The sequence below is a fragment of the Mustela nivalis genome (genome assembly GCF_964662115.1).
Source record: "Mustela nivalis genome assembly, chromosome: 1".
Lineage (NCBI taxonomy): Eukaryota > Metazoa > Chordata > Mammalia > Carnivora > Mustelidae > Mustela > Mustela nivalis.
In genome coordinates, this window is record NC_139020.1 from 4,150,823 (window position 1) to 4,293,953 (window position 143,131).

General features: G+C 51.8%; 1 protein-coding gene and 2 long non-coding RNA genes across 3 annotated transcripts; all 3 read right to left on the reverse strand.

Moving 5' to 3' along the window:
* Positions 1 to 5,539: 5,539 nt before the first annotated feature.
* Positions 5,540 to 6,134, reverse strand: LOC309862609. The gene is made up of 2 exons (XR_014310607.1): positions 6,065 to 6,134; positions 5,540 to 5,875 (listed from the first exon to the last, which is right to left on the reverse strand). It is a non-coding gene; the product is annotated as an uncharacterized lncRNA (long non-coding RNA).
* A 12,244-nt stretch (positions 6,135 to 18,378) lies between these two features.
* BACE2 (beta-secretase 2) lies at positions 18,379 to 104,930 on the reverse strand. Its single transcript, XM_082721930.1, has 9 exons — positions 104,229 to 104,930; positions 68,224 to 68,312; positions 58,137 to 58,353; positions 54,618 to 54,746; positions 53,332 to 53,466; positions 51,674 to 51,775; positions 47,194 to 47,343; positions 40,937 to 41,105; positions 18,379 to 24,961 (listed from the first exon to the last, which is right to left on the reverse strand). The coding sequence occupies exons 1-9, from the start codon at positions 104,517 to 104,519 to the stop codon at positions 24,708 to 24,710; spliced, it is 1,536 nt and encodes a 511-aa protein (XP_082578056.1). The 5' UTR covers positions 104,520 to 104,930; the 3' UTR covers positions 18,379 to 24,707.
* LOC309860287 lies at positions 71,081 to 95,746 on the reverse strand. Its single transcript, XR_014309301.1, has 3 exons — positions 95,674 to 95,746; positions 72,689 to 73,312; positions 71,081 to 71,979 (listed from the first exon to the last, which is right to left on the reverse strand). It is a non-coding gene; the product is annotated as an uncharacterized lncRNA (long non-coding RNA).
* Positions 104,931 to 143,131: the final 38,201 nt, after the last annotated feature.

Consider the following 143,131-nt stretch of genomic DNA (forward strand, 5'->3'; position numbering starts at 1 on the left):
TGTATAAAGAACTTATCAAACTCAGCACCCAAGGAACAAATAATCCAGTCAAGAAATGGGCAGAGGACATGAACAGACATTTCCGCAAAGAAGACATCCAGATGGCCAACAGACACATGAAAAAGTGCTCCACACACTCGGTATCAGGGAAATACACATCAGAACCACAGTGAGATCCCACCTCACACCAGTCAGAATGGCTACAATTAACAAGTCAGGAAACGACAGATGCTGGCGAGGATGCGGAGAAAGGGGAACCCTCCTGCACCGTTGGTGGGAAGGCAAGCTGGTGCAGCCACTCTGGAAAACAGCACAGAGCTTCCTCAAAAAGTTGAAAATAGAGCTACCCTATGACCCAGCAATTGCACTACTGGGAATTTACCCCAAAGATACAAATGTAGTGATCTGAAGGGTTATGTGCACCCGAATGTTTATAGCAGCAATGTCCACAGTAGCCAGATTATGGAAAGAACCCAGATGTCCACCAATAGACGAGAGGATTAAGAAGATATGGTATGTATATACAGTGGAATACTATGCAGCCATCAAAAATGAAATGAAATTTTGCCATTTGCAACAACGTGGATGGAACTAGAGGGTATCGTGGTAAGCAAAATAAGTCAATTAGAGAAAGACAATTATCATATGATCTCACTAATATGTAGAATTTGAGAAACAAGGCAGAAGATCATAGGGGAAGGGAGGAAAACAATGAAACAAGAGAGGAGACCAGAGAGGGAGACAAACCCTAAGAGACTCTTAATCCAGGAAACAACGGAGGGTTGCTGGAGGGGAGGAGGGTGGGGGGTGGGGAGGCTGGGGATGGACACTGGGGAGGGCACGTGCTGTGGTGAATTGTGTAAGACTGATGGATCACAGACCTGTACCCCTGTACCCCTGAAGCAAATAATACATTCAATGTTAATTAAAAGGATAAAAATAAAAAATGTATGCCGTGCAACTGTAGGGTGTATGAAAAGTTCCCCAATACCAACCCTCTCCCCGGCTTGCAGTTTCCATCACTACGGTCCATGGAGGGGGGAGGCCTGCTTCTCAGCTGGGGCTGCACAATGGAACCACAACTGCATCTGGGAAGTACAGTGCCAAGGTCTCACCCCCAAGATTCTGAAGTCATTGGGAGAGACTCCAGGAGGTGACATTTTTAGAATACTAGGTAACCCAAATGTATAAGCAAAATTAGATCCCACCGAGTTAGTGTATAGGGTTTCTCAACCTAGGCACTGTTAATGTTTGAGGCCTGATAATTTTGTGCCATGGGGTCGTCCTGGACAGGGTAGGACATCTGGCGGCACACCTGATCTCTATGTCCTGTGGGCCAGTGGGCAACACCCCATTGTGACCACCACAGACGTCTCCCTGCCAGGTCAAGCAGCCCCGGCTTGGGAGCCCGTGAATCTGATAATGAAGGACAGAGGAGAGTGGCCACGGTGGTATGGGACACTGTGGGTCACGCCAGCTCCTGCACCTTGTGGGACTCGTTAGAGCTGCAGACCCCCTACCCCCACCGGAAGGGGGATCCTTATTCTCACAAGATTCCCAGGAGTCACATGCGCAGGAGTGTTGGAGAAATACTGCTGGGCACTGTGTCCTGTTCCCCTGGAAGCCGCTTATTGAAACAGCGACGCACCAAGAGCCTCCAGACAATAGGAGATCCGAGCCAGGGAGGGTCATTGTGGGGGGATGCGGGGGTGGGGGGGACCTCCCGGACGAGGACCCTGTGACCGTTCGGTTCCCTGCTGCAGAGCAGGACAGTCCCAGTCTGTGAGCGAGACAGAAGGAGAGCAGGGGGGCCTCGCTCTGTGGGAGGGCCGTGGGTGGGGACCGTCAAACGAGAGGAACCTTAACGACTATCATAACCAGGAAACTGGGTGAGCAAGTCTGCTGTTGTCACGGACAACCTGTCCCTCCCACATCGGCCTCCTAGACACCCTGCAAATGACGGTCACGGTCACGTCACGTGAGGCCACTGCTTCCAGGGTGTGGAGGAGGCTGCCCCCTTAGTGGGATAAAGGCGAGGGGAGCGTGGGAGGGACGGACCCCGTCTGGCCCGGGCTGTCAAGGCACAGCGTGGCGGGCGGAGCTTCTGGAGGGCTGCGGGGGCAGGTGGGCTGAGCGCGGGCCTGGCAGCTGGCCCCCCACTCTGTAACCCGGGGGAGGTGGTCCTGGAGCGCCCTTGGTGTGGAAATGAGATGGTGGCCGATGATATTTATCGGGGCTGGCACCCCCGCCCCTGCTGCCCTGCCCCCACCCTCCCTCCCCCATCCCCCACAGCGCTCACTTGCTATTACCTGGAGGGCACGTGAGCCTTCTCCAGGGGACTGCAAGCGCCAGGAGATTGCCTGTCTTTGACTCTCTCACCATGGACTCATCAGGGCCTCGGACAGGACCTGGGCCAGAGCCCCCGCTCCCTAAATATTTGCTCAGTGACTGAATAAAGGAATAAACAAATATGGTCGAGAAAGAAGCAGCAGGCTTACCTTCCGGACGGCGGGCGCCACCCTTCCCTTCTTCCTCTTCCTCGGGGACTTGATTCCTTTTACCTGTACCTGCTTTTTGGAAACTTACTTGGGATTTCCAAGAACGTGTCTCCCTCTTCCCCGCAGGGCCATTGCTAGGGGACAGTGCCGTCACTTGGATCGCTCTCTTCTCTCTCACAGACTTTAGGAAGTGCTCGAAGCCGCATGCTTCCGTGCTGGGATAGAGGTCTGCAAAAGCAGAGTCTCCTAGACCTGAGCTCTCCCCACCATCTTCCAGGGAAGGTTGTCCGATGGCCCCACGGTCCCTCCTGCGCTCGCACAGCTGCTCCGCGGAAGCCCAGGAGGCAGGCCCGAGTTTGGGGATGGGGACCAGTTCTCGAGGCCAAAGGGAACAAAGGCCTTGTTGGCGACCGAGGCGGAACTGACCGTATCAGGAGTCGGGAGACAGGCAGCCCGGGCCGCGACAGGTGTGACCCAGGCTCGTGGCCTTCTTCCTTCGGGAGGGTTAGGTCAGTTCGAAGTGCTGGATCCCTGCTAGGTGCCCAGAGAGGCAGGTGGGCGGGTGCAGGGGTGTGGCAGGGGCTGTGAGGGACCGTGGATTCACGCAGATGGTCCCAGCCGCTCTCCATGAGTGAAACCCACATGGTTTTGCCCCTCGTAGCCCTGCAGACATTTGCTGCGGGGGGGTCTGAAATGTCGCCACGGGGTCGTAGACAGCATAGAGAAATAGGTAGGCCACCATGCCTTCGCTGATCTGGAACAGAGTCCTCATCTTCCCCAAGCCAGGCACGACGCAGGATCCCGTGGCCGGTTCCCCGCCCGGCAAGAGTCAGGCTGGGACCTCTCGGGTCCTGCCCAGACAGCCGTCCAGCAGTAGGTGAGGCGCGGCTGGTGTCTGAGGAGGAGGGCAGGAGTGTGGTTCCGGAAGGTGGGGTTGGGCGTGAGGGTGTAACCCAGAGCTTGCCACTTTAAGGGAGACCCCCGTGGAGCCAGATCACTGGGAACTTGTCCCCGTCCCACACACAGCAAATGTGCATTTCAACAGGACTGTAGTGTGGTTCATGTTCGGTCAAGCCCCAAGAAGTCCCGACCCAGAGAAGCCTGTGCAAAGAGTATGTAAAGTTTTGGGGGCAGAGTCTGGGGCCATCACGGGAGCGCTACTCGGGGCAGGTGAGTGGGAACCCAGTGAGGTCTGAAAACTACTGCTTTGGTTCCCTCTCTCCTCCTGAGGGGCCAGCAAGCTGGAACTGCGCACGTGTCCTGCCTCTCCCTCCCCCCTCCCCTGCTGCAGGGGTGTTTACATGCCCAGTGCATGAAGTGTGGTCAACAAACAGGATACTGACCCCCCGGACTCGCAGCCGAGAGCTCTGCTCTTCCAGGGTCCGGCCTGCGGGACTGTGGACGCGAACCCCTCCTTGCGCGTTTCTTCCTCAGAGACCCAGAGTCAAACGGGCCAAGGAAACGAAGCAACTGTTTGCCAAACCCGTGACACACAGAAGAAAAAAAAAATTAATCTTACAAACAAGCAGCGGCCTCCAAAACTAGCTAGGGTTTAACATAACATTAAAAGTCAGGGGACCCGTCTCATCCCGTTGCAGAGAGGAGTATGGATTTGGGTATCCTCACGGGAAGGTCTCCAGACACTGACAGAGGGGGCAGACCCTCTGTTTCCTAGAACACAGGCACACTGTCTGGGCCAACTGTGTCACCAAGCTGTCAGAGAGCTCCAAGGACAACGTGGAGGGCAGAGAAAGCAAGCCTGGAGATAACTGAACACGAGCATTTTCCGGCCCTAATACGGCTGCGGGGATCAGCCCAGGAATCGGCTTTGATCATAGTCGCCACACAGAGGCTGGGGTTCCTCTTCTCCCACGCTCCTAGCCTAGGACAAGTCACCATCTCCCAGCATGGCTTCGAACCGGTTCCGCCGGGCGCTGGGGTCTCCCTGGGTCCCGCCCTCCAGCCGTGTCCACTGAGCCCCTGCCATGCTCTCGGGGGTGCTGGGCGAGTGCAGATCCCGCCAGCCCAGAGCGGCGGACACGGCCAGCATTGGCTCCGTGGTCTGGAGTCTGTTACCACGTAATCTGATGGTCATTCCTGACTCCAGGCTTGGGACCAGAAGGCAGGGCACCTAGACACTGGAGTGTGACAGGTGTGTCGTGGGAGAGGTAGATTCAGGTCAGACTGAGCCTGGCCTTGAGTGCTCGAATTTGGATTTTCCTCCTGCAGCTGCAGACGGCCGTGGGAAGCGTTTAGGCTGGGAGCGATCTGCCCCAGAAAGCAGGTGGTTTCAAGAGGGGCGAGGCAGAGGGCCAGGAGACAATTAAGGAACCCAACTCAAGAGCCTAGACGATCATTAGAGCAACCCTAGCGGGAGTGGGGCGGAGGGTACAACATGAGGTCTCTAGGCGGTAGAACCAGAACGATTAATGACCCGTTGAGGGTGGGGAAGGAGGGAGTGGAAAGAGGGAGCATGACTCAGTTTCCCACCCAGGCTGTGGACGGGGCGGGGGGTTGTATTGGACCAAGAAAGAGAAGGAAGTAGGAACGCGATCGAGGGAGAGGGGCAGCAAGAAAATAATGGGCAAGGCTCCAAATTTAGGTTGTGATGGTATCTTCTGATTATAAAAATATATTTAGGAAATACGCAATTTGCTAAAGAATAGTTTAAATCACCTGTGATTCTTTTACAGATAACTTCTTCAACTTTGGAGGGCATTTCTTTCCAGCATTTGTGTGTGTGTGTGTGTGTGTGTGTGTGTGTACATTTAAAATTGTGATGTCACTACACAGATGACTTATATCCTTTTTTTCTTTTTTTAAGATTTTTTGCTTATTTATTTGACAGAGATCACAAGTAGGCAGAGAGGCAGGCAGAGAGAGAGGAGGAAGCAGGCTCCCTGCCGAGCAGAGAGCCCGATGTGGGGCTCAATCCCAGGACCCTGAGATCATGACCTGAGCCGAAGGCAGAGCCTTTAACCCACTGAGCCACCCAGGCGCCCCTCCTTTTTTTCTTACTATAATCATTCCTGACCTTGAAATTATCTTAAAAATATATATTTATTTTTAGCAAGAGTGCAGGTGAGTGGGGGCAGGGGCAGAAGGTGACAGAGAATCTCAAGCAGACGCCACCCCCCAGTGTGGAGCCGGACTCAGGGCTCCGTCTCACCACCCTGAGACCATGACCTGGGCCGAAATCAAGAGTCGGACACCTAACTAGTCGGACCCTTAAGCAGTTGGACGCTTAACTGACTGAGCCCCGCAGGTGCCGCTAAAATACATTTTTAAGAGTTGCCTTGCACTCAGTCCCAGGGGTGTACGGCAACGAGCCTTTTCCTCTGCTGCTGGGCGCTTTGATCCTGTCTGCTATTTTCCACCTTGAAAAACACAATGAATATGTTTGTAATAAATCTTCATCCAAGTTTCAAAAAAAGAGTTTAAAAATACTTAAGTAAACTAAAATATTTCTGTAGCCAAAAAACATAAACAACAAAGAAAGATACACACACACACACACACACACACACACACATCAAAAAACCTTGAAATGGTATAAAAATACATACAACAAAAGCTGAGGGCCGGACTCCTGCAGGGGCGGGGCGTGTAAGCCCGCCACCTCCCCCTTCTTGTCCTGGAAAATCACAGAGGCGAAGTGAGAAAAATAAAAGAAACACGATGAACCACAAAAGCTCAGAGTCCCACATTTTTACGGAAACTAGGAGGGAGAGATAAGCCACAGACCTCAAAGAATGCAGAGGGGTTGCCAAAGGCAGCTGAGCGCGAGGGCAGAGGTCCTGGGGCAGAAATGCAGGGACAGAGGGACAGCTCGCCGTCCCTGGTTCGGGCAACAGCCAGTCTAAGAAGGCACCAGGAGGCATCCGTGTCCACAGATGAGGGACGGGCCCTAAGGTCCAAGAGTCTTATTCCTTCTTCCCCACAAAGGGCAGGGGCTCTCCTCAGAGAATCAGAAGAGCGAACACTCGTGTGTCCTGTGTTTCCAGAGACCAGTATGCCTCTCCGGCAGCAGAGGAGAGGGCTTACCAGAAGGTTATGAGAAACCTGCCTGCCCTGCCCCAGGGGAACCCCCGGCAGGCAGAGCGAGTGATCTGCGAAAGAAATCTGCTTCCAAACCGAGGAGCAGATGTTACGAGAAATGACACGGGGAACAGCATGGCCACACACCGTCCCGGGAAGAGCGCTTGCCGGAAGACAGCCTTCAGAGAGCAGAGGACCAAGGAGAGTGTGCATTTCAGCACAAATGAGAAGGGGGAGAAGAAGACAAGTCACTGAAGCCATTCCTCGGGCAAAAGAGGCCCCAACTGAAGAAAGGCCGACATGTGAGGAAGGTAGCAGAGTAACAGGACAGGAAATCCAAAATGACCGAACTCAGGAAAGACACAAGAAAAAGACAAAATCAGAAGATGTGGCAGGGGAAAAGAGAAGCTCATGAAAATACAGGAAGCAGCGAGGCCGAGGGAAATGAGGCCAGTGAAACATTGACGGAAAAAAGCAATATTGTTAAAGTATTATAAAATGATGACGGTAGAAGATAAGCAGGTTGGGGCTAACCTATGCATAACGAAGTTCACCTAACCGTGGGGGCCAGAGCAGTGGATCTGAAGAAAGATTGAACTTTCCTTGACCCCAAATGGTCAGCATGAGACACGTCCCAGTTAAGAGTCTTTAGGGCAGGGGTGCCCGGGTGGCTCAGACTTTGGCTGAGGTCATGATCCTGGGGTCCTGGGATTGAGCCCCTCATTGGACTCCCTGCTCCGCGGGGAACCAGCTTCTCCCTCTGCCCTCCACACCCACCCACCCCCACCCCCGCTGCTCATTCTCTCTCACACACTGTCTCTCTCAAATTAATAAAATCTTAAAAAATAAAAATAAAAAAGAGTCTTCAGGGCACCTAGAGACTACACGTCAAGGCACACGAAATAGGAGGGGGACAGAAAGCTGCTGTCAGTTTCCCCCAAGGCCATGCTCAAAGCCAGAAGGCAGGGATGCCATTCCAAAAGACAGGAAAGACAGAAAACCAGAGAGGGAGGGAGGAAGCGAAATGAAACCTCTCTTTACACAAGCCAGACTTTAAGTATAAAGGCCACAAAGAGTTTTTAACAAGCGAGGACTCGGGAGATACTGTTTCTACAAGGGACAATATTCTTTGTGAGGAAACTACTAGAAGGAAACTTTTCCCAGTCCGGAGGTAAGTGTGTGTGGCGGGGGAAGCTGGCAAGAGTGTGGGCGCCGGGGACCTGGAAGGGACTGTGGCGTCTCCCTCTCCCGAGCAGGAACAGGACGACTAAGGAGAACCGCGCAGGGAAGCAGGAAGGAACACGCGAGGTCGAGGTCGAGGTCGCCGCGGGTTCTCATCTGCGATGGCGAGCCCCAGAGGGAATCAAACAGAGCTGCGGACCTAGCTAGAGGGGCCTGTCCTTTCATCCTGGCACGGAGACAGCACAGTCGGGGACGGAGAGGGCGGGTGGGGAGGAAGCGCTCATCTCGGGGAGCCAACAGAGGCCACAGCAGATTGAAGACCAGGGGACTCCCTCTCGGCATGGCCTGAGCTGCCATTAGGGAGGTAACGAGCCTCCCTGGATGCAAGAGCCACACACGGGGCACCTGGGCGGCTCCACCGCGAACCCTCCGGCTCCTGGCTTCCGCCCAGGTGGTGGTCAGAGGGTCGTGGGATCGAGCCCCGCCTTCAGCTGGGAGTCTGTCTCAGAGTCTCCCCCTCCCTCTGCCCCTCCCACTTTCTCTCACAAATCAAATAAATCTTAAAAAAAAAAAAAAAAAAAGAGCTACACAAAAAGCAAAAGAAAGCAAACAGATCTCGCCGTGAACAACCAGGAGCACGCACGCGTTGGACACACGGGGCAGAAACGCGGTCATCCTGTGCTGGGAAGGAACGCAATGGGTTCGTCCTCGACTTGTAAGAAGGTTTCTTGAATGCATCACAGGAAAGCGTCACTCTGGGGGACCTGGGAAGGTTGGAAACAAAGGGATGGGCCCACCCAGCGGGCCACCATGACCATGAGACGAGACCTGGGGGCTTAGTACCAGTCCAGTACTCACCACCCGTGTAAGCCAAAAGGCTTTACAAGGTAGGAAGCGGCACGCTTTTCCTTGTTTGTTAGGGGCGATTCCTAACGAACGCGTGGACAAAGGCCGAGAACCGCGCTGTCTAGGGCCGGCGCCGACGAGCTCTGCAGAAACACGGAGGACCTTCTGTCCTGGTCTGCTGGCCACAGCGACACTTCACGGGCGGGCTGCGGGCGGGGGCTAGAAGGGACGATAAGTAAAGTAAGTAAACAGATGTTTACTTACTCACGCACGGTCTTAGAGGATGGGGGTCCACGACGGACCCATGGACGGGCTGGTTCCCCCGAAGCCCCTTCCTGGGAGCCTGCAGGCCCCGCCCCGCCCTGCTGCCGCATCTTCCCAGGGCATCTCTCCCTGCACGCGATTCCTGCTGCCTCCGCCTCTTTTTATAGACACCAGTCAGAGGGGGTCAGGGCCCAGCCTCCTGGCCTCATTTTGTCTTTTTCTTTCTTTCTTTTTTTTTTTTTTAAAGATTTTATTTATTTATTTGACAGACAGATCACACGGAGGCAGAAAGGCAGACAGAGAGCAGGGGAGGGGTGTGGAGTGGCAGGGAGAAGCAGGCATCCTGCTGAGCAGAGAGCCCGCTGCGGGGCTCGATCCCAGGACCCTGAGATCATGACCTGAGCCAAAGGCAGAGGCTTTAACCCACTGAACCACCCAGGCGGCCCTCATTTTGTCTTAATCTCCTGAGTAAAGACCTCGTCCACAAACGTGCTAACATTCTGAGGTGCTGGGGTTAGGACTCCAACACAGAGATCTGGGGAGACAGAATTCAGCCCATAACAGGAAAGATTAGGGTAAAAAAGGAAAGATGTGCAAACGTACATAAACATAATAAAGCAGGGTTCATGAACATGGTTCAAATTCGCAGGCACGAAGGACAGAAGGCATCTTGATTTCACGCACCACTGGAACAGGCAAAGTGGCCACAAACCTCTTCGTAAGTCCCACGGGCTGGACGGGCTGCAGGTGAAACTTCCTGGTCCCGGGGCAACCAAAGCGGGCTTTCGAGAACTAAAAGCCAGTTCCAGTGGAAAACTCCCAAAAAATCGTTTTAAAATCTCTCTCTCTAGTGAAAGAGAAAACAAACTGAGCTAATTATTGTTTTTAGTAAATTCTGAAACAGAGTAACCCGTCGCCCAGAGAAAGGCTCCCAGAGGCAAAGCTTCTATCAGTGAAACAGAACAAGAGCAAATGAATTAGGTGCTCTGGGCTGGCTCAGCCCGTAGAGCCCACAGCTCTGGATCCTGGGGGTGGGTTTCAAGCCCCATGTGGGCCATGGAAACTACTTTAAAAAAAAATTAATCATCTATCAAGAAGAAACTAAAGCCAGGGCACCTGGGTGGTTCAGTCAGTTCAACGTCGGACGCTTGTTTTCAGCTCAGGTCATGATCTCAGGGTCACGAGAGAAGCCCCGAGTCAGCCTCTGTGCTCAGCAGAGACTTCTTGGGAGTCTTTTCCTCTTCCTCTCCCTCCCCTTCCGCTCCTCCTCCCACTCATGGGCATCCTCTCTCTCAAATAAAATCTTTAAACAAAGAGAAGAAGAAGAAACTAAAGCAAAGAAAAGAGATTCATAAAACAGAAATGAGCAAGGGCAGTAAACCGTAGAAGGGACCAAAAAACCTTAAAAAAAAAATAAACCCTTAAAACATTAACAAAGTTGGGGCGCCTGGGTGGCTCAGTGGGTTAAGCCGCTGCCTTCGGCTCAAGTCATGATCTCAGGGTCCTGGGATTGAGCCCCGCATCGGGCTCTCTGCTCAGCGGGGAGCCTGCTTCCCTTCCTCTCTCTCCGCCTGCCTCTCTGCCTGCTTGTGATCTCTATCAAATAAATAAATAAAATCTTTAAACAACATCAACAAAACAATAACAAGGTTAAGTCTTGTGCTAACCTGATATAAGAAAGAAGAGCGCAGAAATACAAAATGAGGAATGAGGGAAATACGAGTCACAAAGCAGGAAAAATGGGGAATGGAATCCCAAGATGGTTACGTTTAACGTTTAAGTATAAGTTGGAACCCTGGGTTAAAATGCCTAGTTTTACAAGAAGATATAATTTATCAAAAAGAGAAAATCTAAACAGACTGTTTCCACAAAATGTACAGAGGAATGTGCCAAGGTGCTAGTTTGCAAAAGAACATCAGAAATTCTACCAAACTCTTAGAGAGAGGGTAGTTCCACTGCCATGCACACGCTCTTCCCGAGCGCGGGGAAAAGGGTAAACATCCAAATTACTTGTATGCAGTGAGCACAGTCTTGATCATACCCGACAGACCGCAGAAACAGAAAAGTACAGACAAAACACAGTTGTCAGTATGGTTAGGGAAATGGTAGGGAAAACAGGAGCAAATCAGAATCGAAAAGCTCTAGAAGAAACATACATCACAACCGAACAAAGACTGTTCCAGAAGTGCAAGCGGTTCACTGTTAGGAAAGCTGGAAGCAGAATCCACAATGTTCGTAAACATAAGGAGAGAAATCGTGATATCCTCTACTGTTGATAAGGAAGTACCCGGGGTGCCTGGGGGGCTCAGTCGGTGAAGCGTCCGCCTTCAGCTCAGTTCACAATCTCAGGGTTCTGGGATCGAGCCCCACATCGGGCTCTCTGCTCAGCGGGGAGCCTGCTTCCCCCTCTGTCTCCCACTCCTACTGCTTCCACGCTCTCTCTTTCACAAATAAATAAAATCTTTTAAAAGTACCTGACAAGACTGTAAAATTTATTATAAGATTCTCAATAAAATAGAAATAGATGGTATATCAGCTGGGGCTCTCCAGAGACATAGAGCCCAGAGGAGGTATAGATACATGGGTATTTCATTTCATTTCATTTTATTTCATTTCATTTCAAGAGAGAGACAGAGAGGGCAAGCACGTGCGCACGGGCAAAGGAAGACGCAGAGGGAGAGAGAGAAAAGCTCATGCAGGCTCCATGCCCAGCACAGAGCTCGATGTGGGGCTCGATCTCATGACCCTGAGATCAGAGTCTGACGCTCAACCAGCTGAGCCACCAGGTGGTCCACACAGGTTTATTTTAAGGGATTGGCTCATATAAGCCTGGAAAATCCAAAATTTTCAGGGCATCCAGGCAGGCTGGAGGCTCAAGGAAGAGTTAATGTGGCGGCTTGAGTCTGAAGGCTGTCCAAAGGCAGAATTTAGTCTTTTTCCTCAGAAGACCTTCAACTGATTGGACGAGGCCCACCTGCAGTCTTAAGGGTAATGTGCTTTACTCAGTGTCCACTGATGTAAATGTTAACCTCATCTAAAAATTACCTTCATGGCAACATTGACACAAAACTGATCAAGAGACATGGGTGCGTCCTGAACATAGTAAGGCCTATCTTTCTCATATGGTAGTATTAGGGGTTTTTGTTTGTTTGTTTGTTTAAAAAATATTTATTTATTTGACAGACAGAGATCACAAGTAGGCAGAGAGGCAGGCAGAGAGAGAGGAGGAAGCGGGCTCCCCGCTGAGCAGAGAGCCTGTTGCAGGGCTTGATCCCAGGACCCTGAGATCATGACCTGAGCCGAAGGCAGAGGCTTAACCCACTGAGCCACCCAGGCGTCCCCTGGTAGTATCAGGTTTTAAAGTCAGGAACAAAATGAGGCGGTCTTTACTACGTAACACTCTACCGAGAGTCCTGGGCGATGTAATGCGACAGGGGAGAGGAAACAGGTGCACAATCGGAGAGAGCGGAGGGCTACTATCAGTATTTGTGCATGACCCAACCGTGTTCCTGCAAAACCCAGAACACTCCACCTGAGAAATCTCAAAGGAATTCACTAAGAAAGCAGGACACGACCATATTATTATATAGAAACAAGCAGCCTTCCTGGTTGCAAACAGGCAGTTGGGAGATTTAATGGGAGAAAGATCTCCTTTACAGTAATGATGACGACAGGGTTAAACACCGAGGGATAAAGTCAATAAGAAATGGGCAAGACCTATGCCAAGGGAAGTTTACCATGTTCTGATGGAACAGAAAAGATAAGTTAATGAATAGGAACACATTTCCTCTTCTTGGAGAGGATACCTCAACACCAGACAGGGGTCAAGGTTTCCCTAAGTTCAACTGTAAACGTATGTGATCCCAATAAACATCCCCATACGTACTGGGGGGGAGGCGGGGGGCATCTGTACAAACTGATTCAATTGTTCCTGTGAAAAAAGAGAAGAACAGCCAGGAGATGTCTGAAGAAGAAGGGCTGTGTGAAGGCAGGCGTCACGACGACTACGAAAACTGCGCAAAATTTTCATACTGAAAGAGCCCGGTCCCGGCAAGTTCTGGACCAGACCACTGGAAGAAACATGAACAGGAAAGAAAGGGAACGCAAAGGGAACAGAGTCCAGGAAGACGCCCAACTGCACACAACAGCTAAGTGTGTGATAAAAAGGCACCTGAAGCCAGTGGAAAGGGTGTGCTATGTGATAATTACTGCGAGAACTAGGAACGCCTCCTACAGAAACGGCACCTCACACCTTGCACGAGCGTATACTGCAGAAGGACTAGAGATGAAATATTTGACCCCACAAAAGGAAGCCATAAATATAATCAGAAGGAAACATGTTATAAGGGTTTTTTGTTTTGTTTTGTTTTGTTTTTAAGATTTTATTTACTTATTTGACAGATCACAAGTAGACAGAGAGGCAGGCAGGGGCGGGGGAGGGGAGCAGGCTCCCCCTGAGCAGAAAGTCCGAGGCGGAACTCGATCCCGGAACCCTGGAACCCTGACCTGAGCCGAAGGCAGACGCTTCACCGATTGAGCCCCCCAGACGCCTCATGACCCTGTTTATAAGCCTTATAAACTTGGATGTGAGAAGGCTTTTCTAACAGACTTAAATCCAGAAGGTTTACCAGAAACGGTTTGGCAGATCTGAGTACGTGTAAGTGTATACACACCTTTCTCAAAGGGAAAAACAAACCGCCAAAACCCAAGAAATTCAGTCAAAAGACAGGACATACTGAAAAACAAAATTGCAACTGATAATCTCCCCCAAACCTTTGGAAACCCGTAACCATCAGCCCAGGTGTGTCTCACGGGGCAGGCCCGGGGCCCGGCCAGCAATGATGAGCTCAGATCGTCTGCATTCCAGCCCGTGAAGCAGCCTCAGTGAAAACACGATTTCGCAGCTGCAAATACAAGCGGGAAAAGTTAGCCTGCCAAAATCACGCAAGATAGTATGAAGTTAACGTGTAAGGAGACTTCTGTTTGGAAAGCCTGTAATATGAACACGATATATCTGTGAGGGGGTTCCCTAGAAATCAGGCAACAGCCCAGTGGAAGAATGGCCACAAGATGTCCGAAGTGGCTCAGAATGAAAGCTGTGTCAAGGAGAACTACACCGAAATGTCATTCTGCACTCATCCGCTTGGCAAACATGTGCACGTCTAACCACCAGCTTCTTGACGAGAGAAGAGGGGAACAGGCACACTCGTGCATTACTGTGGGAGCGTAATTCGGGATAATCCTTATAAAAGGCAATTTCCCAGTCCTCATGAGGATTGTAAATGGAGCTGTCTTCTGACCCAGCAGTTTCCGTCCTGGAAACTAATCCTACCCGTGGACCTACCCACAGAATCATGTTTGTGTAAGGTCATTCATGGCAGCCGCATTTGTGGAAGGAAAAGACAGCAACCGACTGAGATGCTGTCAGCAGGGGGTGAGCTACATAAAGAATGGGACGAGCGACGGGGGGCGCGACACATCTGGGAGAGAGACAGGAGACTCTCCCAAGGTAAATTCCGTGGGGAAAGAAGAAAGCAACATGGTGTAATAGTTCATTACCTTTTTGTATTAGCAAAGGGAGAGAAAGACAAACACATCTGATGGTCAACGCCTTAAGATTAATGAGAAGGCAGTGCCAGGTGACCTTGTTGGCAAAAGGTGGGGAGCAGCACGGGAGGGGCCGGCCACCTGGCAGACCAGAGGTCATGAGTGTGACGGAGATTTCTCACCATGTGTCCTTTTGTGAACCCTGTAAAGATACAACCTGTTCAAAAAGTGGGGGAAACACAAGAGCGCCAACATTGTGTTTTAGGCCAGAACTGGCATTTAAAAAAAAGAAAAAAAAAAGAACATAAGCTAAAAAGCACAAGTATCAGAAAAGAGTTAAAATTACCATCATTTGCCGAAGACCTAATTTTCTTCTTGGAAAGCCCCAGACAAATCAAAGCAGAACACAGCTTGTTCGAAACAAAGTTTCTAATGTGGTCAGTTGGACCAACACAGAAAACTGGTGCTTTCAGATACAGGAGCAATAACCAGTTTTACAGTGTAGTAAAAAAAAAAAAAAAAAATCTCATTCGTCAGGACAAGAGAAAATGCAAGCCCCTGGGGAATGACGCGATCGAGGAGCGGTGCGGATCCGGATCCGCAGGAGATGAAGCCTGGAGGGACGGGGCAGAAGGCGGGTCCCGTCGGCAGTACTCGTCTCATGGACTCCAAGTCGCCCTCTGATAACAGTGCAAGCTCCCTGAATCTATCTATACAGTCAGCACGATTCCAAAACAGATCCCACCTGGATAATTTCAGAAACACCATCTGGTGTTCCTACATGGACATCCGGGAAAGTAAGTATGTAACATTGCAGGAGATGACTAGTGGGGGATGTGTGTGGGGGGGTTATTTTGAATTAATCATATAGCAATACTAATCCTACTGGGGCGCCCGGGGGGCTCGGTCGGTTAAGCATCGGACTCTTGATTTCGGCTCAGGTCATGATCTCAGGGTCACGAGGTCGAGCCCTGTGTCAGGCTCTGTGCTCAGCAGGGAGTCTGCTTGACATTCTCTCCCTCCCTCTCCCTCGGCCCCTCCCTTCCATGCCTTCGCCTTCTCTTTCTCAAATAAATAAGTCTTTAAATTAAAACAAACAAACAAACAAACAAACAACATGGAGGAAGTGCGAGAGGAAACCAGATTTGTGCAGGAGGACACCAAGGTGGGTAGGAGTGAGGCCAGGGACCACTGCTTTTTGTGAAAAGCCTCCTGGGATTTTTTGAACTTTTAATAATGTCGATGTATGACTTCAATAAAAAATAAATGAATTAGAAACCCCTAAAGTATTCCTCTCATCCAGGATCCCCACTTCTGGAGGTAACAGGCCCGTGTGAGTGTCGCACAATTGCTAGACGCTTGTATCTTACACACGCTGCCCCCCGCCCCAGTAGACTTCTCTTTAAAAATGGATCTGATACTGGCACATCATTCAGCAAACCGCTTATCTCCCTCTGCATTATTTCCTGGTTTGCCCACATTTCTGCTTCTTTAGGATCGATTCCAGAGGACGGATCGATTCAGGGATGATGTGGGTATTTTGGGGGCTCTCTGGAAGGCTCGCTCCGACTTAACCCTCAGCAGCCCTGCAGGAGGCCATTCACCTCTTCAGAAGCTCTTGGTCATGAAAGGGTGTGTTTGCTTGATTTCTAACTATGGAAACATCTTTCATGCATTATAAGAGCCATGGAGCCTCTCCGGTTTCCTGACCACTGGGGTCCCACGTTTGTTTACAGCGTTTTGCAGGCTTTTCTTCAGGGTTCCTACGTCCTTCTCTGGTGTTTCAAGGGTAGGGGGGATTTGTTTTGCGGAGGGATGGTGAGACAGCAGGAGTGGAAGGGACTGTCTGGAAGGAAGGTCCTGGGACTCAGGCGGCATGTCCCATGGGGCCACGCAGGGAAGCACCAGGGATGACAGGGGGCCAGAGGCAGGAGGAAGAGAACACAGGAGCCTTCACTGTGGTTTCCACAGCAAGGAATGGGCAAGGCAGGGTGGAGAGGCTCAGGTCTGGCTAGATTGAGTCATCTCAGCAGGCTCTGGGGCGTCGGGGCTGTGGTCCTTCCCTGCCTGGTACCTGCCCCTGGAGCGATTTGGGCAGGGGACAGGGGCCCAGAGTATGGAAACCAGGCGAAGGAGACAGGTGGAAGCTCTGGACTGCCAGGCTTGCCTTTGAAAGGCCAGCACCCAGAGGCGTGATTTACTCTGAAGGGAACTGCTAGCTCTTTCAAGGAACTGGCTAACTTGGGAGTCCCGTCTCTCGTGGTCTGCAAGGCACCCCACGTCAAAGGGTCACAGCACAGAAAATACAAACATGGTTAACACATTTGGCTTACTGGTATGAAATTTTTATATGCAAAGGACAGCAGGCCATTTTATTTATTTTTTTTAACCACGATGACCCACTTAAGACCTTGGTCTCCAGACCCATCCCAGGGTAAGAGCTTCCTTTCCCCAGACTTGTGAATTTCTCTGAATATGTCTTCTTTGTGCCCTTGCCTTCCACCCTGTGGTTGAAAAATATTTTTAGTAACAGTGTGTACCTGCCAGGGCCGGGTGTGAGGATGGAATGCCGGTCCAGCCCGTATGTCTGGCCAGAATTCCCTCTTCAGTGAACGTTAGCTTCCGTTCTTTTATTTGTAGATCTACAAATGTATGTTTGTAAACGTGTAAACATACAAATATGTCCCCCCACATCTTCCCTGGTAGCATTTTTCTTTAAGCACATATCCATTTTAATTTTTAAATATAATTTTCCTTTCGATTCTCAATGTTTATCCTTTCTAAAGACAGCCGCTGAATGGTTGAGTTCATAGGTCAGTCATTAGACAAGCTGTGGTGTTTCGAATCTGGACCTGCCACTGAATGAGAACCTGGAGAAGTCGTGGCACCTCTCTGTGACTCAGTTTCCTTCCAGTGCGGCACCCAAAGAAGACAGGCCAGGGGTTGGAAAGGCACATTTGGGGATCCTCCCCCAAGATTTACTACATATCTAGCCTGCATATCGTGAAGATTCTATCTTAGAGTAGAACGGGGGAGTAAACATGCTTGGATAATTGCTGGGTGTAATTACATGCACACACTCGAAGTTTACCAACAAATGCACACAGAATTTACCAAAAAAAAAAAAAAAAAAAATCACAAATGTCATTCCAGTTTCACAACAGCACCACCTAGTGACAGACGCACAAAACACACCCGCAACGTCACCCGCAGCTCCAGAAAGGCGAAATGATCAAGCGGCGTAGGAAAAAAAAGGCTGAAATCAAATGGTCTTTCTCATTGTTAGAAAGCAAGCACCCTATTCTGTTTCTCCAGGGCTATACGGCCTCACTCCTCATGGTTTGGAATTCCTTCTTATCCGCCTTGTCACCAGACCCGTCTAACCGTGGAGAGAGAAGCCTGTTTGCCAAGGTCTGGGGCCGCTCGCGAGTGACATCTGTCTTCGTGCGTTGTTTCCGTTTTCCCCAAGTTGGCTGCATCCCTCTTGAGAAACTGCCCCCCTCAGCGGGACCCTTCCGATCCGATCCGGAAAGGTGTGGCTCAGCCCATTGCCTGGCAAGGCCGTGGGGGGCAGAGGTTTGCTCTCAGGGGGATGGACCAGGGTCCACTCCCAGGCAGATACTTTCCGGCTGTGCCTTCCTGGGCATGTGTCTATCTGCTGGACTTGGAGGACACCATGTCCTGGCAGGGGGATGGGCGAACAGAGCCCCTCATGGAGCACCCGCCCGGCCCAGGTCAGTTCCCCCCAGGAGGAGGCCGACACCCCGTGCAATCTTTCGAGTGCATCTATCCCCGGTCTCATCCCACTCCTGAGGGTCCTCACATTGCAAAGCGAGGTGGACCTCACAGACTGGGCTCGGACTCGCCCCATGCTCAGCCTTCTCTCTGATGCTTTCCAGGAACCCCTACGGTGGCCGCGGAGGTGAGCAGCTGACAAGGACACGCCCGACAGTCATCTCGGAAGCACGATGGGAACAAAAGCATCAAAACAATTCCAAGCCCAACAGGTTGAAAGTATTGTTTATTCAAACAAACCAAACTCCTTTTATTTCCTTTTCAATGGTATACATCTTAAATTCGTGGTGCATACAAGTAGAAAAATAAGATTCTTATAGAAAAGTTGAGTTTTGAGGCGCACAACCCCCGGCGCAGGGCCATAGTCATGGGGCCACCTCTGAGGCAGGGTGCACGTCCCCTTACCCCAACTGCTGGCCCACATGCTTCCGTGTAGCTCCACATGGCGCGCCGAAACACAGGGGACGCCCAGAAGGGAAACCAGTTAGTTATCTTAAGTCTTTTCAGAAATACAAGTTGCACACAGAAATACATTCTGCAAAGCCCCGAGGCCGAGGGAGCACGGCTTCAGAAGACAAGGTGCGTGAGCTCCCGGCCCGAGCGGACACCCCGCAAGGCAGCAGCGAAGCCACCCTTTTTAAGAACAAAACAGATCCCAGAGTGCAGGCACTGAACATGGGGGTTTCAAGCTTGCGGTCTATCTGACTGTGGGAATGAACAGAAATAGCAGGAAATACCTCCTCCTAGATTACAGAAACCCGGCTTTTATCAGCACACGGCCAGTCCCACTTGCTTTGTGTTTCAGACACGCTGATTCCCAAAGTACACGACCCTTGCTCATGTGACCCCTCACACGTTCCGGGTCATTCCAAGTCCAGACAGGACCGCCAAGCTCACCGTTCAGAATGTGTACCACCTGCCACCCTAGATAACACATGATCTCCAAGGAGAAGGAGAAAAAGCAATTCCAAGTCGTTACCCCTAGCAACAGAGAACACAAAATCGTACAAGGAAATAGAATTAAGGAAGTTTATTTTGGGTGATTTTCACTATAGATGAAACAGATCCTTAACCAGCTTTGTTTTTTACCTCGGAAAGATCATCTTTTAATGTTTTCGTAACTTCATTCAGAAGCATTAACTTCGAAATTGTAAGGCTTTGTAATTTTACTTCGATGGGGAGACAGAAGCAAGCGAAAACCCTGGTTTTATGGGAACTTTTATGGGAACTTTTTAGCGGCCTGTACAAACGGAGGCAGAGAAAAAAGAAGCCCCACCCTTTGGAGACACCTGCCTTCTCATGGTCTTCTGGTCCGTGCATGCCCCATGAAAAAAATGCATATATTCCAACCTCAATGAAGAAAATCCTGCGGAAAAACCCCAAAGGAAACGAAGGTTTCCAAGATGCTCAAGGTTTCAATTCTCCCCTTGGTGATGCTATTCTATGAAACTCTTTTATAAACTGATCACGTGCAATTGCATAAGTCATTATTATAAATCTGTATTGGCAAACTACTGTAGGTCTCGAGTACATCTGTGTGCGGCAACATCCACTCTACTGGTTTATCCACTTCTGTTGCTGCACAAATATGTCTCCCTCTGCGAAGGAAGCTGTTCACGTCTCCTCACTGCCCCGTGGGCTCAGGCAAATGCCAATGAGCAAATACTTAGAGGCGAGATGGGGATTTTACTAGCACACCTGTCCTGTGTCCTGAGATGCTAGCTGGACACAGCCAGGCTTTCTGCTTTGGCAACGGTGCCCAACCAGTACCCGAGGGCGTCCCAGGACACGTGAAGGCCTTCGGACTTCGAAGGTCAGGTACCCTGGAGCGGCTCTTGCGGTGCGTGGGCTGGATCTGGATTTATCTGGATCTGTATTGATGGACTGAGGTCATGTGTCCTCATAACACTCAAAATTAATCGCAGGCGACTTGAGGTTTCACAGATGTACTGGTGTCGCAATAGGGCGGACGTTTTCACCAAACCAGGACATTTCCCCAAGCCCCGCCTGGCTTCACCAGGACACCCAGAGAGCCCACGGAACTGCACATTCTGACCAGGACAGGGGGAGCTCCAGGATGGCAAGGCCTCCGCGAGATGCTGCACGGCCACACTGATGCGAGGCGGGCGGAGGTAGGGGGTAGCTCAGGGGCTGACACTCCTTTCTGCACAAGTGTCTGATGGCAGGGGCTCCCCGAGAAGGGAGGTGGTCAGGAACCGGTCGGATTCTTTCTGAAATCAGTGGGCTGCCCCGGCAGGGTTGAGGGGATGTGGCTGTGTCCGCGTCACTGTGACCTTCAGTGCGACTGTCAGATGCTCAGACCCCAAAGGTAACTGCTGACCACCCCCGCTCACTTCAGCCTCTTGATCCTGTCCTGTGGATCCCAGCACACAAACGTGACCCTGCAGCCTAAGGACCGTGACTTGCTCGGGAGTTGATGCGTCTGCAGTTTTGTTAGAAGGCAGGTGTCTAAATATGGCTGCAAAGCAAGGTTCTCTTCAACAAACTATAATCCTGAGGTTCCTTTGGGAAGTCTTGAAAAGTAGGGACACAAAAAAATCACTTCCAAGGGTGGAAATGGGTAGCCCGGAGCCTCCTGGAATGTCCTCAGTTTACCCAGCCCTTCGAAGTCATCTGCTGATCAAGGGATACAACTTCCTACCCCCCTCCCTTCCCCCATTCTAGAACCTTCCAGGTCCCAACCATCCCCTTTCCTATTCCTCGAATGAACCAGTCTTCACCTTGCTGGGGCCAAGTGTAAGGGGCCACATTCTCCCTCGGCCCATGTTGACATCAGACACGACTCCAGCTCGAACACTCTGGACGCGTGGGACTCGCGGCTGTGTGGATCGCCTCACATTTGCAGTCGACGCTGCCACTTCACGGGTAAATCTGAGGGCTCCTGGGATTAATAAAAGCCACTTCCCCAGAACAGCCTCTTCTGCTTTCTTTGACAGCATACTTTATGTGTCTTCGTTCCTTCCCCACTCTCAAAATGTATTTTTCCTGCTGGCCATTTAATTGGTAAAGCGCCATTAAGTCCAAATCTGAAATTCTTAAAACCCACCAGAAATGTACATGGCAGCTGCTGCCGTTGCGGAGTTTCCTTGGCACTAAAAATCTAGTATCTCCTGAATTTTACATTTTACGATGTTTAGTAGTTTTTCCTAAAATAGAAAAAAAATCCGCGGCAAGCGTTTCGTCTGAACAGCTCTGTGATCCATTCCGATCAGTTTGCAGGACAAAGGCACACCAGGAGCCCACCCAAGGATCTGGTTCCCGCTCATAAGGAAAAGTTGGTGAAATTCAATCATTGTTGGATGAGGCTTTTGGGGGAAGTGATTTATTCCGCGTGACTCATGTGGCCCTAGGCCAGAACTTAGAACTGAACCACGCTTGGCCATCCACCACACAGGGGCCCGGTAAGAATGTAGCAAATTTTCATTTGCACAGGAACCTATTAAATTATGACAATCTTCTCTCACTTCTTCAATAAGATAATGCGATCCCTAAATCAGGCCTGCTTGTAGTCCCCAAAGCTCTGAGGAGCTGTTAATGCTGCCTTGCTGGGGATTAGTTTCCTAATTTTGAATTATAACTGACCTCAAGGGATCCCCAACCCAAGACCTCTGCATCTCCGAATGAGTCAGGTAAAATCCTCCCAAACGTTCAGGAGTGGACTGTGTTCCCAGCAAACATTCCCAGAAGTGACATGCCAAGAATATTTAATGCCAGGTACTTATTTTTTGGTTCAGAAGAAATACAGCAGAGTCTACGGGAGACGCCAGACAATCTGGCACCAATCACGGTGGTGTGTTTTAAAACTCCCGGGATGGGGGGCGGGGGGAGAAAAATCAGATGCAGTTGTCATCTTGTTCCTTGCTAGTTTCCATAGTTCCAGCTCCTAAAGACAGGATTTCGTTTGGGGCTTCCAAATAACTTATCAAAGATACAAAGTATCACCCTAGTAAAAAAAACATTTTTCAGGAAGAATCCATTTCTTATGGGAGAGTTGACAGCATCTGACAACAGCAAAATGCCGAGAGCACCTTTCAGGAAAGGACCACCGTCCAGCCTTTTCCATGGCTGCAAGGTGAAAACGACCCTCTCTGACGGTTGTTACTTCCTTTCCCGCTCAAAGCAAGCCTCCTTGAAGGTTCTCCAAGCTCAGTATCAGTTTACAGAACTCGAGGAGGTGGGTGTCACCAACCAGGGTTTTGACTCCAAGTCCAATTTTCGATAGCAAGGCACGCCAGGAAAATGTCCACCCCGTTCAATTGTCTGTTTCCTTCTTGTTGTTAAGTTAGGCTTTTGTAATTTAAGCATTTCCATTAGAATGTCACATCCAGTGACATCTGAGAAGAAAAGGTGGAGAACTCGGAGAGGAAATGCACAGCATTAGAGTAAGGAGCTTGCAATCCACTGTGCCCTTAACCTGTACTCTGGGAACATCACCTGCTGATCTACGCCAACAGAAAGGTTTCCAGCTCAGAAACCGAACCCGGGAAACTGGAGAAGACACCTGTGTGAGGGAATAAGTAGCCAAAGGAACGGGGTGATCTCTGCAACTTCCTCCTTTTCTTTCGGGGGCCCGGATTGTCAGAGCACGGGGAAGGTCCGCTCCGTGAAGGATGGCCTTCCCTTCTGTGCAAAGTGGACCATAAAACGGGAACCAATGAAAAAGCCCCTGGAACAAGCGAATTAGACTTCTAGTGATGTCTACACTGAAATGTACTTTGGAGTTACTACCATTCACCTAGCTGAGACCAGACACGATAAGGAGTACCTGGTAACGGCACCCCCACCTGTGACCCCATGTCCAGAGGGACTCATACATGCCGTACTCACACGGTTTCTTGAAGAGGACTCGGAAGGCTCAGGTTCTAAGATACAACTCAAACCTGCTGCTGCTGGAGCGTCCACCAGGACACCACACACGGGTGAGTGACCCCACAGTTCTCCAGCCACATATTCTCCAGTATGGACGTGCCCCGGTCCAGTAAGCAGAGCCAATGGCTGAAACACCCATGCACAGGCTGTCTTGGACATAAATGACGATCCAGCCAGAGGAGACACTCCAGTTAGCCCTTTTAGTGGGGTTCTATCATAGATCCAGCCCATCCCAATAGCGATGCAAAGCGAACATTGAACTTGGCATACAAATGAGATGGGATGCTGCCTTTGAACCCGTCTTCTAATTGTATCTGATCAGGGAAGGCTGACTGCATCGAGTTAAGGCTTCTGCTTTTTTTTGGGCGATGAAATTAATTGATCAAATAAATGGTAGTAAGAGGGAGGGACCTCACAGAAGGAGAGTACCGCATACCCACCTCATCACCGAAGACTGAACATGCCACAGGGAGGAAGCGTGTGGGTCAACGGATCCACAGATGTGCTCGGGCGTCTGTGCTGGAGCCTAGGGGTTTCTGCAAAGGCAAACACAGGGCCTGAAAGCGTGGGAGAAGGTCCTTCAAGCCCTCTGTTCATCTGGTGTCTTCCTTCCCCCGAGAGTTGGTCAGAAGGATGGGCACTGAGCCATTTCCTGCTTTCCCTTGAGCCAGAGATTTGGAAACACAAACATCTAGGCTAGTGACGTGGGATCTGCTTTTCTCACCAGAACATCTTTTGTTAATTTTAAGGAAGAGTAAGCATGTGAAATAATGGCCCACTTGGCCACAGGACAGCACCTGTTACCCTCGCCTGTTGAAAGGAGGATTCTTTTCAGCAAGGGCAATGGCTAGAGCCAGGCTGCCCATAGCCCCAGCTGGGCACAGCGCCCTGGGCAAAGTCTCCACAGAGGTAGCTTTTTCTCTTTATACCAACAAGACTACAGAAGCACTGAATACGAAAGTGTAGGTTTCCTTCCCACTCTACCACGATGGACAAAGGCTTTCCTCTTCAGAAGAGGCTGGTGAAGACCGCTGAGTGATGTTCCCCTCCGAGAAAGTTCTGGCTCTCACTCAGAGCACAGAGAGGCTCAGACAAGGGCTCTGTTTCCGGGTCAGAAGCAGGCAGGATGGTGAGATCGTCAGGCCCCGGGCTGGTTCTCTTGCCACCATATCGCAAACCTCTTGTATTCTTGGACCCAGGTGCAAAATACCCTTAAATGTGATTAATATGAAAAGCTTCCCATCAGCTAAGAGCAGTTACGGACCATGAGAACTCACAGCTCCAGAGACAGAGGAAGAGGAGAACTAGCCAAAAGCTTGCCCCCTCTTTTTTTTTGTTTTTGTTTTTGATGGCACACCTCGACAGTCTGGCACAATCAGTCCCATAAATCCTGAAGCCCAATTCACTCTGTTTTGGTTTAGAATGAGGTGGTTTTTATTATAATTTTTCTTGGAAGTGAGGGAGAAGAAGGAAGCTTTAAGATCAAGAATCAGAATACAGTGAATCTGGAAGGCATCTGGGAGCAGAACAGATCTGAGACTAGTGGACCAGGAAGACACTCTGCCTCATGACCTCGCCTGCTCCACGGGTAACGGAATTCTCTTCGCGAGAGCTCAAGGTCGCTCGAGCTCGGGTTCCGCTCGCTCTTCATTTCCAGCGATGCCGGACGAGCGAGGACTCGTCATTGACCACCTCGGGGTCGCGGGGCAGGTGCCGACACCGAAAGGGAAGGAGCAGCAGGACGATGAGGGTGAGAAGGATGATTCCACACACGCTCATGAGCGCGTAGGACACGATCCACAGGATGGGCTCGTTCAGAGGCAGGGCGGGGACGCAGTTGCTGGCGATGTCGTCTGTCGAGAAAGGCCCAGAGATCTCAGACACCGGAGCACCTGCAATTTCTGAGGAGACAGAAAGGGGAGAACCCACAGCTATGAGGTGAGCAGTCTGTCCGCACCCTTTGGCACAAGAGAGAAGCACTTGCGTTAGGAAACGTGCTGCACCGATCCCGGGATGTCCCCGCCGTCGTCACCCTGACTTGACGCGCTCCGGTGACCACTGTCCTCTCAGTCTGACCCACACTCTGAAGGGGCTCCGGGACTACCCGACCCGACCAGGAGACTCTTCCCCAGCCCCTTGCTCGTCCCGTGTCCCACTGACAGTGTAGGGAGAACCCGGAATCAGGAGGGGTACGTTCCCCGGCCACCCGGGATCAAAGGGACACACAGCTACCCTTCGCCGGAGGTCCGGTGCTCGCGGGCCCTGGCAGAACAGTGTTCTGAGGGAAGGAGGCGAGAGGATTTCTTAAGGCAGGTTTGGGGACTCCCAGTCTTCATTTCTCTCCAGCGGGTGTCTCTGCTCTTCTCAGAAGTACAGACTTTACCTGGCATTTGACGTTTCACTTGCAAAAAGAAAAAAGCATTGTTCCCCGCCTCACCCGCTTAATCCCCATAATGAACATTTAGGCATGAAAAAGCAATGTTGCTGCGCATTTCCTGTCTCTGTCACTAAAGGCTCCAGACCCTAACGCCTGCCAAATAACACCCTTTCTCTTTCTTTCTTTCTTTCTTTCTTTTTTTTTTTTTTACTGAAGACAGAAAGACTTAAAATAACAATGGAACAATGGTCTTAACAGAACGGGTTAAAATGAGGGGAAGACACAACATTTTCTTGCTAATGTAGATTCTGTTTGCATGGATTCGGGGCTCTTCTGCAGGAGCTGGACGAGTCCAGCAACGCCCCAGGGCCTGCCTGCACCGAGGATGCACCAGGGCCTGCCTGCACCCAGCGACGGGAGAGGATGGTCTTGGGTCCATTGGGAGCCCAGATGACCAGGGCCAAAGCCACCACTTAAAACACACACTCATTGGCCATTTATATAATGTCTGTTACAATTTCTTTTTCTCCTGCTTTGCAGGGATCCTCTACATGGTAGAACCTGAAGTGGCAAACGCCCTTCCACAGTAGGTCATCTGTCTCGTTAAAAACTCACCTGCTCTGTGGATAGAGAAGCTTTAAGGCATACCCTAATGTGGGGGAGGCGTGCTCGGTGCAAAGACCCTGACACCGCCGAGCAACAGGCCAAGAGCATCACTGGAAACCATTTCTTCTTCCAGACCAAATGGAGGAAGAGGGGCCAGATTCACCCCCGACCTGAGACAACTAAAATACTGGGCAAAACACACGAAGAAACAAAGTCTCTGAAGATACTGCCAACAGAGCAAGGAGCGCGACGTCCTGCGAGAGGGGAGGACAGATGAAGGGAGCCCACAGTGGCCTTGAGGACATTTCTGGGTTTGGCGCAGGCAGGGGGGGGGGCATGGGCAGAGGTGGGCAGCCTCCTGGGCCGGAAGGACAGGGCAAGGCTGGGAGGCAGGGCAGGGCTTGTGGGGGGCAGGGCTAAGGCTGGGACAGGGCTGGCGCTAGGACTAGGGCTGGGGGACAAGGCTGGAGACAGGGCTGGCGGCCAGGGCTATGGAGGTCAAGGCTGGGAAACAGGGTAGGGCTGGAGGGTAGGGCTAGGCCTGGGGGACAAGGCTGGGAGATTGGGCTGGGGGCTCCTGGAGTTCGAAGGCACAATGTAGGGCAGAAATTCCACGCATCCCAAGGGCAAGGCTGAGTGCTGACCACAAACGAATGGAGGCTGGCCAAAGGACCACTGGGAAAGATTAGAAAGAACAGAGCTCTGAGCTCCCTGGCTGAGAACATTACCCACGGCCAACTGCTTCCTGTTTACTCTGCTTCCCTGAGTGGAAAAAAGTAAAACCAAAACCAACAGCACCCAAGCAGGAATTCACAGGGCATCCGTTAGAGTTTTAAGGGTCTCTCCTCCGTCCGGGTGGGGGCGGGGGTGGGGGGCGTGGGGAGGAACCGCACAGGGCACACGGCTCTGATCTCATCTAAAGCTTCGGAGCAAGACAGGCAGGACTCGAAGTAACCTAAACGTGACCCAGGACACAGCTCAAGAGCACCAGCAAGAAGACGAAAGTGTTCAGCACCCTTGTGGCTACCTGGACCCAATTTCAATGTGCTGGGGGCTACATTACCAAAGGGCGATTCTCCCACACCAGCAGCCTATGCAGGAATTCAACTCACTCCTGACACTCTCTACCCTAAAACAGCATCAGATCCCACAGGTGAAGTCCTACCCGCCTGCCCCTCCCCCACTACTTCCGATGAGAGTTAAAAGCCTAGGATGTTGTCACCTGTGCTTCTGACCCCCCCCCCCCCCCCCGTTTTGCACCAAAGATATCTCAAGAATTCTTTCTGGGTCATTAGCTCTGGACCTCACCCCACCAAACCTCACTTGTATCTAAAATTTCCTCAGAGGTACCGACCACTCCCTGACCTCGAGTTTGACTAATTTGCAGGAGCGGTTCAGGGAACTCGGAGAACTCACTAGATTACTGGTTTATTACAAAAGCCTGGAACTCAGGAACAGCCAGATGAAGAGATGCCCAGGGCGAGGTCTGGGAAAGAGGGGGCGCTTCTGTGCCCTCCAGGTCCCCCGTGTTCACCAGCCTGGACACGCTCCAAACCCTCTCCTTTTGGGTTTTTATGGTGGTGTCATTGCACAGACAGGACAGATGAAATCACTGACCCCTGGAGACTGCTTCAACCTCCAGCCACGCTCCCTCCCCCACGTCAGGGGGCGGAATCTGCAGGACTCGGCGGCCAGCCCCACCCTTGGAGGCTTTCCAAAGTCCTTATTAACATAAGGAAAGACACATAACAAAAGATGTCTTATCTTATCGTCTTATCGCTTAGGAAATTCCAGGAGCTGGGTGCCAGAAATGGAGACAAATACCAAATACATATTTCTTATAAATCGTAATGTCCCAAGCACCCTGCAAGGTGAAGTTCAGTGTCTGGCATCCAATAGAAAAATGCCCAAGTATGCAAAGACGCAGGAAACCACAATTTGTGACTCACACAGAAGTAGAAAAACACAATTCACGCATGGCAAGTGGGGAAAACATCGATCCTTTGCAGCTTGGCGAGAAGTGACACAGATGGTAGTATTAGTAGACTGGCTACGAAGTAACAGTTACTGTGACTGCATTCCACTCGGGACGCCGGAGGGAACATCAGACGTGAGAAGCAGGGACACAGGAGCTATAATCAAGACCTAAGTCAAATTTCTAGAGATAATAACTACCGGACGTGAGACAAGAAATACACTGCATGGTATTAATAGAATATATGTCTGCAGGGAAAAAAAAAAAAGGCCTAGTGAACTTGCAAACATAGCAGAAACTATCCAGGAAACAGAACACAATCCTGAAACCATAAAGGGAGAATATCAGTAAACTGTGGGACCACGTGAAGAAAACGCGGTATCCATGTAGTTAGGGGCCCCGAGAGGAGGGACGGGAGGCACAAAGAACCGGAAAAAATAATCACCGAATCCTTCCCAAACTTGAGGGCAACAGTGAGCTCACAGATCCCAGAGGCTCCAAGATCCCCAAGCCTAAGAACGATGAAGTAGCTGACACCAGTGAGCCGCCGAAATGCAGGGATAACGAGAGAGTCATGAAAACTCGGAGGATAAAAGCAAAACGAAATATTCTGTACGAAGGCATGAAAAGAGTGAGAGCTAATTTCATCTCAGAAATGACTGCGGAGTGCGGGCAAGGAAAACCCGGTCAACTCAGCATCGTGTACCAAGCAAGAGTGTCCTTCAGGGTGAAGATCGGGATGTTTTCAGACACACACCAGCTGGAGGAATTCCTCCCGAGAAGAGCCACACGCACTAGAGCATTATCCAGCCTTAGAGAAGGACGTCCCGCCGTGTGCGACGGACACAGACAAACCTGGAGGACACGGCGCCAAGTGAGATAAGCCAGACGGAGAAAGACAAACCCTGCAGGGTCTCACTCGTACGCAGCATCTTAGAGAGCCGGGCTTCACTCGTACGCAGCATCTCAGAGTCGGGCCTCACTCGTACGCAGCATCTCAGAGAGTCGGGCCTCACTCGTACGCAGCATCTCAGAGAGTCGGGTCTCACTCGTACGCAGCATCTCAGAGTCCAAACTCAGCCGCAGAGAGCAGAGCAGTGGGGGGAGGGGGAAGGCGAAAGAAAGGGAACAAGACAGTGGGGCCCACGTAAGCGGCCGGGTATCCGCTGGCGGTCATTATTTTACCATACTTACATACAGTAAAACCTCATACGTAAATAAAAAACTTAACCTACATATTTTTATATGTACTTAAAAAAAAAAACCAACAACACTTCACCTACATATCTTAAATGTATGTAGCTCTTATGTGTCAATTAGACCTCAATGAAGCTGAAAAAAAGAAGGAAGTCATCACAGTCCACTTGCACTAAAACTACCCGAACAGACGACCTTCGATCGGATCAGTGCTGTCGCCGGAAATCGGGACCCACACAAAGGAGGGGTGCGCATCAGACGTGGCGTCTACCTGGGCAATGATCACATCTGCACTTTTCACTTTAAATACTTAGGAAGATAACTGGTTCAGGGCAAAAATGGCACTGGTGTCGGGGGTGGTTTAGAACACGTGTGTAGGTTACAGGCATGCCAGCAAGACCGCCAGAGGCGACAGAAAGGAGCGCACGGGCCCCAGAACTTCTCCTGCTGTGGTCAGCGGCAGGGAGCGTCCCTCAAAGGCGCACCCTACAAATCCCCCAGCAACCGCCGCGCGGACACAGAGCTCTGGCCGAGATAAAGAAAAATAAAAATAATCCAAAAGGAGTCAGAAAAGGGGGACAAGAGACAAAGAGAACATGGGGCCGCGGATGGGAGGAAGGGCCGTCGCGTCAATCATCACATGAAGCCGGATCCACATGGGGGTGGGGGTGCTCAGCCGACTTTTTCTGGAAAAGGATCAGAAAGTAACGTGTTAAGGCTTTGTGGGCCATGGAGGATTTTTGTCACATTCTTTTCGGATTTTTTCACACCCCTTTAAAAATGTAAAACCATTTTTACAGGCCGTACCCAAAAAAAAAAAAAAAAAAAGACAAGGCAGGCCAGATTTGGCCTGCAGGCTGTTATCTGCCAATCTCTGCTCTAAACACCCAGAAGAAAAAGCAGAGATGGTCGAATTAAGATAAAATGCAAGACCCTACTGTTTGCTCCCCACGCGAAGCCCCCTTAAAATGGAAATACTCAAATTCCTTAAAAGTCACAGGTTGGAAAAAGAGGTATTGAGCTAATGCTAATCAAAAGTAAGCAGAGAGAGGAGCCTGGTGGCTCCCTCGGTTGGGCGTCTGCCTTCAGCTCAGGTCAGGATCCCGAGGTCATGGGATTGAGCCCCATGTGGGGCTCCCTGCTCTGTGGGGCGCCTGCTTCTCCCTCTCTGTCGGCCCCTCCCCCTCATTCATGCTCTCTCTCTCAAAATATATACATAAAATCTTTAAAAAAAAAAATCCAACTATACTTTGATTTAAAAAAAAAAAAGGAAGAAATACGGAGCGGTGACATTAACCTCAGGTGTTACAGCAAACAGGATGACTGGGGTGGTGACAGCATTGCAAAACCGAAAGGCTCAACGTGAACACAGCACAGACAACACCGAACATTGTGCACCTATGTTCACCTCGTAAGAGTTCTGAGAAGGAAGAAACAAGCAGGATGAAGCCGCAGCAGTTTATGAAAACTCCCAGAGACAGAGACTTCGGCAGCCCTATCCTCTGTGCGAGCAAGTGGTTAGGAGAGAGGCGAGGGCAGAGCCCACCTGAACAGTGTCCCCACCAGCGCGACCTCACGGCCAAGCGCAGAACGCCCCGCCCACACCACCCAACATACATTGTTTTCAGGAGGATATTTACCAATATAGACCACATTCTGGGCCATAAGAACAAACAGCGAGAAATTTAGAAGAATTCAGCTGATCGATCCTCTGTTCTCTGACCCCAGTGGAATCCAGTCAGAAGTCAGGGGCAGAGGGAGGGTCTGTGCTGTGGGCAAAGTCACCCAAAGGGACCCGGAGCTTTTCTGAGTCTCATTCATACCTAAAAGTTCAGCAACCTGGTCCCCCAGTAACACAGACTGTCCACTTTATACCAATTCCATCTCAATGAAACTGTTTAAAATAAAAGGGGGTGGGTTGCTGGGGGTGGCTCAGGTCATGATCCCAGGGTCCTGGGATGGAAAACCCTATCAGGCTCCCTGCTCAGCGGGAAGCCCGCTTCTCCCTCTCCCACTCCCCCCACTTGTTTCCCTTCTCTCCCTGTGTTCCCGTCAAATAAATAAAATCTTAAAAAAAAAAAATAACATAACTCCTGGAGGCTATTTTCTAGGAATGCGTTCACTGGATAATCTATACACTTATTTACACATCTTACTAATAGATTCTAATTTTTTATACTGGAATTATTTATGAGGTCATCCTACGCATGGGTTAAGAGCACAGACCCTGGGCTCAGGCTGCTGGGGTTCAAGTCCTCGTGCCCACTTTCTAAGCTGTGTCATCTTGACCAACTGACTTCATTTCTTTGCCCCTCAGTTTGCGTATCTTGTTGAACGGATCACCGAGTCAACCAAAGGTCCTTCAGCACAGTGCTGGGGTGAGGTCCCTGCTTCCTCAGTAGCTCTTGTTAATATACTGTTATCTTAAATCTCTTATCAATGTCTTGGATTACAATTAATTGCATTGTCTCTGTCTTATCTCCCAGAAGATCCGACCCAGGCAGATAAAAACATCTGAGGAAGACACATGAATTTGCCAGCTATAAAAATTACCCTGATTGGGTCTTCTCTGCCATGGTATGCAAAATCAAGTGAACCAACTCCCCAGACCAACAATTTGGTTCTAAGCTGCCTTCTGAGTCGCTGTGGTTCTGTGGTTCACATGGCAGAGTGTTCTGGAGTCTACGGGACCGGTGTCCTGGGCTCGGGGCCATTTTGTTCTGCAACTACATGAAACCACTTAGCACCCCGAGTCCTCAGTGTTCTTTTCTATCAAGGGAGGAATGTCTCTGGGGGCTCTGGCTTTGGCATCTTTTTTTTTTTTTTTTTTTTTTTAAGATTTTATTTATTTATTTGACAGAGTGAGAGAGCACAAGCAGAGGGAGAGGGAGAAGCAGGCTCCCCTCTGAGAAGGGAGCCTGAGGTGGGACTCCAACCCAGGCCCCCCAGGATCATGACCTGAGGCAGACGCTTCACCTACGAAGCCTCCCAGGCACCGACTGCTGCCTCTTTCGATTGGATTCGAAGGAGACGGCAGAGGCTTATCTCGGCAGCTCTGCTCTTAGCAGCTAACTTGCCTATTTTTAAACACGAATATGTACCAGATGATCTACTTTGAACCTGCAGCAAGGGAAATTCGCAGAGAAGTGACTGCCACGATCCACGAGGAGTCTCAAGTTGTAAAAGCTTCAATCTACACAGCTCTTGGGTGCTAAATGTCTCGATCTATAAAAAGAGATATGTGGTATTTCAGAAGCTTTGGATACATTAAGAGAGCTGTCACTCTTCGCACTCTATTATCTTCCCAGCTTGCAGATGCTTGGCCCGGGGCAGCATGGAGGTGGCCGCAGGGGCTCCAGACTCTAACACCTGCTCCTGGCACAGGACATTCTCTACCCGCAGCTCCAGGTCAGCGAGCGCCCCAGCACCCAGGGGGCCACCAACCTTACTTACCAGGCTCTGATCTGAGACCGGAATAGTGACTCTTCGCAGGGGTTGGGGGTGAGGGGAGGAGAGGCAGGGCAGCATAAGAGAAGCATCTGTGCATCTTTTTCCAAAATAACCATCACCCTGCCGCCCACCGCCATCCTCATACACCCTGCCTGGCTGGTAAAGGAGGGGAGGGCGCGGGCCAGTGTATTCAGGACAGCTCCAGGGGGAAGAGCCTTCCAAGAGCTTGCATGCACTACTCCCCTTCCTTTGAGTCCCAGGCCCTACAGAAAAGCCTAATCCTCTAGCTAAGTGTTGTCTGACAAACACCAATTATTATGAAAAGCAAATAAAAGATACCAAGAGAAAAGGGAAGTTCCCAAAGGTCTGGGCTTCGCCAAGTGCTAGTTGGCAGCGAGGTAGAATTTCCTCCTACTGTAACACATAGAAAAGATGATAATCTTGTATTTTTAAATATGTAGATGAGCCTAGAAATAGGCCCTAGAACTGGGGATCCGATGCCCACGGAGGGACGGGCGGGAGGGGCTGGAGGGGGGCGGGCAGAAGACTGGACCCCAGCTCCATGGAGATGGGTGACAGAGCCCGGTTCCCTGGCGGAGGGCACCGGGAAAATTCTGCTAACCAGGAAGCCGGACTCTGCCTGAAGTCGGAGGAGGGGAGAGAGCAAGGCAAGAAAGACTCTTCGGGAGGAACAGTCTCCCGGCCCCCACCTCGAGCAAGACAGGCATCAACATTTACACAGCTTGCTGTAAAAATCCCCAAAGTTCTCACTGCTTCACACTCAGCAGAAACAAATGCAAAGTTGCTTTAGAACAACATTTGTACAACCCAAGGTGCACTGAACTCTCTCCAAAGGAAGGGGAAAAAAAAACCATTCCCACTAAAGATAAGCTCACAACAAAAAGCTGCAAACCAAGTGAGAAGAAAATCACCACTGGGAGAACAGTCCAGAGCCCCAAACACAAAGAGATCAGCTTTCCATAAATGATAGGAAAACAGCACACAATGCTTGAGATTATGTAAGAGCTGTGTTTACAGTGATTAAAAACCTCACAAAAATACTAACAAGATTTTTTTTTTAACAGGCTGATTTAAAAGTCCACAAGGGAAAATAAAATTAAGAACAACAGGGAGATTTTGAATAAAGAAGAATAATGGACAGAAACTACCACTGTAGGATGTATCACTTGAACAGGAAATCTAAAGATAAATATTTCCAAATATTTACTGGAATTTGGTATACTGTAACTGTGGAATTTCAGATCAGTGAAGAAAATGTGGATTATCTGAAAAATGTTATAGGAACAATGGGGTAGTCATCTTGGGGGGAAAAAAAGGTTATCCATACAGACTACATCACGGTAAATCAAATATCAAAGTACTTGCACAAATCACAAAACAATTTCAGTAAAGGTCATTTAAAATGTGACTTCAAACCTAAAAGCCTTAAGACAAAAGATGAATATATTTAAAAACATAAAAGCACTTTCACAATAAAATTCATGATCAGCAAAGTAAATTTTTAAATAATGTATAAATAAAACATGAATTATAGGTTTTTTCTCTAAATGGTTAATTACTCCATTATATGGAGGTTCTACAAATCAATATAAAAGACTAAAAACCAAGGGACGCCTGGGTGGCTCAGTCAGTTAAGCCTCTGCCTTCAGCTCAGGTCATGATCCCAAAGTCATGGGGTCGAGCCCTACATCAGGCTCCCTGCTCAGTGGAGAGCTTGTTTCTCCCTCTGCCTGCTGCTCTGCCTACTTGTGCACTCTCTCTCTTTGTGTCAAATGAATAAATAAAATCTTAAAAAAAACCTAAAAACCCAATAGAAAATAATAAGGTGAAGATATCATGAGCACATAGTTCGCAGAGAATGAAAAAAATACCCTTAGACACATGAAAATAAACTCAACCTCACACATATAAAGTAATGAAGTTAAAAACTACACAGATCATTGTTCCCACCTATCAGGTTGGCAAAATTTCCCAAAGCGTTGACAACAACTTGTTGGCGATGCTGATTGCGAAGTCAGGCCATTGTGCATGGTGCTAGAGACCTGGTACAACCAGGTATAAAGAGGACAGCCTCCTTGAAAGGCAAAGTGACATTACCCATCAAGATTCCAAATGCTTGGGGTGCCTGGTGGAGGGGGGAGGGGGCTCAGTCGTTAAGCAGTCAGTTAAGTGTCTGCCTTTGGCCAGGTCAGGATCCTGGGGTCCTGGAATCAAGTCCCACATTCAGAGTCCCTGCTCAGTGAGGAACCTGCTTCTCCCTCTGCCTCTGCCCCTCCTCCACGCTTGTGTGCTCACACTCTCCGACAAATAAATAAACAAATAAGTAAATTCTTTTAAAAAAAATTCCATGTGCAGTTAAACTATGATCCAAAAATTGGGGCAAAATGAAATGAAATTTGAAAGAGATCCTCAAGCACATCGTTTGGCGTAAGGAAAATTGCCGTGTCGTCATTTGTTTACCCCGTCTCCTTCCATACACTTTGGGCTCTTTTTAGTTTGATAAAAATGGTGGTTTTATGTAACGATGTAATTACTGAATGAAGTAGTACTTTAGTTCATTTTATGAATAAAGCTGCTTCTGGTCAAGTCTTTGGGTAGACACACACTTTCGTCTCCCCACTGCAGATACCTAAGAGGGAGGTTGCTGAGTCACAGACTAGGAATATGTTTAACATTAGTAGAAAATGTCAATCTGTTTTCCCACTCAGACCAAACAATTTCAGCAAACTGAGAATCCCTTAACTGGGGATTCAAAGGGAAGTTCACAAACCTGCCCCTGCCTCACACTATGTATCTGCTTTCATAGACAATCCCAGCAACACTGACAGCTATTTTTTTAAAAGGAGAATTCAGGGGCACCTGGGTGGCTCACTGGGTTAAGCCTCTGCCTTCAGCTCAGGTCAAGGTCTCAGGGTCCTGGGATTGAGCCCCGCATCAGACTCTCTGTTCAGCAGAGAGACCTTGTCATCTCTCTCTCTGTCAAATAAATAAATAAAATATTTTTTAAAAAAATAAAAGGAGAATTCAGTGAGGTGGCTGGATAGAAGATTAATATACAAAAAGCCCCTGCATGCCTATATACCAAACAATCAAACGCAGTTTAAAACAATCTCGCTTACAATCTCAGTAACATTAAGAGCTAACAGGCATCTAAGAGGAAGTATATGTGTAAGACCCTCTTGGAGAAAACCACAAAGTGGCTACAGGACAGAAAAGACCCAAACAAATGAGAATTCGTACATTCACGGGAGGAAGACTTGTATAATAAAGACTTGATTTATTTTCAAGTTAAACAGCAAATCCAGTGCAGTTGCAATCAAAACCCCGTTAGCGTTCTGAGATCTTGACAAGTTGAATAGAAGGGCGAACGTAGCCAAGAGCATCTGAAGGAGAATAAGGAGAAGAGCGGAGCCCTTGCCGGATATTAAGTCTTACTGTAACTACAGACATTAAACTGTGTGTTACAGCACAGGGACAGCAACTACACTGGTGGGATAGAAGAGAATGTTCAGAGTAACACATCCAGACACGTACTGTGGTAAGTGACAAAGAGATTATTACAATTTAGTAAGTATCTGTATTTTTTTTTAAAGAGTTTTTCTTTCTTTATTTGACACAGACAGAGAGCATACAAGCAAGGGGAGTAGCAGGCAGAGGGAGAAGCAGGCTCCCCACTAAGCAGAAAGCCTGATGTGGAACTCGATCCCAGGACCCTGAGATCATGACATGAGCGGAAGGCAGATGCTTAATCGACTGAACCACCCAGGTGCCCCAAATTTAGTAGGTACCTTGCAAAATTAATTTAACCTGAATCTAACCAAGCTTCTAGACCTAAGTTCAAGTTTACAGAAATGTAAGGTTAAATGAACATGTTAAATGCTACTATTAGGAAAAATCCAGACCAGTCTGAATATGACATATTCTATAAAACAAATGGCCATCAAAAGAAAAAAAAATCATAGCCAAGTATACCATTTTTTAAATTAATATTCTTTTTTAAGATATTATTTATTTGACAGACAGAGATCACAAGTAGGCAGAGAGGCAGGCAGAGAGAGAGGAGGAAGCAGGCTCCCTGCTGAGCAGAGAGCCCAATGTGGGGTTTAATCCCATGACCCTGGGATCATGACCTGAGCTGAAGGCAGAGACTTTAACCCACTGAGCCATCCAGGAGCCCCAAGAATACCATTTTCGAGGTAACTGAGAAAATCTGAATACAGCCTAAATATTACATAATACAATGTAAATACTGCTAATTTTGGGGTGTCATAATGGTATTACATTTATATATGAACCTGCCCTTATTTTTAAGAGGTCTTTATGGATGAAATATCATAGAGTGAAATATTCAGGAGGAAAATATCATGATATATGCAACCCATTTGAAAACGGCTCAAACAAAACTGCATATACACATATACATACATACTGATATATGGCAAATCAGATCTAGATGGTGAGGGGCATGTAGGTGGCATGAAGACACTAGCAGGAAGACACTGGTACCTTCCATCTCACTAAATTTAAAAAAAGTAAAAGAAAGATAAGAAAAACAAGTAGAAGAAATCCAGAGAGATTTGCAGATCTTATCCACCATGCATAAGCCCCCTAAATGAATGGATCAGATATTAAGAATGTATACTCATCAATTAAAAAGATAGCTAGAAAAATGTGCATAAGCTATTGGTAGAAAAATTCACCATGAGAGAAAAAGCTCAGACACTCCATAAATATATCAAAAGTTGCATCATCTCAGGACACCTGGATGGCTCAGTTGGTTGAGTGTCTGACTCTTGGTTTCAGCTCAGGTCATGATCTCAGGGTCTGGGGATCGAGCCAGGAGATAGGCTCTGCACTCAGTGGGGAGTCTGCTTGAGATTCTCCCTCTCCCTCTCCTTCTGCTGTTCCCCCCGCTCCCAAATAAATCTTAAAAAAAAAAAAAAAGTTGCATCATCTTAGAAGTAATCAAACTGTGACACTATTTCACACAGATTGGCAAAAAACAAAAACAAAAGAAAACAAAGGCACAGTCTGATGTAATTCTCATGGTCCAGCTGCTTGGAAGGCAAACCTGACGTGGCCAGTAACACTGCAGACTAGCATACCAAACCCTCTAGAACTTCCATCTTCAGAAGATCTCGATAGCACGCAGAAAGATGTCCGCTGCAGTACTCTTTGTAACTGCAAATATCAGAAACATTCCAGATGGTAATCAGGCCAGAACTGGGTACATAATCTGGGTATATTCATACGATAGGATACTACACAGCTGTCAAAATGAGTGACCTAGGACTCCTGCCAACAGGGAAGATCTAGTAACCGTGTGATGCTGAGCAATCAGCAGGCTGAAGAAGGATACACACCGTACTACAGAGCGTTCGTACACGTGTGAAAATACCCAAACCCCACACCCAACCAACCAACCCACCAACATTTTGTTACAAGGTACTTATTTATAGGTAGCCGGCAGACAGCTTCTAAGGGGACTCCAATGATCCTGGCTCCCTGGTAGTTGCGTTTGTGTAATTCCCTCCTACCCCGGGCCGGGGCTGTTCTGAGCAAGTCAACAGAATAGGGCAGAAGTGACCGCATGTCAGTTTCAAAACGGGGCATAAAAAGACCAGCCTGGGTACTCTGTGGCACTTTGACTTTCTGGAATCACTTGCTCTGGGGTGACTGGGTGCCCATCTTAAGGATGGTCAGGGAAGACTGGCGGGAAGTCCCAATGGTGAGGAAAGGAGCGTTCCTCTCTCCGACTCCGTGAGTGAGCTTCCAGTAGGACCCAGAACCACCCAGCTAAGCTGCTCCCCCACTGCTGACCCTCAGCACCTGCCAAGTCAGACAGAGCTGCTAACCGTGGGGCTAACCTGTTACCAAGCAAGAGACAGCTAATGCAAGGCACTGATAACTACGTCGCAAAATCTTAAGTGCGTAGTAATTAGAGAAGAATCTACACTAGTCTGAGGATAAAGGATCATTCTGGGAAGCGCCATGGACTGGGGCTTTAAGCTACATTTATTTTCTGTTTCTATAACAAATTTTTGAAGCAAATATGACAAAACGTTAGCATTTGTTAAATCTGGGTGTTCCGTAAGTGTGCCCAGAGCACATGATTTCCTAGGACTTAAATCATTTTGTTATTTAAAGCATGTGATAAATTAAAAATAAACACTTTTAAAGAGAAAAAAAAGGCAGTGTACCTCTTCCATTTATTATAGCGCTATAGACCACTGTCTGGCTCCTAATTGTGCCTTTTGGGGAAGTAATTACTTTAATGGCTAAACAGTTTGCACAGAAGAGGAGACCTATCTGTGTATATTCCCACTGCTGAGAAAATCAAATGTTTAAGTACCAAAATCTTAAATACGCCTTTTTAAAAATAGTAACCAAGAAAAACAAAACAAAACCCAAACTTCGATAAGCACACCTAACAAAGAATTCATGTTGAAAGGCAGGAATGAATGCTGCTTTCCCTGCAGACACTTAGTATTAAACTATTTCCAACAGCAATTCACTTAGGAGACATGGTGATTATGCGCTCTGCGGTATTAAGTAAAGTGGACGATATGGCTGTTGCCATAGTAGCCTCTATTTTAATGGTATTTAACAAGAGAACAGAAATTGTGGGGAAAATTGCTTTAGTGCTTAGTTCCCTGGGTTATGAGACGTGAAACACTCACAGCTGGCAGACCGGTAGCTTCTCCGATCGCGAAGTCCCAGGTAGTGCCACAGAGGAAGGTCTCCCCCAGGGATACCTCCCAGGCTACAAACAGTTAATGCACTCTGAGAGGTAAACATTCACTCCCCACGAAGACGACAAAAGGACAAGGGATCCGGAGCCCGGTCCCTAGGGCAGAGTCAGAGCGCTCTGTGTGAACGCTGAAGAAGGCATTCGCAGCAACCAAGTGTGTACGTGGTGTTGGGTGGTTTTGTTCATACACCACGTGAGCAGGACTAACATTCCCGATGTACGTTTTTCCCCGGATATGCCTCTCCTCCCACTCCCCAAATTGTTATTTCATCCTCCGGGGATCCCCTGTGTCCAAACAAGGATGGGCAGCATGACCGACCTGCTTTATCCACCAGGGCACCGACTTGACCTCTGCGAGTCAGATGGTAAATAAGATCTGAAATGTACCCCTTTGGAATAAACCAGCTGAGATCATCCGACATTTTGCCTGCACCCCCTCCCCATCTCCACGGCTCTCCCTCAGACTCCTCCGTGGGTTTTTGATCCCAGTGAAGGTCGGGGTGACCGGCACAGCCAGCACTCCTGCCCGTGGGTCACTGTCCCGAGTGTTTCATTACATTCACGCCTCCCTCCCCATACTGTGTGGGGACCCAAGTCTCACCCCACAGCCTCTCATTTTCTCCTGTCCCATGTCCTCGCTGCCTCACATGTGCTTAATTTTTCTTTTCGTTGGCATGTTACCTGCCAACTCTGAACCCCACGTGCCAGGACCTGTCAGTCCTGAAATCCTGCCCAGGAGCCCGGCAGCGCCTGCCTGTTGCCTGGTCACACGTGCACTTTCCACGCATCCCAGCAATCCTGGCTCATGCCCATGTCCAGGACTAGTCTTTTCTTCCAAGTACCTGACCCTCCCACTACACCGTGCTCTAGGTGGACACCCCATCCCAGCCAACTGCTCATCTAAAGACATCTTACAGTCTGGGGGGCTTACCACCCCTCACCTTTCCTGCCCTCTTGACTGTGGTTTCCCCGAACACCAGCCATACATTGCCGACTCACCCCCAAACCAGCTCTTCAAGGGGGTTCTAGGAGAAAAACACGCTTCTTGATCTCCTCATTTTAGGATTTCAAGAAACAGCAATGACAGGCATTTACTTCTTTTTGCACGAAGACTGCTTTGATGGAAAAAAAAAATACACAGCTTACCCATGAATCTTTAATTCTCCTGTCAAAAAACTGTAATTTTCCCCCAAGGTCCCCTATCTTTATTCAGTGGTGTGAGATACCATTCTAAATTTAATGTGAGATGTAACTCTAATACTAATGTCAATCACGCATCTGTTTTGTGTCAAGCATGGGATTAAACATTTTATAGGACGGCCTCACTTCCTCTTCTCTACATCCTGCCGAGCGTCTTACTGCTAAGACGCTGTGGATGACAGGCCTGTGGGAAAGAATTCAAAGGCAACTGACCCATCCTCAAGAGTTGCTTCCAAATTCATGAATGGATGCCAAGTACTCTGGCCGGGGGTTCCCTGTCCAGCGCGAGCATCGCTTACCTGCACAGGGGCTGGCTGCAAAGCCCACCCTCTTCCGAGCTCTGTCGAAGATCACGTAGAAGCCCTCCATCACGGTCGCACCAATCACCAGTGCGTTTGTGGAAGGTGAAATGCCGAATCGGTAGCATTCGTAATTCAGGCCGGCCCCCATCATGGGCTGGATGTAGAGCTGTTTACGAGGAGAGAGCAGGCAGACAGACAGGGAAAAGCATGAACCCAGCAACCTCACAAAGCTCTCAAGGCCACAGTGTGTTCCAACCCTCCCAGGAGTCATGGGGTGATGCAGGGCGAGAAGGAGATGACATCACCCTGCCATCCGGAAGACGACATCGTAAGCATGGCGATAAACACGACTGAAAGTGATAAAAAAACAAGTGCGCCTCCCGTAACCACGCACAGATGCACCCACACAGATGTCCATCCGTCCGTCCATCCATCCATCTGTCCATCCATCTATCCGTCCGTCTGTCTATCCATCCATCCGTCCAACCGTCCATCCATCCATCCATCTGTCCATCTGTCCATCCATCCACCCGTCCATCCACCCATCCATCCATCCGTCCAACTGTCCATCCATCCATCCACCCGTCCATCCGTCCATCCATCCATCTGTCCAACCGTCCATCCATCCATCCGTCCGTCTGTCCATCCATCAAATCCATCCATCCATCCATCCATCCATCTATCACTTGGCATGGCCTAAATACTGTCCCAGTATCATTAACAAACACACAGTCCCTCTGCCCTCGAGGCTTCCCATCCGGCAAGGGGGCAGGTAAATGAAGGGGAGCGGGACAGGCCCCTTCTACGGTAATGGGGCCAGCAAACTCTCCACCTCAAACTCCTCCTTCCCGTGGCCTCTGAGAAAGGGCGGTCTCCTCTTCCTCCCAACACCGGCTGCTCATTCTCAGGCACCTGTGTAGGGTCCACTTTACCTTCGTCCCCTGCAAGCATCAGAGAACGCCAGGGCTCTGGCCTCTGGTGGCCACGCCCCGCACCCCTCTCTACCCCAGGTGACCTATGTGGCCCCCGTGGTCCTAAGCATAGCCCGGGGCTCTCTGTTGATGCCCAAATCCTGACCTCCAATAGATCTTTGCTGCCACAGCCACACTCAACAGGCATCTCAAATGTAATATCAGAGAAACCGGACTCAGGACATTCTCCCCAAATCTGCTTTTCTCAAGGTCTTCTGTTTCAGTAAATCTATGATTCACTCATTTCCTCAGGCCCTACAGCACCGGGCCAGGATCTTTCCTTATGTGGAAACCATACCCAGAGGCTGCAGGCCTTCCTCTGAAATGGCATCCGAACCCCATCACACCTCCCATCCCCATGGCTACCGCCCCGGTCCAGACATGGTTCTGGCTCCCAACGGGCCCCAGGATGCCGGCTCTGTCATCCTCTGCCAAAGAGAGCTTAAAAGTCGGCAGCAGGGGGAAGCAAGATGATTTATTTCCTCCGTCAGCGAGAGAGAAGCTGTCACAGACAGAAGACCCAGCACCCTCTCGTAGGAAGCTCTCGCGAGGGTGAGGACCACGGGCTGTGCATGTTCCATCAACACAGCTCGTGGCCCTGACGTCCTCTGGGGGCGCGAGTGTGAGGAAACGAGTCAAAACTTAATCAGGGAGCAAGCCGGTGTCACTCAGGGGAACAATCCCTCCGTGTTTTAACAGCAAAGTATGCACATGCAGCCAACCAAGAGAAGAGAGTGGCTTAGCAAGATAAAATACTGAATGTCTGCGGAAAAAGGCAATAAAGGGCATGATGAGCAGGAAGAAGGGCTTCCTTGTGACCAGGCCGGCAGACAGAGCTGTAGTGTTGGGAGGTGCCCCCCCCCCCGACCCCAGTGCTGACCCCGAGGGCTGCATCAGTGCCACACAGAGCTTGGGAGGTTATCAGCACGGGATGGACCACAACTGCCTGCTCAAGCCCTTCTCCGAAGAGGTGACAGCAAGAGAATGGAATGGGAATGTTACGGAAGAAAAAGGGAAAACAGCAGGGGAAGCAGATTTTTGAAAACCAAAAATGTGAACATATCCAAATCAACCCAAAAAACATCTAGTCTCGTGAGAATACTACTGAATTCTCACGCAGAGATAACAAAAATTAAAGGCAACGCTCCCCAACCTACCTCATTAAGTTCTCGCACTCGGCCAGCCCCAGACCAGCCCTCAAGGGGTAAACGCGGGAAGAAAGATTGAGGTGGGAAAGGCTGGGAGCCGGAGGGGATGTGAGGGGATTTTGAGAGGGTTCGGCTGGAAGGGGCTGCACCAGGTGACAAGGGAGGGGTGTGGCCTGGAGGCAAACCACAGCAGAGAGGTGGGACAGGGAGCCAGCCCCCCCTCCCCCGGGGTGGGAACACAGGAGCACTATTTGAGGTCTGGGCGGGACAGGAAACTAGAAGTCACACTAGAGGAGATCAATCACAATCAAGCTGACCCCAGAGGAAGATGAACTTCAACGCCCCTGCCAGCATCTGGATGGTGAGAGGAGGAGGGGCTGTGTGGCAGCAGGGTGAGCAAGGACATAACGCTGGCAGCCCCTGGCGTCCTCAACAGTTAGATCTGGGGCCACTGCTGGGTCCAAGAGCTGCACCCGCAGTCAGAACCCTCCCCGACTGGGCTGTCTGTCTGCAAACTCTCCCTTGAGGCCGGGAGTCGGTCTGTCCTCTGCTGTGCTCCCGGAGCCCAATCTTCAAGGGGACGGGAGGCACCCAGGAGGGCCTCACTAAATGCAGGGGGTGCTGAGCTTGACGAACATCAAACGAAAGACGCAACTTCTCATGATCAACTCTAACGAGGCAAAGGCAGGGGATACCCTGACCTGCTGCCCCGGCACCTTCACCCAAGGGTCCGCAAGCGAGCCCCAGGCATGTCCGTGGACACACACACACACACACACACACACACACAACACACCTTGACTTCCGAAGAAACCAATTCTATAATAAAACCCAATCCATTATCACCTATCATGTAACTGAGGATATCGATGCAAAAACATGCAGACCGAATGTGTATCTTTGACACTGTATGTGTGCCCCAGCTGACTGCCAATAGACGTTCCAGACTGTAGATGCTGCGACGAGCTGGGGAAAGCTGAAGGGTGGCTAGAGCTCAGAATACACTGTCTGTCTTCAGCTAAAATAGCACAAATAGACCGACCGGTGGTAGACTGAAATTATTTACATTTTTAGGGGTATGTGGAAAAGAAAACCAGAATTTGCCCGTGGGCTGGGGTTGGGGGTTGCTTTTGTCAACAGGCCAAAAAAGCGGCAGCCCGTGTGTTTTGGGGAAAGACCGGAGACAGACATAATTTAAGACAATCGCCTTTGACACAGCGCGTTCCTGCGCGAGCAAGCATATGCCCCTCTAGGACTGTCGATGCCAGAAAGGTCCCAGCCATGGGCCGGATTCTAAAACCTTGGTGGGCAGGAGCCCTGACGATTGCTCTAAAAGTTTAGGGAGAGGGAGGCCGGCAGACAGAGCTGTAGTGTTGGGAGGTGCCCCCCCCCCCCGACCCCAGTGCTGACCCCGAGGGCTGCGTCAGTACCACGCAGAGCTTGGGAGGTTATCAGCACGGGATGGAGCACAACTGCCTGCTCAAGCCCTTCTCCGAAGAGGTGACAGCAAGAGAACGGAATGGGAATGTTGCGGAAGAAAACGGGAAAACAGCAGGGGAAGCAGACTTTTGAAAACCAAAAATGTGAACATATCCAAATCAACCCCAAAAACATCTAGTCTCGTGAGAATACTACTGAATTCTCACGCAGAGATAACAAAAATTAAAGGCAACGCTCCCCAACCTACCTCATTAAGTTCTCGCACTCGGCCCGCACCGGGTCCTGGAACCAGCCATTGAGCCCCAGGGACCTTCCAGCTCTGGCGGCTACTGCCCGCCCTGGACATCACAGATTTTCCCCCAAATGCCTGTTTTCTCCTGCATCTTACGAGTCCCTGATTCTGCCAACCCACGCCCGATTACACGCTCACCTCTGTCCTAAAGCTTTGACCTTAGTTACAGACCACCCTGACATCCACATCGTGCTGCTCGATGGACCAAAATTTAACCATAAAAAGCAATTATTTTAAAGATGGAGAAAGCATCACTGTATGCGGTGAAAATGTCTTTGGCAAGTATTGTGATTTCTCCCTTTAGCATTAAAGGGACAGACAGAGAAAGGGCTCAGTGATCTGCTCAGCGTTACAGTGTGAGTCGGGGCGGAGCTGAGCACGTAGCTCAGGCCTCAGTGACTGTGTCCTCCATCCCCGGGTCTCTGTTGAGGCCCTCAAGCCTGTCCCCAGTAACCTGCCATTCCTGGAAGGCACGTCCTCACGGACAAGTTGAGAAGGGAAACAGCAGTACTCTCACTTGTTTTACTTCTGAAATCCTTCCTCCTTCCTCCTTCCCCAGCCCCCAATCCCACCCTTTATCCCAAAGTCACCAAATCACGATAAAGGCACATTGATCTGTCTGTTCCAAAACACCTGTGATTACACGCCAGTCCCCAGTGCACGCTCACGCCGGGGAAGGAGCAAGGACTTCCAATCTCACGGTTCTCCTCGTCAAGGAATTAATGTAACTGAGGAAGAACTAGAAGCTTAAGCATGTGCTTTTAAAGAATAGAGCGCTCAAACGCAAAGGGCACCAGCATAAAATACCCCCTTGAAGGGATGACTGCCTGCCGCAGGGACTGACTCGGAAGCCTGCGGTATGAGTCAGAAGGGCAGGCTCACAAACGGGCTATTTTGCTCAGCAGAGGTTCAACAAAAGAGGGTTGTCTGAGTTGGACCTTGCAGGATGGGAAGAATCTGGATATGCAGAGGGAGTGGGGGAGGTGAGGGCATTCCGGGCGGGGGCGGGGGCGGCAGAAGGGAAGGGCAGGAGAGCGAGCACGAAGCCCAGGAGGATGCCGACTGGCGAGTGGCGGTTCAAGGGCGTGGAAGGGTCCAGGGAGGCCCGGAGCGCCCCAGGAAGTGAGGACATCAGTGTGCACAGGGTGGAGACTCATGATGGCTCACGGCGGGGACAGCGGGCTGGACGCTGCCTCCTAGGAAGGTCACTTTGAGAGGGTTTTAAGGGCAGAAAGGAGGGGACTGGGCATACAGAGTGTGTGTGGAGGTCCCCAGAGGGGGGCAGAGGGGGACCTGAGCGCAAGCCTCGGGAACCAGGAGGTGAGAAGCATGACTGAGCAGGGCAGAGCACGCTGCGTTTGATTAGATGCGTAGGAGGAGGAAGGAGAGGAAGGAGCCAGTGCCCTCTTGAATATGGAAAACAGAAGGTTGTCTTCATCTCTTGAGCTTCAAGTTTTATTCTCCTTTTCAAAAAAACATATTGTAGGGGCACCTGGGTGGCTCAGTGGGTTAAGCCTCTGCCTTCGGCTCAGGTCACGATCCCAGGGTCCTAGGATCGAGCCCCGCATCGGGCTCTCTGCTCAGTGGGGAGCCTGCTTCCCCCCCTTTCTCTGCCTGCCTCTCTGCCTACTTGTGATCTCTCAGTCAAATAAATAAAGAAAAGCTTTTTTAAAAAAAAAAACAACAACAAAAAACATATCTTCGGGGCATCTGGGTGGCTCAGTCGGTTAGGCATCTGCCTTCAGCTTGGGTCATGGTCCTGGGATCGAGCCCCACATCAGGCTCCCTGCCCACCAGGTGTGCTTCTCCCTCTCTGTCCTGCTCCCCTGCCTGTTCTCTCTCTCCCCCACTCTCCCTCCGCATAAATGAATAAAATCTTTAAAGACAAATAAATACATAAAAGAAAAGAACGTATTTGGTGCTATGGTGGACACTGCACCAGTGTCCTCCATTCTGGGCCTTCTACTTCCCCAGCCCAGGGGGTCTGGGCTGCCTCGGCCCTGAGGGAGCAGCACTGTGAAGGCGTAGGCAGACAGCAGTGGGCCTGCTCTGGGCCCCCTGAGTGCATTGCCCCCCAGAGTCCCACCACCACCATGAGGCAGCTGCGGGATGGTGGAGTCTGGAGCCCCGTCGCTCCACCAGCGAGCCACCAGATTCAAGAGGGAGGCCACACACAGGGCTGGTGACCCGATGTGTCCACGAGCGTGTTGAGAGCAGCAGGCCTGCCCGGGCTCATGAGCAGGGGCCCACACCCACTGATGGTGGCCGCCCGGTTTCGCGGGGGGTAACAGCACCCGCGTGACACTCTGAGCCGAGCACAGATACGTGACCTGATGCGAGAGCCTTGACCGCGCTTGGGCGGGTCACCTGTTCAGGGAGAACAGCCCAGGTCCCCGCTCATACCTGAGGCAGGATGGTTATACGGAACGACCGGCTGGAGTTCTCGTCTCTCAGGTAGATGGAGATTTTTGGGAAGTAAGACCAAGGTGTCTCCGAATTGGTCCAGCAAGCCAGCTGGGACCCGGTCCAGAAACCATCAGAGAATTCTGGAATCTGGGCAGAACGAGATCACGTGAGCAAGCAGGACTACTCTGGCACATCAACAGGAAGCAGCTCCCAGCTCCCCTCGACACCTCGCCAGATGCCCGTGGCGGTAAACCATGTTTCTCTTGGATGGCGTGGCGGAGACAGCAGTCCTCTGGAAGGGGACCGCTGATGACAAACACACGGCTGTCAAGATCACCCAGGCACACAGAGTACTGACTGGCATCGAACTCAGCAGCCAGCCCTCTGCAGCACTGATTACTTTAATTCTCGCAAACCCCCATGGGCACAGTAGCAGCACTCCCGCGCCCCGTGTTAGAGATGAGGAAACCAGAGCACAAAGAGGGGAAGCCACCTGCCCCAGGTCTCGGGAGTGGGCAATGGCCCTTTAGAAGAGAGGCTACATCCCACATGTGGCCCTCTAGACCACTTTGGACATCACCTCTCCTCTGAATTTCGAGCATAGCATTCTGCACCCTGGTGTAGAGTCTTCCCACTACCCCCCTGGGAGGGGGAGGTCTCTGCAGTCCCAGAATATCTTTTTCCTCCTCCAGACATCAGCTCAGACACCACCTTCCCGGAAGCCCTCCCCACCCTGCTGATGTCCCACCATGTAGCTCTTCCCCGTGGTCCCTCTCCCTGTAACAGCTGTAGTTTGACATTTATGGGTGTAACTGCTCACCTTCTCTTTCCTGCACGGTGATCTCAGTCCTTGAAGGACAGAGATGTACTGTCTGCCTGCCTTACGGTTCTAACACCTCGCCCATAGGAGAAACTCAGGAAATGTTTGTGGTAAAAATAAACAGCCAAGAACACAGAGCGCACACCTGAGCCTCCGAGCAGGGGTCGGCTGAACTCGATGAAGAGCCATGCCCCCTGCACATGCCCGCTCTGCACTCAGTCTGCAAGTTACCCAGAAATAACTCCTGCCACCTCACCAGGGCAAGGAACGGTTTTAAGCAGACTTACCCTGCACCTGCTAGTAGTGTACGCGATGGGGGCGGAGCTAGGAGAGTATGGGGTGGGGCGGAGCTAGGAGAGGATGGAATGGGGCGGAGCTAGGAGGATATATGATGGGGCAGAGCTAGAAGAATCCTGACCTGGCGTGAGGGGTGACTATCAAGGGAGCGTCCCTAGGAAGCTGAAGTCAGCTAAGGGCCAGGGAGCAGCAGGAGAGGAGTCTGAGGGCGGGCGGGCCGCGCACAGAAGCTGCCTCACTGGGCGGACCAGATGGCAGCCGCAGAGGCCGGAGCTGTGGATAGGAAGGAGCAGGAGCCCGGGGACAGAGGTTATCTTGGTGGCCTTGGCGTCTTTAGCAGAGATCATCTGTCAGAGATCTGAGCTTTGCGGGGAGCCAGGTGTGATTTACGAGTCCAAAGGGGATTTACAAAGTCCACGAGTTCTGGAAGCAGAACTCCTATCCAGCCAGGCCTACTAGCGAGTACTATGGGCGCACGGGAAACGATGATGTGGCCCCAAGGGAATCCCTTTCAGGAGAATACGGGGAGGACAGAGGGGCCCAGGGCCCACCCTGGATGGCGCCAGCACAGCAGACAGCCACGAAGAGGGCACAGGGACAGGAAGTCCAGGAAGGAGGGCGCTACGGGACGGAGAGAAAGCGCGATGGGGCGGAGACTGAGCAGGGCAAGTACGGAGACAGTGGAGCGCCGCAGCGCGAGTGCCCGGTGCTCTGTTGCACGAAGACAACGCGGCAGGTGCGCGCCTGCCTGCCCTCCGCCCTCCGTCCGTCCTTCCCTCCGTCTGTCCGTCCGTCCTTCCCTCCGTCCGTCCTTCCCTCCGTCCGTCCCTCCCTCTGGACCACACAGTGGGGAGAAAACGCCCTGGGGTTTTTCATCTACTCCAGGGGCCACCCATTGTGACTCTGTTAGTGACTGATTTGTAACATTTTAACAGTTTGTAAAATAACATTTTAACAGTTTGTAACATTGTAACATTTGTAACAAAATGTTAATACACTTTCACCTTTTGTAAAAGTTAAGTTGATTTGAACTATCTGCAGGAGGGCAGAATCCCAGAGGCCAGATGAGTCAGTGAGGGTCATTCGCTGGCCAGAAGGATGGGCTAAGCTAGGGGGTGGCTGGGTCTGCACCCAGGGCAGGGAGCCCCACGTCAGTGCCCGTGGGCAGCTCCAATTTGCAGATGAAGGATCAGACCTGGTAACTCACCTAAGGAGCCCAGTTCCAGATCGGACGGGGGCCCCGTGCCTCCAAAGAGGCATCTGTGAGTCCAAGGGCCTCCCCGGAGGCTATGCCACATGTCCTTGGAGGGCAGTTTCGACCCTCAGATCACAGAGTTCAGAGTCAAAAGTCATCCTAACGCAGGTGTCATCCTGCATCTGGATTTTTCAGATGGGGGAGCGCTGGGCCGAGCACCAGGGCGCTGCAGCTAGGAGGAGAGGGTGCCTGGGCCTCTAATGTCTACAGAACTCCATTTCAAAATACAGACCATGCATTCCTAGAATCCCATCTGAACAAACCGGGCCGGAGACAGCCCAACATTGACATTGCATTTAATTCCTCCTTTAACCAGAAAGCAAGCCTACGCCACAACAGGTGAGAAAGAACACACCCATCTTCGGGCCAGGCACGCGGACACAGGGACTCTGTGCCCCTGTCCGTCCCCCCCCCCCCCCGCGTCCCCCTCCTTCCCCCTCCCCCCAGCTGGCTGTGCTTTCCCTGCCCAAGACGGAGAACCTTCCCGGGTCCTCGCCTTCCTGACACAGGCTCTGGAATCAGAGGATCCTTTTAGACGAGGCAAACAAATCTTGTAATCCCATTTCTACCACCACCAACCGTGGGCTACGATGCCCTGGGGGTGCCACTCTGTTCCCATGGGGGCTGGCATCCCTGGCTCCCCAGAGGCGGGGCCCGTCCTGCGGGGTGGTCCTCACACACTTCCAGCCCGGAATACTCAGTCTGAGGAGGCCCGTGTCGGGTCGGCCGAGGACACTCTCACTACCAAAGAAAATCAGCATATGGCTCCATATTTTAAGCACGGTCTGATTTTCAGCCAGCGTTCGGAATCGAGGGCACTAAAAACTTTCCTTGCCTTTTTTTCTGATTCAGCAGATACGGGCTAAGATAGGAGCTTTCCTCTGGCTTGACCACTGCTGCCCGGAAGCCCTTTCAAGCTCCGAAGGGGCCTCTGCGCTGCTTCTTGTCCCGGCTCTTGTCCGTTCTCTCGTCCGCCTGCAGCTCCGCCCACGCCAGCTCCAGACTTCTGAAGTTTGGCTCAGGACACCCAAAACCCCTTCCTCCTTCCCCCGCTCCTGCTAGAACCCGGCAGCAAAGACCTGCTCAGCATTTTCCCATCAGTCTTTGGATTCGGCCGGGGGAGTTGTGGGAGAGTCAGGCTGGTGTTAGCAGCAGCATAAAGACTTTGCACAGGAGACACGGGTTTTTGGTGACCTTGCAAGGGTGACGCTGTACAAAGGCAGGCTTAGGAAACACCCAGGGAGCGGAGAAGAACATCCGTCTCACGTTCGAACAAAGAGCAGCTGCCCGGTGGGACATCAGACGCTTCTCGTTCTACAGCTCCCGTGTGCAGGGCGCACTGTGCTCCAGCAGCCCCCGACAGCCCCGCGAGGAGAACGTGGAGGCTCCGCGGGCCCCAATCCCGTCCCAGGCACCCCGCTAGCGAGCAGCCGAAACCAGCCTCTGTTCTGGTCCATCCGACCCCCGAAGCCTTGTTCTTCCCACTCAGTCTACCCTTTGGTCTCTACCCTGCTGCCCGGAACCCGCTGGGAAGCTGGGGCCGTACCGGGATGCTGTCAGCCACGTCTCCAAGATTCATGTTGTTCTTGAGCAGGATTTTTAAAATTATTACACTGGCTGATCGGCCTTTGTCTTCTGTGAATCACATTCTTTTATAGAAGAACTCAAATCTCAGTACAGCCTGAATGAAGGCCAAAAAGAGTACGATTTGGGGTTCACACGTCTTGTTTTAGAGGCTGTGAACATATTCCTGGTTCACTATTTCCTCTAATATAGAATGTTACCAAGAGGCTTTTTTTCTTATTAAAAAAAAAAGAAGAAAAAGAAAAAAAAGTACTCCATCCAGGTCGCTATTATTTGAAATAATCAACAGCCTGGCACCTTCAGATCCAAATTCCCTGGGGTTCGTCTGAAGAAATTCTTTGCTAGTTAAGAGTAAGACTGTGTACTTAATAAGTAATAGTTGAAAAATTAAAAAAAAAAAAAAAACCCAATCCCTCAGAATCCTCAGATAAAGACTACTGAATACACAGGAGGGCTGCCTCCCCCAGCATGTGGTCATGACCTAGGGCTCTCCAGGATTTATCAGAACCCGGAGGACTCACCAGAGACGTGCGGGCCACCGCCTCAACCACCGCGTTGAACACCTTCTGGGGCAGGCGCAGGAGTGTGGTGCCGCTGTCCACGATGGCCTTGTCTGCGTTATACTGCAACAGAAGCGGGTTGGTGGGGCGAGGGTGTGCGTTCCAGGCAATGTGATTCTAGCCTGCTGTCCCTGTGTGGGTCCGCCACACACAGCTTCCAGCAGCCAGGGGACCTCACCGGTGACTTGACTCATGGCACAGTCTAGGAACTTGGACACTAGCCCAACATTCTCACTTCCCAGAAAAGGAAACAGAGACCAGGAAAGGGAAGGGACGTGTCCAAAATCAGCAGCTCTCCCCTCACAGACAACTGCCCCATCTGGAGGTACCCAGGTCACCCTGTCCCTGTCAAGGAGCTCCCAAGGGCAAAGGCAGCAGATCCCTGTGTCTTTCCAGATTCAAACGACACATCAATTACCATTTATGCAAATCCTACAGAAGCAACTATTATCCCAGAAATGGAGAAAGAAGATTAGGATGGCCAGACACACCATATCTGCATCTAGGATGGAACCACAGCCACGTTCAGAGAAAGGATCTCGCATGTGCGCACATGGAAGTCTGCACTGCGTTGTAGCCCTCCCCTTGGAGTCGCTCACTGGATTCTTTAGTGTAAGGAAGTGCCTCTGACCAGAGAGCCAGCTCTATGGCCTTAGGACTGGAGACTCTCCTAGAAGGAGCAAGCACTGCTCTCCTGGGCTCGGGTGGGTTTCGGAGGCATCTGTGCCTGTGGGAACCGTGGTGGGCGCGTGAGAAAGGAGGTGGTGGCAGGGAGGCACAGCCTGCAGGCACTGTGGGGGACTGCCTGCCGCAAGCTGTCCTCCTCACGATGCCATTACATCCCCCAGCTACGCCCAGCGCAGACAGGGTGCGCACAACGCTCCTGTGGGACCTGGCGCCCCAGCTCTGCACGTGTGCCCCCTACCCCGTGAAGACAGTCAGGACACGCTGCTCTGCAGAGCATGACTTGTCCTGGAGGGAGAGGGGCGTGGCGGTGGAGGGGTGAACAGAAGGCAAAGCGGATGGTTTCCTTTGAGTTTCATTTTGCTTAATTGTAGCCCCGTTTTCTCCCTTGCACAGATTAAAAACCTGCTCTTCCAACCTCTGAAACACAGTCCTGGAACCATCAAGCCCAGGGGAACGGCGAACAGGGCTCTACAGTGTTCTTCGCACACGCAGGTTTATGCTTTTTTTTTCCATATGAAGCTGAGTGACTGGAAGGAAGCAAGTCTTCTAGAAGGAGGAGTTCATTATCATACAAAAAGGCCCGATCACTTTTAATGTATGGATCTTTGATTTATCTTGTAATGTGCCCTCTAGTTTTCTTGGGGTTTTTTTGAAGATTTATTTATTTATTTTAGAGAGAGAGAGAGAGCGTGCATGCTTGTGGCGGGGGCTGGGGAGGGGCAGAGACTGAAGAGACTCCAGGTTGACTCCCCACGGGACACAAAGCCAACCTAGGGCTCCATCCCAGGGTTCTGAGATCACGACCTGCGCCAAACCAAGAGCCAGACACTTAAGTGACTGCCCCACCCAGGTGCCCCCCCATACCTTCTAATTTCCTATTCCGGTCCCAGCTACAGTATTAAAGTGACACAAAGAGGTCACGATGTGCATACCTCTCTGCAATCCAGATTCAGGCTCTGGCCTCCGATTTCCAGCTTGAGAATCTCTATCTGGTAGTACCACTCCTCCTTAATAGGGGTATACCAGATGTCTCCTTTGTACAAGCTTGGCTCAATTCCACCGAGGACCTGAGAAGGAAAACATTTACAGGTATAAGAGAACAAATACGGAGGCATAGTCACAGGTTACACAGAGATGCATACAATCAGAATGCCCATCCACGTCTTACGATGATGTTACAAAACACAGATGCTTGGAAATTAAACAGGGAACATCTGGGGGCCATGTATCCAAAGGTCAAACAGTCTTGTGCCCTCGTCCGTTCCAGATGCTCTGGTGGTCTCCCTTCTGCAAAGGATGGCCCTGCATTTCTAGCCTTATCACACCAAGATGTACCCCCCCATCGAATGAGGCAGAACACTGTTGGACAAGAATTCAGTTCCTCAGAAGACAGAGGAAGACTCAACGGTCTCACACGTTTGCATGGAAGGCAGACAAAGGAGCGTCCCTAATCAAAATCTGATGGTGCAAAACTATAAAACATCACCCCACATATCCTAGGCTGTCCTCTGTCCTGAAAACGGGGGTAAGTAAGGTATTCAGATCAGGTGTAGTGTAAGCAAATGAAAGCAGCTGCGTGTCTGCTTCTCACAGCTGGACAACTAGGGGGTTGTCAGCACCCACCCCGAGGGGCCCTTCTTGTGCGCTGTCCTTGTCAACTCTCATTTGAGACATCGGGGCGGCGGGGCAGGGTCCATCGAGGGAACACTCAGCCTCAGTACATCCACAGAGCTGGTAGCCTTGATCTGATCGTGTTTCACTAGAAAACTTCCTGCTGTGTGTGTGTACGTGTACGCACTTGTGCAGAGAAAGGACGCAGTGGTGTCCCTGTCTCAGCACCAGATTAGACAGTCGCCAGACTTTCCTCCAACCAGTGGACCGACCCTGGGTAAGGCCCGCCGGCCACGCCCCCACCGGTCCTCACCCGCCCCTCTCCCACCTGCCACAGTTTTTCTAGGAAATCGTTTTAAAAAGCTTTCATAGAATTGGGAGAAGCAATGAGAATCAGCTTCTGGCTGGCAGGATAATTAGAAAAGATAAAAATAATACCTAATTTTACCCATTCTTTTTAAAGGTTCTTTAAGAAGGGCGATCAAAATCCCACAGTACTGATGTATACATCTGTGTCTAGCATCTCCACCAGGGTGTTCACAAAACAGAAAAGCTGCCCGATTCATTTGTGATATTTTTCCCCCCTTGAGGACTAAAAGATACCCACAAGACTACCTCCGTTGGTACCAGATCCAGCCACGGGCAGCCCCGCCCCACACATCTGCATGGAGAAGACGTTGGGGATCCTTGCTTGGGCCACCAGGGAATCGAAGAACGTCTCCAGGGAACTTGACGGCTGTAGGAGACACAAGGACAGCAGCCCCATGACTCATGGCAGAGATGAGGACCAAGCCGAAGTGGACACGGGGCATGGGGTCCAAACCTGGTTTTCTTCATATCTGTTTTCATGGGGAAACAACAAGCATCTGTTCAAGGGCGGTAATTCGGAAACCAGCAACAGACCTTCCTACTACGCAATGTTTTCCTGTCTGTGTGGCTCTGCTGGAAAAATAAGATAGTATTTCTAAAATCGGAAGGAGACAGAGAAGATCCGTGCGGTCCCTGCGCAAGGCAGAGACGCAAACCTAAGACACTATTTCTAGAGCTGCTGGTACGTCGTCACATTATCACCACGACGCCCTTTGAGGCAGGCACGAGGCGTGGACGTGGGTCACCAACGGGGCTGGTGGGCTCCCATCTCAGTGTGAGCCAGGAGAGAAGCGCCTCTGGGAGTGGCCTTCGTGGCTTCAAAAAACGTGCTTCACCTCCCTAGGCCACGGTCGTCTGCCACACGCCAGGTGCTAAGCTTGAGACCTCTCAGACCCCAGACTCTGCTGAGCTCCGGGGAGCAGAAGAGCAGCAGCCAAGGACAGTCCTGCGTCCCTGAGCTTGAAAAGTCCCAGATTCCCAGCTACCATAGTTCAGTGGACCTAAGTGGCCTATGCTTTCCTTTCGCAGAGCCAGCACTCACTCAGGGCGCCCCATGTCTCCAGAACTCAGTGTGTGCACAGCTCTGCGCTGGGGGTGGGCTTCCAGGCCTGCAGGTCCCGAGGACCAGTCAGGGACCTGTGCACAGAGTTTGGGTTTGACAACTGGGGATACGGATCACTCAGAGATGTTGGTTACTGATGGAAATTTACTTGTCGTGGCCCCGTTGCCGGGCAGATCCGGACGACCGGCAGTCAGCATCGGGACTATCATTTACTGCCCGTAAGAATGAAAACTGTAATTCTGGGGAGAGCAAGCACAAAGCTTCTCATTTATTTAACTCAGTTGCGTCTGGCCTCCTCCGGCTTCTGTGGCCTCTCCGGCAGGACCGGGCACGATATCCTCCCACCGCGTGTGCGCTGGCGTCCCGGGGGCCGACGGACCCGAAGGGGGCTGGGCGTGGTGCTGGCCCGGCCGCCGCCCTCCTGGCCACCTGCGCGGGAGGCAGCAAAGGCAACACCGCCTGGGACTGAATTCTGGCTTCGCCACCTGCTCCCCATGTGACCGGTTCCTTTGTTTCTTTATCTGTGAAACGGGGAAACAGTAGCCTCCCGGAGCTGCTCCTGGGGCTTCGATGAGCCAGTACACACAAAAGCCTTGCAACAGTGCCTGGCCCGCAGTAAGGGATCTATTAGGATTCTGCCCAGTCATTCCTCAGGTTCCCTCTGGAGGTTTGAAAACATACAGGTACCAAGGTCAACCCGAGAGAGCCCAGCTGGTGGGCGTGCCGCTGGACGCAGGCATCTGTGGTGTGAGACCCCGGCAGGCAGGGTCTGAGGCACAGCCTCGGTGGGAATCCTTGGCGGGAAGCATCGTGACGGACTGGGGTCGCCACGCGCCGTGGCCACCCCTGAGGGCTCGGCCCACCAGTTCCGCAGCCGCTCTGGCCCACCAAGCCGCATGTCCAGCCACGCACCGTGCCCTACCCATGCCCTGACCATCTCCCCAAACCTGGGACAGGAAGCCAGTCGCCGTCATCTCAGAATTCCACACACAAGAAGGTCGTGTGGCAAGCCTGGCCACCCTGGGGACCCAGAAGTCATTATTTGCAAGGAAGCTTATTTTCAGTACTATCCACCGCAGGCAAGTCAGCTTTATTCTGCCGTCCCCCCGAGAAGCAGCACGAAACCAACCATGCTCATACCTTGCCCCGTCCGAGCCAGGTAACAAAGCAATGTTTTGTCCTCGGTCACAGTGTCTATGAACTTGTACCGAGGAATGTGTGTTATTAAAATGAGTCTACACAGTTCATATTAAGCTCACCCTATGGTACTGAGAAGAAAGGGGCTCCAGAGCCCCCCAGGCTCTGGGCGAGGAGGGTAAACCTCTCCGACCCTCAGTCTGCACATCCGTAAAATGGGAGAACGTGGCCACCCACAGGTCACCAGAACCCAGGGAACCAAGTCCTGGGATGTCCTCAGCCTGCCTGTCTCATAGGCCTCTCGCTCCTTAAGAGTCCCAGGCTCCGAGGTGCCTGGGTGGCTCAGTGGGTTAAGCCACTGCCTTCGGCTCAGGTCATGATCCCAGAGTCCCGGGATCGAGTCCTGCATCGGGCTCCCAGCTCAGCAGGGAGTCCGTTTCTCCCTCTGACCTTCTCCCCCCTCATACTCCCTCTCACTCTCAAATAAATAAATAAAATCTTAAAAAAAAAAGAAAAAAAGAAAGAAAGAAAGAAAAGAAAAGAATCCCAGGCTCAGGAACTCCCCTGCCTGCCGCCCGCTCCCCACCTCGCCCTTCCGTGCACCATTACTAGTGAGCTGGGGCCGGGACGGACATCCCTGTGGGAGAGAAAACAGGCTTTCCCCCGAGCATCCTCATGGACCAGGACGGGCTCCGCAGCCCCTCCAACCTGCTTCTGCTCCGTCCACACTTCTCTGGCTGCAAGCTGAGCGCTGACCAATCAGAGGGCAAGATGCAGGGCCCAGGACGGCCAGGAGGGGTGACCGCCTTCTGCTCTGCTCCAGGACGCGCCCTGGTATTTCATCCGCTTGACCCGGTTCCTCTCTTGGGGGAGACACCCAGCCTGCCTCCCCACCCAGGCACACCGACGTCACTCCCTTTGGGCTGGCCGAGTCCAAAAGTTTGCAGATCCCGTCTTTCCCATTTTGTGCAAGTTCCGATGCAGATGAGAGCACGGGCTGCACACGTTCCCCTCGGGGCCTCCTGGGCCACTGGCCTGCGGTCTCTGGGACGCGCTTTCAGGCCCTCCCCGGGCTCCGGTGGCCCCTCTGGGGTGTCCGCACCCACGGGGAAGCAGCACGAGGCTCTCTCGCTGGTGGGGTGTCTCCCTGGCTGAGGCTCCAGGGCCGGCCACAGGCTCCACCATCCTTGTGAGAACGTATGAATCTAATAAGTGTGTTTTCTTTTAATCCTCCCCCCCCCCCAAAAAAATGAGTCGATGCCAAAATTCAAGTGACTCGGATTCTGTTCACATTTTTAAACTACAGAAGTAAAATAAGAAAAAACAAAGACAAATGAAACTAATGCTATGGGTGCATCGTGGCGGGAAGGTTCAACGGATTCACCATTACCTTAAAGTTTCAAGATGCCTAGAAACCTAATTCACGGGGTGACCACGGTTGGTCTCCACCACGTGACTCTCAGCGACCAGCGTCGTCTCCGGCAGCTGGGACCCCCTCCCCCCAACTGCCCGACTCGTCCCAGCTTTGGTCCTCCTCCGACCCCAGACCGGCCTCACCTTGGCCAGAGCAGCGTAGGCGAGTCCCAGGATGCCATTCCACTTGATCCCAGGCAGAAAGAAATTCTCGGACTCAAAGATAGTGGCGATGTTGACGAGGAACGAGCTGTTGAAGCCTTTCGGGATGGTGACGATGTCCTCCCCCACGAAGCCCGTCCAGCTTCCCTGCGTGTACTTCACCGTGACATCGAAGCCCTTGGAGCGGTAAGTGCTCGACCTGGAGAAGGAAGAGACAAGGCCTGGGGCTGGAGCCGCGCGCCGCGTCCAGACGAGGTGGCCGGGCACGGTGGCCATGACCGCTCCCCTGAGCACAGGAAAGCGACCACATGTAATTCTTCATCATTAACGGCGATTCTGTTGACTCAGTGGGCAATTGCACTAGCCAGCCTCACTCACATCTGGGTGGTGTTTCCATGCCAAGTGTGCAGGCAGCTCTGGGGTCGGCACATAGCCCCGAGTTTAACATTTACCCAAGGGGGGGGTCCCATAACTTACTTAACCACATCTGCCTTTGAAGACACGGCCCGAACTGGGCACCCGCCTGGCCCCCTGGCTTTGCAGGGGCCCCGCACTGCTGCTCTATGACACAGGGAGGGACCTTCAGGTTTCGACGTCACACCCACAGCCAATGTGACAAATAAAGACTACCCCCACGCCTTCCTCCTCAGGGCTCACATTGCCTCCTGATGTCACAGCCTCTTTCTCCAGGCTGTCTCCAAATATGGGGGAGGGGTGCCGCTAGTGGCCTGTAGGGATACGAATCCCTGTGACACCGTCTGCAGTCCCACGTGCCCTATGGTAAGACCAGCTTAAACAGAGTCATGTGAAGGAGATCAGACCACAGGCAGGGCAGATGAGAATTCTGCCCTCGGGCTTTCAGAGACAGACAGTAAACAAAGAAATACATAAAATTCCATTCTAGGCAGTGGTAAAGTGGAAGGACTGCCCAGGGATAAAGTGGGAGTGCGGGTAAGGGCATTGACTTGGCAGTCACCCAGGCCTCTCCAGTGCAGCCACCTCTGTGGGAGACCCGCGTGAAGACAATGAGCCCCCTGGGAAGGATGCTCTGGACAAAGGACAGCAGGTGTCAAGGCCCTGGGGTGTCCAAACCTGTAAGGTAATTTCTACGCCACCTGAGTTTGAAAACTCTGCTGAATTAGAGGACGGGACCCAGAGAATGTCTCTGGGCAAATATCTGAGCATTCCAACCACACTCACTCTAGGAAAACTGCCAAATTCCCAGAGAGATATCCGTTCACCAAGCAGATCACTTGTCCAGTGCTACCGTTTGCCTGAGGTTTTCATTCACTGTTTTCACACTGAGCCTTTGAATGCCAAGTCTGTGTCGTAGGACTGTTCGAACTAGTACAGTCTTGCCAGGGGTCCAGAAGGCAGTTAAGTCAAAGATGGTCTGACCTCTTCGTTGGGGGGCACAGCTCTTAAGCTTTAAATATGTTAACAGTCTTTAGTTCAGTAACGGTACTTCTGAGCGTCTGATCCTAAAGAAATACTCAGAGATACAAGACGGAGATTCAGGGACAAAGACAGTCATTATGTTTTAAAACAGCAAACAGCTGAGAACAACCTAAATGCCCAGCAGAAAGGGAACCATTCAGTAAAAGTATAGTGCCCCCCAATGATGGGATATTAGGTAGACCTCATTCCCAGAATGCCAAAGAATGCTATTTACAAAGTCATTTTCAAGGACGCAGAAATAAGGTTGAAGAACTCTCGGTGGTTCCCTCTGGGGGTTGGGATTTGGGAGGGAGACTCGCCTTGTGGTCAGGCCCATCTGGAATTTCTGCACACATAGCTTTGATAATCAGGGGGAAAAAGTGATTCTTGGGGGCCTGGGGGGCTCAGTCAGTTAAGCATCTGCCTTCAGCTCAGGTCATGATCTCTGGGTCCTGGGATCGAGCCCCACATTGGGCCCCCTGCTCAGCGGGGAGTGTATGCCTCCCTCTGCCTCTGCCCCTCCCCATGCTTATGCACTCTTGTCTGTCAAATAAATAAATGACATTTAAAAAATATATTAAAAAATAAAAAATAAAGAACAAATATGTGATTCTTTCAACGTCTGGCACACACATTTTAGAGAAATTTGATTTATGTGAACTTCAAAATGGGATACAAAATATGAAGACTGCTTAATTTTAGTATTTACCACCTTAGTTCACTCGGCCACGATCTTAAAGGGACAGCAGCATTAGGGGACACCGCGCATGCGTGTGTCTCCTGGCAAGGGCAGACACAGACAGAGAGTGACAGGGGACGGGTCTGGGCACACGGAGTGCTGGGGGCCCGCCCATCAGAAGTCCCACAGGCAGGGCCGTCAGGTCACAGAAGCAGGAGACCAGAGGGTCGCTGTTGTCCCACGTTGACTGCCAGCACCGAGTCAAATGTATCTGGTGCGAGACAGGGGCTATCCGCATGTATGCTGAACAGCAATGAGAACCCCGACTTTGGACCATCTGGGGTCGTTCCTCGGGTGTACAAATACACCACCGCTCACAGAAAAGGCTGTTCTGAAATGGGCAGAGAACAGGGTCTGGCCCAGGGTCAGCACGCTTTTTCCATGAAGGTCTGAGGAAACAAGTTCCACCTTCTGTGGGTCCCATGGTCTCTGTTACGTCTCCCCAGCCCTGCGGGTGTAATGCGGAAGCAGCCAGCGAGGAAACTGACCGAATGCACGCTGCTGGATTCTAATAAAGTTTTATTAACAGAAGGAGCGGGCTGGAGGTGGCCGGAAGGCCTCGTTTGCCAGCTCCTGGCTGCAGAGATTCGTTCTCTCCCCGATACAGCCCAAAGTGCCGCGACTTCCTTGGGAGAAGCTGATTTATTTTTACTCTGCCCAGACTACAGAACACTCATTAGAACCTGCTCATGTCTAAGCGCCCGAAGCAGCCTTGTGGGTGTAGACCGTGAGGTTCCTATACTACCCCGACCAGCTTGCTTGTCCCCTCATGGGGACAAGCCCTCTGGACACTCTGATGCCACTCGCAGAGACAAGAGGCCCTTGATGTTACACAGCTCGGGTTCAACCACCAGCTCCACTGCTCAGCTGTGTGACTCCAGCCCAGGTTACTTAACCTCTCTGTGCCTCTATGGCTTCAATGGGAAAAGGAGACCGCGCGGTACCACATCCCGTGGGGTTAATTCTGAAGACCAAGAGAGCGAACTCCAGAAAGCACTCAGAACAAACCCTGGGACAGAGCAGGTGCACAAGAAAAACACCTGGTACTATCATAATTATCCGAACACTTGCTGCCTTTACTCCGTCTGTGAACAACTACTAGAAAGTGCAAGAATTTTTTCCCTGGGGCGCCTGGGCGGCTCAGTCGGTTGAGCGTCTGCCTCTTGCTTTCGGCTCAGGTCGTGATCTCAGGGTCGTGGGATGGAGCCCTGAGTGGGGCCCCGCGCTCCACGGGGAGTCTGCTTGGCATCCTCTCTCCCTTTCTGCCCCTCCCCCCGCTCACATATATGCTCTCTCTCTAAATAAATAAATAAATAAATCTATCTTTTAAACAAAAGTTAATTCCCTGAAAATGCTCCGACAGCGTTACTTGTACTGAATACCAGAAACCGTCTCATCCGGAAGTCCGAGCGTCCCCACGGGAAGGGGCTGGTCTGTTGTACAACTTGGTTAAGGCGGTGAGGGGCCGTCGGGGAGGGGAGCCATGGGGGCGGGGGGCCTCTCCGTTTCTAAAGGCAGAGTTCTCCGGCCTTCCAGAGCAGCGCCGTCCAACAGAACCGGCCGCCCTGACGGAAATATCCCGTACCCTATGCCGGCCAGTATGGTAAGCAGGGGCGTCCTGAGCACTAAATACGACTGTACAGGGACTGGAGAGGTAGGCTTACTCCATCCAGTGCTCGGTAATTGAAATACCCACGTGGTTGCGGCTGCCCCGGTAGAAAGCGCAGTTCTCGATAAGGCGAGAGGAAAAGTAGGTGCATCCTCTCTGAGCTCCTTGAGCTAAGCCTCCAAGGGCAAAAGCCCCAGTGATGAATCGTAAGTAAATCTGAGGGCTATCGATGTAGAGTTTCCTGCATTGAATTGGGAAAAAAAAGTATTCCCCCATCTTCGTGACTCTAACATCCCATTTGTTGGCACTAAAATGCTTTGGCTCGCAACTGCTCTGCGCATTAATTACGATCTTGAGAAAACCCCGGACTGGCTCGTCCTGCGGCTCCCGTTCTGGGTTCTCAGGAACAGCCGTCGGTCGGGGACACGGGTAGCCAGGACGAAGTGCACTCAGCAACAAAATCACTTCGAACCAAGTTGAGAAGGCATTCTGCCTCCGGGAAGAGTGTTGAGGATACACAGGACTGAAAGGGGAAATCAATGAACAGGGGAGAAAAGAGCCAGAGACATTTTATTTTAAAAGGAACCGCTACTGTTTTCGGAGGACGTGAGAAGAGCAGGTGGGAGGGCAAAAGTCACAGTCCTGGGGTCTGCTGCCCCCCAGGGAACGAGGAGTCTGGTGAAGAATGCACCCAGTGGCTCTCCTGCATTTGGGGGGCGGGTTGGAACCTACCTTCAGGGTTGTCAGACTGGCCCAAGTTGGTCCCTGGAAGGTTCTGGAAGGCTCCGGAAGTGACCAGACCAGAGTGGATGGGGCCACTGAAGGCCCAGTGGCCGCTCCACCAGCCTGCCCGGCCTGGAGAGTCGCCATCATGCCCAACAAGGACCAATGCTCCTGGGCGCCAGCAGTCCCCTCCGGGACAAGCAAACAAACGTGGGCTTGAGGAACAATCAACCATCGGGCACACAAACGGCCCATCGGCCTGAGGAGAGATGCGCCCAGCTCGGCCCCCTTAAGGAGGCTACCTGGTAATACCCGAACATCCTACCCCCACTCACAAGCATCATTTGAGGAAACTAACTGCCCCCTCGCCACGACTACTCTTTGTGTCTTGACCCAGTTGGGAGTATTTCCCCGGATAGTCTAACAGAAGGTCGGGGGACGAGTATACCAGATCTTTTATCAAACCAACTGGCCGGAGGCTGTTTTATTGGCTAAAAAAGAAGGACATCTAAAGAAACACACAATCTTCTTTCTGCCATGAAGAAACTCATTGGAACATTCGCCACCATGAAAAGAGGGCCTCCGATGGGAGGAGGCCACACAAAGGATTAATGGAGCCCAGAGGCTCATTCCAGAAATCAAAGAGCTCTTGTCAAAGAGCCCCATGCCAAATCTCCAATTACTGGGAAATGTTTCAGGAAGCATTAAAACCTGAATATCCAAAGACTGGGGAACTGGAATCAGAGCTGACAAACCCAACCAGAAACCTTATTATAACTCAGGGAGATCAGAGGGACAAGCAAACACAGAAGCATCACAGGGCAGGGAGCTGCATCTCAGAAAAGAACCCTCTGTCGGAAACGGAGATGGGAAGCGAGAACGTTCTCCTGGCTTCCATTAAATACGACGGTGGAAAGCATACACCTTATGCCAATCATAAAGTCAGCTGGAAGCCATATGCAAATCAGCAATGCACCATTTTACAGAAAACGTTCCTATCTTCACAATATTAGATCCATGTTTGGGACGCCCCAGTGGCTCAGTCAGTGCAGCATCTGCCTTGGCCTCGGGTCATGATGCCAGGGTCCTAGGACTGAGTCCCAAGTCAGGCTCCCTGCTTAGTGAGTCTACTTCTCTCTTTCCCTCTGTCCCTCCCCCTGCTCAGGCCACACATGCTCTCTCTCAAATAAATAATCTTTTTTTTAAATAAATAAATAAATTTGAGTCAAACAGAAGCGTGTGAGAAGCACGGGATATAAAAACAGAGGAAGGGAGAGAAAAAATAGTTAACACAAATCTGAGCAAGTACCTAATCTGCAAAGCACCCCTCTTTGTAGGGACACAGCTGATGGGACAGAACTTGCCGCAAACTCAGCAATGCGATGCTTCCCATCTGATTCGGTTAAGATACCTGACAAGCCTGTGGTAAGAATAGTTCTCTTAAAAGGAAGGCCAGGGGTCCAAAATGTGGGTGGCGTCTTACCGGCCCTACAGACCTTTCAGCAACACCTGGGAACAAAGAAGGTGGGCTGCTGTCTGGGTGACAGAGCCTGGGGCACCCCCTGCCTGCTGGTTGGTTCTGTTATTTCTCTATTTGCTCACACACGGGGCACCCAAGAGAACCCCGAGTGCTCAGAAAGCTGGCAGAGGTCCCTCGGCTCTCTTACAGAATTAGAAGAAAGGAAGGCTTCACCATCGTGGGAGCCACGAGTTTTCACATTAAACCAAGCTGCATGTTTAAGGATGAAAAACAGTAACAACTGCCACCTGACCACCAACCCAGCCAGCAAGGTGAGCAGGTAAGTTAGTAAAAGGTGAAAGATTTATGCGATCTGAAGAGAAACCAGAGTATTGAGCAGGTAAGTTAGAAAGACATGTCCTGGGGCGCCTGGGTGACTCAGTCGGTTGGGCATTCAACTCTTGATTTTGGCTCAGGTCACAATCTCAGGGTCCTCGGATCAAACCCTATATCGGGCTCCCCGTTCAGTCAGTGGGGAGTCAAAGAAAAAAAAAGAAAAAAAGACCTGCCCTACTGAAGCCTGAAAGAGAACCACTGTTCAACCAAACCATGAACAGAGTAGGAGGTAAATAAGACACCGGGAGCCTATAGTCCCTCAAATACTGTACATCTTCACTGCCATCGTACACAGCATTTGTAATGCTATGACTCACCCTCAAATGTTTCCGTAACTGCATCTGCACGGCAAATGCGTGACTGGCCTGCAAAGTGCTGTTCGGCCCCTCTCGACCCCTGGCTGAGGGTGTATGCCAAGGAAATGCTGCTTACGCACTGGGAAGGAAATACTCATCCCGTGGGTAAATCCACACACTTGAGCCGAACATGACTATACCCTTCTCCCCCGCTTTGGCTTCACTGTGTCTCGTGTGTCTGCAGATCCGCGATGAAAGGCAGAACTACGAAGAAAAGCCACTAAAATTACAGCCGAGCTCCAAGCATGTGTGCTCTGGGCCCCACGGTAGGTGTTGGGACACTGGAGACATGTGGGGACCATCGCCCTACAATGGAAAAGACGTAGGGCTAGGACTACTTTGCCACCAAAGTAACACTTTTTACATACTTTGAACACACATTGCATTTTCCAGAAATGCAACTAAATTGGGGGGAAACTTTACCAAGATCCTTCATCTATTTGGAAAATCTTGTCCCCAACCCAAGCGGCTCTGGGGGGGGGGGTGTGTCTGAGTCTACTTCGACCCCCTTGTACCAGTCTGCACCGGGTGCTGCAAGGTCCTGGGGACACTCACGACCCCCCACTGTCGACCCAGAGTGTGCCCGTATCGCGGTACTGACAACCATTCTCTTCATTCTCCCCAGTGCGACAGCAGGGCGTCTAGACTTAGGTACGAGCCAAGTGCTATGTATGGCCTTTGCTTTCCATTCAGGGCATTACAGAGTACTGGCTCGAAAAACAGCGTTCTGGGGCTGATGGTCTGCGAATGCAGACCTAGAAGTTGGAATGTGGAGAAGCTTCCTGGACTCCTGGACCTCCTGTGCTACACGAGTAAAATCAAGGTCAGGACCAACTCGAAGTTCTGCTCCATGACGAAGTAGTCCAGAGCAAGCAGCTTGGGGACGGGGGACTGTCGGGGGCAGAGGACATGGGCGGACCACCCATCAGGACGGGGAGGGGCAGAGAGTAGCCCCTTACCTCCTGCACACACAGGGAATAGCCCTGCTCCCACTGCACATATCCCTGGCCGGGAAGCTCATTCGGAATGTCCACGATGGCATTACTATGTTATCAATACAGTGAGTCATACGCTAAGCTACAGGCTCTTGGAGGAGGGGCAGCTGGGGGTGTGGGGGCCCCAGGAGGCCTGTCTCGCACCTGCTCCCACCATCCTCCAGCTGCACGCACAGGAGACCACACCTCTTGCCCTATCAAACGGGAGACCAAGACACATTCCCAGGAAAAGAGAGACGGGCACTTCTGCACAGGGCCAGCTAGACTGCCTTGGGAAAGTTGCCCGCTATTTCCAGAAGCTTCCCAGCCGTTATTCGCTGGGGTTTGTTGGAACAGAGACTGTGGACGAGGCAAGTGAGCAGGGAGTGTACTGGGGCCGCTCTGGGTCAGGCAACAGCTGGCGACCCTGGACAGCAAGCCACCTGTCGGCTTATTCGTTTTATCTGTTTCAACTTTCCGGTCACAAGCACGGATGTGAAATCAACACATGCAACCAGAAGGTAGTGGCTCTGGCCCCACGGGCTCTCCGGGAACCGAATGCTGCCAGGAGGCCCTGGCGGCTATGTCCGGAGCCCACCTCGGGCTCTCTGAGGCCCAGAGCACGCAGAGACCGCTGGCCGGGCTCCACTGTGGCCTCACAGCCCTGTAACAGAGGCCTGGAGCCCGGTCCTAGGCCTCAGTGCTCCGTGGGCCTTACTACGCAAGCCACAGATTCCAGGCACCAGAAACCCTCCTCGCATGGAAGTGGTTTTAATGAACCACACCTTGACCACGACTGAGCTTCGAAGAACCCAAGCCGCTGCCCAGAACAGCCTCACGTTTCTACCAAATGCCCGTTTCCTGACTCCAGCCCTCCGCCGCTTACGACTGGAGGCCTCAATGACCGTGAAAGGCTGGTGTGCTCTCTGCGGTCGGGTGAACCACACAACGCCCAGCTGGATTTTCAGGATGTAAAGGTCAGGAGCACGCACCACAGCTATTAGGAAAATCCTCCCATGGACTCCCCCGGAAGGAACTCATACACACAGGCACCCGGACAGATCCACCAGTCACAGAAAAACACAAGACCACACACACACACAGCTACAGATATACACAAACATATACACATTCACAAAGACACACCACCACACATACAGATATCGACATATACACAGATGTCTACACACAGAAATATGCACACAACCATATTTACATATGCAAATTAGCTACACATACACACTAATATAGATATACATGCAAATATACACATGATCATCTACAGACACAGGCATCTACATATACATAGATGTCTACATAGACACACAAATATACACACAACCATATACACATATGCAGATATCTACTCATATACCAATATACTTAAAGAGATATACAACGATACGCACATACATACAAATATACACAACCATATACACATACGCAGATATCTACCATATGTACAAACATATACGTACAGAGATATACAACCATACACACAAACACATGGATATACACACAACCATATACACATATGTAGATATCTATCCATATACACAATCATATACACATACACACAAATATACATATAACCAGATACACATATGCAGATATCTACTCATATACACAGATATATACAGAGATATACAACCATATGCACATATACACGAATATACACACAACCATATACACATATTAGATATCTATACATTTATACACAACCATATACACAGACACAGATATCTACAAATATACACAATCATATATGCATATACACAAATATACACACAACCATATACACAAATGTAAATATCTATATAAATACAGACACACAACCATAGATATATGCATACACACAAATATACACACAACCATATACACAAATGTAAATATCTATATAAATACAGACACACAACCATACATATATGCATACACACAAATATACACACAACCATATACACAAATGTAAATATCTACACAAATACAGACACAACCATACATAAACAGATATCTATACATATACATAGATATATACTCATACACACAAACACATATGCAACCACAAACACATGCAAATACCTACACATACATACAAATATTTACATACACACATATACACAATACACAACTATGCACAGATGTCTACACAAATACACACACACAAATATGCACACAATCATATATACCTCCACACAGATCTCTACACATACACAGGTACACACAACCATAGGCACTGACAGCTACACATACACACACATATACACAGACCCCCCCTCAAAATGATAGAGCTTTGGCTTCTCCTGGTCCAGTGTATTCTCAAGCATGGGTGTGGTGCCCCGAAACCCGGCCGCGCCCAGCCACGCCCCCATCACTCACCTCTCCGCATCAAAGTACGAGTCTATGTAAGAGTGCGGGGCACCTGCCACGGCGAAGTTGCTGCTTCCAGTGTCAACGAGAATCTGCAGCTTTTATTTGCAAGGGGAAAAAATAGACACTATCAGGTTACTTGAATAAGGCAACACCGTTGAATAATTCTTTCAAAAACGAAGCACCAAGAGCAATGTATTACTTGGAAAAGATCTGTATTGATTAGACATATATTTTTTAAAAGCTGCTTTGAAACTGAAATCTGAACATAGTCCGTTAAGCTTACAGCAGGGAGGGGGATCCGTTTTGCCTTACAAGAAGCTCAATCCAGCAAAATAACGGAGATTTCCTTTTTAAGCCACTAGCACTCACGATGAGGCAGAGCCAGGTCCCCCCCCCCACCCCCCCTGGGCTGCAGGTCAGCTCTGTCTCCCTGCCTTTCCAGTCTCCACGGAAGCCCTGATGGCGGTGGGGGAGGTGGGGTGGGGGGCGCTGCCCAGGATGCTCCCCCAGCCTCCTCCCAGCCCCGGCAGCTGGCATTCCCTCAGCACTGCTACGCAGCCCCCGGGACACCCACCACACGGGTCACTTCTTGGTTTTAACGACTTCAAACTTACATACGATAACAATGCGAGATCTTAGATTTTCTACTGGTGGGCTCTGACGTGGTCCCCAAAGCAAGAGACAGGCATTTCTATTATCCCCCAAAGCTCACGTCCTGTGCCCTTTCCAGGCCACCCCTCCTGTTTCTCAGAAGCAGGTACTTTCTGAATGGAGCGCCAGGGACTGGACAGTCTATCGGAGTAACAATGTGGACAGGGTGAGGGGCCAGCCTCTGGCTTCTAACGGTCGTTCCCATAGACGTCACTCCGTGGATGTCTGTTTCCATTCTTTTTGGGTAGACACCTAGGGCTCCAACTTGATGGATCACAGAGCAAGTGTATTTTAATACACCAAAGGAGAGATACCAAGTCACACTGCCTCAAGCGATGGGTCCCTTGTTCCTCTGGTTCATTTTCTTCATATCTGCCGCCAGTGTGGCATGCTGTTTTCCTGATGGTCATTCTAGTGAGTGTGGACAGGGACCTCCTGTGGCTTTGACCCGCTGCTCCCTGTGACCAGTGACCCCAAGCGGCCGCACTGTCTGAAGCGTTGCCCCGCTCCCACTAAAAATCCCAGTAAGCCACGTCTGGGGGGGTGGTTCAGCGCTCAGCCTTAGCCCAAGTCCAGATGCACACCCCACGGTACACACAAGGAAACATTTCACAGAAGTAAACACGGAACAGGCAGATAAAATCCCAGGGGCTGGAAATCAAGTTTAAAAAGCCGTAGATGAGGAAATCCAGGTGGGCAAGTTTCTACCTAGAATTCTCTCAACACTCTGGTCAAATCCCCAGTTTTTGCCAAAGTCCGTGTTTTCAGTCCTTCTCTTACTTGACCACCCCCTCCCCACCCAGCAGGACGTCCCTTGGTCAGCCACTCTGTCCTTCTGGAAACTTCTGGAAATATAGTCTTCACTTGGATTCCAGGATATGGCACAGCCAGTGTTCCTCCAGCGTCTCTGCCTGCTCACCTCAGCCTCACTGCTGTTCCCACCAGTTGGCCCTGCAACCACCTCTGGGCACCACACACACGAGCCCTGCGGCGGCCTCACGAAGTCACCTGGCTTTCGGGGCCCTCCACCTGCCCGTGACGCCCTGTGTCTCCCGCCCAGGCTGCCCCTGAGTTCCAGGCCTTCCCTACTCAACGCCTCCACTTGGGACGTCCAACAGCTGTCCATTAGGGTTGAACCACGTCCCCCAAGAAGACACACTAAAATCCTCACGCCCTGGGACCAGTGAATGTGGCTTGACTTGGAAATGGGGTCTTTGCAGATGTCCATGAGTTAAGGTGAGACCCCCTCATCCAACCGGACTGGTGTCCTTCATGAGGAAAACACCACGAGAAGACACAGACACACCAGGAGAAGGCCGTGTGACAGAGTCAGATGCGGGCCACGGTGCTCTGAAGACCGGTGGCCACCACCAGGACCAGGAGACGCAAGGACGAACTTTCCCCGGGGTCCCAGGGGGAGCTCGGCCTTGCAGCCCCCTTGACATCAGACTCCTGGCCCCTGGACTGTGAGAGGGGACATTTCTGCTGTTAGACCACCGGGTCTGCCTGTCACCACGGCAACCCCAGGGAACAAACACTCCATCTCAAGCCTGCCATGTCCAGGATGGAACTCCCAGCACCCCCAGACCTGCTGCGTTCGCGGACGTTCCAATCCCCCAGCGGGGGCTCTACCACATTGGCTCAGGCCAACAGCTTGGTGACACCGTCCGCGCTCCTCTCCCTCCTGCCCCATGTGCAGCCCATCAGGAAAGTGCGCCGCTCCCTCCTCCAGGCTGTACTCACCACCCACCCACTTCTCGCCATCTCTGCCCACGGCATGACCGTCGCCTGCCTTGCCCAGCCGGGGTCCCTCCTTCCTCCCTGGGTCCGCTCCACCCACCGGCCACCATGACCCTACAACAGCATACGCCAGAGCACGTCACTCCCCTGCCCTCCCTCGGCTTGACCGCCCAGTCCATGGTGCCCTGATTTTACTCCATTTTCGCCATGCTGACCGCCGAGCTGTTCCCTGGACAGTGCAGACGCTCAGCGGAGGCCTCACCCCGCCCCCCCAACTGCATGGTCTGTGGCAGTGTAGACGGCCCTTGCAGGGTACCCATGCTCTCTGCCTCCAGTGCCCCCGTCCAAGTGAATCCCAGCCCGTGGGCACCCCCTCCCTCCACTCCGGTGATAACAGCAGATGGCGACCAGCATGTACAATGTGCCAGGGGCTCCTCACTGGGCTTCAGAGACACGAACCTGTTTAACTCCCACGACAGCACCACCATGACCCCCACTTCACAGATGGGGCAATCAGGTGCTGAGGGGGGCCCTGCCCGGCCACGCCGGGGGCATGGCAGAACTGGGGCTGACCCACGCTGCCTTCCTGCAAGCACCTTCTCTTAACTCACCTACCACTCCCCAGGCTGCAGGAGCCCCCTGCCCCCCGCCGCCCCTGTCTGCCAGCGTGTGGGTCTTGGGCCGGGATCTGTGCCCTTTTGTTCTCTGCTCCGTCTGGGCCGGGTCTAGAGCAGACAGTGAGGTATCTGCTGGAGGAACCGCGGAATGAATTCTCAAAGCTAAGATCAAAGACGGTGACATCGCCCTTGCTAGGAGAACACTAGACACAAGGTAGGGTTGGTGTCCCTGAACCTGCAGTGTGTGGGCTCCAGAGGCCCGGTTCTGGGATGCCAGGCATCCGACGGCAAGCCTGGCGGCTGCTTCCCTGCTATACTGGGCGCACGGGCCTTCCCCTGCCGGGGGCCATGGAAACAGCAGGGAATCGTCCTGGGAGCCCCTGCCCTGGAGCTCTGGGCACAAGAAATGTGACATCACATCTCAAACCAGAGCCTACTCTGTGAGCTCCCAGGGTGCCCTTCTCGCCACTGAAGATCCTGTCCGCGGCACCTGCAGGGCAGCAGACGGATCTGGGGACTGACGGGATCCAAAACGCACTAAGCAGACACCTGGGTGGCTCAGTGGGTTAGGAGTCTGCCCAAGGCTCAGGCTCAGGTCATGATCCTGGGGTCCTGGGATCGAGTCTCACATCGAGCTCCCTGCTCAGTGGGGAAGCTCCTTCTCCCTCTGACCTCTCCCCCTCTTGTGCTCTCTCTCTCTCACTCTCTCAAATATATAAAGTCTTGTTTTAAAAAATAAAACACACTAACCCTCCTACACTGTTGGTGGGAATGCAAGCTGGTGCAGCCACTCTGGAAAACAGCATGGAGGTTCCTCAAAATGTTGAAAGTAGAACTGCCCTATGACCCAGCAATTGCACTATTGGGTATTTACCCTAAAGATACAAACGTAGTGATCCAAAGGGGCACGTGCACCCGAATGTTTATAGCAGTAATGTCCACAATAGCCAAACTATGGAAAGAACCTAGATATCCATCAACAGATGAATTGATCAAGAAGATGTGGTATATATACACAATGGAATACTATGCAGCCACCAAAAGAAATGAAATCTTGCCATTTGCGACAACATGGATGGAACTAGAGCGTATCATGCTTAGCGAAATAAGTCAAGCAGAGAAAGACAACTATCATATGATCTCCCTGATATAAGGAAGTGGTGATGCAACATGGGGGCTTAAGTGGATAGGAGAAGAATCAATGAAACAAGATGGGATTGGGAGGGAGACAAACCATAAGTGACTCTGAATCTCACAAAACAAACTGAGGGTTGCTGGGGGGAGGGGGTTTGGGAGAAGGGGGTGGGATTATGGACATTGGGGAGGGTATGTGCTATGGTGAGTGCTGTGAAGTGTGTAAACCTGGTGATTCACAGACCTGTACCCCTGGGGATAAAAATAAATGTTTATAAAAAATAAAAAATTAAAAATAAAATAAAATAAAATAAAACACACTAAATAACGAGATGATAAAAGCCACTTTAAGCGTCTTGACTTTAGGAAGAGACCTCTGTCTTCTGTCTGCATTTCCTAACACAGAGTCACTCACAAGGGGGCCAGAACCCCTCCCCTGCGGAGAGGTCTGGTATCTCAGACAGCACGCAGCTTGAATCAGAATGATCTGGTTCCCTGTTCAAACAGCTGATGCCCAGCAGCCCTGAGCTCCCAAACCACACGTGGCTCGGACTGCATCTGAATTTCTCAGGAACGTGCAGAGGCGCGCCAGGCGCGTCTGCACGTCTGCCAGCTTGATGGGAGAGATCCGGTGATGTGGCGGGACCCTGTGCGTCCAGCCGTCCGAGCAGGCAAGCTGGGCAGACGAGCTCCGTGGGCAGGTCAGTTGCGCGGGCCAGGTAACACTCCACGAGATCGTTGATGGCGACCGGTTCAGCCTCCAGCACCTCTGGCTCCCGGAGAGGCCAGATCCCACCCCCACCCCCCGCTGGCCCATCCTGTGGGTTTTCCCAGAACCAGCTCATTAAGTCACGCAGGTGTGGTCCAAAGGGGCCGGCTCGGTGTCACAGAAGATGCTTTTATGAGCCCTCTCCCGGGGGGAATTCCTGGGGTTTCAGGAGCCCCGCCAGGAACTGGAACAAGATCAGATAGAAATTTCTTATAAGTCACAGGACCAAAAACAGCCAATGTAAAAGGGCAAGGATGGGACCTTTGCCCATCCCAGGAATGACGTTCCAAAATGCACCTTGTCAGGCGCCAAGACTTTCTGTCCCAACAGCAGACCCCAGGTCTGAAGGGACGTAAGCTCATCACGGGACCCTGTGTCCAGACTTAAATAGCTCCTGGAGACAAGATGAACTTTTCTGAAGTTGCTTGGATGAAAGTGCAGAGGCAATGGAGAAGAAAAAGAAACGGGTCTCCTTCATGAGGCCAATCAGAGGATTCTGTGCCTTTAAAAGCAGACAGCGTCGCTCAGTGTACGCGTCAAGACACATCGATCACCCGGAAAATACAGAACCAAACCAAACACCAACTGTACGACAGCAAGGAATATCTCGTTGCTCATTAAAAGTCACAATCAAAGCTCTAGACGCTAACACGAGCATCGTTCTGCCCACGTCGGGAGAATGCGCCATCTCTGAGTGTTCTGGGGTCTCCAGGTGCCCAGCCCCCAGCAGCCACGTGCAGAAAGGCCGGCCACTGGGGCATCCCACATCTGCCCCAGAGGCTCCTGTGCAATACAGTGTGGTCACAAGGACACGAGACTACTGTCCTTGGCATAACGGCCCCAGTGACCAAGGCCTTTCTGGGTAGACATTCCCCCCACGGCCTCCGCATCATCCCAGAACCCAGAGCTTCACACACCCCCGCTCCTCCCTCTACCATGATGCACAACGCCCCCTTTGCAGAGGCCGGGGGCACAAAAGCAGAGAAAGTTGCACAGGAATACAGGCCGCATGAACTTACACACAGACAACTCCAAACCCTCCTGGCATTTGGTATTTGGTATGCAGGAGCCGTCTTGCAAGAAAATTCAGTTCAGAGGTGTGGCTCGGCAAAGCTGGCCACCCCAGTGCTTCCCAGAGCCTCCGATCTGGGGAGAGAAATTATCCCAAGAGATGAGGCAGCCCAAAGTCAGGCAAGGGACAGATGTCCAGGGTCAAGACCATGGGTTGCATTTCAGGTGCACAGCAAACAAGCCAGCACCTTCTTCCGTGGGCTGGTGTTAAAAGCAGCCACCAAGTGTGTTGATTTCCGGCTAAGCCACGCCTCCCCTCAGAAAGGGGTCTCGACCACAGAGAAAGAAGCTCCATGCCCTGGCCCTATACACATCCCCCCACGCACTCTGAAAGGACCGAGCCTCCAAGGCTCTGGGTGCGGCCGCTTCTTAGCCTGACTGCACGCACCTGCACGGTCCTCCACAGCATCCTTCATCCTGAACTTCCAGAATTGCCTCCTGCTTCCTTGGGTTCAAGTCCACACACATGATGGTCTAACCCCAGAGCACGTCCCTCGGCCCCTTCGAGGGACACTAAAGATGCACGCACAGTCTCTCAACCTTGCCCCACCCAAACACCTCTCTCCACCCAAACACAACTGCAAACGACTTAGAAGTGCTGAAGAAAGACGGCCCCTGCCTTCTACCAGGGTGCAGACATGCCGGCCGCCCAGAGGGACGAGACCCCTTGCCTCCCTACGCCGGGGGAAGTCGTGCTCTGTTTCTTTTAGAAAACAGCGACGTGTGACACAAGCAGCTAGGGCCTGTGTTCCAGGGGCCGCTGGGCTTCGCTGCTCCGACCCTGGGCCCGCACACAGCCCTCCGGAGGGAAAGCCGCAGATACGGGCCCTGCAGAGCTAGGCACCCCGCAGGGAGGACCGAAATGTCCACAGGCCCGTCCTCAAGAGCTGCCTGTGGTCCAGGCCGAGTGGCCCAGGAAGGTCCAGGAAGGCAGGAGTTAATGGGACAAATTTTTGGTCGCTTCTCAGAATCAGCAAAAACCCAACACACTCCCGAGAGCTCCTGCCCTTGGCCCCGTGACAGGCAGGCGTCAGGAGTTCGCTCGTGTCTGGACCCCTCACCCCCTTTCCCCTCTCCGTCTGCTCAGGCGGGCTTCTGTCCAGGCTCCAGGCCGGCGAGGCTCCCCGGCGACCTTGCAGGTCTCTGCCTGCTCAGGAGACTGGACACACCGGCCAACACTGACCAGTCCTCCCGGAAGCTTCAGAAACACCACCTTCCTCCTTTTTCCCTGCCATCCCCCCAATGCTCATCGCCCCCCCAGATATAGCCCCCTTCTCATCGCTCCTGCCGATACGGCCCCTCTTCTCATCACCTCTGCAGACACGCCCCCTCCCTTCTCAGCTCCTCTACAGATAGAGAGACCTCCTTCCTCCAGGCTCTTGGAAACATCTTATGCATCATTCCTGGGAATTCTGTGTCCCCAGCCCATGGTGCACCATTTTCACATTGGATGGAGTCCAACAGTCTTTTTCAGGGGACACCCCCCAGCAAGGGGGCCCTGCAGGAGGGCAGGCCCTGGTGTGGTTCCACTCTTCATTCACAGCACCTTGGACAGCGCCCAGGGCACAGTAGGTGCTCAATAAACCAATAGTTGTGGACTATACAAGGGGGACAGACCAGCTTTCACTGAGTGGACACTAAGTAGCAGATCTGCGTATTCTGGGCCAAAGGAATGTGTTTATGCAGTATAAAACAAGTCTGTGCTTATACCTACAAATTATACACAGAAGATCAAGAAGGCAAAAAAGATCTTAGACCATCTGCTCTAGAAGTCACAAGATGATGTGTGAAAATCCTACTACCCCCAAAGCCAACGCTTCCCTCTTAGACGTGTACCTCTTCAGTAGTACCCTCCAGGGCCCTCAGTCCCACCTAGGCCTGCAACAACACCACTCTACAAATTAATCCTGAAACAAGGATAACCATTGGCGCACCCTTCTGCACCTGTTACCGGTGGGTGGGAACTGGATCGGTCTGGAACATGAACAGGCAGTCCATCTGCACGTCAGAGAGCTGCTTCTCCACTTTGCTGAGCAGAGACAGAGTCTGGGATCAAGGCACACCCCACTGCTCACGGACCTGTGTCTGCGCGGAGTCCTTCTGCTGGTGCCTAGCTGCTCCCTGACCTACAAGGTGGGCGATGGAGTGCTCCCACAGGGCGCTTGTGAGAGGCAAACGCAGTCAGGTGCCTTACCTGCGCCCCCGGTATAGGCTCTCAGGGGGCGAGCCATACCTCTTGGTGCCAAAACCACGTGCAGATCTCAGAGGGAGAGAGAAGACTGAGGTCAGTCCTCGGCAGCCACCAACATGACCTCCGTGACATCCATGGGACCTCTGGCCAAGGGCTGGTTCTGTGACTCTGGCAGTTTCTTCGGAATGTTCCCTTCAGGCCTCCCTTGGGGGCGGCCAGGCTTTATCCTCATGCCCTGCCTTGCCTGACACAGCTCACTCATGTTTAAAATGGCACATTTTGTGGGGTCTGCTTTTCCTCATTTGGCTTCTGGTGGTCTGGGTCTTTCCTGGACGCCTACCTCTCCCAATGGCATACCATACTCAAGGAGCACGTAAGGTGCCGGACGGCCAAACACATTTTCCGGTCTCTTTTCCATGGCACCCATTCATGATTACAACGAACAGGCATTTGCTCCTCACATGACCCAAGGAGGGAAAGACACACAGGAGCCAACACCTGGGAGGAGAAACAAGGGCACACCTGCTGAGAATCTGGAAGAAACGGGAGGCTGTTCCAGAGGTCAAACTCCTGATACACATGAGCAAAGTACTGAGGTCTTCTGGAGATGGCGAGGGCGGGCCAACTTCATGTCCTGGCTATTCTACCGAAGAACCACACACATCTCTCTTTAATACCCAAGGATAACCAAAGTTGGATGCAAGATGAGGTTCTGGTGCCCTCCCATGTGCCCTAGGACTTAGTCCAGCTCCCGGTTACTCTGAAGTCAACAGCCTCCAGCATTCAGGGCAGGCCTGCGATGCCAGGGCAGAAACACTCCTGGGAGCGCCCTCCGCCCAAAATACACAATCGCTCATGGATAAAGACCTCCACCTGCTGGCTCCTCCTCCTACTCTGCTGCCTTGGCAGTAACAGGCTCCTTCCTGCACCCCCCCACCTTGTCCCCCACCAGTGGCTCAGGCCAGGGAGAACCTAGGGGAGGTGGACTTCTGCAAACCTTGCCTCATGCACCCCAAACCCCAAATATCCTCCAACTCAGAGAGCCTAATTGCAACAAAACCAGTGTGGCCAGGAAAGCGGAGAGCCTCGCAGGGCTCTGAAACATCGGTCCGTCCCGCCGCTGGTGGAAACTGACACGTGGACCCTGCTGTTCTGTCTCCCCACGTCTGTCCCTCCTCTGCCTTCTGAGGATGCCCGGGGCTGTCCCCTCCCAGAGAGCCATTTGCTTATCTCCGCAGTAAGGTAAGAGGTTGCATTAAAGAGAAGAAACGAGTTAGGCGCCTCGTTAGCGATTAGCAGCTGGACATTTCTCAGATATCACTGTCTCTTTTTCAGCAGGTTAATAGATAGGAAAATTAGCAGCTAATTTAAATAATGGCTCATTGAGCACAACGATCCCTAATTACATTAGCAGCCCATCTGCCGAGGGAGCCAGCACGTGGGGCCCCCTGGGCGGCAGCAAGGGCGCTCTCTGGCCCAGCTACAGGGCTGTCTACCCACAGCCCTAACACGGGATAACATCTTGTTAATCAGGTTCATTCCCGCTTCAATTCCGGAGAGGAATCTCATTTACTTAAACACGTCTGTTTGAAGAAAGCAAGAGTAACCGCTGCACGCCATTTCTCCACAATCTACAATTAAGGGTGTTTTCTAAAGAAAGAGGAAAAATCACTTTCAAAAGGCTGCACTTCACACAAACAGATGTTAACAGAACTTGGCTAAGAGGAGCTTGATCACGCAATTTATTCAGGCCCCCGAGCACGCACACTAGTGCTTTAAGATTCCGATGGGGCTCCTCCTGGACAAACACATGTCAAGAGCCACGTGGATTCCCTCGGCTCCTTCGGGGGACGCCAGCGCTGCCACAAGTGACGGCACGGTGGAAGGTGTCCACAAATGCTCAGGACTTGGCCGTTAATTCTGGCGGTGGAGGTGGAGAGAGTCAAGTCTGGGGGGGAGGAGGGTTGATGTGGAGGTCACTGTTTTAGGAATCAAAGAGTCATGCATCCCCAAACACAGGAGTTCCTGCTCCCTCGGCGGTGAACAGCCATCCCTGGGGTGGTGGGATGCCGGCACGGGGTGGTCCCTGAGTTTTGAAGCTTTCCAGACAACCTGTCCCTGTTAGGAAGACCAGAAAGGCGAGGAATGGGGGGAGATTTACGGCACCCCAGAGCCCAGACTGCTGAAACGTGCTGGCAACTACATCCACTTACAGGACGCTGGCCTTAAGTTCACTGTACCTGTGGCCCCAGGACACACGCAGCACCTTCTCTAAGGCAAAGCCATAGGACGGAACAGTGGCTTCAGGGTCTGCTAGACCCCAATCTGAGCCCTGGCTTGTCCCCCTCCCAGCTGGCTATGGAACCTCAGGCCAATGTCACATCCTCCCTGTGTGCTGGCATCACCGCCATCCACCTGTCAGGTGGGGTGATCGAGAGTGCTGCTCTGAGGGGCACAGGGGGGAGCTTATGGGGGTCGCGGCCAGACAAGTGCTTGGCACACTGGGAGGTTTTAGCTTCTCAGAGGGGATGGTGTGACTCTGTTTCTCCTTTTGGTTCAGGACCAACTTTCAGCACCAAGCAGAACAGGACTTGCATCCAATTACCCACAAGACTTTCACTCGGTCCCTGCTTGGCCGCTAGTGCAGACCCGGAGCAGAGGTGGCATGTGAGCTCCAGAACTACACAGCGTCCTCAGCAGTCCCAAGGGTCATGGCGCTGGTCCCTGCAGCAAGCGGGGCCCACACGGACGTGACCACCTGCTGAAACACCGGGGGCGGGGTGACCCGTGTGTCAGGGGCACCCACACTCAGCTCAGACTCGAAGTCCAGGGCCACCAAGGTTTGCACTCTGTCCTCTGGAAGCCTGAGATCCCCCACTCTCTTCCTCGGGAGCACCCCCAGCGGCTTCAGGTCAGCAGCTCTGAGCAAAGGGCTCAGTCAAGTTTTGCTGCATAAGTGAGCAGGACCCTCCTGCGCCCAGAAATGGGAGCCAGTTAGCTCCCGCTCTCTGGATGGTTTTTGGAGGGTCTGATGCCCTCCCTGGGGTCTCAGGACGCAGTGACTCCTGGCTTCTCCCCCCATGGCTCCTCTAATGGTTGGGTCTTATTCTCCGGGGCCACTGTGGCATGGACAGACATTGGGTGCCATGGGGGGGGGGGCGGGAGGGGTGTGGCAGGACCCCCAGTGCCAACGCCCCATTCTCCAGCCCTGTCCTCCTGCTGTCCATGCTGAGCAAAAGTGACACTATTCGGGACCTCTCCTGGCGAATGGTTTCATTCTGTTCTCCCAGCCTGCCCCTGGGAGCGCAGGAGAACAGCAGAGAAACGGGTCTTCCCACTGATGGGAAGCCCACGAGCCCCGCCCCTGCCCCCAGAAAGCAAGAGAGTCCTCTAAGCACCTGGGATTTTAAAGACCCTCTTTGCCCTGTGGAAGGCGGAAGTAAACCTGTGGGCACGGCCCAGAGCCTCCAGTGGGGCAGGCCAAGCTGCCCAGCTGCGGGAGAGGTCACCTGTCTCCCCCCACCCCCCAAGGTCACGCCCTTCCTAGGGACAGCCACAGGTAAAAACTGCGTGATAGTGGCTGATAAAGGCCTGGTCCATTTCTGCCCAAGCCGGGTCCACTCGCAGGTCCTTCTAGCTCCTGCGTGCCCTGGGGGGCAGGAGAGGCTGTCCCGGGCTTCATCACAGCCTGACCCCCCTTCCCTCTGCCCACTCCTGCTTCCTCCGCCCCTTTCACGGCCACGGGCACCCCCCAGCTACACTCTGCTGAGAGCCTGTTCCCCCAAACCCAGCCCACAACACCCGTCTCAGCTGAACAAATTCTCTGTGACTATCTCTCCAAGTGCTTCCCTCCGCACAGAACCTCAGCAGATGCCTAAGCCTGGTTTCCCAAGAAGGGGTCTGAGCCCATCTCCCAAAGCAGACTGACTGGATGTCCCCCCGCCCCACATGTCAGAGGCCCCGGGCCCACCGTGAGGCAGTAAGAGCTGGTCTCTACTTTGCTACAATCGGCTAAACAGTCATCTCTTGACCTCAGTGTGGTCATCTATAAAATGGATGCATAATTTCAGCCTTTAAAATCACTGTGTCTGGGGCACCTGGGTGGCTCAGTAAGTTAAGCCTCTGCCTTCGGCTCAGGTCATGGTCTCAGGGTCCTGGGATCAAGCCCCGCATTGGGCTCTCTGTTCAGCGGGGAGCCTGCTTCCCCGCACCCCCTGCCTGCCTCTCTGCCTACTTGTGATCTCTGTCTGTCAAATGTATAAATAAAATTTTAATAAATAAATAAGTAAGTAAAATAAAATAAAATAAAATAAAATCACCGTGTCTAAGTTTAGCTGTTGCTCTTAGAATTCAGACAAGGAAGAGGCACCTGGTGGCTCAGTCGGTCCAGCATCTGACTGTTGGTTAAGTGTCGGACTCTTGGGTATGGCTCAGGTCATGATCTCAGGGTCGTGAGCCCGAGACCTGTGTCAGGATCTATACTCAGCATGGAGTCTGCTTGAGATTCTCACTCTGCCCCTCTCCCCATGCCTGCTGGCAGTTTCTCTCTCTCTCAAATAAATCTTAAGAAAAAAAAAAAAGAATTCAGACAAGGGAGGCCATTTGGAATGTGGGTCTCCCCCAGTGTGCAGGGACACCTATGGGGCCGGGCAGACAGAGGGTCAGTGCCCCCGCAGCCCACACGGGGCTTCAGCCTCCCAGGTCCAAGACCAGTTGCTTTTCCCTGCACAGCAACAGCATCAGGGCATGCTTGGAAAGAAGACAGCAGAACCCTCTTAACCCACCGCCCTCATGGAGCGGTGTCTGAGGTACACATCCTTGTACAGGAACACAGACCACTAGGCGTGCCTCACTTGGCCCTCGAAGGCTCCACCTGTGCTTTCGGCTGCAGAGACCCAAGACAACATCCACATGCAGGTCCCTGGGGTGGTCCCACATCCAGGGCCGCCCTGACTGGGGACCAGCAGAGCCACGGTCTGGATCAGGAGCCAGGTCACCACTGGGCTCACAGCTGCCGGCGTCACACCTGAAGAAGGAGCGGGCTGTTGGCCAAGAGGCTGCATCTCCAGAGATCCAAACAGTCCACGAGTCTGGTTCTCTGCCCCATGAACAGCAAAGCCAAGCACCGATAGTGGAGCAGCCAGAAGCAGCCTGACATCCACCAAGCTTCTAGAAGAAGAACTGGAAGCCACACTGCTTGTTTGTAAAGGAGTATTCAGTGACAGGTGGCCTGGATGCTTCTGTCTGCCTGCTCAGCCCCTCCCTCTGTGTAGGCGAACTCGGGAGGGGGCTAGGAAGTGGAAAAGAGCACAAAGGGCCCCTTTCCTAGGAGATGTCCCAGCCAAGGGGGACCTCCCAGACTGGAGTTTCTCTTGGCCTCTGGGTTTATGTAATCCACCTGCTGGCGGGAAGCAATCCCACAGAAGGAGGAATGAAGGTGGATATTTAAAGAGTCCCATGTAAGAGTCCCATGTAGACACAAGGCTCGACCTCATTCACTGAAGCCACGGAAAATAATGACCCTCTTTACCATGGAAAAGAACATTCACACTAAAAATGCTTTATTTTTTAATTTTCATTTAAAAATTTATTTAAGGAGGGAGAGGGAGAAAGAGAATCTCTTGCAGACTCCACTGAGCACAGAGCCTGACCTGGGGCTCCATCCCACGACTCTAATCACGATCAGAGCCAAAACCAAGAGTCAGACGCTTAACCCACTGAGCCACCAGGCGCCCCAAACAATGCTTTTTAAAATAAAGTACAAAAGCAGATTTGTCCCTATTTGGGTGACTGTGGAGGGAGGGAAACTTCTATTTCCAGAGAGCAAGGTGGCCTTTTCCTTCCCAAAGACACAACTTTGTTGTCCCCAAAACCCATTATAGGTTTCCAGGGATCTTAGGAGACATCGTTTTAGCTAAAACTCAGCTCTTTCGCACAATTGCCAATGGAGTTTAAGCAGGTTCTCATCAAAGGTGTGATAGCCTGACTCTCGAGGTATTTCCAGAGGTTCACTAAACGCTCCCTTTTGCTCAAGAGTTGTTAACCGCAATTGAATTCAAAGCTATTTACGATCTATCAGAAAAGAGACAGGAGATAAACTTCACCCAGGTCCCACATGCAAATATCGTCAGTTTTCAGTCAACGTTTAAAAAAAAAAAAAAAGGAAAGACAAGGTGTATATGCACTGTCTGCATCACTGTCTGCATCAAGCCAAGTCTGTCAACTTACGGTTATCACCCAGTGGTTTATTTTTTGCTATTATTCTCAGCAATAAGATACATTTTTTTAATCGCGGTGAAATACACAGAAAATCTGCTTCTTAACCATGTTTAAGTATCCAGGTCAGTCCTGCGCAGCCATTGCCACTGCCCACCTCCAAAACACGACCATCTTCCCCAAATTGAAACTCTGTTCCCACGGGACACTGACTCCTCCTTCCTCCGCCAGCCCCGCCCTCGCCCCACCCGCCTCCTTTCTGAGTCTATGATTCTGACTACTCCAGTGGAATCGACACATTGTTTCTCTTCTTGCGTCTGGTATATTTCACTGAGCACAAGGTCCTCAAGGTCATCCCTGTTGTAGCAGGTGTCAGAAGGTCCTTCCTTCTTAGGGCTGAATAATAATCCCCCCCACAGAGACATCAGGTTGCGTTTGTCCATTCATCCATCAACAGACATTTGGGCTGTTTCCACCTTTTGGCTGAATAAGGCTACTAAGGACACAGGTGTACACATGGCTCTTCGAAATTCTGCTTCAAGGTTTTGGGGAAGATTATTTTTTTCAATAGATATTTTGTGAGCAGCTACCATGTGCTCAGGGAACGACGAGCGAGTGCCCCTTCCAGATTTTACCACCTAATATTGAGACCAAAAAAAAAAAAGGCTTTTCTCTCTTCTGATGGTCTTCAGTCTCTGTTGACTATGGGGCTGGCGAAGAATGAAACACTAGTAACGAGAGATTAATTATTTGAGGCTTATCCACTGAATTTCAAGTTTAATTTCTAACCCCTTACTCTGCCAATCAAAACACTTCAGAAAAAAACAACTCCCTCTGTTTTGTGATGCTATCAGTCTAGGTACAGGAATCCGTTTCAATACCGTGTGAAATACAGAAGAATTAGCACAGGGACACGAACTGCCGATCACACGACCCGTAACTGCCCAAACACTGTACTAGATTTTAAACTGATCAGCCAAATGGGCCTGCCAGGTTAGCTGCTCATGGTTTATTTTATGAAACTACCCACAATACCACCATCATGGGCTCTGAAAGCAGAGAGCATGACTTAAATCCTAAGGGTCACACAGGTATGAACACCTTCCAGCGACATGGATAATGACTCACGAGTGAGGACCCAAGAATCCTCAGTTCGGCTCACTGCGGGACGAGAGGCAGCCCCTTCCAGTGAGTTCTGCTTACAATCTCAAGTGCTGTCTCCATTTTGCATTCTCCTTGCATGCTTTCTGATCGGCCCAAACCTGGAAGGAGTCACACGGAAAGGGCATTGTGTTGGGGTTTGCCAGCCTTTGCTAATTTCAGGCTGGCCATTTAAGAAAACGATTACTTCTATGTGGTTTGTGAAAAGCTTTGATGGTTTTTTTTCTCGTTAAACCCATGAGGGGGAAAAATGTTTTAATAGGCATATGGCGATCAAAGAGATCATTCTCTGCTAAAAAGAGTTTTTAAAGCCCTTCCAAGTAAATTCCTCTCAGGAAAGACATTACATCTCAGTCTCCATTGATCTCCACATTTTTATGATGTCCAGATATTTTGAAAGAATACTAACCCAAAGGAGAAATGACGAATGCACCCCTCTTGTTTCTGCGCCAGCGAAACACAGACTTTTTCTAAATAGGGTATAGAACAGCCACACAGAAACCTTCCAGAACATTCTAGAAATGGGAAACATTAAGACTTGGCTAGAAAGAGTACAACGTATTAACCCTGGCGAGATCTCCAACACACACGTGAGAGCGCTTCTGTACCACCGTTGAGTGCCCCTGGTGCACCAAATCCTCCCCCCTTCTCCCTGGAACCCACGGGGACCGCTCTCTCCGCCTCCCGCGCCAAGGCCAACCACTAGGCCTCCTGTCCCCCGGCCATCGTGGAATTTGGGCGTGTTCCTAACTCTCTGCTTCCCCTGGCTCTGGGACGCCCCCACCTTCCAGTTCCCACCCCATCTCCCTGCTGCTCCTTCTCAGGGCCCTCAGCTGATTCCGCCTCACCTCCCCAGTCCCCAAGTTTTGGGGTGTCTCCAGGGCCCGTCCTTGGGCCTCACCTGTCTCCACGCGGGAGACTGCACCTCATCTCACAGCTTCACACACTGCTCTGTGGTCGACACTCAGGTTTACGTCTCAGTCAGGGACCCCTTGTCTGAACACCACCTGCCAATTCAGCCGCTCCGGGACCACCCACCTTGCCGCATAGAAGGCGTCTCACTTTGGCATTTCCAAAAACCAATCTCCTCATTTTACCTTCTTGACCACATAGCTCTCAGCGAGAGCAAAGCCCCTCTTCCCACTGGACTCTCCCCGCCTCTCCCGCAGCTTGCCCCCCGCACTCCAACCGGAGCCTCCTTGGGCCTCCTCCATCACGGAAACACACACCATTCTCAGGGCCGAGTCCTGGCTGTTCCCTGGGCCTGAACACCTGTCCCCACGGACCTCACTCCCTCCCTCCAGTGCTGCCTCCTGGAAGACCCCTGCCCTGAGCCACTCTACAGAACACAGTCCCACTTCCTTACTCCCCACGTGCCTTTGTCTGCGCTGTAACCCCCCTTCCAGACAGCAGCATATTGACTGGATGTGTCTTTCTCGTCCCACTCAACGTCGATCCGAGCGGGCCGGATGGTACGTCTGTGTGGCTCATGGCTGCACGCTTTTGCCCAGAACAGGACCAGGCGAGTAGATACACACATCATTTACCTGCTGGACGTGGTCAGTCACCTGTGACTTAGAGTAACTGCCTTACAGCACAGGACCCACCCTCGGACACGAGGCTAGATTTTATCAGGAGGCGTGGAAGCAGAAGACTTGAAATGAATCTGAGCGGTCACCATTGTGTCCACTGGGATCACTTCAGCAGCTCCTGCAGGTCAGCTCCAAACCAGAGAACACAAACTGGAATCCACACCTTTAACAGGGTCCCCGGGGACCTGACATCCGCGGGAACGGGGACCACAGACGCAGTCCAACCCCTTTAATGAGGTACCACCACCCAGAACCACCCAGAAAGCTGCAGACATTTCCGCCAAACTCCCCAGCGAGGGGGACGCTCATTACCCGATGTCCTAACTTGTAACAAGTCTAGGGCGTCTGTTTTGGCCCTTTCTTCCTTTCACAGTTTAGTTCAACAACTATTTATTGAGGATGGATTCAGTGCTGGTCCTCACGGAGCTTCCGGGAGGCTGAAGGGCTCACAGCCCCCACCGATTCCCAGCAGAGCCACGGCGAAGCCTGTGGATTATCTGAAGTGAGTGAGCCCTCCCAGGGCCCCCAGGACTCCTCCTCTGGGGCCGGCACATGGGATGCGCGTCTCCCTGGAGGCCTCCAAGGGTTGGTCGCGTGATGGGACTTCCTACCCCTTCATCATCACGGCGCCTGCCCAGCCCCCCCATTTGAAGTCAATATCCAGCCTTCATTCAGCACCTTGCAACCATCCGCTAACCAGACATCTAGTTATCGTGCTCGCTGATTAGCGCAGCCGCTAAGCATGGACGACAGGCGAATTCACGAAGTGTCCCATGTTTTCCACACAGAAGGGATTAAGAGTGCAATGGTCAGAGCTCTGAGTAACGCAAGAAACCGCTGAATTACAATAGTGTACACCTGAAACCAGTAGAACGCTGCCGGTTAACTAGGCTTTAACTAATTTAGCTAATAAAAAATCTCATTCTCTATTTCCATACAAGGCAACTAAACTCTGGTCCCACGACACACACACACAACACTGGGCGACCGTCCCCTCTGCCACGGGTCACGAGGACCTGTGAAAACAATTCACAGTAGAAACCGTCTTCCATGACTTCACAGTTCCTGAAGACAGCAAAAACCACAGAAAAGCCAACATCAAAAATCGGCTTTGTACTTGGTAAAGACTCTCAGCCTTTCCCGTTCACACCGCCCCGTCCCGTCAGGGCCTGTCGCTGACAGCAGCCACCTCAACTTTTTAAATAATTTTTTTTTTTTTTAAGATTCTATTTATTTGAGAGGCAGCAAGAGTGAGAAAGCACAAGTGGGGGAGGGGCAGAGGGAGAGAGAGAAGCAGGTTCCCCGCAGGGAGCCCGACTCGGGGCTCGATCCCAGGCCCCCCGGATCATGATTGGAGCCGAAGGCAGACGCTGAACTGACTGAGCCACCCAGGCGCCCCTCAAACAGTCAACTCTGAGTTTTGTTTTTTTGTTTTTATTTATTTATTTGACAAAGATCACAAGTAGGCAGAGAGGCAGGCAGAAAGAGAGACAGGAAGTGAAGCAGGTTCCCCACCAAGCAGAGAGCCCGATGTGGGGCTCGATCCCAGGACCCTGGGATCATGTCCTGAGCTGAAGGCAGAGGCTTCAACCCACTGAGCCACCCAGGCGCCCCTCAACTCTGAGTTTTAATTACTGTCAGTGATCCTACAGAATGCTGGGCTTGCTCGCCTGCAAAGTCCTGACAACTGCTGATTACTGCCGGAAACTGCTGAAACGGACGCCGACTTTCTCTCCTTTCCAGGAGGGCCTGCAGCTGCGGCCAGACCCATCGAGCACTCGCCCTCGGCGCGGCCACTCCCCTCGGGGCTCCCGGACCGAACAGACATCGGAGTCGGCTGCTCTCTAGTCTCCGCTCCCCGGAGGAAGCTGCCGGGTCTGAGATTGATGAACCACTGAGACGGGGGCAAGACGGTGGGAGCCCAGGCGGAGAGCCTCCTGCGCGCAGGGCCCGGTGTCGGACCAACCCGGCCCATCCTTTCCGTCTCAAGTGCGCAGGAAGGCCGGCAGCGGGCCGGCCCTGGCCTTGGCGTTGCTGGCTACAAAAGCAGTCGTCATTTTCTCACGGCCCCGCATGTCACGGTTTTGCCCCAAGTGCATGTGTCTTGATTTGAGAAAAATAAATAAGCGTAACCCCATGAAACGTGCTTCCCTTCCGTCCAGCGAGTGCTAAGAGCAGCGGCTGTGGGCACGCGGCCTTCACTTACTCAGGAACCAGGACTTCACAAGACAGGTGTGTTATGGTCCAGAACATAGAGCCAGGTGTCACCTTACAGCAAAGGGACCATTCTGTCACGGAAGGCCCAGTCCGTCCTCCTTCCTGCTAGCATGACCAAGCCTGGTGAGCAACGGCAGGGTGGGAAAAGCCGGGGGGACCTCCAGGGGACCCCATGCACTAGGACCCCACCATGAACCAGGAGGGAGGCTGTGTTAGTTGGCTCAGCCTGGGTCTGAACAGAAATTCATCCTCTTGACAGCTCTGAGGCTGGAAATCCAAGATCAAGGAGGGGGCTAGTTTCCTCTGAAGCCTCTCTCCTTGGTGTGTCGAGGGCCGTCCACCTGCTGCCTCTCCACGAGGCCATTCCCCTGCGCACACACGCCCTGCCACCTGTGTGTGCAAACCTCTTCTAAGAAGGACACTGGGCAGACAGGAGGAGGGTCTGATAGCCTCATCCTAATGTAGTCACCTTTGAAAGGCCCCATCTCCAAATACAGTCCCGGTCTGACATAGTGGGGGTTAGGACATCGACTATTATTTGGGCAACGGTGGAGACAGATGGGACAACCACTCTGACTACAGACCCACTCGAGCCCAAATTTAAAGTTCCAAAAATTTACCTTTTTAAAAAACAAAAACAAAAACACACACAGCCTAACCTGGGGCTCAAACTCACGACCCTGAGATCATGAGCTGCATGCTTCATGGCCTGAGCCAGCCGGGAGCCCCTGAAGTGCCAGAGACTTGGACAGACTCCTGAAGTAGGAAGGTGCCGGGCTGTCATTACCGGCTGTGCGAAGCGATCACAGCCGGAGGGGGTCTAGTCCAGGCTCGCGGGAGGAGGCTGCTGGACCGGCGGTCCACAGAGGTGTGGGCACGGGCAAGGTCACAGAGCCCAGGTGCCCAGGGGCTGGGCGTGAAGGGCACGGTGGCCCAGGGCCTGGAGGAGGTGGCAGCGGTGGAAGGAAGCACAGCCGCTAAAACCAGCAGGGAGCGGGGAGTGGCGTTTATACCCTGAATTCTCTCTCATCCTACCAAACCCAATCCCAAGCCAGGTTGGACAAGCGAGACTGAGCAGTGGGGTTCATGGAAGCTGGCCACCGAGACAGGACAGAGGGTCTGTCCCAGGAAAACGCCCGCCTCCTCGGTCCCCCTGTGTGGGTTTGCACACGAGCACCCCATCGGATGCCATCCAGGGGCGTCCCGGGCACCCCCGTCCTCGCTGGGCTCCTCCTCCTCCCCTTGCAGCAGCATCCCCCGGAGGTGGGGAGGGGTGCGGGAATGGGGCGGAGGGAGGACGAAGGGGAGCTAGCCGGCGGCCGACCCGCCACCCCACATACACAGCTGGGGAAAGAGCAGCGGCCCCGCGCGGCCCCTGGCCTTCTCAGACCGCCCACAAACAAGCGGACGGCACTGGAACAAGGCGGGCGTCGCCGTCGCCCGCTGATTGGAAAGAGGGGAGAGACGGCCCCACTCGGGTTCTGCAGGGCGGTCGCTGCTGGGAGTTGATGGTTACGGTTCAGATCAAGCCTTCGATGGCCCAGTGCTATTCCGGGGCTGCTCTGGGAGAGGAGCTTGTGGAAGAAGGCAGCCGGCACCTCCTCCAGGAGGCCAAGTGTCCAGAACAGTCTGGCGAATAAACCCATGGACGACTGTTTACGGGGCACCTGCGATTCCAAGACGCGCACAGACTCCGCTCACGGACGGGACGTTTCTCCTCAATTGAATGAGTCCCCCATTCCGCACGGGGCTCCCCAGTGCTCATGGACCAGTGATGGAAAATTTTGGATAAACTATAGGAATGAGAAGAATATTTTGGGGGCCCTTGGGGGGCTCAGTCAGTGAAGGGTCTGCCTTTGGCTCAGATCATGGTCTCAGGATCCTGGGATGAGCCTGCATCAGGCTCCCTGTTCGGCGGGGAGTCTGCGTCTCCTGCCTGTCACTCCCCCTGCTGTGGTCTCTCTCTCTCAAATGAATAAAAAAATCTTAGGGCTCCTGGGTGGCTCAGTGGGTTAAGCCGCTGCCTTTGGCTCAGGTCATGATCTCGGGGTCCTGGGATCGAGTCCCATGTTGGGCTCTCTGCTCAGCAGGGAGCCTGCTTCTCTCTCTCTCTGCCTGCCTCTCTGTCTACTTGTGATCTCTCTGTCAAATAAATAAATAAATCTTTAAAAAAAAAAATCTTAAAAAACAAAAGAACATTTTGAGCACTTAACCCCATCAGCGCGTATATCTACAAGTTATGTGCTAGGAGGCAGCTTAGCGGTGGCTCAGGGCACAAGGTCTGGGACCAGACCAGCTGTTTTCAAATCCTGGCTCTGCCTCGGGCTCCTCACCTGTGAAATGGGAGTAATGAATCCTAAACTTCCATTTTCCCCGATGTCAATCAATGGCTCTAGCAAACTAACCAGAAGGTACTACTTTTCTCTGATTTGTTGGGTTTTTTTTTTTTCCTTGAAGAACTAAAATTCTTTGGGGGCAGCTGCGTGGCTCAGACAGCTAGGCTTCCAAGTCTTGGTTTTGGCTCAGGTCATGATCTCAGGGTCATGAGATCAAGCCTGGCCTCGGGCTCTGCACCTAGACGGGGAGAAGATTCTCCCCCTCTGCCCCTCCCCCCTCCCTGCTGCTCTGAAATAATCTTTTTTTTTTTTTTTTTTTAAATAAAAGGATAAAAATTCTTTGGAAAATTTTTTACACAGGTAGTAAACTCTGTTTCTAACCCAAGAGTTCGCAAGTATTTATATGCATAGTAAACAGACCATTTCTGGTGGCAGAAATCAAATAAGGACGGAAGGATGTCACGGTGCCACCTTCAGAAAGTCCTCTCTCCGTAGCAGAAGCTTCTTAAGAAAAGGCAGTTTCTGAATCCACGGGAAAAGATCACCTGACAGGGACCTGCTTGAATCGTGTATTTGTTTATTTTCCGGTATCTCTGACGCAGCGCGGCCCGGCCAGCCGCTTGTCGTCGCAGTCAAAGCCGATCTGGCCCGGTGGCTTCCTGGGCAGAAAGAGCACGGAACGCATCTGCAGAGGTCTTGAACTTGCCCACACAGCAGACCCAGGACGTGCTGGAGCCCGCAGAGTGCGGGGAGCGGGGGGCGCGGGTGGCTGTCACAGGAGAGGAACGGGCATGGGGCAGGGCTGGGGCTCGGTCAGCCACACCGTCCCCCGGCTCAGGGGGCCTCGGTCCCGGACGGTCTCGAGAGAAGGGCGGGGAGAGGCGCCTGTGCCCACCCGTTCTGCCAGATGCAGGCTCTCCTCTTGTCTCCGCTAGGCTTTCCTCACTTGCGGTCCTTAAAGAGGGTCCTCGCTCGCTCAGGCGCCCCATGCCGCACCGTGTCACTTCCTCCGCCGGTGCCCTCCCCATGGACACCTGGGCGGTGGGCTCCAATGGCTTGCTGGCACAGATGCCATCATGATGCCTAGAACGCTTTTTACAGCTTTCCCCGACATAACTTTGCCTAAATGCCCACAAGTGGATTTTCGCACCACAGGATACTACATGACCTCACTAGAAATTCCCAAACTCCCCTCCATATAGCTTTTGTGTGACGGGAGGACATCTTAGGAGAACTGTTCCTGTCCCACACCTCCCTTCGAACACACTCTGCAAACTGTTCTTCCCCATCCTTGAATGAAATCTTGGGCAAAGACTGTATTTTTCCAAAAGCTTTGTGGCTGTTCATTTGTCTGTTTGTCTGTTTGTTTGTTTGTTTTGGACATTAGAAGTCCGGTCCTATCTAAAGACAAAACTTAAGCACAAAGCCCGTATCTGGCGTCCGATACCGTGGGCCTAGGGTGCACCTCAGAAGCCTACAGTGGGGCCGGGAGGCGCGGTGGGATTCACTGTGTCCCCATCTGCCTCACAACAACGCCCGGAACAGGAGGGAAGGAAGGTTGGGGGAAGAATGCGCTCCTCTCTCGTCATGACTACCACGTTCCGGGTGTGGCTGATCCCTCCGACTCAACTGATCCCTCCGACTCAACCTTCCTCCTTTAGGGCATTCCTTCCCCCATACCCAGCACACAGAGCTCGCTCCCCACCCTGTATGTCCTGGGGTGGACAAAACCACAGCCCGCCTGTTGGCCACGGATGCTCCCTCCCTCCTTTGTCTCTGGCACCTGATGATCTAGCCCCGAGATCAGCAAACTTTTTCTGTACACAGCCGGACAGGGACGACCCTAGACTCAGGCTAACTCTGCCGCTGTAGTGCAAACGCACGCACAGACAACAGGTAAACCACCAATCCGATGGCTGCGTTCCCAATAAGCCCTTACAGAAACAGCTGGATGGGTCGCCTCTCCTCTGGGAGACGACCTTTGCCATGGCCCTTTGCCATGGCCAAAGCCTATACCTACATCCCTGTAAGGGGGTCCCACACAGTGCCCGCTGGACATGAGCTTCTGGCCAAGAAGAGCAACAAAGACACTACAGAAAAGACTTCTCGGCTTGTCCTCCTCTTCCTGGGAGATTTCAAGGAGAAGAAAAGAAAGACAAACTATCTGAAAGCCTTTTTTTTTTTTAAATTATGAAGCTATTTTTTTCTCCCAAAGCTACGATGGCGCCTGATTTCTGGCTACGAGTAAAAGCGAGGTTCCTAGCGACTCCGACGAGCTGGGACTCTTCACACTGAGAAGCAAGAAGCGTGTCTAGGGACAGCTGGTGTCGGATCAGCACCTCGAAGAAAATCAGCGTCAAATCACTGCTCCCCCCCCAACCCCCATCTCTCAAGGTCAGAAGTCATCCCTCCCCCCCCCATGACCTGATCAAAGGCAGGAAAGGGCAGAAAGCATCACCCCAGCCAAGCCCGCCGCTTTTATCCAGAGAAATAAGATTCCCTGAAATCTTCCCGGAGACCGTAGGTCCCCCGTCCACAGCCAAGTCCCTACATTGGCAGCTGCAGGGAAAAGCTCCAGGCCAGAGAGGAGAAGGCTGAGAAGGTGTTTTGGTTCAACAACCAACGGAAGGCCCCTGCCACTGGCCAAGTGACAGCGTCGCCTTGACTGCCACGTTTCAGGACCTAAGCAGGCACGTAAGTAACAAAAGTCCTCTAGGGGCCCGTGGGTGGCTTAGTGGGTTAGCGTCCAACCCTGGACAGCTCAGGTCCCCGTCTCAGAGTCGGGAGATTAAAGCCCCCCACTGGGCTACGTGGGGGGGGGGTGTCCACTGGGGATTCATTCCTCTGCCCCTTCCCCCGCTCTCTAAAATAACAAATGAATCTTTTTAAAAAATACACTCTATACTCAGCTTATGCCTTGTAACGTTTCCTTTTTATTTATTTTTAATTTTTTTTTTTTTTTTAAGTGGACTCCACACCCAGCAAGGGGCTTAAACTCACTCACCACCTGGAGATCAAGAGTCACGTGTGCCACCGCCTGAGCCAGCCAGGCGCCCCTAACACTTCCTTTTTAAACGCGAACAGTCAGCCAATAATCCCCGGACATTTGTGGAAAGCTTCTGGCGAGAGACGCAGACCAGACGCCCAGACGCAGAACCCAAGAGAAGGACTCGGGGCCAAAAGAAAAAAGGCAGGAAGCCGAAAGAAAAATTAAAAAAAAAAAAAATCGTAAGTTATTTCCTCAGAGAAACAGCAAATCTGCAATTCTGAAACGAGAGTAAAGTACAACCATAAAAAGGAACATTCAGAGATGAAAAGGAAGTGCTCTTGAAAATTAAAGTGAAAGTGGCAGAAATGAACCCAGAGCAGAACTCAAAGACCAAGGACGGGAACTAGGAGGAGACCAACCAGAAGGCCAACATCTGGATAACGGGAAGCCCAAAGAAAGAGAACGTTCTAGGGGCGCCTGGGGGCTTGGTTGTTGAGCGTCTGCCTTCGGCTCAGGTCATGATCCTGGAGCCCTGGGATCGAGCCCCGCATCGCATCGGGCTCCCGGCTCAGCAGGACCTCAGCTTCTCCCTCTCCCGCCCCCCCCCCCGCCCCCTGGCTTATGTTCCCTCTCTCTCTCTCTCTCTATGTCAAGTAAACAAATAAGACCTGAAAAAAAAAAAAAAGAACGTTTTACTAGAAGATTTCTTAGAATTCAACATCCTGAGCTTCTAGCCTGAAAAGACCAAGTGCTGACATAAAAACAAAACAAAATCCCCCCCCCCCCCGCCCCCGAGCCATACTAAGACACGTGGTGAATCTCAGAAGACCAGCGCTCAGAATCCGGCACGTGGGCACCCCCACGGCTCACTAGCTTACACACGATCCGTACACACAGAGTGAAAGTGCGAGCGCTAATCTCTGCAGGACGCGGGGGCCTGGGGGCTGGCTGGAAGACCTCTGGGCCCTGGGGTCCGCACGCGCTCCCGGGGCAGGGATCAGAGGTCGTGCGGATCCAAGGAGCCACAGGATCCCTGTGCCTCTCCCTGGGCCCCTGCCAGGAGCCCCATGCACAGCTCTGCAGACGCTGGGGTGGGACATGAAGCTGAGGTTTGAGGCTGGGCAGGCCCCTGCCTTTGCCCCAAGGCCTTGAACGCAGACACTAGGATGTTTCAGTTCTCGGGCTGGGCCGGCTCATAAACTCAGGACAGAGAGGCGTGCGTTCACAGCCCCTGGGATAAGCAACCCCGAGCAAGGCACCAGCTCAGGTGTGCAGGGGAAGGTGACGATGGTTCTCAGACACACGGTTGGCCCTCTACCAAGCGCCCAGCGCAAGGCTTGCAACCCGCCAGCCCACAGTCCCTCCCATTTGGGTGGAATGAACAGGGAAGTGGGTACCAGAAAGTACCATGTCGCACAGGGTTAAGAAGCCATCTGACCAAAGGGTGACAAAGTATCTCATCTATTTCTGAAATGAGTGCATATGTCAGAATAAGCACACAGCTGGGTGATCAATTCTTAGGCCACCAGGAAGCTCGTGGATTACATGTGAGTGTCAGTGGGTCTGGGGACCTGGCCCCATCCTGTACCCCTTGTCACCCTGTTCTCGGGCATCGCAAGGCACCAGGCACGCAAGGGATGTTGAAAGTCTTTGGTTCAGAGCACTCGATCTTCAAAGGAGGTTTTGTGGTTGTTTTTAACCTCAAACATCATCTCCCTTTGCCCCCTCCCCACCCCCAACCATTTTCTCTGGCTCAGTGCCCACATCCTCCCCTTCTGGAAAAAAGTTCAAAGGACAGATATCAATGAGAGGTACACTCCGGACTGACTCACAGAAGCTTCTGTGAGTTAGATTCTAGATCACTTTAGGGAGATAGGATTTTAAAGTACAGAGCCTTAAAAATAAACAAATAAATAAAGCAGAGCTTTAAAAGTGTTTTTCTGCAGGGCCAGAATGAGGCTCTCAAAAAGCTTCAGGGACAGAGAACATTCCTTCCCTCATTCCCCAGACAGGAGGCCAACCTGGCCAGCCACAGGGCCCGCAGGAGGGCCGCAGACTGAGCCAACAGTTCCGTGACCCTCCAGGCTCCGGGTGCACGACCCTGCACGCCGCCTGACCGCCTTCTCTAAGCAGCCGGAGGACCCCAGACGCTGAAGGTGAGCCCCCGCGGTGGCAGCCCTCAGCCCACACCTGGCAAGAGCCTGGGAGGGATTCGGGGTGAAGGGGGAGGGATGCCCGTGCCCTTGCCCTCAGCCGGGACTGAGTCTCTCCAGCATCTGCTCCCAGGGATCCTCGGGGGCCCGTGCCCGCTGCCCACACCGGCACCCTCCCCTGCTACATGCTTCCCCTCCCCTCTCACTTCACCCACTACGTGCGATTCCCGAGATCCGCTCCCAAACACACTGCTCGCTCGCACGCTGGTCTCCATCTGTGTCTGGGGACCTGACAGTGATCTCCCGGCAGCCCCTCGTCCCCGGGCAGGCTGAGCTTAATTTTCCTTTTGAATTCAGAAACTCCTGGCTAACCCTATTCAGCTCCCTTCCCCCAACTCTTCGCTAGACACACACACACACACGTGCATGTGCGCGCACTGCCTCTGTAAGGACTTTGTTGTAATAAAATCTAACCCCAAAACCCAATTTTAAAATAGAGGAAAGAGGAGCTGCTCCCAAAGCCGGCACCTCCTCAGAGGTGCCCAGGGCCCTCGTGCACTCTCGGCGTGTGTCTCCCCCTGCCTGCCCGCCCGGGGGTACAGGAGGCGCCTTCACCTGCCTGGCTTCACCCTGGAACCCGGTTCTCCCCAACTGCTCAAGGCTGGGTCTTCCACGCTGCTGGTCACCGTCTAGCTGTGCCTCCTCGAAGAGCTTTCCTCTCCCGGCCGGGCTGGAGCAGTCTGTTCTGACCCATGCCCATCGCCAGGCTGGACTGCCCCAGCAGTTACTGGAAATTCTGTTTACTGTGTTTACAGTCTATCTTGCCAACGAGCACATGGGTTCTAGAAAATCAAGGACCATCTCTGTCCTTGTCAACCAGTGGTGCATCCCAGGGCTTCACACAGGGCCTGGCACACAGTAGGTGCTCAGTAAAGATTCTGAATGAGCAGAACCACGATGCTGGAACGAGACAGGGCGGTGAGGCTCAGGGGCGAGCCGCAGGTGTCGTAGCGGTCACTCCCTGCTCCTGCCCCTCCTGGACACTCTCCCCTCCCTGCTCCCAGGCCTGGTTGTTTCCAGGATTTCTCACCCCTGGTGACATCATTATTTGTCACGGGGGGGCTGTCCCGTGCCTTGCAGGACCTTCAGCAGCATCCTGGTGAAACCACCCAATATGTAACAACCCAAACGTCTCAAGACAGCACCATATGTCCCCCAGCTAGGGCACAGCTTCCGGGGATGGGGGATGGAAAAACGTCTGTGTCAGACCAATTTGCTGCCCTGGGTAAAAGCTCTCTGCCCACCCTCCGTGGAGAGGACTAGGAAGCAGAGAAACCAACACTATCACATTTCCTTTTCGCTTAAACAAAAATAACCACCCTCCCACTAGGGGGAGGGGCAGCAACACAAATCTGTTACTGGAACCATTGGTAACAACTTCTGATTGGATTCGTCCTCTTCCAGAGCAAGGACACTTTCTAGAGCACCAAGCCACAAAGCAACAGTTACCAGTCGGCGACAAGGTAGCCACAGGATGGGGGGCCTGAAACCGACATCAGCTCCCCCTCCCGAACTCCATGTCTGCTGAACCCAATAACTGAAAAAGTAGCCCTTGTGATCTAGACATTTTTTATTTTCATTTCGTTTTCCTACTAATTCATGTTTATTGATTTACAAATTATCGCTCTGTGACAGAAGGAAATTTAAAAAGGACACCGTCAGCACACACGCCTTTAGAACATTCTCCCTAGAGAAAACCCAAGCCGTGTTTCCAACCTGCCAAACAAGAAGTTTTTGGAACACAATCTGCTTGAGGTAGAGATTTTGCTAATAAACCCGCAGAGGGCAACGCTAACCAAACAACCACACTGAGGAAGATAAAAGAACCAACCCCTTCCACGCAGGGAACCATGGCTTCTCTCGTGGCTCCCAAACAGCATCCATGGATGGGGGGCGAGCGACTGATGGGGGCTGGGGGTAGGGCACCAGGAGGGCATGGTAAAAGTGCAGATTCTCAGGCCCAGTGTCTCATCTGGTCCATCTGGGCTGGATCCCGGGAAACTGTGTTTAACCAGCTGTAGCAGGCGCCCTTAGTCCTTCCTAGGCCTGCTGGGCTTGGGGACAAAAGCTGTAGCAGGGACGGGGGAGCCTGTGGCACTCATTCTCCTCTGGCCCCTGCGCCCTTCCCAGGACACCGAGATAGATTCTGCATTTTGACAGACATCTAGGTGACTTGCCTGCACACACCTGCTGAAAATTCGAACTTCTGAAAGCATTCAGAACTACAACAGATCATAGCCGTTGAGTGTTCGAGTCCTAGCAGGGTGCTCAGGTCACCCGGTCTCCAATCTCCTAATTTACAAGCTGAGGAATGAGGCGCCAAGAGGCTCTCCCACACCAAGCACTCGGCAGGCCCCACCTCCGGGATCAGCACCCAAACACCCCAGTCCCAAATGAATGCAGTTCAGCCAGCTTCCCAGCAACTTGTCCCACTGGAAGATGCTTCTGGTTTCCAGGGGGCAGCCTGGTGTCACGGAAAGGGCTCTGGATGCCCACGGACGCTTCGGGAATCCCCATCCACCTTCCCCAAGCAGCAGCGTCCCTTCCGGCAAGGGTCCTGATTGTCCCCACCTCTCTGCTGCCTGGAAGACTTTCTGATTCAGTGTTCTCCTCCATTCGCCCCCCATGTCACCACTTTCTGAGGGGCTGGCTTAGGGCTGGGTTTTGGGGGTTTGGGGGCATTTGGGTTTGTTGTTTTGTCCCAGGCAGGGGGTCTGCATGGCTGGCAGCCTGAGGTAGTCCCCTGCCCACTGCCGACTGAGGCCATCTATCCAGTGCGGGCTCTGGAGGGCTTCAGCAGTGGGAGCACGAGCCTGGCCTGAGCGAGACCAGGTATAAATCCTCCCGCTGGGCCATTCCCGGTCTAGTGTGAAAGGGAAGGAGAGAGGTTTCCCACAGCCTTTACGGCTCCGCAGAATGATGAAGCTTGCCCAGGGCAGCACTCGCTTTACTCCTCCGACAGTCCTCTTTATCTTTCTAAAATGGAAATGCTAAGACTGTGTATTTCCAGGTACAGGTATATGACGCACCATATAATAAAAATCCAAAAATGTCCAACCCGGGACCCGTGTTGGCTAGCACACATTAACCCATAAACAAACCTTCTGGTTTCTTAAATGCGGTTACACCAGTTTTGTTTCTTTCACTTGGTTACACCAAGAGTATTTTTTTTTTCCTCTTTGAGAATTCCAAGAGCAAAAAAGCAACTGAGCAGCCACAGGCAAAAAATCAAATAGTTCATTTGGACCAGAAGGGGCCAATGGGGCACCAAGCGATAGCCCATCCAACTGTGAATCACGCACATTCTCCACGGCTCAGGAAACTAGCCCAGAATACGAGGTATACACCCTTACTCACATTTTGCCCGTGAACATACATCCACGAAGTCACAGAAGGCAAGCTGGGCCACGCACCTGCCTCACAGCTGCACTGGTTTCCTAGATAGTGTCCATCGTCACCAACGTACACCAAGCCACACCAAGCCCAGGCTGGGCAAGAAGGAATCCAGGATGTAGGGCCATGGAGCCGAGCATGAGCAGGGGCCCCACTGCTGGTCATTGGAGGAGCTGTTCGGCTGGAGACAGAAGTGCCCACCATCACCATGGACCTGTGTACTCCCGCCTCACCCTGCCTGGGTTGGGGCAAAGGTCAGCAGCCACCAACCCCGAGGTGGACCCTGAATCCGGACACAAAAGGCCTGACCCGTTCCATACTGTGTCTGAGCTACGAACCCCAAGGCACGCTGCCAGGCACCAGCAGAAAAGGAAAACACTGCCCTGAAACGTCTGTCCTCGGGTCCAACATGACAAGAACCAACCTTAAGCTCCCCCTTTTGGTTTTTAGTTAAGAGGGGCCAGCAATGTTCTAGGAGGAACAGAAAGCCCGGATGAGGTGATGCCCACATGTCTTCAACAGAGGACATCAGAAGTCAAGAAAGTGTTATGGGACAGGAAGACATACTAGAGGAGAGAGGTCTGTATTCTCTATCAAACGTCTTCAACAAAGAGGAGTGATGGATGCTTTAGAGTCTTTTTTTTTTTTCATTTTAAAAATATTTTGTTTATTTGAAAGAGAGAGCAGGAGCGGTGAGGAAGGGCAGAGGGAAAGGGAAAAGCAGGCTCCGTGTTGAGCACGGAGGCTGACACCGGGACTTGATTTCATGACCCTGAGATCAAGATCTAAGCAGAAACCAAGAGTCAGATGCTTAACCAACTGAGCCACCCAGGTGGCCCTAAAATGCATTATATAAAAAAAATAGGTTGAAATCCTAATCTCTGCCTCTACAGTTGTAACGAAGCTGAGATAAGGTCAGAACAGAGCGGGGTGAACCCTAATGCAATGACAGGTGTCATTTTCAGAAGCCAGTTTGGACCTAGAGACTTACACACGGGGTGGGGGGAGGATTTCATTTGAAGACAGACACAGAGACCGAAGAGATGCAGCCCGGAGCCGTAGAACAAGGAGGAGGACTCCAGGCAGCCACCAAAGCTGGGAGAGTCAGGGGAGGGACAGGGCCCTGACGGCATCTCCCTCGGGGTGACTGGCCTCCAGCACTGCAAGAGAATACACTTCTGTTGTCTTAAGTCACCTGCTTTGTGGGATCTGTGACAGCGGCTGTAGGAGGCTAAAAGCTCAAAAGATCTCCAACCAATAAGGGAAAGGCAGCACGTGCGATCACCTGCCCACTGCCATCACCAGTGTAAAGCCACCAGCATCCGGGATGCTTCCAGCCACACCCAAGTCCTCCACAGGTGAATGAAAATGGTTTTTTGTTTTTTTTTTTTAAAGTCCAAGTGCACAGGGGAGCAGGAGCGAAGGGCTGGGTCTGCAGGACGGAACTGGCAGACTCCCTGACGGACACCCCAGCTCTGCCACTCACCAGGGGACCTTGGACAGATTACTGGGCCTCTCTGGGCTCTGCTCTCTCTGTCTGATAATTAAGTCGCACAACTTCCACCTCCTTCCTAGGGCTGTTCGGAGAATAAATGAGGTGATCTGTGCAAAACACTTAGCATGGTACCCACCATCCAGTGAGCCTGGGATAAAGGTTAGCTGTTAATATTGACGGTTGTTAGTGACTTCTCAGACTGTCCCTCTAAGGTGCTTTCAGCAGGTGCCTCGGCCTGGCTTTTCTGCCTTCCGAAGGAGGACCTGCATCTTGAACTCCTCCATGACGCTCAGAGTCGCTACTACCATGTGCCACTCCCAGGAGCTGGGGGGAGCCTTGCTCTGCCTTTCCTGTTCTTCGAACCCCCGCCATCTCTCCGCTTCCCATTGTCCTCCGTCTTCACCGTCTCGCTGCGTTCCATCAAGTTTATTCTCGGTGCCCATTGCCTGCCTTTTTCCAGCCTCGCCTGCAGTGAGTTTCATGTAATTTAGGGACACTGGATTGCTTATTCTAAAAAAGACAAACTCCTAAATTGCATATACTTGGCACATATCTTCAATCCAAAGTCTTCCAAACAATTGTGTACTAAGAAGTGGTAAGCCAATGCGCCATGATTAAAATGTGAGTCCCCAAAATAATTTCTTAGCTCCTTACAGTAGAATGTTTAAACACGAAAATCGTGTTGCCGTCTGTTTCCTCCGTATTAGCGGAGATGACAGAAAATCTTTCAACAGAAATCCCTAAGGGCTTTTTGAGGCCATTACAAGGTATAGAGCTGCAGACCCTTAGCATTTCCAGGCAGATTGATTGCGTCAGGGTGAAAGCCTTTTTTTAAAATAATGGAAATTGCTATAATTATAATCACTTTAGAACACCATTATTATTATTAATAAGACCAAATTGCATGGTTCAAGCGGCTGCTGGTTCTCTACTGTTCACAAGGAGTCACGTGATGGTATCGAACACCTGGCACTCATCTCCATGCCAACGTGGCCCTGCTCTCGCATGGGCTTCGGGGCACATGCCTGTGATGTCTTCAGCGGTGGCAGGCAGTACGACGGACCCCCCCAGTTCTTGGTGGAAGCGTTCAGGGAACGAGCACATGTCCAACAGTGGGGTTTTCCCACAGGAGAGCGGGGTCTGGGCAGCGCTGGTTCTGGTGACCTTTCCCTCTCCCATGCGTCCCTGTAGCCAACGATGCAGCAGGTTGCCCTGCAGGGAGGGGAGGGCTGCAGGGCGGCACGGGGCTGGAGTCCATCGCTGGTCACCCATTAAGTCCCTAACACCCTGGGCTTTAAGGTCCAGGGATCTCTCCCTGGATAGGGTAGTTAAAGGCCAAATTTTGTTTAAAAAGAGAAAAATAGGGGTGCTGGGGTGGCTCTGTCGATCAAGCATCGGCCTTTGGTTCAGGTCATGATCCCAGGGTCCTGGGGTTGAGCCCCACCTGGGGCTCCCTGATCAGCGGGGAGTCTGCTTTTCCCTCCCCCTCTCGCTCCCCTGCTTGTGCTCTCTGTCAAATAAATAAATAAATCTTAAAAAAAAAAAGGGGAAAAAGAAAAGGAAGCAGGGAAGAAAGGGAGCAGGCAGGTATATGCCCAGTGGAGTCTAGCCACCTAGCTTCTGGAGTCCAGCCACGTGGACTACTCGCAGTCCACTGCTGGCTCTCCCGCTTTCTTGTCCTGCTCCCTGGGCCAGTCATTCAACCTCTCCACGCTTGTTTTTCCAACCCCTAAATGGGTATCAGAGCCGTGGGGTGGTTGCGAGGATCCCCCCAGGACAACACCCCCACGGCACGGCGCTCGACGCGAGGGGAGACCTCCCCATGGCTAGGGACTGTTACCTCTCCAAAAACTCCTGGTTATTTAATGCCTGAATTTACAATTGCATTTTTCTCTCCACCTAAGCAAGTTTTATTTTAGGCTTAGGAGAATCAGCAAAGAATAAATGCATAACTCTTGGCCGTTAATAGAGCAGGAAACCTCACTCCGAGTTCAGAAGTCACCCCAGGGCCTGCGGCAAACATCTTGCTGGTGGCCAGAGACATTTCAGGAGGAGAGAGGGAAGAAATGAATCCCAATGTGCTTGTCACTAGTACCCAAGAGTTTATAGTAGGCCTTTGGAGAGATCGTACGCAAGGATTGTGCTATAAAACAACTTATTACTAAATCAGGCCAAGAAGGAGGAACAGAATATTTCATTCCCCGTCAAATGTAAAAATTAAATCTGGATTGTTAAAAACAGCCTTCCCTGGAAACATGCTCATCTTTAACTGAGAAATAACCTTGAATGAACTACCTCCTTGGCCAAGGTAAAGATACAAGCACTAGGCATGCAATATGATCCTGTTAATTAAACTTCATCATTTTAAAGTAAAGGTCACTGGGATGCCTGGCTGGCTCAGCCCATAGACCACGTGACTCTCAATCTCTGGGAGGTAAGTTCAAGCCCCACGGTGGGCCTGGAGCTTACTTTAAAAAAAATAATAAAATAAAGGTCACTGGATTAATTAATAAAGAAAAGGTATTATTTATGAAAGGCTTTTTTTTTTTTTTTGAGAGCCCAAGAGAAATCTTCCCATTCCCCGCCCCCTTCTCAAGGCTTTTTTTCCCCCCTTCCCGTCTTCCCTGGAGGGAGATATCTAGGACCCCTTTTATCACAGTGCCCAAAGTGCCCAAATCTTTACTTTAGTACAAAGACTTCCCTTCCACTCAAAAATTAACAAGAGCACTTCCCCACAAAGCACATATTTCATAAACAGAGAGTCATTTCCTGTTCGAAAGCTCATCCTTGGGCCACAAAAGAGGGTCATCCACAAAATACTGGGAAATCTTGGGAAGGCAGAAAGTACAAGGTTCTCACCAGGAGCGCGTGTCTTCACATGGCGGCTCTGACCAGCAACCACACCCCTGCGGTCAAGTTAAGCTCCCTCAGCTGACACCCTCCCCCTCCCTGCCCACCCTCCACCGGGAAGGCAAGGCTTAGAGGAAAGGCAACCAGAGTTCAAGTTTTGAGCAGAACACATTTCTGGAGGGTTGTTTTTAAAAAGACTAATTAAGCAAGTATAGAAGTTACTCAGTAGAGTTTCTTTTTTTAAAAAGAATTAGCATGGCGCGTCTTTCCTCTTAAGCAAGTCTTGAATAATTTAATTAGAATTACACCAAAGTCATGAGTATGTTCTATTTATGGGGGAATCATAGCTGAATTGAAACTCAAATGACAATGTTAAAAATAAAAACAAAGTATCTTGGGACTGTACTCAATTGATAAGAAAAACCTGACTTCAAATCACACTTAGATCAGGTAAACGTGGAAAGGGGGGGACCAAATCGACTTGGGGAATTGTTTCTCTTAAGATTACTGAGCCGGGGGTGAGGGGTGAGGGGGGGGGGCATTCGTTTCTTGCTACAAGAAGTGCTAATAAATAAAATCAGATTGAAATAAAAAGAAGGCTGCTGGGTTTTATTTTTATTTGGTCATCGGGAGGCCACTCGGTCCCCGGAAGCCTTACTCAGCCTGGATTTTTCCGCAGGAGCTGGACCGCATTTAGTACATTGCACACACACGTGTGCAGACGCTGGCTCGGTGCAGCGAGGCTGGGCGGCTGGGCGGGCGGGAGGAAGCCGACGAGCCAACTCTGGGAGAGCAGAGCCGCGCGGCAGCCACGCGGCCCCCTCCGCCCGCAGCCAGCGAGCCTCCGCGTCCTGGGCGGCTCGGCGGGGCTCGCGCACAGATCCCACTCCAGGCACTGCGCCTCCGGAGCCGGCCACCAGCCCCCGTAGCAATGAGACAGCAAGGGGGTGGGAGGGCGGGGAGGAGATCGGGCATCCAAGGTGAGCCCCCAGGAGCCACAGCATCGCGCCCGAGGCCCACGGTGCCGGCTCCCCGCTCGCCAGAAGGGCTGCCCGTTGGAGGCGCTCGCCGCCCCGCCGCTCGGAGGGGAGGGCTAACAAGTTCTGAAACACTCGCGCACACCCTCGGCTGAGCCCGGGGCAGGACGGTCGGCGCTCCGCGTCCCCAGGGCGCGCGCCCCGCTCCCGGCGCGGAGGGACCCCCCGGCGTGTCCCCACTCTGCTCTACCGAGGTGTGGTTGGGGGCGACGCTAAACCGCGCGCACGCTCCGCTGGGCGCTCCCTCCCGAACCCCGGAAAACCCGTGGCTGCAGCCTGGGGGACCGCAGGGGTGGTGGGGCGCGGGTCCGCTGGGTGAGCGAGCGCCCGCCAACCTACCTTCTGCGGGGGGGTTCCGATCAGCATCTCCAGGTAGTAGCCACGGCCGGAGTCCCCCTGCAGGTTGTCCACCATGGCCAAGAAGTTGGCTGCGCCGCCGGCGGGCTCCAGGGCGAGCGCCAGGCCGTCGGCTTGGGGTGCAGCGCGGGGCGCGGCGGGGGTCCCGGGCCCGGGGGTGGGCGCGGCCACGCGGAGGGGCAGCCTGAGGGGTGCGGGGGCTGGCGCCGGGGCTGCGCGCAGGAGCCACTGGGCCAGCAGCGGCAGCAGCAGCGCCCGGGCCTGCGCGCCCATGCCCGCTGCGGGGCCCGGGGGGCGCGCCCGGCCCGGCCCGTCCCGTCCGGCGCTGGTGGCGGCGGTGGCGGTGGTGGCGGCGGCGCGGCGGCTCGGCGCGGGGCTGCGGGCAGGGCTGGGCGCGCACCGGGCGGGCGGCGGCCGCTGGGAGGAGCGCCGCGGGAGGAGGACCGGGGAAGCGGGAGGAGGCGCCGGAGCCGGAGCCGCCCCAGCCCGCGCCGCCAACTTGAGCAAGTTGGTCGCCGCTGCCCCCTCTGGCGGGCGGCGGCTGCCCCGCAGGAGCCGGGCCCCTCCCCCGCGGCCAAGGTCACAGCGGAGCGCTGGGTCCGCGGGAACGCACCGGCGCGCCCTACCCGCTCTCGCTCGCGTCGGGCCGCGCCTCTTCCCCGGGAAACTCGAGTCCTGAATTTCCTCGGAATGCGCCCCGCTGCTACGGCCAACGGATGTGACGAGGCTCATCTGATACCAGGGGGAAAGTTTCGGGAACCCTTAAAGGGGCAGCGAGGGCCTGAACTGGCCCTGTGGCCCCGCGCGCGAGGGAGCCCCGCAGCGGTGGGGGGTGACCTGAGGGTCGGAGAGGAGAAAAGAGAATCGTCAGAGAGCCGCGAGCATCTTCGGGAGTCAGCGCCTGCCCTCGCTAAGTTCATCCCCGCCGCACTTACACCCACCCGAGTCTGGCTGCGTCTCTGGGCATTTCTAGTGCGCCGAGCCCCCCGCCCCCACCCCGGATCCTGCTCCTTCCCTCTCCCCTCTCCCCACTTCGGCCCCTAGCGGCTGGGGGGTGGGGGTGGGTTGGGGGTGGCCAGGGAGAGCGCGAGAGCTTTCGAGACCTCCCCCTAGAAATCTTGGGGGGGGGGGGGCTCGGCTCTCCCGGGAGGTGGTGTCCGCCGTTGGCTTTGAACTTGGGCTTCTCCTCCCCAGGACCGTCCGTAATGCAGGTGAGAAGCTGCCCGGAGCCGCTCCTTCAGCTCCCCCAGGACTCCCTCCGTCCACCGAGCAACTCGCAGTCACGATGCACAAATCAGGGCGGCCAAGTCTGGGCCGCTGCCTTCCCTCGTCTCCTCCCCCTCCGCCAGCCCTCGGCGGATTATCTAATTAATACTTGTTTAGCCGCGGACACGAAGACCAAAGAAGTATCAGTCGTGCCAACAAGGAGGGTGATTTTATTTGAGGTACTAAACGCAGGGGGGACAGCTGCACCTGCTACAGCCAATCGATTTCTACTGAAACAAGGAGCAGAAAGATCTCTGTACCTCCTCCAGCTGAATTATGCCGGCTGTTTTACAAAACAAACAAACCCATCTTCGAAACAGTGGGAAGGTTGGAGCAAAGCATCACTCCTCTCTGTAATTTCCAGCTACTTCTGTTCAAGATTTGATTTTTATTCCTGTCTTCTCAATTTCAGAATCAGGTCTAACTCTGCAAAGGACCCCCATGTCAGAGAGCTTCAGTCGCGTCTGTGAGAATCACGTTTTCCCCAAACTCTATCCCAGCGTTAACAAATCCCCAGCCTCAAAATGAAAGGCCTAGTTGGGCCTGTGATATAACCTAAATTGATATCCCCATAAATCTGCATAGTAATTCCAGACCTATTATATTCATATATTCACATTTCAAATTCAAGGTTGTAGAGGAAGTATAATTTTTAAAGAATGATTATTTATACTCCTTAGTGTCCAGTCTTGAGGGGTTTGGAAAGACGTGCAGACAGTTCTCCGAAGAACGTAACCTTGTAAAAAGTGCATGGAATTTATTAAGGGCCTTGGCATTGAGGCTCCCTGACGTGAAGTTCAACATCAGAGACATTTGCTCTAATAATTAAAAACCACGAGGGAAAACTTAAAAAATCAAGTCTAATTAAGGTTTGTCCTTCACGGGGCTCCTGACTCCACCCAGTATGAGGAGTCGTTGTGAACTTTTCATTTTGAAAGGGCTAGTTTAGGTTTACGGGAAAACGGATGCATTCAAATCTAGTCGCAGAGGAGCTCATGCAGTTTTAATGGACGGAGAGCTCTCTCGTCAGAAAAGAACGTGGGCTGAAGCGACAGCCTCAGATGACCTTGCCCTTGGCCTTCTTCGTTTTATGAATGGGTTCGTGGATGGTGGTTCTTAACCCCTCAGAGCAATGGCTCTGCCTGTGTCCGGGAAACAATCATTTCACCTGCCAGGTGTTCTCTCTGAGGGGGGCAGGGAGATGGTGAGCCCCGCGGCGGGGGTTAGGGAGGGCACAGACTGCAGGGAGCATCGGGGGTCACACGCAAACAATGAATCACTGAACATGACATCAAAAACCAATGACGTACCCTATGGTTACTAACATGAAAGAAAGAAAGAGAGAGGAAGGAAGGAAGAAAAGAGAGAGAGAGAGAGAAGGAAGGAAGACAGACCCTCTGGGGCAGGCCTCTCAGGGGGCAGGATTAGAGAGTCTTTTTATCCTTCCAGAAGCTTCTCTAAGAAAGAAGCCACTTCCCATTGCATGGGTGAGCAGGGGGAGGGGGACAGGGGGAGAAGGGGGACCCCTCACGCCCCACACCCTCTTCAAACTGCCCCCTTCCCCCTCCATGCCCTGAGGCCCCCAGCCACGCACTTCCTGGGCCACTCAGAAAAACCAGGGCCTACAAGCGAGACTGGCCCATCCTCCTTGGAAAGAGCAAACCTGACCAAGAACTGTCCTGGGGGCACCTGGGTGGCTCAGTGGGTTAATCCTCTGCCTTTGACTCAGGTCATGATCTCAGGGTCCTGCGATCGAGCCCCACATCGGGCTCTCTGCTCAGCAGGGAGCCTGCTTCCCTCTGTCTCTCTGCCTGCCTCTCTGCCTACTTGTGATCAATCTCTCTCTCTCTCTCTCTCTCTCTCTCTCTGTGTCAAATAAATAAATAAATAAAATCTTAAAAAAAAAAAAAAAAAGAACTGTCCGGGACAGCAGGCGGTGAGCGTGGTTCTTACGTCCTGTCCAAGCAGCCAACCAGGGAATCCTTCCAGAAGTACGTGCTGCATGGCTGGGAAGATTGTCACCCATGTGTTGGCTGTCACCAGCTCTCCCTGCTAGCTTTGAGCTCTTCTTACACCAGCAATCCTCAAATTTGGGGTCTCAGAACCCTTCAAAAATTGGGGACCCCCCATGGGGCCCCTGGGTGTCTCAGTGGGTTAAGCATCCCACTCTTGATCTCAGCTCAGGTCTTGATATCAGGGTCATGAGTTCAAGCCCAACGTAGGATATAGAGATTACTTAAAGGCGGAGGACCCCAAGGAGTTTTTATTTATATAGATCATATCTATCAGTAGTTACCAAATTAGGGGTTAAAACAGACATTTTAACAATATGTAACAGTGTATTTAAAAATAATGCAATAAACCCATTATACAACAACATAAAATAACATTTTAATGAAAACTAATCTATTCAAAAACGAGAAGAATGGTTATTTTGCATTTTTGCAAGTCTCTTTATCCCGCTTAATGGAAGGCAGCTGGGTTCTCCTATAGGCTTCTGCATTCAGTTTGTTTGGAAGCCTCTGGAAAATTCTATCCAGCACATAGAACCGAACAAAAGTGAAAAAGACAACAGTTCAGAATCATGATAAAAACAGTTCTGAGCTGGGAGGGCCTGCGCAAGGGTCAGAGCGGACTCGGCGCCCTGCTGTTTGGTCCTGTCTTCGGTTTCTACGTTTGCATCTCCATTTTCCGCATGTAATGACTGCTCGGGGTCAGGTACGGTGTGGGGCTACTGGGAGAGAACAGCGGAGGAAGGTCTGGTCCTTGCCCTGACTGCAGACTCAGTCAGGGGCTCCTTCTCTCCCTGAGCGCCTCCCGCACTCAGCAAGAGGAAGCCCCTGAGAGCCCGTCAGCTCATCTCTTTATTCTCCCGTAGCTTCATTTCTGCCTGCCGCCTGCTTCCTTCTCAGAAACTTCCAAACACGCCTGCAGCCCCCACTTCTCTTTTTTTAAACCCATCTTCATCCCACTTCTGCCGGTTACCGGCCCTTATCTCCCTCCCCTTCGAGCCGCACGCGGTGGAAGAGCTGCTTGGGCTCCTTTCCTCCTCTTCCTCCGACGACAGCCACTCCTAACCCTGCAGACCTCCACTCCCAAAGCATTTCTCCGACCGCATCCCCACCCGGCCCCTGGGCAGCACTCCATGCTGTTTCCTCCGAGCCAAGCCTGGCTGCTGAGCGAGTCACCTGGGGGATCCTTCCCCTTCGGCTGGTTTGGGACCAGCCTCCAGCACTGCGAGTTTTAAAAGCTCCCCCCGTGAACCAGAAGTAGAGCACGGGAGAAAGGGGAGCAGGTATCAGATGGAAGAGATGCAGGAGCCACGTGGTCCTGAATTGATTTGGAAATGTCAGAAGATATTCCCGAGATCCTTTTTTTTTTTTTTTGAAGATTTTATTTATTTATTTGACAGACAAGTAGGCAGAGAGAAAGAGAGAGAGGAGGAAGCAGGCTCCCCGCTGAGCAGAGAGCCCGATGCAGGACTCGATCCCAGGACCCTGGGATCATGACCTGAGCCGATGGCAGAGGCTTAACCCACTGAGCCACCCAGGCACCCCTCTTTTTTTTTTTTTAATGAGAGATTTTATCTATTTGAGATAAAGAAAGAGAGGGAGAGAGAGCACATGAGCGCGGGGTGGGGGAGAGGGGCTGGCACTCAGGGAGAGGGAGAAGCATGCTCCCCGCTGAGCAGGGAGCCTAATGTGGGACTTGATCCCAGAACCCCGGGACCATGTCCTGAGCCGAAGGCAGACGCTTCACCGATGGAGCCCCCCAGGTGCCCTGAGATCATTCATATTTTAAAAAACAAGCTTTGGAGTGCCTGGGTGTCTCTGTTGGTTGAGCTCTGACTCTCCGTTTGGGCTTGGGTCGTGATCTTGGGATGGTGGGATCGAGCCCCACGTTGGGCTCGGCACCCAGTACTGAGTCTGTGGAGATTTTCTCCCATTCTCTTTCCCTCTCTTTCTGCTCCTCTCCCTGTTTGTGTTCTCTCTCTCTCTCAGATGAATAAATCAAGTCTTTTAAAAAAATAGTAATAAGCCTTGCTGTGTCTACTGGAAAGGGCTACATGCAATGAACACCCACAGATCCTACATTAGGGCTTCTAAATATCACTTCCCTGTAAAGCAAACTGTGCCCCTCCTCTCAAGAAGGCTGATTCCAGGTCTGGGGAAGAAACGGGGCAAGTACACCCAGGAGCATTTTGTCATCCCAGAAAGCAAGAATGTGACCAAAGACTCTGGAGGCCCTGTCCAGGGCTGGGACAGAATCAGGACAATTCAAACACCATTAAAAGGAGTAACAATAAGGGTTCAAAACACTTCAATTATGTTGAAACCTATTCGTTCATAATGTTCTTTGAGAAAGTACACCGATTATTTTTGAAGACGGAGAGGGAGCCCAACGCATTATTTTTAAAAACTGGCAGAGAAAGGAAAAGAATCAAGCATTTATTCTCTTGACTTCCCTCAACAAGCTCTACCTCAGTATAACCAAATAATTGATGAGGGGAAATTTCTCTTTATAGGAGGATTGCCACTAATAAATAAAGAAGAAATGGGACTGCAACGTCGCCACTGAGCAGACCCTAATGAGTTCAGAGATCGGGGCATTGAGCGTACATGACTGATAACTTTACACACAAAACAGAGACCACCAACGTTCTGTGCTTCCTGATGGAAGTCCACAGAGCTACCAGTGAAATGTTCTCACCAGAAAATCAAACCTGAATCTGACTAAGGCTCTACAGCACATCCTGGGGGCCAGCTCAGTCCTGCTGCCTGTTTTTGCGAATAAAGCTTTATTGAAACACAGCCATGCACATGTGTTGAAGTAGTGGCAAGAGAGACGATTCGGCTTATAGAACTAAAATATTTACTGTCTAATTCTTCACAGACAAAGTTTGCCAGCCTTTTGCTATAGATCAAGAGAGTCCCAAAACTCTTATCAATGAGTCGTTATATAGGGATATCACTTGAATTCTGATTGAACAAAAAGGAAAAGTTAGTTATAAGACAATTGGGGAAATTTGAACACTGGTTGGATGATGTTATGGAATTATTATTAATAATTTTTAGGTGTAATAATGGTATTGAGTGTGTGTGTGGAAGAGGTATAATTTAGGGTAGACATGCTGGTATTTATGAATGAAATGAGATTTCTTTCAAAACAATATGGGTTGATAGAAAACATGCCAGTCAGTATTCTCCGTGAAACATACAATCTTACTAATAACTCTGTTAGCAGGCACCGTTATTATTCCCATTTTACAGATGAGAAACCGAGGCACAGAACTGATACCTGACTGCTGAGTGGTGGGACTGGGATTCCGATTCTGGAGACTTCAGAGCCCGTGCTCCTTACCTCCCCTGCCGTGTGGCCTTTCTGAAGGATCACAGGATGGTCTAGCTGGAGAGGATCCCAGAACCCCTGCCTGGGGAGCATCCAGAAGGTGAAGCCCCCAGGAGATCCCGTAGGCAGCATCCCCGCGGTTCGTTTAATGGAGAAGCCATGGCCCCCCTCCTGTGCCACTGACCAAGTTAGAGCTGCCTCTCGAGTAGCCCCTTCCATGAGAGGTGACAGCATAGCAGGACAAGCCACAAGTTCATGTTTATTATGGAAACAGCACTCCAGCTCGGGTGGAGGAGAGATGGGTGGGGGTGAGCCCAGAGACTGGGAGACAAGTAGTAGGCCGCCACAGGAATCCCTGAAGTGACAGGCAGCACAGAAAGGGAGAAGTTAGCATCGAGTGTAGACAGAGGGGTCTCATGAGCGCTAGACAGACATGGGCATTCCTTCCGTGGACTTGGGGCCGGCCCAGCCCTACCGCGCGGTCACACACCCGGCCTCATTCTGACTCTTGGACAGTGAGAACAGGGATGGCGGATGTCCCCACTTAGGAGGACAGTCAAGGTCAGCAACCCCGAGCTCCCACGGACGCTGCTGGCTTCTCTGCCACTCCGGGGCCTGTTCCCTGTGCCCATGGCACACGGGAGAACGTCAGGGCCCAGAGCCCTGAAGATGGGCCTGAGATCCCAGCAGGTGGTGATGAGCCAGATTGGCCCCCGGTGAGTCAGCCCCCGAAGCTGTGTTCTTTCACCTGAAGCAAGCTGCCTTCTTAAAATGACTAAGCAGGCACATTTTATTTAGGACAGAGGGAGATAAGACTCACCTCCAACTTCCCTTTAAATACCAACTACCTCTCATGCGTGTGAAATAGGTACCCCCAACCAAGAGGCCTGTCCACTCTCTGCAACACAGCGGCTGGGTATTTAGGGCCCATCAGGGCAACACTCCATCAGCTGGGACCCACCAGGGAAGGCTCTGCCGGGAGAGATGGGCTCCCCAACCACGGAGGTTCCCACGTGTTTCTCCACCAGCAACCCCGCTCTTGCAGCCGGTGTGGAGAGAAAGACCAAAGGCAAGTGCATAGTCCCGAGGCCCGAGCCCCGAGACCTGGGATCAACTTCTGATTTAGCCTCAGCCCCTGGGATTGTGCCCAGGACCTCTCCGTTGCTCCCAGACTCGGATTTCCTTCCATGTGTGTCGGGTGCCCGCCTCCGCTGCGCATTCTCAGAGATCCAGCATGGATGGGGGCCCCGGACATTGTGCAGCCGTATGGCTTATCTACTTGCTTTGGGGGGGCTCCTTGTTAGAATTAAATCGTATCCCATAACCTCTTGATTCTATCCACATTTTAAGCGCTCCGAAGCGGGGGCACAGACACCATTACCTGTGAAGGGACAAATTCGGTCTGGACTCCTGTTGCCATGATGGAAGACCACTCCCCTCTGCATTCCAGTTACCAGACAACTGAAGCATCATTTGTGAAAGGTGTGTGAGTTTGGGGGTTGTCTGAAACTTTCTGCTGAGCTTGCAGGCAGTGCCAAGAAAGCCCACCATGAATGCTTACAAGAAGGCGTCTGGGGCTGGGAGTCCCCTGGAGACCAGAGCCGGGAATCTCCTGTGGGAAGCGGGATAGTGGCCTCCTAGAATGCCCACATCCAAACCCCCAGGGTCTGCAAGTCATTACCTTCTGTGCCAGGAGGGACTCTGAGATGTGACTAAGTTAAGGCCCTTGGGATGAACAAGGCATCCTGGGTTACCCAGTGGGGCCCAGTCTATTCTTGTGCATCTTCAAAACCAGAGAACCGTTCCCAGCTGTGGTTAGAGGGATACGGTGTGGCTAGGTTTGAAGGAGGAAGGGGCCACAAGTCACGAAACGCAGGTGGCCTCAGAAACTTGCAAGGGTAAGAAAAGCCACTGTCCCCAGAGCCACCGGGAAACAAAGCCCCCCCATCTACACATTGACCTTGGCCCAGAGAGGCCCAGGTGAGACCTCTGACCTCGTGTCATACAAGGGTCAGAGGATAAAATTCGTGTGTTCCAACCACGAAGTCTGTGGCGGCTTATGACACCAGCAAGCAGAAACCAAGACATCCCTTTTCAGACCATCCCCTCACACCTTCCTGGCACACGGGGTGATGTTATACGGAAAAACACAGATATTGACCACCGAGTCCAGGATGGTTTGAAGAATGTGCCGGAACATGAAGAATGTTAAGAATGACTTACCCAGTCTGATCACCTGTGTTTTACGTCCACACAGGAATGTCTACATAGGGCTCCAATCCTCTTTCGTAGGTATGAAACAGAAATCCCAAGTGATAAGAAAGTATCTTGTCATGGGTTAATGGTAATGTATCCTTTTCTTAGTGGTTCACGAAATAAGGGTTCTTTTGGCTTAGGCATGTATTTTTTTTAATTAATTGTTTTAGATGGGGGCACAGAGGGTGAGGGAGAGAGAGATTCTCAGGCTGACTCCCCACCGAGTGTGGAGCCTGACGGGACGCTCGATCTCATGACCATGAGATCGTGACCTGAGCTGGATCCAAGAGTCAGACGCTCAACCGACTGAGCCACCCAGATGCCCCTGGTGTGTACTTTACCTTCCCAATAGTCAGTGACATAGCGTAACCCACGTGGGCTTGCTTTTTACATAGGAGTCACTGGGCTAACACTTGCTTCCCTGAAAATGTCTTAGATGGTAAGACTTGGCCCCGTGGCTGTGTGTTTCCAAGAATTTGGAGGGCCTACCTGCAGTGTCATCTTTTCTCGGTTCTAGGGATCTGTCTGAATGGTCTCCCCCCATCTGTAACCTAGCTGCTGGGCCATTCCCATTGCTCTGGGAACCACTTCCCATCCTCATCTTGGAGCCTAGGACTCATTAGGCTAGGATCCCGCAGGTTGGCGGAGGGGCGGTCCTCTTTACCCGAGTCAGCATCCTTCTGGAGTTCACAGCTGTCCGGTGGCCTTCCATCTTCGCATCGTCAAAACTAACTGATACCAACACCAAGGCAGGTGGAGCCCTGAGTGGCCAAAACCAGGAGTGGCTCCGTGGCTGTAGACAGTGCCTTCAGTGGCACACACGTCTTCTTTAATGTGCCGTATTTATTCTGGTCACCTTTGGAAAGGCTTGATGGTGTCCCTTTCCTGGTAAAAGTCTGGAGGAAGACAAATTCAAGCATCTGTTTGGACAGGGGCCATTTGGGGAATGGGCCTGTCCTCTGTGGGGATTTATGAGTTTGTTGGAGGCACACAGAGTGCAGAACGGACGCAGGGGAGGAGACAAAGAAGAAAGTGCAGAGAAATTGCCAGTCTCTGTGCTGTCATTCCTGTTCCTGTGGGTCTTGGGCTCAGTGGGGTTTCAGAGCCCCCAAGCTGGTCTTCTGCAGCTCAGATCTCTCATCTCTGCTTGAGAAAGTAGCAACGTGGGCCAGGAAACTACGTGCCCATCAAGCTCGCATACAGAGCCCCACCCCAGCCAACAAGCTCAGCATGCAGCAGCCCACAGTGGATCATCTGGGTGGGCTTGGAGGAGGCCCCGAGAGCAAAAGAGCTCCTGAGACAGTAACGAGACCTAGTGTTTGACCTGCTTGCCCCTATGGACTGCCTGTTGAGTGTGTGGGACTTCTGGTCTGGCACGGCCCTTAGAGAAAGGCAAGGACCCAGAGGGGAGAGGGTAGGGCTGCAGATCCCTTTAGGATACCACAATGAAAAGGAAGGGGAGGGAGGCTCAGGCAGCCCTAAATTGCCCAAGCATGCTTGGACCGACCATGAGCTTCTCTGGCTTCCCCTCTGATCTCTTAGAGATGTCCCATCAACACAGAGGCTGGAAGGGTGGGTGGGCAAACCTGGAGGAGTTATGGGAATACTCATGAGAAACATGAGAAATTCCGTCAGAGCGTCGCATGCGGAGTGACCGTCAGCCTTTGCCTGCAGACTCAAGGGCTCACAGCCACCCACTTGGCTCAAAATGGCAGCCACCCCCTGCGAGCGGGTGTCTTAGCTCTTGCCCACCTGTCCCCATCCTGCCTCTGCACCATTTCCAAGAGGAAGCATGTCAGCTCACCCCCACCTCCAATTTCAGTCTCTACTCTCCCGAAGACTCCCACTCAACTAGTTGCAGAAAGAGCCCATGCCAGCCACCAGAATTCATCGGCTTAGCTTCGGCTTCTAAGTATGCACAGACAACAAGAAGCTCCCAGACACATGAGGAGAGTCAGTGCCTGAAAAAGGCCACTGAGCCAAGATTTTTGAACTAATTTTGAGCTATTTTTTTTCCTCCCTTAGGGAAATTTCAGAAGCTATTATGTGAAGGAAAGAAGAGATTTTACTGTTTAAAAAGAAATGAGCAATTGGAGCTCAAAGAAGAATTCTTGGAGAAAAGGCCATAATTTTTGAAAATAAAAGAAAAACTGAGGAGAGACAGCAAACGGCAGAAAGCGGCTCGACATAAGTCAAGGAGTTGGTGCCACCCCAAAGCAAAAGGACCGAGTGGGGGGAGAACCATGAAAGGCAGTATTTACAACCAAGGGAGACCCATGAGATCTTGTCTTTCACATCGCTTGAGCCTAGGAAGGGAGAACAGAGAAGGGAGAGGTGATCGGAGAAACAAGCGTTAGCTGGGCTGAAGATGTGGGATCCCAAAGGCTCACCAAGGCTGGATGGGATTATTTTGAAGGCACTTAGGAATTCCAAAGATAAAAATCATTTGCCCTGTGTGCTGGGTGACATGGGCTCATCTCTAAGATCCTGAAGAGCAGAAGACAGGAGCACAGCAGGTCTGAGAAGAAAGGATTGGTCCCCGACTCCATCTTCCCTGTGTGAAGGGAGCATGGGGTACAGAAACGGGCCATGCCAGGCAAAGCTCTTCCTCAAGACACACACCAACCAAATGAAAAAGAAATGAACCAGGAGGAGGCATTCCAGACAGTGAAGATGTGGTGTGTAAGCAGCAGTGACAAAGGACAGCAGTAAAGATGGCAGCTGAATTTCAGTGGCTTTTGACAGTATGACCAAGAGATGTAAGCAGTACAATTAAGAACAAATTCTTGATAAAATTGAACTATTGGGACTTCATCAAAATAAAAAAAATAGTGAAGGAAACAGTCAACAAAACTAAAAGACAACTGACAGAATGGAAGAAGATATTTTCAAATGACATATCAGATAAAACTCCAGTATCTAAAATCTATAAAGAACTTATTAAACTCAACACCCAAAGGACAAATAATCCAGTCAAGAAATGGGCAGAAGAGGGACACCTGGGTGGCTTAGTTATTAAGCATCTGCCTTCAGCTCAGTTCATGATCCCAGAGTCCTGGGATTAAGCCACACATTGGACTCCCTGCTCAGCTGGAAGCCTGCTTCTCCCTCTCCCTCTGCCCCTCCCACTGCTTGTGTTCCCTCTCTCGCTGTGTCTCTCTTGGTCAAATAAATAAATAAAATATTAAAAAAAAAAAAGAAATGGGCAGAAGACATGAACAGACATTTCTGCAAAGAAGCTATCCAGATGGACAACAGACACATGAAAAAGGGCTCCATATCACTTGGCATCAGGGAAATACAAATCAAAACCACAGTGAGATACCACCTCACACCAGTCAGAATGGCTAAAATCAACAAGTCAGGAAACAACAGATGCTGTTGAGGATGCGGAGAAAGGGGAGCCTCCTGCACTATTGGTGGGAAGGCAAGCTGGTGCAGCCACTCTGGAAAACAGCATGGAGGGTCCTCAAAAAGCTGAAAATAGAGCTATCCTACAACCCAGGAATTCCACTACTGGGTATTTACCCCAGAGATACTAATGTAGTGATCCGAAGGGGCATGTGCACCTGAATGTTTATAGCAGCAATGTCCACAATAGCCAAACTATGGAAAGAGCCCAGATGTCCATCAACAGATGAATGGATAAAGAAGTTGTGGAATATGCAGACAATGAATACTACTCAGCCTTCACAAAGAACGAAATCTTGGCAGTGCCTGGATGGCTGTCAACGCAGTGTCTGCCTTCGGCTCAGGTCTTGATCTCAGGGTCCCTCTTCAGGCTTCCTGCTCAGTGGCAAGTCTGCTTCTCCCTCTCCCTCTGTGATCTCTCTCTCTCTCTCTCTCTGTCTCAAATAAGTAAATGAAAACTTTAAAAAAATGAAATCTTGTCATTTGCAACAATGTGAATGGGACTAGAGGGTATTATGCAAAGTGAAATAAGTCAATCAGAGAAAGGCAATTATCATACGATCTCTCTGATACGAGGAATTAAAGAAACAAAACAGAGGATCATAGAGGAAGAGAAGAAAAAACAAAACAAGATGGAAACCAGAGAGGGAAACAAACCGTAAGAGATGCTAAACTCCAGGAAATAAACAGGGTTTCTGGAGGGGAGGTGGGGGGGATGGGGGATGGGCATTAAGGAGGGCACCTGATGTGATGAGCCCTGGGTGCTGTATACAATGTATACAATCGATGAACCACTGACCTCTGCCTCTAGAACTTTATGTTAACTAATTGAATTTAAATTAAAAAAAAAAAAGAATGAATTCTTGAAACAGAAGAGGCTGGTGGAGAACAGAACTCCAGATTTCACCCACTCTTCCAGTTGGGCCGGAGGGGGTGAGGACAAGGAGGAACGAGGAGGAAGAGCCCAGGATCTGGCCTGGGGTGGGGAGGGCTGGATGGGGCTGGTGGGGGTGGGGGGTAGGGGGGAGGTAGGGGAGGATTATCTGAAGAGGGAGACACTCCGTGCCTCTCTCCCTCTCTCCCTCTCTCCCTCTCTCTCTCTCTCTCTCTCACACACACACACATGCACACACACACACACGAAGGCTGAATCCTGACACCATCTGCTGTGCCTCCTCACGCTGCCTTGGCTTCCCCGTCTGTAATGTGGGAGCTAAAGCCTTCTTCTTCGGACACCGAGAGACGTAGACACATACAGCCCAATCGCCTTGCACAGAACGGGCACGTTTTAAGGGCTTTAGCTATTAATTGAATAGCAATTATCATTATTGACGGTGATAGGAAAAGAGAGGTTAAAGTGTATTTTTAAGTTTCTTAAAATTTAAAATCCTAGGATTTCAGCGATGCCGTTATAAAACGGGACCAGCAGCTCGGGAGCTCAGTTGGCGGAGCATGTGACTCTTTGTCTCCAGGGCATGAGTTCAGCCCCGTGTCCTGTCCACAGCTCACTTGAAAAAAAAAAAAGTTACCAGAGACCCTTTCCGAGTACCATTCTGGGTGTGGGATATTGGCCTGCCTGCCCCATGGACAAAACGGGTGCCCCTGCTGAGGCCTGGGGCATGAAACACTTTCCGGAAGCCCAGGAAGAGGCCGGTGGGGTGTGCTGGTCCCTGACTAAGCCCGTGGCGAGGCGTCTAGCGGCCCAGCCCTGGGTGGGGTCGGCTTTGGAGGCTGGATACGTGTTTGCTTTTCTCTGGGAGGTTGGGGCTGTTTCCCCAGGTGGGTGGGAGCCGAGTCCAGAGCCAATAAGAAAGTCACGGGAAAGTTCTGCTTCGTGCCCAGAGCTGGATGTAGGCCTGTGTACACAGCGGGATGGCAACTTTTTTTTTTTTTTTAAATTTTATTTATTTATTAGAGAACACGAGCAGCAGGGAGGAGGAGAGGGCGAGGAAGAAGCTGCTCTCTGGGCAGGGAGCCCGCCACAGGGCTGGATCCTGAGACCATGAGCGGAGCTGAAGGCAGACCCTTAACCCACGGAGCCACCCAGGCAGCCCTGACTATTCGATGTTAAATCACAGTCATCGGATTTGAATGAGAAATCAGCTCTGTCCTCAGCAGCTCCCTTCAGCCGTCCAAACTCTGGCAAAGGGCCATACACCCTTCCAGGTGGCTGAGGAAAGGTCCTGAATGGCCTGTCCCCAAGGCCTGGGCACCAAAGGCTGTATCAGGACATCCCTCCCTTAAGGGTCACTTGGGGCCTGCCGCTGTCAGGACTGGACTTTGGGGGGGGCTTCTTGGGGGCTTGGGGGAGAATCCCTCTGGTCAAAGTTTATCTTCTTAAAAAACAAGTTTATCTTCTTGGGCCGTGTTTAAAGCTGGCCAGTCTCTAGCCGTTCATACCCGTCAGTGCCACAGGCCGGCTCTCACGTGCTTTCTCTCATCTACTCCGTGAGCAGTGGTGGGCAGTGAGTATTACCATCCTCAATTTACAGGCCAGGCCACTGGGGCCTGGAGAGGTCGGTGCTTGCCCCATACTGGGTGGAGGGGACGCCCGACCCTAGTCCCGGATCCCCCAATAACTTCAGGAAGAATTTGAGGGTCTTCCCTTCATCAATATTTTAAGAGTGTTTCCATTTGGGGGAAGGTTTTGTTTGTTTTTGAAAGAAAGCACTCTGATGTGTCTGCCCTTTACAAGGGTGTAGGCCAAACAGTATTCCATGCACGCAACGCAGTCTTGCCCACCGGTTCTGGAAGGCGGGCGGTGTTCTACTAGAATGTGGCCATTGGGCGGTGAGCTTGCCTCTCTCCCTGGAAAGTGCTGGCTGCAGTGTTTCTACTTCTCCAGCTTGTTCGAGGTAACCTTGGCTGAGTGTTTTTGTACCCATAGTTGGAGGCTAAATAAAGAAGCTTCTATCCTTGAGAACCTGTTGTCACCACTTTGGACATTGAACTTGATGGAGTTCCTTGAGGGAAACCAAGTGTGACCCCTGGGGATGGGCCTGCACAGCCCAGGGAAGGGAAATCAAGGTTACGGACATTATCCTTGGCTCCAAGCCCCAGAAAGGAGTCGGGCATTCCCGTCTGCGCCGAGCCCTGGGCAGCATTCCAGCCAGAGATGACCGTTCTGTCTTCAATCTTTTTTCTCCTGACTTCTCTGCCACCTCTGCCCCTCTGTTCCCCTCAGGCCTCTCCAGGCCCTCCTCGGGCCCTGGTTCCTCCTCCTGGAGCCCTTGCTGAGGAGATGCCGGCTCGGCTTGCAGTACGGGGTCCTCTCCCTTGCCCTGGGGGGCTCACCCAGAACCGTGACCCACCCAGCCCCCTCCCTCCTCAGCTCCCAGCACCACGACACTGCGGCCTCTTTCTCCACGGGGACAGCTCAGATGCATCAGGGTCAGCGTGGGGCTTCTGCCTGCCTTTCTCCCGGTATCCTGTCTTCTCCACCTCCGTGAACACCGCACTCACCCAGGCCGTTCAGATCACAGGTGCGGGCGGCCTTGGGACCCTTCCTCCCTGCACACGTCCCATCCAGGCATCAGCGATCAGGCCGACTCTACCTGCAAAACTCAGCGGAAACAGGCCGTTCGCTTCCGGCTCCTCCGCTGCCACTCAGTGCCACCGCTGAGCCCACCTGCCCGGCCGGCACCTCTGTCCCTGGGGTCTGTCGTCTGCCTAGCCACCGCAGCGGTCCTGTTAACATGTGCTGCCCCTCATGGCCTCTCCGTCCGACCCCTGCGGTGGTTTCTGTGGGATCCACATTCTCCGGGGACGGGGAGGCCCTTCTCTCCTCTCGGGCTCAGCCTCCAGCTGTTCTGGGGTTCAGGGGAGCCCTTCCCCGCCCAAGGCCTCTTTGCTGCCCACTCCCTCCACTGCATTTGCTGTGCACTGCACCCCCAGCCTCCCTCAGATCCTGCTCAGAGGTGGCCCCTCTGTTTCCAGCCCCAGCCGGCCGCGCTCTCCCTGCCCCGCCCAGGGACCCCTGCACAGATGCTTCCCTGCCCTTATGCTCCTCTGCCGTTTTACCCTCCAGCCGCCCTCCCCCGCGTCTGGGCCGGTCTTGCGTATTGACACACGCCAAATGCCTAGGACAGAGGTTGGCAGGCGGAGGGGCTCAGCACATACTTAACTCATGAAGGAAGGAAGGAGTTGCTGGGTCCCAAAGTTGCCTCCAGGCTCCTCTTCCTTCCTTGAGTGCCAGCGTGTCCTACAGCCTGGGTGCTCCTTCAAAGTTCTGTTGGCCCCTGTGGTTCCTGCCACTGACTTGGGAAACAAAGTCCGAAGGAAACGGAGATAACATTAAATGTCCTTATGACCTGCAGCTCGTTGACAAATATTTGAGGTGGGCAGAGTGACTCTCTTCATGGGAATGCCTGGCCAGAGGGTCAAACCACTTGGATGTGACAAAGGCAGGGCCACGGGTATCCTGCGAGTCTTCTTTAGCCTATGAAAGTCCTTTTGGGATTTCCTTTACCTCGACTTCTTCCAACCCCAGAGTATATAATCAGTCTCCCGCAGAAGCTCTTTCTGCTCACCGGTCCTGTCCCCCGAAGAGGTCTCAACAATTCTTTCCTGGCTGGGGTCTCCAGACCCCATCAACGCTGCTCCTAGCACATCGTCGCCACCACGGGCGGCCCTCGAAGCATCGCCGGGGTGAGCCCAGCCACGCTGCTCTCGTGCGTGGGAGGCTGTGCCGCTCTCAAGTTGAGTGGGACCATCCACTAGACTAGGACAATGGCAGTGCCTTGGGCCCAACACCTGTGGTGGGAATCCACTCTTCATCTTCTGGGCAGGAGAAACTCCAAGTAGGGACAGAAAGAAAGCTCTGTCAAGGAGAGACTAAAAAGAGCAAGCTGAGGGCACCAGAAGTCTTCTTCCTTCCTTCCTTCCTTTCTCTTTCTCTCATTCTCTCTTTCTCTCTCTCTTTCTTTCTTTCTTTCTTTCTTTCTTTCTTTTTTTGTTAAAAGGGGGAGGGCAGAGGGAGAGGGAGACTCTTACAGCCTGCATGGCCCGTGTGGAGCCGGAGGTGGGGCTTGATCTCACAAGCCTGAGATCATGACTTGAAGAGTTGGACACTTAACTGACTGAGCCACCCAGGCGCCCCTAGAAACAAAAACTCTTGCTTGGATTCTGCAGATATTAATGAGAATATCCTAGTAAGGGGTTCCTGGGTGGCTCACTTGGTGAAGCATCTGCCTTCGGCTCAGGTCATGATCCCAGGATCCTGGGATAGATCCCTGTGTCAGGCCCCTGCTCAGCTGGGATCCTGCTTCTCCCTCTCCCTCTGCCCCTCCCCTCTGCTCGTGTTCTCTTGTTCTCTTGATCAAATATTTATTTGAGAGAGAGAGAGAGAGAGAGAGAGAGCCTGCACAGGTGGCAGGGAGGGGCAGAAGGAGAAGCCACGGAGCCCAACACGGAGCTCAATCCCAGGACCCTGGGATCATGATCTGTATCAAAGGCAGGCGCTTCACCAACCGAGCCACCCAGGCGTCCCCAATGAATAAAAAATCTTAAAAAACAATGTCCTTGTGTTCTTCTAGAAATAAGATATACAATCTCTGAAAAATGCTGTTAATGTGAGCAGGTCTGGATACAGGCTTTTGGGGGAATGTTTTTCAATTGTACCTCTAGTGGACGAGGACCGGGGATGGTGCGGGATGTGGCCAGACTTCTATGTGCTCGGAAATCCTGCTGGGAAGCGGGCAGGAGTGTAGAGACGTACTCCCTGTATCTGGGTCCACGCCCAGTCTGCTTATCTTTCCTGTACTTGGCTCAGCCGGGCTCTTTCTCTCTTCCTCCTTCCTTTTTGCTCCTTGACACGTCCTGGGCCTCACGTCCATGGGGGTCTTCTACCCCCAGGCCGACAGGTCCTGGAACCTAGCATCAGAAATAAAGCAGAGAGCTTGCCCGATGGAGACCAGCTTGGGGGTGCAGGGGCTGGCCCTCGGTTGGTACACAGGTATGAACGCCCCACTTTCACTAAGTCATTTATAAACCAGCACCCGGGTTTCACAGAAGAGGAAACCATGGGTGTGGAGAGGGACACAGAGGCTCTGATGTCAAGTGGGAACCCATGACAAGCAATGACGCAAGGAGCTAAGGTCCTGCAGCAACAAGATACTCCTGGGACCAGCCTCGGCTGATACCCCAGCAGAAACAGAGGAGGTTTGCAGAGACCCCGAAACTGCTTAAATCTCTTTAAAAAAGGAAGGACTGGGGTGTCTGGGTGGCTGAGTGGGTTAAAGCCTCTGCCTTCGGCTCAGGTCATTGATCTTAGGGTCCTGGAATTGAGCCCCGCATCGGGCTCTCTGCTTGGCAGGGAGCCTGCTTCCTCCTCTCTCTCTGCCTGCCTCTCTGCCTACTTGTGATCTCTGTCAAATAAATACATAAAATCTTTAAAAATAAATAAATAAAAAGGGAAGGACTACACACCTATGGGTGTCTTGCTGAGTTGAGTGTCTATCATCGGCTCAGGTCATGATCCCAGAGTCTGGGATGGAGTCCCACGTCAGGCTCCGTGCTTCCCCCTTGGCCTCACCCATGTGCTCTCTCTCAAGTAAATAACCAAAATCTTAAAAATAAATAGTCTGACAGCAAATAGTCTGACAGCAACGTGTCAGACTCTTCAGACTGACCCCTCCATGCCTCCATGTCTGACCACCCAGACAGGGCAGCTGCCACCGGACACTCTGCCGGACTGGTCCCCAAGAGGCGTAGAGATTCTCCTGCGGTGGACCGTGCGCAGCAGAAGCGCCCAGAGCTGACCGAGGCGGACTGAGGCCTTATCTCAAGCGCGCACCACGGACCCATGGACCGACACCGCGTTTGCTTTGCTCGCCGCCTGCTCCCTTCTTGTCGTCTCGTTCCTGGTGTGGCCTGTCTTCTGTCCTGCCCTGGGTGCCGCGTAAGAAGCCACGTCTAATCACAGGGGCACTTGCCACCGAGAGCCCAGAATCCTGAACCTGCTTCCTTTTTTTTTAAGATTTTATTTATTTATTTGACAGAGAGAGATCACAAGTAGGCAGAGAGATAGAGAGAGGAGGAAGCAGGCTCCCCGCCGAGCAGAGAGCCCGATATGGGACTCGATCCGAGGACCCTGAGATCATGACCCGAGCCGAAGGCAGCGGCTTAACCCACTGAGCCACCCAGGCGCCCCCTGAACCTGCTTCCTAACTGTGAGTGCACCTGGCTTCCTGATTGCGGCAGCTGGCGTTGCGGAAAGACACAACTGGCGGGGCCACCTTCGTGGTGCGTCCTGGAAGGTGGGGCAGGGGGTTCTGTAAACGACCCGCGGGGTATTGGTACATGGTGATTCTGTATTGACAATGCTTGGCAAAATGTGAGATCCCACACAAATTTAAAAACGGCATCCGGGATTTGCTGCTTGTCCATCTCTAGAGGGTAGGAAGAATAGATGATTCCAATGCCTGAATAAAATATTTTGCTGCATGAGTGTTTTACAATATTAAAAGAAAACAATAAACAACAACAACAACAACAAAAAACAGTATTGCCGGGTATGTTGAATGGTATCCTTAAGGGCTTTGCTAGCAACTCTGGGGTCTTCCTCTGTAACAAGAGCTTTCTGTATCTCCCCAAGGTCACAACAATCCCGAGGTCCCTTCACTAGAGGCGAGGAGATCCCACACTGGGGCTCAGTCCGTTCTGCGGGGTGTCCTGTCCTCCTGCGGGCCAGGACCACAGCTGCTTGAGCAAGCCATCTACGACGCGCTCCTCCCAGACGGCAGCTCCAACCTGGCTCTGTCTATCCCCGTCCGAAAAGCACTACCAGGTCCTTACGGTACCCGAAACTGGGTTCGCCTTTTGTTGGCTGTCTTGAGCCAAAAGGCACAACCAAACCAGCCCAAGAACAGGACGAGGAAGGTGGTACTTGGGGCAAGTGAAGAACACACCGGGGCTATTTCCCCAAGCGCTAAGGGCAAGAGCGTATTCGTGATGGGCCTCGGGCAGTGGGATGGCAGCATGGACTTGGGGCAAAGCCATCTTAAGGGACAGAGTCCAGGTCCTGAGTGATGGAAGCCAAGGGCTGCCCGGGGCGACAGCGTCAGTTCTCTGGGTCCAGTTGCTCTGGGGTCTGCGTGCTCTCGGGGTTGAGATCCCGCAGTGATATCTCGAGAGTGTGTTGGACCAGGTGCCCGGCTGGCTCTGCAGGGGCAGCGTTCAACTCCCGATCTCAGGGTTGTGAGTTCGAGCCCCATCCTGGGCGCAGGGATTCCTTAAAAATAAAATATTTTTAAAAATAATAATGTGTTGGGAGGTGTCTGGGTGGCTCAGCAGTTGAGCATCTGCCTTTGGCTCAGGTCATAATCCTGGGGTCCTGGGATCAGCCCTGCATCAGGCTCCCTGCTCGGTGGGAAGCCTGCTTCTCCCTCTCCTGCTCCCCTTGCTTGTGTTCCCTCTCTCGCTGTGTCTCTTGTTGTGTCAAATAAATAAATAAAATAAAAAAAAAACAATCATAACATGCTGGGCCAATCTTTACTTTTGAACCAGCCCTGGGAGTTTCATCACTGATGGATTGTCCCCGATACCATTGCGCTCTCTCCTGGCCTGCCAGTGGATGCTCGTCCTCACGTTCTTCTCTTCCCCTAAAATCCTTCACTACTGGGCTCTGTTCTTCTGCAATTTCGCCATATCTCCAGAGGTTCTGCAAGAAATGTGCTCTGGGCAAGTAGTGCTGGTCAGGTACACATCCCAGGGTGGCCGGGGCCTAAAATGGCCTTTCTTATGTCAAGAAAGCTGCATCTCAAGTCTTTCTTTTTCTGGGGATGCTTAACTCTGTTTGTACTCATGCCCTTGGAAGGCTTCTCGGCCACCTGGTGCACAGTGGCCTCTGCTGTCCTTCATCTCTCTCTCTCTCTCTCTCTCTCTCTCTCTCTCACACACACACACACACACACACACACACCCTGCCCAGGAGCAGACAGTCAGGGTTGAATGTAAGCCCTCTGCCCCTGGGACTCTGCTCTCGGTGTGCTCTGACATGGGGCAGGTGTCTCTAGAATGAAGAAAGGCCAGTCTGCCAAGGGCAGCAGCAGGAACAAGTTGGTCTGACTTTCTCTGGGCATGTGGGGTCACAGTTTGGAACTCAGGGTCACTGTTCTCAGGGAACACCACAGTGTCCTCCATGAGAGGCTGTGCCACCACTGCTCCCTCTGATGAGGGAGCAGGTGGCTGGCTGAGGACAAAGCAAGAGCTGGCGCCTTGCACCCCCCCCCCTTCATCCGCTCCCCTCCATAGGTGTAGCATTCCTCAGGCACCCCTGACTGCCATAAAACGATAAATAGTTAACTTGCTGAGATCACAATCCTGCAAGACAGGAGTCTCCCTTGGTTTGCAAATTTCCTTGAGATTACAACAAAGAAGTTACCTTATCTATAGCCCAATTTCCAAGGACACAGAACTCAGTTTCTCAAGCCAAATGTCACCCTCCCCTCCATAAAACCTAAGGAGGCGGGGGTGGAAGGAAAAGTAAATAAAGTTAAATTTCTTCTAAACCTAAATCTCATTAACAAGGATGCTTGATAGCAGGAATGTAACATTCCACCAGACTTCCAATTGTCTTTACTTGATAGCAACTAAGCCTTCAATATCCTGATAGTATCCTTTGCCCCAATAGCCCTTCTGAATACCCCTTTGTCCTCACCTACCCAACTCCTGCGTATATAACCAACCACCCCTCACAACCCGGGGCAGCTGCATCTCTGCCTGCCCACGGGACCTGTCCCCGTGCTCTAATAAATCACCTTTTGCACCAACGACGTCTTAAGAATTCTTTCTTTCGTCGTCGGCTCCGAACCTCCTCACCCCACCGAACCTGACTTAGGTTCTGGGACTTCATCACCTCCACACCCGCTGTGTCCAGGCCCACCCTCCACACGTTCCCCACCCCCCAGCTCAGCACCAGCCACTCAGGCACTTAACTCCCAGGAAATGCCTTGTGTTGAGGAAAGTTAAGTGTGTGTGTACCCAAGATGCCTCTACCCGCGGCAGGGGTTTATAAACCTGGACCCCACTCTGTCTGCAAGTACTTCTCCCCACTTCCCAATCACTTCCTGGGCTGAGCTGGCCATGCAGTCCTCTGTAGCTCTGGCACTTTCTCTTTGGCCTGCCACCCGGGCTCTGGGGCTGAAGGGATCAGCTGGGTCTTGTCTGCAGACACAGTGGAAATAAGCTCCTGTGACCCCAGCACCAGTTTGTAAGCAGGTCCGTCTTGGGAAATCACTTTTATTTTGGCCAATGTCTGCTCTCTCCAGGGTCCCCTGCTCATGGGGCAGGGTGCTTGTCCATGTGGTTCCTTTCTAAAATATGGATGTGATCTCCAATTGGTTTGATTAAGTTTGGTCCCCAACTGATTTTTCCTCTCCCAAATTAAGCTTTTTCTTCCAGCTAAAATATATTGGCGGCGGGGGCGGGGCGGGGGGGGCTGGGGTGCGGTGGGGTGGGGGGAGGGTGCATTGGTTTGTCTGCTGTATGCGTTTCTTTCAGCAGGGTCGATGAATCCCTCTTTGTTCCCGGCTACAAGCCAAGGCTTTTCTCTCCCCCATGGTTGTGTCCATGTGCAGCACTGTACCAGGTAACGAAGGGGTTTTTCTAATGTTTCTGTTCTTTGTTTCCAAGGAACCACAGAGAGGGGCTATTTCGAAGCGAGTGAGTTCCCAGAAGCAAGTGGCCAAGCACTGTGAATCCTGGAAAGCAAAGCTGAGCTAAGAAGCTGCAAGCCATTGTACTCAGCCGCTTATTTTCTTTCCTCCCCAGACAGTAGTCTCCGGCATGGGGTCATTCCTCATCCTGAGCGACCTGAGCGTCTAGAAGCCACGTTCCAGACCCGGCTCTGGATGGTGGCCCAGGGGAGCCCCGGGGCGCAATTTCCATTGGAATGGGGACGCTTGGGCCAGCCCAGTCCACACCCTCTTCCTCAGGGGGCCACATCTGCTTTAACTCCTGGCTCCGAGCCGCAGGAAAACACCCGTTTGTCATGCTAATTAGGTTAATGATCCACTGGCCTTCGGCGTTTGCTCTGACCACCCGGCTGAGCGTGGACAGCTCTTCCGGGAACCCCAAGCTGCCCATCCTGCCTCCACCCCCAGGAATGTGCCCAAAAGTCATTCGCTCCTGGGGGGACTGTCAGCTGGCTCGGTGACCCTCTCAGGTGTCACCTGCTTCATTAGCCCCTCCTGGCAGGTGTTCTGGGATGCAAAGGTGACACCGTAATTGTGCTCCTGCAGCAGAACGGGATCCGAGAGCTCAGTAGTGAGAGGTGACGAGGTTGGGCAGCTGTCGGCTCACAGATCAGGGAAGAAGGGGGCAAGTACCTAGTCTTAGAATTTTCGAGCCTCATGGTTTGATGGTGTTCACTGAGGTAAGGCAGGGGTTTCAGGACTTGATCTGTTTGCCTACTTTCCCTGAGCCAGGGGCTCTGGATAGTCCTGTCCTCTGCCTAGGGCTGTCCCCGGCTAACGGGCTTCTAGGCCAGTCTTGGGAGGGAGGTAACAGTATCCGTCAGGGGCCAGTGAGGGCTCTCTCCCTCCCAGGGGACTCTGCACTGTCCTCTGCACTCTTGTCCACCTTCCTCCCTCTCATGGTTACCATCCCCCGGCCACCCCATCTTCCCTTCTCCTCCAGTGGCTGGTGGCTCTTGGACAGGTCATGGCGGCAGCCCCCAGCCTCCGCCACCAGGGACATACAGACCGCTCTTCAGAGATCACAGAAGCTGTCCCTGCACGATACCCTTTGTTCCTCACGATAGCCATGTGGAAATGGGTAGCTCTAGATTGTTTTCTTAGAGAGGCATTTATTCGTTTTTGGTTTTGTTTTTTTAAGATTAAGGAATTAATTAATTAATCTTTACAGATTTTATTTTTAGGTAATCCCTACCCACCAATGTGAGACTCGAATTCACAACCCTGAGCTCAAGAGTGGCATTTCCCCTGGACGGAGCTGGCCAGGTGCCCTGTGTATATTAGGTTCTATTGATTGATTGATTGATTGATTTAAAAATATTTTATCGATTTATGAGAGAGAGAGAGAGAGAGCATGAGGGCAGTTGGTGAGGGAGAAGCAGACTCCCCGCTGAGCAGAGAGCCCCAGTGAGGACTCGATCCCCGGACCCCAAGACCATGACTTGAGCTGAAAGCAGACACTTAACCGACAGCCACCCAGGCGCCCCTATGAGGTTTTAATCACATATTTGAAAAAAAGTCTGTTGTTGTCATCGGTCAAGATAGAGGAAAGCTCTTCCAGGGTTACACGATCCTCATCCTGTCTTTACTGTTACAAAACCTGGGAGATTGGGGCTGTAACACCCATCACATTAATTCTGTTTTTACTGCGGGGCAAGAATAAACACCGCGCACTTTTTCAGGTCTTTCTTCACATTAAAAACAAACCCATATTCACTTCGCAATGTAACTGGATTTTCTTCGCAGTCTTGATGAGGGAGCAGGAGGCTGGCTGAGGACAAAGCAAAAGCTGGCGCCTTGCACCCCCTCTTCACCCGCTCTTCTCCATATGTGTAGCATTCCTCAGGCACCCCTGACTGCCATAAAACGATAAATAGTTAACTTGCAGGGATCACAATCCTGCAGAACAGGAATCTCCCTTGCCCTACAAGATGTCCTAGAGACCTAAACAGGGAGGTTACCTTATCAATACCACAGATTTCCAGAGGCAAATAACTCTTGGTTCCTGAAGCCCTAATGTCCCCCTCCCACCATAAACTGGAGGAGACTGGGGTAGAAGGGAATGTAAATGATAGCCAGATCATAATGCCCCACCAAGAATCCCCCATTATCTTGATGTTAGTGCTTGACCTAAAGACGACATTAATCAAGCCATAATGGCAAAGACTCCCCCCCGGCACCTTGTAGACCCTCCCTAGCATGTGAGAACTCTGTCGAAATCCCCCATTCCTTCACCACCTCCCCCCAACCGTGGGGTATATAACATGCCCACCTTCACAACCCGGGGCAGCAGCTCTTCCTGCCCACGGGTTCTGTCCCCGTGCTTTAATAAACCACCATTTTGCACCAATGACGTCTTAAGAATTCTTTCTTTAGTCGTCGGCTCCGAACCTCCTCACCACACCGAACCTGACTTAAGGTTCTGGGACTTCATCATTTTTGGCGAGCCAGCCAGGAGATTTGTGAGTCTTTACATTTGGACTCTGAGCTTCGGTGCAAATTGGTGAGTACTTTCTCTCCTTTTCCTGTACTCTCATTCCAGGGCTTTTTCAAGGAGTATGGTCTTATTGGAACACTTGCATGTCAATTGCTCAGGCTGTAATCCTCTAGCCCGTGGCTACTCCACAGGGAGGAGAGCGTCTGCCTTTTGGCTGTAAGCTAGTACCCTGGCCGGAATGGCAATAAAACCCAGAAACTTGATGGCCTCACTCTATTCCTGTTCTTATAGAAAGTTGTCTCTCTTGGGCACGGGACAGCCACCTAAGTCACCAGGACGGCTGCCAATCTTAAGACTCCCGTGTGAGGTTTCCTCCTGATTGATCTAATGCGATCCCCTCCACATGCCCGGTCTAGCCACTTCTGGCCGTGAGACCTCCACTGGGAGCCGGCCGAAACCAGTACCCGATTGAATTAAAACGCAACCGGGGACCGTTTCCTAGGGAAGTTGGCTGCAAAAACCACATGTGTTGGAATGTCGCATAGACCATGATGGATTTCAGTCTTTACTGTTTCTCGTCAGTGTCTTCTGCAAACCGCCTAAAGCTATGAAATTGGGTAATTTCCCCTTGCCAAACTTCTCTAGCGTTTTTGTGGGTTAATATGGCAAAACAGTATGCAGTCTTCAGGATAGACAATGGCTTGGCATGGCACAATTTCCTAGTCCATTCACCAGGCACCCATCTGTAGCCTAGGATGCGATGGGGAAGTGGAGGGACGCCGGCACCCCTCCAGGGCCTTTTAAGGCATGACGGTGATCAATAGCGATTTTTGTTGAGGGACGCCTCCGGTCGCTTTTGACACAGGAACCTCTGACATATCCTGCGTGGGACGCTACCCAGGAGTCAGGGGGGATTTGGTAATGGACCTTCTTTACTTTTCTGGAAGCATGGCCTCAGTAGGCTTTCTCAGTTCCCAAGGACTCTACCTTGGGGTGCCTTTTAACCCACTGGAAATAATTTGGATTGCAAAACTTAGGAAAGGACTGAGCTCCTGTAACACTGCATGGCCTCAGTGGGATCTATCAGTTAGATCTCTGCAGGAAAGAGGGCAAATGGACCTAGGACACCTTCACTGCTCATACCTAGGCCTTTATTGCTCTACACCAGGACCCCAGACTAAGGGGCTTTTGCAAAATGTGTTTGCCCAAATGAGTCAGCTAGTAAACTTTCTCCTGGCATATTGGATGGTAATTACGTAAATAAGCCTTCTTCTAGTAAACCCAGGTTGCTGGGCCATCCCTAGCAAAGGGGACTCTGGCTTTATTTCTCTGTTTCTCCTAATAGATGTGGGGGCTTCTCCCTCCCTCACATCCCGTGTTAATGGATATAACTGGAGCCAACTGGGGTTGGTCTAACTCGAGACAGAGACCATAAGGAATATTCCCAAGCAGCTGCCGAAACTCTCTTTGTTTCGGGGAAGTTTCCCTGTGTTCTCTGGCCTGACTTGGACTGCCTAACCCCTTCCCCCTTGCTGGTGGGAAAGCATGGCGTCTGCTCCTCTGTTGGGGCTTATGAGCTCTAAAACCGGGAATCTTTTCTCTGCCTCCTGGCAGCACTTTGTTTCTTCTGTTTCCCCCTTACGTGTTTCTGTACCAACGTGTGTGCAGCCTGCATGACTGGCCTCTAGATCATGCACCACAGCTCCTTCTCTTTTCACTGTCAAGGAGCAAGAACAACACCCCCTGGACCTAACACCTCCCCACTCCAGATCTTCCCACGCATGTCTCAGGTAAACATTCAAAGTGGAGTGGGCCCAGGTGGAACGTAAATCAGTATTGGAACTAAGTTAAGTTTGTTGGTTTAATTAAGATAGATGCATCTTTGAAGTTAACAGCAGTAAATGTGAAGCTTTATTCTATCGAAGTTTACTGAAGGTTAAATAAGCTTATGTTACTTGTTAAAATTTGTTAGCAAAGAAATGACTAAACTGATGGTTAATTGTCTGTCTCAAATTTCTAATGGGTAATTGCTAAAGTAACTTTCAAAGTCTTTGGTAACCTGAAAGTTTTAAAGTTTTGCTTGGATGACAAATGGAATTAAATTGTGGACATCTAGGTCTTAACCAAATAGGATAAAATGCTAAGTCATTAATTTCTGGATGTAGGCTTGTACTTTTTGACTTCTTACTGCAAAGAAACTAAGAGTATTTAAATCTGCTGGTAAACTTGTTTTCCACTTAACTGATTCATAAATTGCCACCTGAAGAATTCTGTTGTAACAGTTCACAATTGGTTAATAACTAAAGGTGTTTCTAAGATTACGAAGTTCTGCTTAGTGTAACTAAGACTGATGGAAATAAAGGGAAACTCTGTATGTAGGAAAGTAGGAGATATGTAAGAAAGATTTAAGGAATGGGAATACATTTTGTTGAAGGTAAAGGAAGGTAATTTTGTCCTAAATGAGATGGTTGTTTGGAAGGAAATGGCTTGGGACAAAACCTGAATGCAAAGGAAAGTTGTAGAAGGTTTGTGAAGGGAAATCTTCAGAAAAGGAATTTTAGCTATGGTCAAGAATGGATTAAGATTGAAATGAATGGGTTTTAAGGATACATTGGTACAAGACTGAAATTGTCTCTGTTCAAAAGGACAATGTTTTCTTAGATCAATTGATCTGCTGTTAAGAAAATGTAAATGGTTTTCTCTTTGCCTGCCCAGAAAAACGAGTTTCTATGTTCAGTTTTATCAGGTGTTTAACATCCCTAATTATATTTAAGCATGTGCTTTAAAACTTTCTAAGATTTTAGCAAATGTTGACAAGATTTAAATCATAAATCTCTTTAACTCAGGCTTTTCCTTGGTATGTGAAGTTGCTCATGAAGTACCACTGAACCAATGATAAACCTTGGGTTACATTTGGGAAAATGCTATAACTATTCTAGAGATTCTACGTACTTCCTAAAGTTTTAACGTTTTGAGAGATCATCGCTTGATACTGTAATTATGGAAATGTTATGTATCACAGAAATAACCTGATTTCCTTGCAGCTAAATTGTAAACTCCCGTCTCTCTTTAGCTCTAACCATATCCATTCTGAGTTTTTGTCATTTATAATTGTTTTAATTCTCTGGTAAAATGAGTTTTATCTTCAAGGAGATTCCTATAAAGGACTTTCAGGACAAATACAGATATTTGATATGCTTGAAAATCCTAAAACTGAAATGGGTAAGAATTTCCAGAACTGACTAAAGCCGCATTCACCAGAATTAGTAACATGGGACTAAATGAACTAAAAGATTATAGTGTTGTGTCTCTTAATGTTTTGTCTTACTTTAAACATTGCTCGTTCTCTCTAATGTTTGCTCTTACAGACTAGGGATACTCCCTCCTAGTTATCTGTAACTTATAGAGATGTAAAAGTGCTCATTTGTAAAAGTGCTCAAAGCATTCAAATTTTCTCTCTATCTGAACCCTCTGAAACCAAAAGGTCTCAGTAAGTATTCATTCTTCCATGGCAATCAGTCATTTGCATAAGTTCAATAAGAATCTGTTCTCCTTGTAACAGGACACCATTGGAAACTGGTTATTTTACCAAGGCTTTGACTGGGATGTCATATTTGAAAAGACTCAGATATGACCAGACAGTTTAAAGGAACTAAGGTTGACTTTATGAAACCAGGAGCCATAAAGCCCCTTGGGACTGTTGGCCTGATACCTTGCTTACAGAGTTCCCAGCAGCCCCACCAGGTGAGTAAAGAATGTCACTCCTTGGTAGGTGCAGTCTCGGGAAGAGGAATTCGCCCAAAGGTATTGCAGGCATGCCTCATGGCAAGTACAGGGCTTGGCTTCTGGCCCGGAGAGGCTACTAAAAGTTCAACCTAGAGATTCCTTATACAAAGTTCCAGCAAAGCAGATTCTAAAAGATCTATTGATCACACCCACTGTTCTTGCTGGGCTTATGTAAATAATAGGCCAAGTTTGTTAACACTGGACTTGTTTCACAAGTGAATTAGTCCTGATTTGGCTATCTCTGGAAATGAGGGTTATTTTAGAGAGAAAAATTATGTTTTAATAACACACCTGTATGGATGTTGAATTCTAGATTTGATTATCTTTAAATGTTTACCTAAGCTAAACAATTTGAGGTAAACTTCAGAGAAGTTGTACAATAGCTTCTTTAGTCGATCTTACTGTTTTGTGGGGTTATTAGCAGACCCCACAGCACATGATTAAACAACTGTAATAATGAAATTGCCTAAAAGCCAACCTATCGCACTCCATAGGATTAACTATGGACTTGTGGAGATAATGGATGACCCCACTTTCTTTGAGTGGATTGAATGATCCATGGGGGACTCCCCTTATCTCTTGACAAGTTTTCTCACTTGCCAGTGATCCTCTGTAATCAGGATATTATTAAGGCCGGACCACTCAAAGGTCTTCTTATTGGTTTCACCCCTTTGTCATATTTATCCTAGAGGCCACCTCTGTTGAGGTGCAATTGCAAATAGATGCTTTAGCTAAGCATAGAACAGCCCTCATAAAAGGAGCCTCAAAGCTCACTATGGGACAGTCGTTGACTATAATGATGTCACATCAGGTCCAGATTTGTCTTAGAAGCCAAAGGCCACCAATGGATGATGGAGGCCAATTTATTAAATACTGGGCTACATTAACAGATATGCCAGAAATATAACTTGTCAAACTTTAAACCTAGTTACCTGTATGCCTGAACCTGACCACTGTACTTCTTTCTCTATAGAGCAAAAAGGTTATTGATCTTGCTTACTCTATCTGGCCAGATTTAAGATGCCCCTGTTAAAAATATGAATGACAGTTGGTTTTCTGATGACAGTAGTTTTCATAGAAAAAAAATAAGAAAAGCTAGGTGTGCCATAGTGCTTACTAGCACTTTGCAATTGCCAAAGTCTAAGAATTAACATTTATACTGACTCCAAATATGCTTTCCTGGTACTACATGCCCATGGAGCTATTTGGAAGGAAAGGGGATTGCTATCAAGCCATAACTCCCCAATCAAATATGAGCCTAAGTTCCAAAACCCTCCTCATCGCTATACTAAGGATGGCATATATCAAATATGGGATACACATCTGTGTCTTACACCCATGATTGGACAGCTCAGTCAGAAGGCAGTTTTATGCTGGGAACAAAAGAATCATACGTAGGATACTTGGACAAATAACACACAGTATCGAGGATGGCTATCATTAGAAATGTGTTCCCAAATAATAGTACTCCAGGCTACTGAATGTTTTGCTACTGATTGGGTAAGGTGACCTGGAATTAGATGGCCAGCTCCAAATGGAACCCACTGGATATGTGGAACCAACCTGTGGCCCTGGCTTCCTCCAGGGTGGATAGGTCGCTGTACTTTAGGATTTGCCTGGATCCATGGGCGCATTACTAAAACCATTACAACTCCAGCTAATCTCCCCAACTTGAAACAAAGATGGACACAATCTGTTTTTAAATGGTATGATCACTTAGCATCCATTTTTGTTCCATCTGCGGGACTAGAGGATGTCATGTGGCATGTAGAAGCCCTTAATAAATATACTACAAAGGCACTCAATGATCCACTAAATGGCATCTCCCTCCTTAATACCAAAGTCTCACAAATACGCAAGGCAGTCCTACAAAATAGGATGGCCTTAGAAGTTCTGACAGCAGCCCAAGGTGGCACACATGCATTATCAAGACAGAATGTTGTGTGTACATCCCAGACTATCACAAAAATGTCACAGGATTAATAAAAGATATGAATACCCAGATTAAGGCCCTACAAGATCCTTCTTTCTCTTTTAGTGATTGGTTAAGTTCCTGGCTTGGAGGAGGGCTATGGTCAAACCTCCTTTTCGGGCTTCTTATTCTTATCGCCTTATTAATCCTAATATGTTGCTTTGTTCCATGTTTTTCCACTTGGTGCCGAGACTCCATTGCTACAATGACTACACCACGACAGACGATCCTTGTCGCGCGCGAGGACGCCTCTTCACTGTCAGCGCTGGATTCAGCTGCCTCCACCTTTTGTAACTCCCTTATACGTTCCTACCCTGACCAATATTGACCCGAGCAGGTAGGGACAGCTCTACACCCCTATTCAGCACGAAGAAGTTACAGAAGATGAGACCTTCCACCTTCAACCACCTTAAAGATTTAAGGGTCAAAATTGTTCAGGGGGGAATGATGAGGGAGCAGGAGGCTGGCTGAGGACAAAGCAAAAGCTGGCGCCTTGCACCCCCTCTTCACCCGCTCTTCTCCATATGTGTAGCATTCCTCAGGCACCCCTGACTGCCATAAAACGATAAATAGTTAACTTGCAGGGATCACAATCCTGCAGAACAGGAATCTCCCTTGCCCTACAAGATGTCCTAGAGACCTAAACAGGGAGGTTACCTTATCAATACCACAGATTTCCAGAGGCAAATAACTCTTGGTTCCTGAAGCCCTAATGTCCCCCTCCCACCATAAACTGGAGGAGACTGGGGTAGAAGGGAATGTAAATGATAGCCAGATCATAATGCCCCACCAAGAATCCCCCATTATCTTGATGTTAGTGCTTGACCTAAAGACGACATTAATCAAGCCATAATGGCAAAGACTCCCCCCCGGCACCTTGTAGACCCTCCCTAGCATGTGAGAACTCTGTCGAAATCCCCCATTCCTTCACCACCTCCCCCCAACCGTGGGGTATATAACATGCCCACCTTCACAACCCGGGGCAGCAGCTCTTCCTGCCCACGGGTTCTGTCCCCGTGCTTTAATAAACCACCATTTTGCACCAATGACGTCTTAAGAATTCTTTCTTTAGTCGTTGGCTCCGAACCTCCTCACCACACCGAACCTGACTTAAGGTTCTGGGACTTCATCAGTCTCTGGAGCTGAGGAGCCCCTCCGGCTTCCACACGGAGTTCCCTAGGGCTTGCGTAAGCCCAGATGATCCGTCTGAACTCCCAAATAACGAGGCGCTACCACAGCCAACATTTAATTTGGATATTCTGACTCTTTCTACTAAAGACCTAATTTCTTTCCTAAAACTGCGGTTTCTGGGTGTAGTTACAAAAACGCAAGTGCCCGTGCCCTGAGCGCACTCTACCCTCACGCTTTGTCTACGTTGCTCCTCGGGTTAAAAAACAAAATTCACCCGAGTCCTTTGGAAGGTCTAATCGGCTTTATTAAGCGGCTCATGAATTAGGGAGCATCCCGTCCAGTGAGTGAAAGGGAGCTCGGGGAAACTGTGACTAAACGGAAGGTTTTTATAGGAAGGCCCTGGAGTCAAGGACGTAATTAGCAAAAGAAAAGAAAGGATCATTTCAGGCGGGGTCACCTTCCCTCCGAGGGAAGACCAGGGGGTCTTATCCTAGGGTGGGAGGAGTGTGGAGGGAGAGGCCCCAGGGGAGGGCTTACCTCATTGGAGAGGACGGAGCATCCTCCCCGGTTGCGTTCTGGGGGAGACTGGGACTGAAGTTAGTTGGGGATGGAGCCCCGTTCAGTGGCTTGGCCTAAGCGATTCCACTGTGGGCCCGTGGTTTTCTTGCTAACACGCGGAAGCTGATACCCTGATACACACTCAGTCTGGGGTGGCCCCAGGCTCCTGGGCAGGGGCCCGAGGACGGAGCTGTCGCCCCACGGGTGGCAGAACGTGGCCTGGCCGGACTCGCCTTCGGAGCTGGAAATGGCGTCTTTCTGGAAAAATTTCCTGGGCAGTAAGCGAGGGCAGCTGGGTAAGTGGGTGATTGAAGAAAATCCTGGCCACTGCAGGATGGTCCCAGTGGGATGACCCTGTTAGGGGACGGTGAGCAGAGGGACGTCTTTTCCTCCCTGAGGGCCGCCGAGCCCCCTGTGCTGCGAGCTTGTGGGGGAGGGACAGGGTGTCTGCCCTGGGCTCCGTGGACACGGGGCCCAGGAAGGGGGCCTCGAGAGATGGCACCTGCAGGGTTAGCTCCGGTAGGGACTGAAGGCCAGAGCAAGGAGGGGTGGCTGTTGGGTCAGAGACACCCCTGGGCCTGGGGAAGAAGAGGGGGGCCGTAGGAGGAGGCTTCAGCTGGAGTCTTGGCAGAGCAGGTGGCCAAGGGCTAGCCTGCGGCCGGTCGGTCCTGGCTGAATGAGGGGGCGCTGCTGATTCCCGGGCTACTGAGCTCACTCCGAGCTCACTCCGAGCTCACTCTGAGATGGAAGAAAAAACCAGAAAAACTAGTTTTGTGACCTGATACACTGCTTTCTTCTTGTTTGTACTTTTCCAACTGAACTCTGCATGCTTTGCTGCAGGAAACTCCGAGGTCTCTCCACCCCTTGGCACAAAGCAGCAGGCCCTCGGTGCCATGCCCGCGTCGGCTGGGTCCTGCTGGTGGTCCCAGGCCCCTCTCTGAACGGGGCGCGCGAGGATGTTCTGAACTCGGCTGTCCTCTCTTGTTTCCTGTCCAGGGCGAACATCCAGCAGTCACGTTCGTCAGGGAAGAAGCCACCTCCATCTTATCACAATTCCCGAAACGCGTTTGCTTTCCGTTCCCGCCTCGTTGGATGTGAACGGCGAGCCCTGGTTTCTGGCTGATGTGTGGCATTCGTTTCTGTAAAGGTCGGTGGGGCAGATGAGCTCGGCATTGTGCTCCCAACGGCCCTGTTTCTTGTCTAGGAAGGGCACGGACCAGGAAGGCAAACGAGACTTTGGCCATCCCGGCGCCAAGCTCGGCTGGTACCCAGAGCTGGGCACGCGGCTTCCCCACAAGGGGACCTCATTTCCCTGCCTCTTCCTACCTTGCCAGCCCAGGGACCAAGGGCACTGGGAATACGCACAGTTTATTCTTGGGAGTCATCTGAGAATCATCAGTGACGACACGACTTAAAACCAGAACACGGGTCTGCTCTGTCCTTCTTGTGTACACAGGACAAATGCAGAACAGCTTCACATTTTGTTTTGTTTTATTTTATTTTATTTTTTATGTATTTGAGGGAGAGACAGAGAGAGGCAGAGGGAGAGGGAGGCTCGCTAAAACGTCCGCTGGCACTCCTGCGCACCGAGCCCGGTTGTCTGTATGGGGAGGCGGCTGGAGCTGCGGGCCTGGGCGCTCTCCAGGGACAGACAAGGCTCCTTCACCGCCTCCTTCCTGCGGCTGGTTTCTGCTGACGTAGGAGAGCTTCCGCCCTCTCTTCTGAAGTCGGGTCCGCCAGGTGATGGTGGCAGCATGGAATCCCAGGACGGTGACTTGATGCGCAATTTCCGGGCACGCGGTGAGGTGGTCAGGTTCCCCCCAGAGAAGGCACGTCCGGGCTTGGCTAACGTACACGCAGGGAGCCCTTTCCCATCACCTGCACCTGCACCTGCTTTGTCTAACCGGCCGGACTGCGCCGTTCCCAGAAGCCCCGCCTTGCACAGAAGTTGCTCAGGTCCAGGAGGGCTCCAGACACCAGGCCAAGCCCTTCCGCGGAGCACAATGGGGACATGAGCCCAGCGCTCCTCCCTCCTGCGGGGCTGGGCCCTGCTGTCCCAGCCTATGCTGCTGCCCCCTGGAGTTTGGGGTGCAGGCCGTGACAGAGGGGGGAGGCTATAGCAGGCTGGGTGGGGGCATCTCGACCCCTGAAAGGGCTCCGTGAGGCCCTCCATGCTCCGGCTTTGGGGACCTGTTCTGTGACATCCTTCCAGGCAAATGAAGCCCGGCTGCCCCCGAGGCTGGTGAGGTTTGCATGGGGCTGGGTGGGAGGCACAGGATTATTCCCTGGTCGGGCGCTTCAGGCAGAGATGTGGGGCAAGCTGTGGGGCCAAAGACTGTCAGCAAAGCCCCGGAATCTGGGGCAGAGCCTGGAGCAGATTCTCCCTCTCTCAGAGGCACCCAGCCCTGCAGACCCCTCCATCTCAGACTTCTGGCCTCCCGCACTGAGAGGTCGTGTGTTTCTGTTGTTTTAAGCCTCTGGGGGTGCTTTGTCACGGCAGCCCTAGGACCTTTGTATAAGGATCATGCCCAGAGACCAGTTCTGTGCCCTGGTTTCTGTCCCGGGGACAAGCTTGCTCGGGGAGAAGCCCCACTGCCTCCGAGCTGGACCCCCTGTCCCCGGGCTTCACCCCGTGTGCCACACGCTTCTGCCCCTTTGACGGCTGACCCCAGACTCTGGGTCGGGCAGGGTTTCCTGAGCCGCTGGGACAGACAGGACTCCCGTAGGGCGGAAGCCGGAGGCCCCAGGGTGGCTTCTGGTCCTGAAACTTCTAGCTGTTGAGGAGCATGCCTCCTCCTGCTGGCTGGTGGAACACCGGGTTCCCAGGAAGGTCTCTAGAAGGAAGAGCTCTGTGGGGGAAACGTAGCACAGCTGATTCAAGCCGTTCCCCTCTGACCCAGGGGCTGGGACATGCCTGGGCACCTGCCACCTCCACCCTCATCCGGGGCTTTCTCTGTCCTGTGCTGTGGCGGCCGGTTCTCGTGGACGTCTGCTCTAGCTGCCCAAGCGGGTACAGCCAACACCCCCTCCGCCCTTCCTGGGCAGATGCGCGTCCACGCTCAGATCCGACCCTTCCTTCCCGCTCAGGACTTGGATGCGTCTGTGTTACCAATTCCTCTTCTCTTTTCTCCCGATGAGGACATAGTGGACATAGCTAAACATTTTCCCCTGGCTGGCTTTCCTACATCGAGCCCCCAGTGTTTCTGAGATGCTAGTGCCCCCGGGGCCGATATCGAGCTATTTGGAAGGCAGATTGGCATTTATAACCAAATGAATACTGAAATTATCCACAAAGCGAACGCCAATGGTGACCAACAGCAATAAAACCAAGGACATTGGAAACTGTGCCTTCCTGATGTTTCATACAAGATCGGCTGCCAAATGCTAGAGTCTGCACCGCACTTGAAAAACACGTCCCCAAACATGTGCCGCCTGCTCCCAGCCTTGTCTCTCAAGCGGTCCTCTGAGCAAAGCAAGGACAGGAGAGTTGTCTTGGATTTTCTGGAATGAAGAATGTGGAAGAACCTGGCCCACAGGGGTCCCAGTGCATGAGCGGTTGATCTAAGGTGGTCCGAAAAGTCTCGTGGGGGAGCCCTGCCCCTCAGTTCGAAGGACAAATGGCCTCTGAGTGGTGGAAACTCTTCTGGAGATGATCTTTTAACTCCCCCCTCCCACCCCTGCCCAGAGTAGAAGGTCGATCAGACCAACTCCCTGACCACGCTGGGCTCTGCTGGGATGAGATCCAGGCTGGTCCACCTCAAAGCTGGAAGGGCTCCAGGGCTGGCGGAGCAAGAAGAGGATCTGGAACAGGGGCCTTGGTAGAGCCTGGCTCTGCCCTCTGCCAGCTGTGTGGCCTCAGGCAAGTTCCTGAACTCTTTGAGCCTCAGTGTCCTCATCTGTAAAATGGGTATGAGAATGATCTCGACCTTCCAGTTTGTATAGCGGCGATCAGAATAGACTGACCGTAAGTCCTAAGCAGGTATATCTGTGAGGCCAACGCATACACCAGCAGCTGGCTGTGGGCAGCGGCGGGGGAGGGGCAGCTGCCCGGGGCCCCTGAGTGACAAGAGGACAGGCATTCCGGGGAGCAGAGCCCCGCAAAGGGAACGCTAGATAAACCCTACCTGCTTCACAGTATTTGTTTCCTACCTCGGTTCTCTCGATCAGAATGGAAATGTCATGTCAGACTCACACGGTGGGTTCCTTTTCCTGCCAAAACGCCTCTTCTAAGCAGTGAACAAGAAAGTCGTTTGAGTGAATAAAGCCAAAAGCCCATTTGGCAAGAATGCTGTTTTGGAAAACGATCAGCAGTGTGGGTTGGCATGAGGCTTTCTGTGCATTTCCATTATTTCTCTAGCTCCGCGTAACCCTGACTGAGCCGTGTTCCGAGGAGTGAAGTCTGGGCGGCAGATGGACAGAGATTTTTCTCAAACTTCCTTTGGAGACAATTTGGAAGTACACAGAGAGGAAAAAAAACGCCCCTTGTTTTACCTTTTCTGTTTTGAGAGGTTTCGTATGCAGACACAATTTTAAATCTTCCCCTCTCCCCTTCCAGCGAGGTGTTTGAGGTGGTGGAGCAGGAATGGGAAGGAACTGCTATTTCTTGAGGGATTTCTCTCCCCAAAGCGCAGACCACATCCTCCCTGTGCTTTTCACCACCCATAATTCAAGAAGTGCGCGGATGGGGTTTTTGCTAAGGAGTGTGTGTGTGCACGCGCGTGTGCGCGCGTGTGAGACATGCTATGTAGGGGTGTTCAAGAGACCTGCAGTGAACACCAGTTGGGATTAATTCTGTGAGAGTCAAGAGGCAGAGTCCCGAGTTCTCAGCCAGCTCAGTTCTCTGCCCGGCCGGGTCCGCCACCGGCCGACTGACTGACAGACGGATGCGTTCCACTCCTGCTGAGCGCCCCCTCTAGCCAGACGGCGGTCGAGGCGCTGGGAATCCAGCACTCAAAATGCAGGAATAAAGCCTGGCTGTGGGTAACTGACCTTTTGGGCAGGGGTGGAGAGTGGAGGCTCCGGAGATGCCCCACTGCAGGCGGCCACACCCGGTCCATCAGCCGTGGCGGGGGCCGGGGACCTGTCCGGGGACTTGTCCGGGACTCTCCCGCCGTGCTTCTGACGTCCTTGTCCTGTCTCTGGCTCCGCACCCCTGGCTCCCCCGTGCAGACAAGAACCCCCAGCTCCGCCTTCTTTTGGGAGAACAGATACAGCTGGCTTCCGACGGAGGCTGTGCCGCCGATCGCTGGTGGCCCCGGGTCAGCTCGATCCCCTCTGAGACTCCGTCTCCACATACGTCAGACGGCGCTGACACCTTTCCACAGAGATGGCATGAGAACAGGGACAGAGTTACTGTCCAGCGACGGCCCACCAGGCTTACAGTTTTTCTTGGCATCTCAGACCCGAGGAGCTCTAAGGGAAAGCTCCGGCCCCGGGTGGAGTTGCCCCACAGACCAGGCTGGCTGGGAGAGGTCAGGGTGAGGCGTGAGGAGATCCCAGGGTTTTCTTAGCTCGCCAGGGGGTGGAGACCCTTCTTTTGTTGGACAACTGGCTGTCATGTCTGGGTCTGGGTCTGGGTCTCTGTGTTCCAGCTGGCCCTTCTGTCCTGGGGAGGGTCTAGAAGTCCTGAGCTGCCAGGGGCACTGGGGTCCACCATCTCTGACCCGGGAAGAGCCTGAGTGCAGAGGCCACCGGATACCCACCTGCCTGCCTTTGGGTTCAGCTCATAGCGGGCCCGGGCAGGGGGAGGTTGGGGGGTGGGGAGGTGGCCTGCAGAGAGCGCTCCACAGAGGGAAGGGACTGCCTGCCTTTCTGGATTGATTGGTTTCTGGGGACACTACAGGCCCACCTTAAAGCTGGGTACCTCCGTCTGACAAGAGCCCAGGGACACTCCTGCAGTTAGTCCCTAACTTGGGGGACCGTCAAGTCAGGCCATACCCGCCTGCAGAAGGCCATTCAGCCAGGCAGTAGGTGGTGAAGCCATGGCCCCGCCCCGAAGGCCTGACAGCAGAGCTCCGGGCCTGCC

Coding starts and splice junctions, on each gene's coding strand:
- BACE2 (XM_082721930.1), bottom strand. CDS start 104,519: ATGGGCGCGCAGGCCCGGGCGCTGCTGCTGCCGCTGCTGGCCCAGTGG. Junction 58,354..68,223: donor TCGTACTTTGATGCGGAGAG/GTGAGTGATGGG, acceptor TTCCTTCTCCAG/GTCGAGCACTTACCGCTCCA. Junction 24,962..40,936: donor TGCAGCCAGCCCCTGTGCAG/GTAAGCGATGCT, acceptor CTGTCTCCTCAG/AAATTGCAGGTGCTCCGGTG.